This window comes from Callithrix jacchus, chromosome 9 (genome assembly GCF_049354715.1).
Source record: "Callithrix jacchus isolate 240 chromosome 9, calJac240_pri, whole genome shotgun sequence".
NCBI lineage: Eukaryota > Metazoa > Chordata > Mammalia > Primates > Cebidae > Callithrix > Callithrix jacchus.
In genome coordinates this window covers 50,619,139-50,759,656 of record NC_133510.1, presented here as the reverse complement: position 1 = coordinate 50,759,656, position 140,518 = coordinate 50,619,139, and the positions used below count along the sequence as shown (strand labels likewise).

Genomic DNA, 140,518 nt, shown 5'->3' with positions numbered 1-140,518 from the left:
AGCAAGAGTATATCTACTTGATGGAATAGTATGCAGTTATTAATAATGAAGTATATGAGGATTGTGTACAAGTGAAAATACCTCATACAATGTTCAGTAAAAAGAATTAAGATGAACATTTTTACATGATATGATCTATAACATGAAACTTGCACAATTATTATATCTATGTAAAATAAAACACAGTGTAGACCGGGCATGGTGGTTCACACCTATAATCCCAGCACTTTGGGAGGCCAAGGTGAGTGGATCACCTGAGGTCAGGAGCTCCAAGACCAGCTGGCCAGCATGGTGAAACTACAACTCTACTAAAAATACAAAAATTAGCCAGGTGCCTGTAATTCCAGCTACTTGGAAGGCTGAGGCAAAAGAATCACTTATCCCAGGAGGTGGAGCTTACAGTGAGCTGGGATCACACCACTGCACTCCAGCCTGGGTGACAGAGTAAGACTCAGCCTCAAAAAAAAAAAAAGAAAAGAGAAAACACAATGTGATTAAAGCAAATGTTAAGAGGAAATGTTTCTAGCACACCATAAACATATACCGTTTTTGTCAGTGCAAAACAAATTTTGATAAAGAAAATATTTTTTAAATATAAATAATGGTCAATCTAAATTCTCTTTGACCACTCTTTACTGAACTGTGTGCCATGAGCCAGGCACTGGGCTAAGCACTGAGGCTAGAAAGATGCCCTCACAGAGAAGCACTAAAATACTACCTGATGAACTACATGACACGAGAAATGTATGGGTTTTTGAAGCACACAAGAGACCTCCAAACTCAGATGTGGTAGGGAAAAGGGGAAAGACAGTCAGGAAATAAAACTATTTCAGGGGAAATAGTATCTAAATGCTGAATCAAAGAGAAAATGTATGAAAAGACAGATAGACACAGAAAAGAAGAGTAAAAGAAAGAAAGGATAGGGCCAAGAAAGGTGGAGAGGGTTCCAAGCAGAGTGAACTTGCGAAGGTGCAGCTTGTTTGAAGAATTGAAGGAAATTCCATTTGCCCCAAGTGTAATATGATAGGGACTCGGAGGGCTAGGAAAGCTGAAGACACAAACAGAGCCAAGCCTGTGGAGCAGTTTGGACACTAAAGACAACAGGAAGCCCTTGAAGTGTTTTCAGATCTGTGTTTTAGAAAGATCTCTTCCTGGCACTAAATTGGATGCAAGAATGGAGGGAATGGTGCAGGTTTCAAAGCTATTTGATAATCCGGGAGAAAGAGAAGGGTGGATTTGTGTTTGGGTAAAGGGATTGCAGGTAATTTTTCCACCTTCATTTTTTCTCTCATTTCCAAACTTTGTTTAATGAGCATGTGTTATTTTCATAATAGGGAAAAATAACATGGTTTTAGGAAGATGAGCCTTACAAGTGTTCTGCCTGAAAGTCCCTCAGAGCCTTTGGGACTATCTGCTAAGCTAGGGGCCTCTGTGTCTGTTCAAGAATTCACACCCACATGCTAACCCGTAATGTTCCAGGTTCTGCCCACAGTCTATACTGAGAGGATGTAATTTTCCATAGGCCAAAGACTTAAGTAAGAGCAAAAGTTGGCAGATATAACAGCAACTGAGCAGGAAGAGAGAAGAGAGATGGCTTGCAACTAATACGTAAAATCCAAGCGTTCATTCATTCCTTTATCTAGTCACAAATATTAAGCACCCACTGTGTACCGGACACTGTGCTAGACGCTGCAGATACAGAAGTAAACAAAATGACAAAGTCCTATTACACATTCTAGGAGATAAGTTAGACTGTCTATGAATATAAATTCAACTTCCTGTACTCCCTCCCTCATTTGAAGAGGTAGAGCTACATGCCATACTGCTGTTTACTGACAAGAGTGGTTTAGGAAACTTTGAGAAGTAATTACAGGTTTGATGATTCATAGCCATACTAAATGTGGCAGCTGTAAACAGAGACCTATGGGTGCTGTGGTGTTTGTGACTGGGTTGCCGGGGTTGGGTAATGCTGTTTCTAGAACAGGGTTTTCAGTATCGCTTTCATGTGTACCTATGTATACTTACAAATGTAACTCAAACTTCACCATATCTGGCCAGCCAGTGAGTACAAATGAGCTTACACTAAAATAACAGCACACATTTTAGTAATATGTTCTCCCAACCATATAAATGGAGACCTTTGCAATCTTTTCTCCCATGCTTATATGTGGGATCATCCAAGGTATCTCATATATTCACAAACAGGCTTCTTATTTATTTTCTGGCATCGGCTATAGAAACAGCTATTTGGAGCAGCTTCTTGCCCCAGCCCTTTGTAGGGATTCTGTTTTCTTATGCAGGAAGCAGTTTAAGAAATCCTCCAAACTATAGCTCTGGGGACAGAAAAACTCTCTTCCGTGGAAAAAGTACCCCTTTCCCCAACACTGTGGAAAGACCGAGCTGAGCCAGTTCAGGTCAAGTGTTAGGACTCCGTAAGCACTAGCTCTAGAAGCAACTAACAGTGCCTGGGTTCACCCGAGCAACATTGCTTGTGACCCTCTGTCTCAGAGAGTTCCTTGTAAAAATCAGCACCTTCAGCTTCCGCCTGCAGACTCCTCTCTACTGAGCACAAACCTAGTCCACAGGCTGGTCTGGGGAACAGCCTCACGGTGGCTTCTCCACCTTCTCAGCTCCAACCCCCAGGCACAAATCTCCCCTGGGGCAGAGCAACTCAGCTTGGGCCCTCCGGTCACCAGACAGGCCTCGCATGGCTAAATCTCAATTAAGGGCAAGTAGGATGGAGAAAAATTAGTTTTAAAAAGATCAGGCAAGGTTTAGGAGGGTATGAGGAAAAACCCATCCCATACCACTGAAAAAAGGAGGAATTTACAGAGAAGAAAGCAGGCTGGAATCAGTATAAGCCACTCAGGACAGGGTGAATCAAAATGCAAATGGACCAACCCAAATAGGTACCTCCTCCCCATGCTGCTAGGTCCACTCTGTCTCACAGATAACGCACTGTCTTAGAACTACTATAGAGTACAGAAGGCCTCTGAGAACCAGGAATAGAAGACAGAAGAGAAATTGCCAGGAACCATTTCTAAATTTTAAATCTGTAAGTTAGAATCCAAATTTTCTTTGATTGCAAGTTTTCCCCTAGAGAGGTTAAGGGCCCTTTCAGATGCCACCTTCTGTCCCTTTCTCAGCACTAGAAGGTCAGTTCAGGAACCTACTATTATTCCCATGCCCTTGACTGAAGTTAGTGATTTACAGAAATAGACTGAAATCCCCATCCCCACCCCCAACAAGCTGAAGATGCTGAAGAGAACACCCAGAGACAGACTTGGCCGTCTCCAAGCCCAACTCAAATGCTGCCTGCTCCATGAAGCCCATCTGGAGCTCTCACTCCCAGATCCATACTCCTTCATCTTTTTCTCCTTCTTATAAAGCTCTAGGGGAGGTTGATTTTGGCTCCCTTCACCCTGTAGTGTAGTGATCAACTTCTGTGGCAGATGCCAGCCCTCATTGCAGCAATCCCTGCAGCCCCATGCAAAGCCTCCCTCCTGTAACAGACACTCAGTAGGCAATTATCGAGTCAAGTACAGTCCCAGAGAACTACTTATTAACACAACTCCTGTAAAGTGGTGAAAGATTTTCTGGCATTCTCTTTTCTGAAGTCCCTGCTGGCACATATTATGGTAATTGTCAGGATGTTTTCCAAAAGGGATAATGGCCTACCCAGAACTGACACCCAGCCAGTTCAAATCTCTGCAGCATAAAGGCCTACACCCGTTCTGATTAGCCAGGCCCTTCTCCTGGGTCACTCCCACACACTCCTATGGTCTAGATTCTCTGGGCTCCCCACTGCCTTTGCATACTCACTTCCCTCTTCCACCATCAGGCAGCCCATATGCATCCTTTGAAGCCCAGCTTAACAGTGGCCTCCTGTGTGGAATCCCTCTGGCCTCTCCTCCCAGAGGAGTGAATACTCTTTCTTCTCTGTTCCCTAGCACCCTGCATACTCCCATACAGCACTTCTTTTATGCTGAGATTGTTTTATGTTCCCAGCCCCCCAACTTATGTGAGCTTACGTTTCACTTGTCTTGGCAGATCCAGCAAAACACATTGCCTGGCAGAAGTAGGAACTCAACAAATGTTTCTTGAATGAATGAATGAATGAATGGGCATGACTCTTGCAAATGCTTTCTAAAAAAGATGGCAAGGAAATCCCCTGAGACATGCAAAATTAACATTCCTATTAGTTTGTTATATACAGATTTATGTCTTGCTTTTCAAATTTAAAAATAATAAGGCCTAAGTTTGAGGCCTTGCTAGGTGCTGAGTGTTTCACAAGCATTATCTTGTTAGAATCCAAACCACCATCTGAGGCAGAGATGATTTTTACTTTGCTTTACAGTTGAATTAACAGAAACCGAGAAAGGTTAAGAAATGTGTCCAGATTCATATAGTTGGTAAGTGGGAGTCTGTTTGGCTTGAAAGCCTGTGCTTTCAACTGTCTCACTTTCCATCTAACACACATTACAGTCAGGACATTTTCCTATGGCATTAAGCTATTTTTAATGCCTTTATTTAAAAAGGCATTAAAGGAGAAGCTTCTACAGATGACTGACCGTAGTGCCTTATTAGTCAAAGTGCGGTGCACTCACCAGGAGCGCTCATACCACTTGGGAGCTTGTTAGAAATGCAGGATCTCAGGTTCCAACCCAAATGTACTTAATCTGAGTCTGCATTTTAGCAAGAACCTTAGTGACATGTAAGTACATTGAGGTCTGAGAAGCACTGGTTTCGATCAGGAATCAGCAGAAGACAGCCCACGGTCCACTCCAGGCCACCCCCTGTTTCTGTATAGCCCTGAAGCTAAGAATGGTTTTTACATTTTTCAATGGTTGATAATTTTTCAGAAAAGGAATACTACTTTGTAACATGTGGAAATTATGTGAAATTCACATTTCAAGCCGGGCTCAGTGGCTCACACCTGTAATCCCAGCACTTTGGGAGACTGAGACAGGCAGATCACAAGGTCAAGAGATCAACACCATCCTAGCCAACATGGTGAAACTCCGTCTCTACTGAAAAGTACAAAAATTAGCTGGGTGTGGTGGTGCGCGCCTGTAGACCCAGCTACTCGGGAAGCTGAGACAGGAGAATCACTTGAACCCGGGAGTCGGAGGTTGCAGTGAGCCAGGATCGTGCCAGGGGACTCCAGCTTGATGACAGAGTGAGACTCCATCTCAAAAAAAAAAAAGAAAGAAAAGAAATTCACATTTCAATGTCCATAAATGAAGTTTTATCGAAACAAGTTCATTTATTCAACTACTGTCTATAATTTCTTTTTTGTGCTGCAACAGCAGACTTGAGTAGGTATGGTGGACTATGTGGCCCACAAAGATATTTACTATCCGGTTCTTTATGAAAACATTTGGCCAACCCCTTCCTAACTCTATCCCTCACCTGTCACCCACAACCCTGTGGTTCATAATGCAAGTGGGGAAAAGGGCTACCATCATGTGGGAAGTCTAATGGGGAAAGACCATCCCAGCGAGACCCAGATTTCAACTGAGGCCTGGGGCCGAGGGAATCTACCATGGAGTGAAAGTCCAGAGGCTAGAGGAAATGGAGTTATCATAAGATGTGGTAAGGCAGGGGTGAGGATGCAAAACAATGAAAACGAGAGTATGGATGACTTTGGAGGCAGCTCCTCAAAGGTGAGTGTGGAAGTCCGGGCAAGGCCAAGGATGAAAGATCAGTGCAGTTTTCAGCCTCAATTTTCTCCGACAAAGCCTCAATTTTCTTAAGGCTGCTGCAGGTTGAAGGATTGGGTGATATCCAAGGAGTTGAAATTGAGAAATTGAAAGAACTTTTAAGCTGTGAGGGTAAAAAGGTATCCTCATCCCTAAGAAATGCTAAACTTGATGTGTACAAGGATGAAATTAACTAGCTCTCTATCCTCAATTGGAAGCAGTAGCTGCCTGCATAAGGAGCTTGTTACATATGCCAACTCCCAATCCCACCCTGAGACTGTCTGATTCAGTGGGAATTTGTATTTTCACAAGCATGCTAGATAATTCTGATGCTTTGAGAAATACTGCCTCTGTGAATGAGGGAACTCGAGCCTCAGGAAGGAGTTAGCTGCAGCTTGAGTAGGTCATGCTTCTAAAAGCAATCATTTATATGGGGGAAGGTTTTCTGTTTTCTGGAGCTGTGTAGGACTTCAGCAAGAGGGAGTGGCATTAGAGAGGAATTTCTAGGCTCTAACTGCTAATGAGGTGGGGCAAGTAGAACACTGCAGGCATCTGAGAAACCCATAGAAAGGCATGAGCTAAGAGAGGGTGTCGGAGGAGCTCGGGACTGACACTGAGGGTCCTAATCCAGAGAATCCTACCAACTTAGATGTGGAGCACATAACGGCCAAAGAACAGAAATGCTTGCCTCTCCCTCATAATGTGAGGATCTCAAGCGATACTTAACAGATTAGGGTGCTCAGAGTTCAGGGTCACCCTAGGCAGGTGGCAGATCTCATATGTATTTTCAGTTGTCTCAATTTTGTTACATTTTATCCCTACTCCCACCATACCCACAGTCTATATGACTGCCTATATATATATATTTCTCTCACGTGCTAGATGGCGGCTCAGTACCAAGTAAATTATGATATGGGCTCCCAAGGAATCTCTAACACAGGGTAGATGCACAGTGACAACTTATTTTTCACAGATTAGAAAAATAAAAATATCAGGTGACATGAATACAGACAATGTCTCATGAATTAATAATTAAGTTCCCTAGAAAAGATAGATAGGCAGAAGGAGGACAGGATGGGAAATCAGTGCTTGTTTTAATCTGCTTTGGAGCTACTGTGGAAAACCAGTTATCTTCTCCATTTTTCTGTGTTTCCTGCTTGTTTAAGGAAATCATGCTGGAAGCAACCAAATTTGAGGTGCAGCACGAAACATCTGTCCTTTTTGGCTTTTTATTGAGATGTTCATTCAGCTTTTGCATACAGCACCTCACTGTTCTTGAAACAAAATTTTTAAAAAACATTGCCAGGCTTTTAAAGCTATTGTGCAGGGTTGCTATTAGGAATTCACTGCACTTAGACGCTCCAGCCCACCCAGGAATATAGGTCTGACCCGTAAGGATAATAAATCAGGGAGTGAAATCCAACAAAGGCTGACACTCCCTGTGCAGTTATTTTTCAACCCAGAGGCTGTTTCTGCATATGATATCACTTATGTAACTTTTCTTTGCAAGGACCCCTCTGTTGCCCCAATCTAGCCTCCACACCCATCGCTCCCCATATCATCAGCATGACGACATTTTTGCTGCTCCACCCAGCTGTGAATTTGCCAACAGTTTAAGGATGTAGACATTGAGTAAACAAAGATACAAAACTGAAGCTGGCTTTTGTGCAACTAGCCTTCAAGAGTTGCAGTTCTGTTCTTTCAGGTTTAAATTTTCAGTGCAATAGAATGAGAAGACTGCCCAAACAATATTGCAAAGCTGCTTAGGAATTCCCATCACTAGAAATAGTATTATGTTACTTTGGGATAAAAGATTTTCAATTTATAGTGTAGCTCCCATGTAAGGATATGGATATGAATCTAGAACAACCTTGCTAGTTTCTATATGCCAGACTTAAAAATAACTGTCTGATTAAAACCTTTTTTTAAAAATTCCAACAATACTGAGTGACCATCAATTCTTTAAAAAATGGAAACTAACTAATGGAAATTTTCTTCAGAGAATCTGACCTATTAAACGTGACATTAAATATTTATCTATTTTAAAAGCTCCAAATGTCAATGAAAACATAAAGCCGTCAAATGCTAGGAGCATTTCATTAAGAAAGCAGCTTCAAAAATTGATGAGAGTTTTATAAAGTTAGGAACTCTCAAGCTTTACCTGATGGTGAAGAAGCTTCTAATATTTTCTTTATTGTAATCTTTATATAACTAAAGCAACATCGACTTCAATGGGAAGTTATGATAACAGTACTACAGTGAAACTGATTGCCACAAACAGAAGAAGTGAGGAATAGATTGGATAATCAGCACATACAACAACTCAAAAGGATCATTTTAGTGATTTCTTTTCATCTTCTCTACTACTGAGTATTTCAGATAAGGATGTTTTTGGCTGCAAGTAACAGAATATCCAACTAACAGTGGCATTAAAAAAAGGGGGGGTTCTGGTTTTCTGTTACTGTAATATATAAAAAAACAAAATTTAGTAGCTTAAAGTAACAATTATTCTGCTCCTAGTCTGCAATTTGGGAAGGGCTTGGTGAGTGGCAGCTTGTCTCTTCCGCTTGGCGCCAGCTAGGGCACTTGAAGACTGGGGCCAGAGTCACCTGAAGGCTGCTTCACACCTGTGTTTGACAGTTCTTGCTGGGAAGGCTCAGAGAGCTGGTGGCTTCACTCCCATGTTTGACAGTTCTTGCTGGGAAGACTTAGAGAGCTGAGGGCTGGGACAGCTGGAGCTCCTCAGGCATCTTGATCTCTATGTGTTGTCCCACATGAGTTCTTCAGCATGGCAGCTTCAGTGTAGACTGACTTCTAACATGTCAGCTCAACATTCCCGAGGCACATGTCAGAGAGAAGAAGAAAAAGGCAGAAATCTGATCACTTTGTGTGACCTAGCATGGAGAGTCGTGTAGGGTCACATCTACTGAATTCTATAGGTTGGAATCAAGTTGGTAAGACTGGCCTATATTCAAGGGAGGGTGAATTAGACTTTGCTGGGAGGAGTGTCAAAGAATTTGTGGCCTTGTAGGCTGGACGTGGTGGCTCATGCCTTTAATCCCAGCACTTTGTGAGGCTGAGGCACGCAGATCACAAGGTCAGGAGTTTGAGACCAGCCTGACCAACATGGTGAAACCCCATCTCTACTAAAAATACAAAAATTAGCTGGGCATGGTGGCAAGCACCTGTAAATAATCTCAGCTACTCAGGAGGCTGAGGCAAGAGAATCACTTGAACCTGGAAGGTGGAGGTTGCAGTGAGCCGAGAAGGAATTTGTGGCCTTGTATTAAACCTACCACAAAGGGAGTTATTTTTCATGTATGATGTCTAAAGGGAAGCAGTCCTATATAATATGGGGCTCCATGATCTAATAAAAACCAAGAGTTCATCTATAAATCTGCTCTACCATTTTTAGACTGGCATATTGTCTCAAAGTTGCAAGCTGACTGCTATAGATCCAGACATTGTAGCCATGTTCAAGACCAAGAGAGTTGGAAAGAATAGTGCCTGCAGTTCTGGCCACTTTTATTAGGAAATCAAAAGCCATTCCCAAAACCCAACTCGGCAGAATTCTGCTTATGCCACATTGGCGCAAACCGTTACAAGGCCACCCCTTGCTTCAGGGGAGGTTAGAGCAGTGACTATTCAGCTTCCCCTTTCTCTATTATAGAGGGCAGAGAGGGTAAAGAGAGCCATAAATGGGCATTGGGTCAGTCAAGCCATGCTTCTGCCCTGCAAAGCGTCCATATCAGACCCAAAAAATCTCAAGTAAGTAAGAGCTTCCAGAACTTCACTCCCTCAGCCAAGGTTAACTATAAAATGACCCAAATACGCTTAACAGACCAAGAAAAAAAGTATTGGCCAGTGAATGGAACTTTTTACTACTCTATTTTTGCAAATAGAATCAAAAGCTAGATATTGAATCTAGTGAATTGTTTCTACAGTTTAAACAGGAAGCCGAATTGGTTTCCCACAGAGCCATTTGCTGACAAGATAGGAGGGACAAGGAAGGGGAGAGACCACTGACTGCTGATAAAATGTTAAAGCTGCCCTGCAGATTACCTTGGCTTCAGAGGCCTGGGGCCTAAAAATAATTTAGGGGCAAGGCAAAGAGGAACTCTCAACTTGTAAACCTAACCCAAATTTTATATCTTACTTTCTAGAACATTCCTTCTTTTAAGCTTCTGTTACTAGTGAATGGAAAGAGGAAAAACATTTTGAATTCATGGATTTTATCTAACCCATCTGCAACACTTATTCAAATTTGATCTTTAAAGTTTTATAACATTCAGCTAAAGAAGATCAAAACTCCTTTCTTTCCCCCATGTAAGCACAACACTCTACCCACCCCGCCAATTGGCCAGTCTACCTCATGCTACCCTCTCACACAAAAATTTTTAAAAATCACACTACAGCAGATATTTTTCTGGACCCTTCATTCATACAAGTCTTGGCATATTACCCCAACGATAGCTAAAAATGAGACAATCGGATTTATTGACTGCTAGTGTATAGAACTCTCTTCCAGGTAATTTAACAGGTGTCATGAAAATGTGTGCTTAAGGGAGGGTGCTGAATGTGAAGAAAAAATGCACCACAGTGAGAACTCCAGTACAATCCCAGGCTACAACTTCCAATGTCTGGTTAATGCTCAGAGAAGATGGAATAAGGAAAGGAAACATTTTCCTTTAAATTGAAAGAACTCTGACATAAGGAAATTAAATAATTGATCCAAACAGAATGAAAAGCACCAAGGCATTTACAAGCACTCCCATTTACAGTTTAATTTAGAATAGAAAGTAATGCAGGTCTATATCTAAACAATGGCTAACTTTATCTAACACAAAATAGACTCTTCTTAAACAAAACTCATAAAATGTATACTATGAGAGTTATCAATCCTTTTGTGAATCATTTATAAGCTAATGCTCTGCTTTCAATGTTTCTATCAACTGCAAAGTTTAATTAAGAAGCAAAGAATGGGCTTATAGAGATCATGACTCCACAGATTTCTTACTCATATTTCAAATTATAATCATGTTATGATGAAGTTTGATCCTCATGGAGTGTAACGAAATAATATATCTGAACTTTTTATTATTACCAGTTTGGAGACCTACTATAAGATACTTCAGATACTCCCAAGCCACATAGCAAAATTCGTAAATGCCGTAATCATCGTAAATGTATTCTGTAACTCTCAAAAGCAACTGTCAACAGTTCTAGGCCCAGGATAAGTGTTCGATTCATAGTCATTAAATTTCATTGAATATTCAACTTCTTTCACAAACTCATATATAATCTTTGTGTACGAAAATATTTTGGAGATTGGATATTCCCCCCGCCCCCATTTCCAACTGGAAATTCCCATTGGGTTTTAAATGAAAAGATTTATTAGATCTACTCAATTAGGTGACAAGATTAATAGTCTCCATTAAATACTAATTTGCTTTTTATTCTGTGAAGATTAACACAGATGTAAAACAGGGGCTGGCCACCCCCAGAACATATGTCTAAGACAGCAAGCAAGCTGAGAGTAATTTGGTACATGAGCTGGTTGTCCCTTCCATGCCACCTTTCCACTGACGGTTTTGCTGAAAATGAGATTTAACAGCAAAGGTTTCTCTTTCCTACATCATGCCCGACTTCCTCAGTGATAGTAGTTTTGGATGTGAGTCACACACACACATATACAATTTAGATCAACAAGCATCTACCAAGTGCCCATTACCAGGTGCTATGCTGGAATTAGGTGCAGCCTCAGGAGTCAAACTCTCTAAATTCACACCCCAGTTTATCTCTGAGTAGCTGGATAGCCTCAGGCAAGTTCCTCTGTCTTTCGAAGCTCTAGCTGTTTTATCTGCAAAATGAGGATACTAATAATACCTACTTCACAGGAGTTTGTGACTTTCAAAAATGATAATTTGTATATATATACACGGTTGCCTGGCATCTAGTATGCGCAATAAACTTAGCTATAATCACCACCAGCATCCTGGCAGCATGGTCTCACAGTCTTTATCCCCAGGGTGAAAAGACACATAGACATTATGCCTATTTTTTGTTCGATGGTTAGCGGACTTCAGAAAAGAGGCATTTAGCTCAACCTGGAATTCAAAGAAGGTCTTTGAGCTGGGGTGAGTCTTTGAGCTAAGGTGAGTAGAGTTAGCCAGATAGAGAGGTATTTTGGCCAGGCATGGTGACTCATGCCTGTAATCCCAGCAGTTTGGGAGGCTGAGGCAGGCAGATCACTCAAGGTCAGGAATTCGAGACCAATCTGGCCAACATGGTGAAACCCCATCTCTACTAAAAATACAAAAATTAGCCAGGTGTGGTGGTGGGTACCTGTAATCCCAGCTATTCGCAAGACTGGGGCAGGAGAATTGCTTGAACCTGGGAGGCAGAGGTTGTAGTGAGCCGAGATCATACCATTGCACTCCAGCCTGGGCAACAGAGCAAGACTCCATCTAAAAAAAAAAAAAAAAAGTATTTCAGGGGAAAGACCTTGAGCAAAATCATTAGGAGCATGTTGTGTACAGAAACTGGATGTGGTTTGCTATTATGAGACAAGAAACTCAAGAGAGGGAGGGATAGAAGATGAGGCTCATGAGGGAGATAAGGACTAGGTCACAAGAGGTCTCATAGGTCATGTTAAGGTGACTAAATTTCCTCCTTATAGACCACATTTCCTAAGACAGTTTATAGAAATTTCTAGTGTTCCTAGAGGTATTTCATGAAAAGTTCCTTAATATTCGTCAACATAATAGCTTCACTGTGACTTCTGTTTAGAAACACCCTAAATTTCACCCCTTTAGTAATTCACAGTGCATGTGTTAGCATACTGAAGGCTCTGAGAAATCTTACAATAAAGCAACCTCTTTGTCTCAATTTAGCTCAATATTTTTGAAATAGATCATATTGCAGGACACCATTTTTACAGAATGCTGAAAGATATTTTGCCAGATTTTAACAAGAGTAATGAATTGGGCAGGTTAGCCTCATAAAATTTCTCTAACTACAGAGATGGAGTTCAAAGGAGCACAGTTGGAGAGAAGGTGTGAATGATGGTAAACCAGGATACAGAAAAGAGAACAGAGTCAAAAAATATTCAGGAGGTAAAATATACAAGTTTTACTGGTAACAATGGAGTGAGGGAGACAGAACTGTCTAGAATAATACTTGGAGTTCTGGCTTGAGTCAAAAGAATAGTAATGCCACTTACTTCAAAAGTAAAACAGGAAAACATGATGTTGGGGAAGTAATGAAGGATGGGGAAGGTACAAACTTAGTTTGAAACATGATTAGTTTGAGACACCCATGAGTCTTCCAAGTGAAATTATAGGTAGCACGAGTCACTAAACCATTCTTCAGGCCTCATCTAAACCAGGTCATCTGACAAGTAATTCCTTTCTCTTCCTTAGGAGTCAAAATTTTGAGGTTAAAATTCCATAATGCATCATGTTCATTTTAGCAGCAAATTTACTAATAATAAGATTATTAATTAATCATTCAAATACTCAGGCTTTTCTTAATGCATTCCCAAATTAAAATATGCAAATGTAGGCCAGGCATGGTGGCTCACACCTGTAATCCCAGCACTTTGGGAGGTCAAGAGATGAAGACCATCCTGGCCAAAATGGTGAAACCCTGTCTCTACTAAAAATACAAAAAATTAGCCGGGCATGGTGGTCTGTGCCTGTAGTCCTAGCTACTCAGGAGGCTGAGGCAGGAAAATTGCTTGAAACTGGAAAATGGAAATTGCAGTGAGTCGGGATCACACCACTGCACTCCAGCCTGGTGATAGAGTGAGACTCAGTCTCAAATATATATATATGCAAATAATACATATGTAGACAGGTGAATCTTGCATTACTCAAGATTGATTACTTAAATTCTCACTTAAAAAGTGAATGTGCAATAGAACTACTACCATTATCCAGTGTCACAAATGTACTTAAATAGGTTGATTTCTAATATATAGTAGCAAATCATTTAACAAAACTAATTTTTGTATTTTTATTCTATCTCTAAGCTTCTTAAAAGCAATAGATACATCTTCATGGTTGGGCCCTGAGGGCTCAAAACAGTTTCAGACACATGGAAAGTGTACATTAAAATTTTGTTGAATTAATAACATTAATTAAAGGAAGTCACAGTAATAAACACAAAATTAAGTTTTCAACTCTACTCTGTCACTACTTGATCTCATCCACCCTCTTGGCTTTAAATATGATCTACATGCTAATGATTTCCAAACTGTTATCAGCTCTGCTGTCCCTTTCAACTTTGAAAGTTGAACTTTCAACTTGAGGCTTATAATTTCAACCTTACTTGGCTTTTCCATGTGAATACTCACTAGAGACCTTAAACTTAATGTGTCCCTGGTGGCACTACTGATTCCCTATCTTCACAGTATTCTTTCACCCCTTACTTCTTATAAAAATGTCCCCAATTTTGTTCAGTGAGCCACTGTGTCCAGCTAAAAGCTCAGCCTCCCTTGCAGCTAGAATTGGGCACATGGATATATTGGTTCATAAAGTGGAGATCTCGGGGTGGCTTTCTGAAAAAGCTTTTGCTTTCCTGACACAAGCACTACATCTACTTCTTTCAGCTTTCCCCTTCTCCTGCCTTACATGCAGACCCTATGCCTAAAGCTCAGTCCCTCACTTACATAGGTGAGAGTGAAAGACATGAAAAGGATGGGCAAGGAGAAGAGAGAATGTGCCTGCAATCTCAGTGGCATTTGTGAGCTACCATACCAGCTGGGTCTGCCTATCTTTGATACACTTTTTGTGTGGACAACAAATTAATTGATTAATTAAAGAGCTTGTTTGTTTAAGATATGGTTTGTCAGGATTTTGGTTCCTCTCCAGCTGAACACAACCACACATGATATAACATACAAAACAAACATTTTGATTTTCATCTTCAAAGAGCACCTGATGACTACCTCCCCAACCATCTCATAGGCCTGTTTCCTTCCCAATCATAAACATGTCAGTTTCTACCTGCACCATCCATTCAGTAGCTCAAGAAAATAAAAATTTGGGTACATCCTTAATGGCTCTTCTCTGGCGGTACCTCTAAACTATATCTTCAAACCCACCTCTCTCTACTTCCACCATCCAGCCATCCAACCCATCATCATAGCCTCTCAGCCGCCCACTCTGCTGCAGTCTTGACCCCTGCAATCATCCTCCACACAGCATTCAGAGCAGTTATTAGAAAACACGTATTTGGTCATGTCACTCTCAATTTTAAAACCTTTCGATTGCTTCCTATTTTACTCATAATAAAATCCAAGAGCTTGGCTGCAATGGGCTGAATGTGTCTCCCTAAAATCATGAGTCAAAACTCCATTGTGATGGCCTGAGAAATTGGGAACTTTGGGAGGTAAATAGGTCATGAGGGTATCATGAGAGTCGAGCCTTCATGATGGGACTAATGCCCTTATAAGAAGAGACACAAAAGGGCTTGCTTCCTCTCTCTTTCTCTCTTTGCACCGTGGGAAAGTATAGGAAAAAGAAGTCATCCCTCTGCAAACCACGAAGAAAGTCCTCACCAGGAACTAAATCAGCTGCCACCTGGCTCTTGGACTTCCCAGGCTCCAGAACTATGAGAAATAATTTTTTTGCTGGGTGAAGTGACTCATGCCTATAATCTCAATACTTTGGGAGGCCAAGGCAGAAGGATCACTTGAGCCCAGGAGTTCAAGATAAGCCTGGGCAATAAAGTGAGATTCTGACTCTACAAAAAAATCAAAAACTTAGCCAGGCATGGTGGCATGAGCCTGTGGTCCCAGCTATACAGGAGGCTGAGGCAGGAGGATTGCTTGAGTGTAAAAAGTAGAGGCTGCAGTGAGCTGTGTTCACAGCACTTCACTCTAGCCTGGGTGAAAGAATCAGACTGTGTCAAAAAATAACAATAATAGAAATTTTTTAAATAAATTTTTGTTTAAACCACCTGGTCTATGTTATTTTTGATATAGCAGCCCAAAAAGACTAACACACGAACTGTGGCTTACAAAGTTCTATCTATGTGGTCTGATCTCATCTTGCTCCATTTTCTCTTTTGCCCACTGCACTCAAGCCACACTGCTTTCACTTCATTCCTCAAAACCACCGAACGTTGTCCCATCTCAGGGTCTCTGTACTTGCTGTTCACTCTGCTTCAATTCCTTTTCCACCTGGCTCTTCCCACTGTTGGCTCCTCCTCATCATTCAGGTTTCAGCTCCAATGTCACCTCTTTAGAGAGACCTTCTCTAACCACCCTATCTCACCTGCGTTTCGTGATCTCAACACCCTAAGTTATTTCCTTCATATGTTTGTCTGTCTGTCCGTCTAAAATTATCTTGCTTATTTCCTTGTTACTTTTTGTCTCCTTCTTCTAGATTAAAAGCTTCATGAAGTGCAGGGACTGTGTCTATCTTATTCACCATTCCATCCCAACATCTAGAACAATATTGGCACAAATTAGGCCCTTGATAAATATTGTTCTTAATAAATAGATGAATTTTTCTTAAAAGAAAAAAAAACACACAGTCTTGGACGCTTAGAAGTCTGCCAACATGTATGGTTCTGGAAACATATAATTTTCTTGTCTAAAATCTCCAAGAGCAAAACAGAATTTTAGATTTAAATAAAAGCTTATTCTAGCATATTTAATTCCAAAATCACCAAATGTACTTAATCCTGTTGCTTATCTTCTATCACAGGTAAGTCTTTTTGCTTACCACATACACTCTTATGGTAGCATAATAAGGGATTAGCCCCTTGATACAAGTTGCCAAGTAACTTGTATCATGTTTTTATATAAAACAAACCGTCGGGAGTTTGGAAGGGAGCCCAATAGACTCACAGTTCAAAGCTTTCAGATCCATCTACATGTGATTGTGCTAAGAAAGGCTGTCTTTTGGGCTATTCCTCTGTACAACATAGAAGGCCAAGAACTTTCCTCAAACTCTTCAGTTACAATTCAGTGAAATTAAACTGTGTAGGAAAAATGTTGAAGGTAATCAATCAGCCCCTTTAAGGGACAAATGCTTTCAAACCACAAGAAGAAGGGTATACATTTCTAGTCAGCATCTATAAATAGATGGTTTATTCAGCAATCTGAAGATTTTATGGAGTTGTGCCAGTATTTTCATTACTAAATTCTTAGAGTTGGAAGGAAAGGGGGAAAAGACATCATTTCATGTCACCACCCCTCCCAGTGCTACTACACTGGCCGAGCAGAGCAAGTGGAAAGTCTCAGTGCCTAGGGCTCCCAAAGACATGGTCGTGTTGCATCGTGGCCATCCCACTACAGGCCTAGGACCTTGTGATGCCAGGGCGGGGATAGGCCTGGGCACATATAGAACATAAGGTCCTAGGCAGCAACAAGTCAGAATAAAAGGAATTTCCCTTGGAGCCTTTCATTACACCTGCTTTTCACCTTCCCAAAGTGTGGTCTGCAAAGTCCTGGAGACCCTCAGGGAAACTGTGAGATCAAAACTATTTTCATAGTAATACTACATAATACTAGATAATAATACTACAAAATACTGCAAACTATTTTCATAATAATCCTACAATGTACAAATACTACAAAGAGCATAAAGGAATCTTGAGACAAAGATTTGCCTTTTTCACTACATCAACATTCACATTGACGGTGCAAAAGTAATCCTGGGTCAAACTGCCAGCATCTTAGTACAAGTCAAAGCAGGGGCACCGAACAGTACCTAGCAGTCATTGTATTATTCACTCCACACACTCATAATAAAAGAGGTGGGAGTGGGGAACAAATGAACAAAAAAGGAAGCCAGTTTTACTTAAGAATGCCCTTGATGAAGCATTAAAAATTGTTAGCCTCATTGAATTTCGATATTTCAGTACATGTCTTTGTAATATTCTGTGTGGCAAACTATGAAGTGCACAGAAAGCACTCCTGCTGCCTACTGAAGTAGCATGGGTGTCTCTACCATAAAATACTGCTTGAGTTGCAAGTTGAACTAAGCACTCTCCTCAATAAACACCATTTCACTTGAAAGGATCAACATATTCAGATTTAGGTATTTGCCAAACATTTTCTTGAAAACGTACAAGGTAAGCCTGTCATTCTAAAGAAAATATATGGTAATATTAATTGCCCAATAACCTTTAAGAAACTACCTCTAGCTGAGGGTTAGGATAATAGATACAATTATCCAAAAAGGCTATTAAAATACTCCTGTTTTCCAGCTACATCACTCTGTGATGCCAGATTTTCTTCATATTCTTCAATGAAAACAGCATATCACACCACATCGAATGCAGAAGCCAATGTAAGAATCCAGCAGTCTTCTATTATCAGACATTAAAAAGCAAAAAACAAAACATGAAACAATGCTATGCTACTCACTAAGTTTCTCTTGTTTGGAAAAATAAATACATTCTTTATAAAAATAAGTTATGCTACATGCAATGGGTTTATTATTGATATTTTTAAATGAATGAATAAATGATTATTTTTTAAATGTTTATAGCATGGTTAATATCCACAGATATAACCCAAATAAACAAAAGCTTTTTGAGATCCCCAATTATTTTTAAGAGCATAAAGGAATCACCAGGTGTGGTGGCTCATGCCTGTAATCGCAGCACTTTGGGAGACCGAGGCCGGTGGATCATGAAGTCAGGAGTTGGAGACCAACCTGACTAACATGGTGAAACCCCATCTTTACTAAAAATACAAACATTTGCTGGGCATGGTGGTGCGCGCCTGTAATCCCAGCTACTCAGGAAGCTGAGGCAGGAGAATCACTTGAACCCAGGAGGTGGAGGTTGCAGTGAGCTGAGATTGCACCCTTGCACTCCAGCCTGGGAGACAGAGTGAGACTCCATCTCAAAAACAAAAGGACTTTTGAGACCAAAACCTGCTACAATAGATAGTTATAATAGAAATATGTAATAGAAATTTTTAAAAGTGTGATAGAAATATATAACAGAAATGCAAATCCTACATTTCTAACAGCATAGATATTTAATATTTTCATTCCACCACAAAAGAGGCAGATAGTTCCATTATGCAATTAAAGCAAAAATTCAAGCAACAGCATCCAGGTTGTGATGTTGTTATCACAGGAGCTAGTGGCTTGCAGGAATTAAAAAGCTGTCAGAGAACAGTGGCAGATGGGCTGGTGATACAGGAAAGAGCCACAGTGACTTGACTAGAAATAAGAAAAGATGTAGCAGGATGAAATGCTCACATACATCATGGGCCTATGCAGGTACAGAGATCTGAACAACCAGAAAAGATCTCTGACACAGGATAACTTCTTCAGGTCTACTTCTGTTTTCCCGTCTGTTTTTTCCCTTTGACATCTGTGCTGCTTTTGCCTAGAGGGAAGTTCAAGGTTGGAATGTTTGACTTTTGTGTTCCAAAACCTGAGGGCATGGAAGAGAATTTAAATGGTTCTGGGGAAAGAATATCCCCTGTCTAAAATGAAAGTCTCTCTGGCTTAGAGGAAGAGTCAGAGTTTAAGTTCCCCTGTATTTTGCCTTACTCCCTGACAGGAACCCAAGGACACATCAGAACCTCAGAGAGACTGGCCATTGGTGCACCAAGAGGTGGAACATTAGCCCAGGCCTTCCCAACCACAACAGTTCCCATACTCCAGATGATGGCACAAAGGCAGGAGAGAGAGGCCTCTTAAAGACCACACAGGGAGAGACAGTAGCAACCCAGCAGTAACCTGTGTGGTCATATGTTTGATGCCCTCCTGACTCTGAGACCTCCACTCTGCTTGAGAGCCTGCAATCTTGACACAGCCCCAGATGAGAAGCACAAGAATGACTGAAGTTGAATTTCTCACCAGACCTATGGAACAATGGCAGAAAGTAATAATTAATTAATGAGTTAAAAGTAGAGAAGAATAAATATTATTCAGCAAGAAAAAGGAAGGAAGTACTTAAGTCATGCCACAACATGGATGAACCTTAAAGACATTATGCTAGGCTGGGCTCAGTGGCTCATGCCTGTAATCCCAGCACTTTGGAAGGCCAAGGTGGGCAAATCACCTGAGATTGGGAGTTTGAAACCAGCCTGACTAACATGGAGAAACCCCATCTCTACTAAAAATGAAAAATTAGCCAGGTGTGGTGGTGCATGCCTGTAATCCCACCTACTCGGGAAGCTGAGGCAGGAGGGTCGCTTGAACCTGGGAGGCAGAGATTGCAGTGAGCCAAGATTGTGCCACTGCACTCCAGCCTGGGCAACAAGAGTGAAACTTCGTCTCAAAACAAACAAACAAACAAGCAAACAAACAAAAAAACATTATGCTAAATGAAAGAAGTCAGTCACAAAAGACCACATAGTATGTGTTTCCATTTAAAGGAAACATCCAGAATAGGCAAATCTATAGACAGAAAATAGACTAGTGGTTGCTTAGGGCTAGGGGAAATGAGGGGTGACAACTAAACAAGAGAGGATTTGCAGGGACAGGTAAAAACATTCCAAAATTGATCATGACGTTGACTGCACAACTCTGTGAATATACCAAAAAAGGAATGTTATAAATAGGTAAATTGTATTATATATGAATTATATCTCAATAAAGCTACTACCCCCAAAAAAGTAGAGAAATGTGATGTCTCTTGTCCACCTGAGGTGTACTGAGATTCATAACCATTTTATGTGTAAAAATGTTCCACAAAGTTATTTGATAAGGTTGTGTCAAGCTGAGGTGGTAAGTTCCAAACACACACACTGTACCAACTCAGGACCTAGCAAACGGGTCCGAAGCACAAGCAGTGGGGAAGGGTGCAGGAGGGGGCAGACACAGGCTCCAGGGAACATGGCTGGTGGGTAACAAGTGGTCTGCACCACCGAAGAACCACAGACAACTCCAGAGTATCATTTTGGAGAAGCAATATTCATAGATACAGGAAGGGAGCCAGCATCAAGGAGGTTCTCAGCAGACTGCAAGGCTCCATCTCAGGAGAGGAGTTCAGTGGCAGGAGCACTGCCCAAGTGCATGATTGGAATGAGGGCTGCAGCCTCAGAGAATGGGCAAGTGATGCAAGAAGGACCCAAGGCAACCAAACAGGGACCCAAAAAGTGTTAATGATATAAGCATGTGTTATGTCACTTATGTATAATAATATAATGTATACATCATGTACGTTCTATAAAAATAAACATTTGCCAGATGCTGTCATATGTATTTATATTTTTTAATGTATATCTGCACAACAACCGTCTGAAATAGCCACTCATTCTTCTCTATTTTACAGATGAGAAATTTGAGTCACAGAAAGGTGAAGTACCTTGCCCAAGTCATTAGTAACACAGAGCAAAGATTAAAACACAGGCAGTATGGTCCATCTTCACTCTACCATGCTGCATTTAGAGCAGGGGCTCACTTACTACATCTGAGCCATCAGGACCAGAAGAAACCATGGTTGATGCTGAATCCCCCTCAGTATTAAACAAGAGGTCTTTAAAGCTTCTCCCATAGAAGGACAGGTCCTGGAGCCTAAGCTGGGGCTGAGCCTGCAGGTGGTGCTTAAATGATGGCCTCACAGAAACAGAATATGGAACCAGGCAACTACTGCCACACACCTTACATATTTTACCACAGCGCAATAAGGTAGTATCTTAGTCTGTTCAGGCTGCAATAAAATATCACAGACTAGGTGACTTATAAATAACAGAAACTTATTTCTCATAGTTCTACAGGCTGGGAGTCTGAGATCAAGGCACTGGCAGAGGCCCACTTCCTCATAGACAGTGGCCATATGAGGCCTATGGGCCTATATCTTCTCACTCTAACCTCATGTGGCAGAAAGAGTGAGGGGTCTCGCTCAGGCATTTTTCACAAGGGCACTATCCCCATTCATGAGACCTCCACATTCATGACCTAATCATCTCCTACAGGCCTCAGCCCCAGTACGATCACCTTGGAAGTGAGGATTTCAATACAGGAATTTTGGAAGGACATAAATATTCAGACCACAGCAGGTAGGTATTATCTTCTTCTTTTCCGATGACAAAACTGAAGTTTGAAGACATTACACAATTTGGCCAAAGAACCAGTAACAACAGAGCCAAGACCAGATCCCAGATCATCTGATTCCAAGATGGCAGCTATGAACAGGCAATTGTAAAATGGCAGGCAATGTCAAACAGAAAGTAAATTGGGAAGTAGGATAGCAGAATGGTTAAGAACATGTGCTTAGTGGCCAGAGTCCAGCTATGTCAATTACCCCATCATCTTGAAGGACCTACTTAATCTTTCTAAGTCTTAGCACCTTCATATGTAAAACAGATTAGTAACAGTGACAATAAAGTATAACTCCTGGGGTTGCTATGGGAATTCAATGAAAAACCATGTGAATAAATATCTGCTAGAGAGTCCAGCCTATAGTAGGTGTTCAATAAGTGGTAGTCGTGTTAAGGAGGCGTTCCTCTTACTGTACTGATGAACACAGACAGGCTCTGCGGCAGCACAGAGCTTTCTCCTGAGCTGTTTTGCCCTTGACTAAGAGAACATCATGCTGAAAGGAACATTAGAATTCATTTAATCTAATTCTCTTTTTCAACAGATGAGAAAATTAAGGGTTACGGCAGTTATGTAAGTTGTCTAAAGCTTTATAGTAGTTACTGGCAAGTAAAACCTATCTTTTATCAGTAACTTAAAAATTTAAAAGCTGTTGGAATGAGATAGAAAAAGGCTTAAGTAGTAAAATTAGGCAGAATACAATGGCTCACACCTGTAATCCTAACACTTTGGGAAGCTGAGGCAGGTGGATCACTTGAGCCCAGGAGCTCAAGACCAGCCTGGACAACACGGTGAAACCCTGTCTCTACAAAAAGTATAAAAAAATTAGCCAGGCATGGTGGCATTGCCTGTAGTCCCACCTAGCCGAGAGGCTGAAGTGAGAGGATCGATTGAGCCTAGGAGGTCAAGGCTGCAGTGAGCCAAGATCATGCCACTGCACTCAAGCCTAGGCAACAGAGTGAAACCCTATCAATAAATAAATAAATAAAAGAAGAAGTTAAATTAAGACAACCCTAGTGGGAAAGGCAGTCATCTGAAAAGAGCGGGGGGACCTCTGACGCTCCGGCCTCACTCACACCATCCCCTATGCACAAGTGAAGCAACACTTCCCGGGAAGCAGGAAGCTGCACTTTCAGATACTCATTTCATATCGTCCCACCCCTACCCTGTGGTATTGTCTGCACTCAACAAAGGAAACTCGACCTTGGGTGATGCACAAGAGAAGTTAACAAAAGGATGAAAACCAGTATCTTGGAAAGCATATGGAAGGCATGTGATTAGTGTTAGTAAAAGGATCCGAGAAGAAGAAGAAAAAAAAAGGAAAAGTCCTTTTATACCATTTGAGTGGGTTGCCTTCGCTTGCTAAAAGACTAGCTGAAAATTGAATGAAATTAACAAGCAGGTGTTAGATGGAGATGCAGAATGTTAGGGAAGGTGTATTGAACTAAAGAGGTAATAAAGAGCTTTGAGAATGAGGCTTGAGGAAAATGAATATGTGTGTTTGCACATGTGCACACACATATATTTAGCTGAGAGTGCTTGTCTTTACTTTTGCAGTAAATTTAAGAGCTGCCCTCAAAGGCAAATTAAATTGTGTCCATTGTGCTATTTACAAGGGTCAGGAGAGATTTTTGGGAATGACAGGAGATGTGGTAGGAGTATGACAAGGCAAGGCAGTTAAGGAATGGTTCTTCCAAATGAATTTGCTAGGTCCTGCTACGTATTAATTATGCAAGAATTACTGTCTGTTCAGTGTTACTGCTGCATCTCTTAAGAGAAAAAAGTACATTTGGAAATGTTTGACAAATCTATTCACTAAAAAAAGGAAAATGTTAGACTTTGTATTTTTTAAACCACATACATTCTTAAAAGAAATTTGACCCCATTTGCTATAAACATACTGAATAATTATCAGGCAAAAAAATTACTCCAGACTTTAAAGCTTTTTTATTAGCTAGTTCCAGCCCTGTCTGTTATTTTTAAGCACCCCAAGGATGCTAACTTGTGCACTGTTTTGCACAGATTTGCACCGTGAGTTAAAGAGGCATTTGGTTCAAATACGTAAAGAAAAAAATACAGTTAACATTGCAAACTATCTACAACCACTATCAGCTGTGATGTCATAAACCAAAAAGATCATTCTCAAAGATCACAGGTCTTCATGGATATTTTCCCAAAGGGAATAATGAAGGATGCCCATGTATTCATATGTGACTCCCAATCCAGATGTTACCATTCATTGCCTGTGTGCTAGGGCCACCAGTCTCATATAGAAGGTAATGAAGGTAGGGATTCTGCTCAGCAGATAACTTTCTTTTCTCATGGAGTCTTTCTTAGGGAAGTCTAGTTCTGTTCTGTTCTTTCCTTCTTTCTTTCTTTCTTTCTTTCTTTCTTTCTTTCTTTCTTTCTTTCTTTCTTTCTGACAGCGTGTCACTCTGTCACCCAGGCCAGAGTGCAGTGGGACAATCATGGCTCACTGCAGCCTCAAACCCCACCTCAGCCTCCCAAGTAGCTAGGACTATAGGCGCACACCACCACACCTGGCTAATTTTTGTATTTTTGTAGACACAGGGTTTCACCATGTTGATCAGCCTGGTCTCAAACTCCTGACCTCATGATCCGCCCGCCTTGGCCTTCCAAAGTGCTGGGATTACAGGCATGAGCCACTGTGCCCAGCCCTGGAATACAATTTCTATACACCTTTGTTAGCCACATTGGTCTACCTCTAAGAAAAACATTGTCAGTGGTCTCTTGCCTCTTAAGTAAACTAGGGAGGAAATCAGTAGCAGCTAAAGGGAGGATTGAAAATAGAGCTTTTATTTAATGAGATTAGGTCCTCCCACTCCCTTCTGGGACCAAAATGCCTAAGCAGGGAACCTCCACTGGCATCCAGGTCCTAAAATTTGCAAGGCCTGAGAAAGGACTAATGGGGTTAAAATACGAGTCTCTAGGCCTTGGAAGGGGGCCATAAAAAAGAAAAGAGGATTGAGGAGAGAAGGAACAACATTTCCTAAATCCTATGAGGCCTTTCTTCTGGGGAATACACAATGGAAAACTTTTACCACCTCTATTCCTCCCACACTTGTTCTCTTGGAAACATATCTGTTCCTAGGGCAAAAATCTCTGGCCAGAAAAAAAAAAAAAAATCCCCAAATACTGCTGAACGACTCAACCCTTGCTCTAATGAAGAAGGCCCAGGTGCCCCCAGCCTTCCCAATAGACCTGACTAGAATAACTCCTCTGTCTTTCCAGGTGGACAAGCTAAGTAAATTAAGCACTTCAGTGACCAAGAAAATATTGAATTCCTCCTGAATCTGCATGAATTTTGTCTTTCTATTTCCAGCATCCTCAGGAAGCTAACATGCTGATTCTGAACTTTCCAAAATTCGAGAGGTTCCTAGGAGCCATTATGGAAAGGAGATTTGTTTACCTACTGCTACTCTTTGGGGTTGTAGAATATCTTTGTCTGGCTGTCTTAAAAACTTCAGGGAATAAAAAGAATAATGGTAGCCGGGTGTGGTGGTGCACCCCTGTAACTTAGTGGGAGACTGGGCAAGAGAATCACTTGAACCAGCTACTAGGGAGGCTGAGGCAGGAGAATCACTTGAACCTAGAGGCAGATGTTGCAGTGAGCCAAGACTGTGTGCCACTGCACTCCAGCCTGGGTGACAGAGTTAGATTCTGTATTAAAAAAAAAAAAAATGAAGGGAAATGTAGAAATGCCTCCAGGACAAACTGTGATCCCCCAAATGCTCACTTGGGTCACACAGATGGAACATCCTCACAGTATTTCCATAGATGTAAGATGAAGTGCCCGGGGCAAGAGATTGGTTCTCCAGTTTTGATGTACCTGAAAATCACCTGTGAGACTTGCTAAAAATGAGGATTACAGGTTGCCATCTCCAGAGATCCTGAAGCAGAGCCTCCCAAATCAATATTTCTAAGAAACACTACAGGGGAGCTTGTTGCAATGCATGTGGTTCAGTAAACCCATTTTTGAAAAGGCATCAATTTCTCATGAAACCTCAGTTCTCTTCTTCTCCACTTGCTCCCCTTTCATGCTCCCACTCCACTGAAACAGCGCTCATCAAAGCCACCAATGGACTCCATGTTCCCAAATCTATGGTCAATTCTCAATCCTCACCTTGTCTGACTTATTGGCAGTATTTGACAAAGTTGATCACTCTCTCCCTCATGAAACACTCTCTGCTTGGCTTCCAAGGCACTCATCTCCCCTGGTTCTCTCTCTCTCTTTCTAGTGACTTCTCCGTTTTCTTTGTTGACTTTCTTTTCCTAAGTTCCACAGCTTGAACTACCCCTGGATTTCAATCCACAGGCTTTCCCACCTCTCAATCTACACTCACTTCTGCTGTATCTTCAGCTATCCCATTGGTTTTAAATATCCTTTTAATACTGGAAATTCCCAAATTAATATTTATAGTCCACTCCACTCTCCCAAGTCCCACACTGAAATAGCCAATTGCCAACTCAACATCTTTAGTTGGATGTCTAATAAGCATACACCAACGTGCACAAAACTCCTAATTTATCCTTCCTCTCTCAAAATCTGCTCCTCCATCAGTATTTTCCAGCTTAATCAAGGGCAACCCTATTCTTCCAGTTGCTAAGTCCAAAAACCTTGGAGTCCTCAGTAACTCCTCACTTTCTTTACACTCCACATCTAGCCCATCAGCAAATCCTGTCAGCTCTACTGGAAAATATATGCAAAATCCAACCACGTCTCCCATACCTCCACTACTATCTATGGTCTAAGTCATAATCATCATTCAATGTATTACTACAATAGCCTGCTAACTTCTTTCATTGCTTCTGCTAATGCCCACTCCCCCAAGCTATTCACACAGCAACCACAGTGATTTTCTTAAAACACAAGTCATGTCATTCCTCTGCTGAAAACCTTCCAAAGCCTTTCCATCTCACTGAAAGTAAAATCCACCTTCTACACTATAACCCACATAAAACGCTATCTCATCTAATCTAGGGCTACCTCTCTGATCTCATCTTGCAGTAGTCTCCCCTCAGCCTTTGCACTAGCTGAAAGGCAGAGGAAACCACCAGTGCAAAGGCTGAGGAACGACCAGTGCAAGAGAGGTCAGAGAGGGAGCACCTGCTCTCTCACTTCTCACAGAATTAGAATTCTGTTCAAATGTCCTCTCCTTAGAGAAGTCTGACTGACTATGGTTGTACAGCTTCCAAGATGGCCCCCAATGACTCCTGCCTCCTGGTACTCACCCACTGTATAATCTCCACCTCTTGAGTATGCACTAGATTTAGCAACTTGCTTCTAACAAATAGAATCAGCAGCCATAATGGAGTATCACTTCTGAGATTCAGTTATAAAAAAGACTGTGGCTTCCGTCTGGGACACACTCTTTTATTCTCTCACTTGCTTGCTCACTCTGAGGGATACCAACTGCCATATTGTGGACTGCCATATAGAGAGGCCCACATGACAAGGGACCGAGGGAGGACTCCAGCCAGTAGCCAACAAGGAACTGAGCTCTCTCAGTCCAACAAGCTGTGATGAACTGGATCCTGCCAACTGTCCCAGCTGAAAAACTGAATGCATCCTCTTGAGAGACCTTGAAGTAGAGACACAGCTAAACTATACTTGGGTTTCTTACCCACAGAAACTGTGAGATAATAAATGTTTGCTGTTTTAAGCCACTGAGTTTTGGAGTAACTTGCTACCCAGCAAGGGATAACTAATACCTTGACTATCCTATATAAATTCACAAAATCCTACCTCTGCCACCCTAGTATTTCTTCCCCCTTACTCCATTACTTTCTCCATTGCACTAATCTCCAAAGCCTTGAATACTATATGTTTGTTTGTTTGTTTAGTTCAATCTCTACCCACTAAAACAACAGCTCAGGGAGGCAGGGATATGTTTAGCTTTGCTCACTGCTCTATATCCCAGCACATAAAGCATGCCTGACACATATTAGGCTCTTCAAAAATATTTGTTGAATGAATCAACAAATCTGAATAGGGAAAGGAGCTTTGTAAAATGGTGAAAACACAACTTAGCTCACTAGGTTGTGGTGAGTGCTAAGTGAGCAAAACACTTCACCTGTCTAGTCCTTAGCAGGTGCTTAACAAAGGATGCTTTTTGTCTTCAAAAGAAACTGCCATCAAGTAGCATTGGTATGGACATATAAAATTGTAGAATTTTTTTCAGACTGGGATGCTTATTTGCACAATACTTGACAAAGGAGAGGAGCATAGCACCTTTAAATTAAGATGCAAAACATCATTTCAGCAGCTATTTTAATCTTGAGCCTCACCCAGTCCATCTCCATTTCATTCAGGATATTTCAAACAACACTCCACTTACATATGAGCCACACCTTTAGCTTTTTATATTATTTTATAACTCAGTCTCCCTTCAGCTCTAAGAACTTTGAATTTATCACAGAGGGTCTTTCAAACTTTATGGGCTCTGAACTCGAGAGTCATTCAGAGAAAAATTAAAAAAAAATACTTCCTTCTGTCACTCTTACTGAATAGCCTCTTAAAACTCCACTGTCTTCATAACCATTGCCAGACAATAAGATAATCCAGAGAGCAATAGGCAATTATTACCATTTCAAAACCACTGTGCAGTTGCCTCTGAAAAGAAATCACTGGGCGTATGATCTTCGGTTATTATGGACTTATGCCATTCTTTAGCAGGAAGCAGTGTAAGCAGATCATTTCTACAGAACAATAATGCTTACAACTTTAATACTGGCCGAGCAATAGGAGCAATTTTCCTAACAGGATTGAACTAAGGATAAATGGAATGTCTGACAAGCTGCTCTGCTGCACCGATGTTTCTTGAACCCTTGGGAACTCTATTTTCTTCATTGTTTTATTACAGACCTAACACGGTTCCTGTTTCATGAGAGGTGCTCAGTCAGTGTTCGTGGATTACATGGATGAATAGGCAAGTGAAAGAGTTATTATAAGCCCCTGGATGAATGTCTCCTTGTCTTATAAGGTAGTCCACCTGGATACAGCATCATGGGTGGCCACTTTTTTCCTGCCTCAATCAGTTGATGGCCTCATTTGCCTTCATGGCTAAACAGACTTGACTTTAAAACCTGGGCCGGCCACTTCCTAAATGTGTGATATTAGCACAGGCACTTAACCACTCTCGGGCTCAGTTTCCTCATCTATAAAACTGGTGTAATATTTATTTTATAGAGTTAGTAATAGGACTAAATTAGCAGCTAACATGTAAAACACCGGTAACAAACAAACACACCTAGGTCATCAATACACAATTGTTCATTAAGCCGGAACTGCTGTCACTGTGAACAAAAATATTCCATTTGGCCTGTTCTCTCTCAACTAGTTTTGTTCACAATCCCCAGGTTGACCCTTAGCATGGAGAAACTTAGGTCCTAGAAGAGAATTTCCATTATTATGTTAGCCAACTGTTTTTATTTAAAATTTATTTTCTATTTACAAAGTGCTCTCAAATACAGCATTTCTTTGAGCCTCACAACAAACCTAAATGGCTGGTAGAGCAGGAGTCAAGGCCCTATTTTACAGATGAGGAACCTAAAGCAAAAAGAATTAAATTACACAAAATCACACAGATAGTGATGGTAAAATGAGGTTTCAGACTCATGTCCAGAACCTTTTCATTAAGTTATACAGATTCTAACAAGTGATTGGAGGAGACGCCATTAACCTGGCCCAGGCACATCTCTCAATCACCATCCCACCTGAAGAAGCACTGGTAACACAAGATGCTGGGTAGGCAACCCTTTCTGGAATCTTAAACCTGTGTCTTTCAAAGTTGGCTGGGCATGGTGGCTCACACCTGTAATTCCAGCACTTCAGGAGGCTGAGGCAGGCAGATCACCTGAGGTCAGGAGTTTGAGTCCAGCCTAGGCAACATGGTGAAACTCCATCTCTACTAAAAATACAAAAATTAGCCGGCTGTGGTGGCAGGTGCCTGTAATCCCAGCTATTCAGTAGGCTGAGGCACAAGAATCTCTTGAACCTGGGAGGCAGGGGGCTGCAGTGAGCTGAGCTCACACCACTGCACTACAGCCTGGGTGACAGAGTGAGACTCAGTCTCAAAGACAAGCAAACAAACAAAACAAAGTTGATGCCCCCACAATCGTCTAGCACTGTGGAAAGGAGCCCCTGGAAGGGTGGAGCTAAGCCTTTTATTCATTCTCCCAGGAACTGAGTGTGAGGTGGTGGTGCTCTCCATGGGTGGTTCCTGCCAATAATTGCTATGGGTGTCAGGAATCTTGAAACTGAAAGGAGATTTCTCTGTGCACATCACAATCCTGTTTCACTGCTCCTGCAAATACACAGCCTTGAGAAACCTAAAGAGGGAATCTTCTTAACCCCATACCACTTCACTGCACAGCTCACTAGATGGAGGAAGGAAGAGTAACTTAACGATCATTCCCCACTCCCTTGTGCCAAGCCCTGTGCTCGGCCCTTTATACATGTTATCTCACTCCATTTAATCCTTAAAACAACAAATTCATGCCTGTAGTGGATATGTGATATTTCCCTACCATACATTCCTATTTTTACAAGCACCTCCTCCACATAGTCCGTATGTTCTAGAAAAGCTGGTCTACTGCTGCTAGGGGTAGGACAAGTGCCTAGGGCTTAAGCTGATCAGTCAGTATAAGCTCATTCCCTGGTCACAGTTCAGGGAAGAGATGTCACCAAATTTGAGCCAATAAGAAGTTTTCTGGGGTGCAGGAAAGAAGCTCACTTGTGCAAACCTTTCCTCTCTCTCTCTCTCCCTCTCTCTCTCTCTCTCCCTCTCTCTCTCTCTCTCACATGAAGCCTGGAATTGCAACAGCCCTTTTGCCACCTTCAGGATGTGAACAAATGTGAACCTGAAAGAGCCAGTCTTTCAGATGAATCCTGAGTGGCTAATTGGGCCTAAATTTAAAATAGAGCCAAGTGGCTATTTGCTGACTAAAGGTCACACAAGTCCTCTGAATTTAACTTGGGGACTTTCAGCTCTCAACTGAACCAACCAGTCAAAGCTCACCTGCCTCACCCAATCAGAACTCAGCAGTGTTGACTAATCAGACCCATGAAAGTTTGATCCTTTATTTGCATAAACAGACCTGACTGGGAATGGAAAGGAAATGTTGCTATAAAACCTGAACGCTCTCTTCATTCACTGGAACGCACACAGACAGCTGTGATCTCCTCAGTTTGCAAACTGTTCACAGGAATGAAGTCTTTCCTCCAAATTCCTTTTCAGAGAACTTTTGTTCACAAGGGCAACCAGAGTCACAGTGAAGCTGACGTCACAAAAGAGCAAAGGGATAGGAGAAAATCAATTTTTGGTGATATCACTGAATACCAAATCAAAAACCCTAAAATGTTTCCTCCTTTTTAAATTTTCTCTTATATGGCAGCCAAGTAAAACCATGTATTAATTTACCCAGTCTGAGTTGAGTATTCTGTTACTTGTAACATAAAACGGCTTAATTGTATCGATTAGGATAAAGCTGTTCTGCCATAAGAAGGAAATCCAACAATGACAGAATGGTTTAAAAATCTAAGCTCATTTCTCTCTCATGTAACAGTGGGCAGGTGTTCCAGGTGGACAGACAGCGATGCTTCATGTATTCTTTTAGAGAACCAGGTTTCTCCCAGATCATTACTCTGCAACCCCTTTGAGCCTGCCCTTGTCTCCACAGTTCAAGGTTGGGCTGCTCTGGGTTCCACCTTGTAGGAAGAGGAAAGAACTTGGGGGACTCTTAGGTCCCAGAGCTGAATATGACACACACTTCGTTCACATTCCACTGGCAGGAATTAGTTCCTTGACCATGTCTAACAGCCAGGGAGACTTGGAAATATGTTAGCAGCCATGTGCCCACTATGTATCTGTTACCACAAAAGAAAACAGGAATGAATTGGGGTTAACTGCCAGCCCAGCAGTCTTAGCCACATTAACCATTATAGAGCCCATTTTACAGAGGAGAGAAGTTAAGACAACTTCCTTACATAACCAGTAAGTGTCAGAGCAAGGATTTGAACCTCAACTTCAATTCTCACTACCACACGCTCCATAAGGTAGACTTCTATTGCTCCTCCATGTATGTATTTATCCTTCTTCCCAATTCCAGCTCTTAAAATGACCTCATCCACCATTAGCAACATACATGGGATAAGTCACTAACTGCTCTGGCAGTTGCCTGGTGCCCTGCAAGGATAGCCTGCTTCTGGCTTAACTCCCGACCATGACTTTATTTTCTACTCTCTAGCGAGGAGGTGTTGAAGCAAGGATTGAGATGATTACCCCGGTCTGACACACAGAAAGAGGTCTATGGAGTAACATCCAGCTAAACGGGCTGTTACTTTACAACTGCAGGGGAAATCCAGTGGCAAACCGAGGACAGAAGCAGAGAGAAAATGGATGGCACCTGGAGGAACAGAGAAAACATAAAGATGAAGATGGAAAGCCACTAACAACAATAATAAAAGAGGCTGGAATGGAACATTAAGGACATAGCACAGATTGTGTGAATTTAGGTCATTTCAGATGTGATGTGTCCAACATTTCTCTTAAACAGTTTTTATTTACTCATTTGAATTAGCAGTACATTTCCAAAAAGAACAAAAGTTAAAAAAGGAAAACGCTTTCTCCTGCCCTATGCCCCAGGCACCCAGTTCCTCTCACCAAGGTACAAAATGTTATCAATTTCTTAGATATCCTCCTGGACACGTTTTATGTACAGAGAAACAAATACATGCATGTTTAGTATAACTATTTTCTCCCCTCTTTTATTGACCAATTTTCTACACCTTAATTTTTTTCACTTAAAATATCTTGGAGATCTTTCAATGTGTATACGTAAAGATAATGTCCTCATTTGTTCAAGAGTACCCTCATTTTTCATGGCTATATCATATTCCATTATATGAATATGCATAATTTATTTAAATAATCATTTGTTGAGATATCTAGATTGTTTTCAATCTTCCATTGTTACAAACAAGGCTGCAAGGTGCAATCGTGTGAACATCTCATTCTCTATGTATGCGACTAAACCTATAGGATAAATTCCTGGCACTGGCTTTAATAAGTCAAAGCAAATCGATATTCATAATTTTGAAGGCTATTTCCAAATAACCCTCTATAAGATTGTACCAATTTGTTTTCCCACCAGTCATATATGAGAGCACCTGTCTTCTCACATTCTTGTCAACACAGGGTGTTGTTAATTTTTTTATCATTGCCAATCTAATACATGACAAATAGATGTCTATTTATGTTTAAACAACATTCGTGTTCCATTTTCTATGGACTTTTTTTGCATTTTTATTGGGTTTTTAGTCTTTTTTTCTTTTGATTTTTAGGAGTTCTTTCCTTATAAAGAAAATTAACCCTTGTCTATTGAGTTCCAAATATTTCCCCTTTTTATAATTATCTAGTGACTTTGTATGATGGGTTTGCACTGCAGAAAAGCATTCCTTTTATTCACTTTCTGAAGCATCTTACTAAGTTGGGAGATGCTCATCAAATAAGCCAAACTTTCCTAGATGGCAGGAGGCAGCAGGAAGTTTGGCTGGGGAAAACTTCCTGCTGCCTCCTGAAGTTTGAACTGGGGAAAACTTCACTTTTGAAGGCTTCCTCTCCTGTTTGATCCCACCCTTAATTACTCCCTGGTAATGATATTGTCACAGAATTCAGCCCACTGAATACATTAAAATCACTAACCGTGACTTGCAGCAGTAACAGAGTGCAAAGGAAGCCAAGTTTCCTGCCCTTTGGCTTCCCAGCTAAGTCAGAGGAAAATAATGCTCTGAAAATCCCCAGAGAATAGAGTTGACACATCAGGTTTCATTCTTCCTGCATCTACTTCCTCCATACAATTCAACTATAAAAGCCCTTCCTAGGTAGTCATTCAATGAATGGGACTGGACTGAATGAAGAAAAATAGACCTGTGGGTGGGTTACTAAATGGATGGGAAGAGAAAATAAAGAAAAAGAGTAAATGAATAACAGGAGAAATCACACTGTAAGTAAGGGGCATTTCATAACAGGAATGAAATTGCTTCTGCCACAGCAGGCAAACAAATTTCTTCACAAAAGGAAAGGGGGAGTGTGTTTCAGGAGGCCAAACAATGGTCTTGGCAGTGAATTTCAGGACCCCAGGGATTGTGACAATAGGAGAGAGAAGTGATGCCCCTTTTTGAAGGTCTAGGAAGACAGGTAGGCAGCAATTCTATAACATCACCAAGAAAATTCGCTAAGGCAGCTTTGGAGAAGATGCTGGTTTCTTCTGCATTTCTCAGCCTGATCCATGGCAGTTACCGAAAGCCCCACAACCTTCAGCCTCAGCTGCTCAGCATCTGAGCAAATTCTGGCTCTGCCTTGCTGGACACTGAAAGCCCTTTCCCCATCCTATGGCAAGTGAGTAGTCTAGACCTCTGGAATTATACTGCTGCCACTCTGCATTTCCTCTTCTCTCATGCATCCCTTTCCCTCCATCCCACAGCACTGTGCTCTGCAGCACCGGGCAGGGCAGTCCTGCCCTTCCCAAGTCTGGGCTTCTGCCTGGCTTCCTGACTCTCACTCAGCCGCCTGCTCTCGTTGGAACATTGCCCTAAACTTCAGCCTCCTTGGCAAGGGCACTGACAGCCCAGCTGGCCACTAGACACCCTCCTGTTCCTCTCAGCAACCAGCCAGAGTCCTGTTTCAACCCGGATGGTCCTCCCCACCCCCCATCCTCTGTTGCCCGGCTCTTCCTGACCACCAACTGAACATTTCATTATCCAACGTTCAGCTTTGACCCTGCGGTATTCCCCTCCCTCCACTAGGAGGGAATCCATGGATATCTGCACCGGCTACCTCAAGCCCAGATTCTGCCCCGACACACACACCAGCTCCAATAAGTACATTTATTATCTTATGTAATAAGAAGTCCAGAGATAGGAAGATTCCAGGGTTGGTTAATTTTATGACTCTCAAGTGTCATTAAGGACCTAGAGTATTTCATCTTTCTGCTCTGTCATCCCCACCTAATGCCTACTCTTTTCACAAGTTGAGCTCTGCAGCTCTCAGTGATCATGGTGAGCTGGAGTTGGTTCCCACAGTCTCCTAAGAGCCAGTTGCTAAATATTCAGGAATTTTGCCTATCAGTTATCCAGCTTGCAATTGGCCATAATGGGAAAATTTACACTACAGAAATGGAAATAGACAAATGCTACAAATCAGGGCTTTTCATTTTTTGGAGAGGGTGTTAGCAGCAGGTTAATGCTGCATCACATCTTCAAACAATAACATTTAGAAAGAGAAAGGGTCTATTTCTCAAAAACACCTTTTTTTTAAAGAGCAGAGAAACTTTTTCTGAAAGCTTCATAGAAAATCCTCCACCCCCACTCTCACCCTCCCAACTTCCTTGTCCTGATTATGTCACATGCCCATGTTTTAACCAAAGATTGGCAAGTGAACAGGATGATGACAATTTTCCTAAAGTATGGGCACCTGATACCTGAAAATCAGGGTTTTCTTAGCTGGAAATAGGGTAGGAGGTAGTGTTTGTGTGAGGAATCAGCAGGATTTGTAGGATCATGCACATACACACATTCTGCCAGACGATTCAGAGCTTCTCTCTCTGCCCCGGACCACCGTGGAGGTTTCAGCAGGTTTACAGGGCAGAAAGAATTACATGTTAGCCAGGAAGAGAATTACATTAATTCTGTCTGTCTGCTTTTAGAGATGGAGTCTCACAAGGTTACACAGGCTAGACTTGAACTACTGGACTCAGTCCTCCTATTGCTGCCTCCTGAATAGCTGGGACTAAGGCACATGCCACCATGCCCAGTCCCTAATTTTTATGTGTTGACATGCTATTTTAATTAAGTTAAATAAACACAAGACTAGATCTCATTAGGCAGTTTACTCAAAATTTTCTCCATTCAGGCTTAATCTAATCCTGATTTTCTCCCTGGCTTGAGTAGACTGTAAAGTTGGAACGCACCTGTATCGTTTTTGGGAGCCAGCTTCTTCAACGGCTTGTCTGAAGTTGCAAAACTTTCAAGGGGATTGTGAAGTATCAGACTCTATGCCATCTGTCTTCACTGGCTCCCAAGAAGGGACCCCGAAACTGCTCTTGAATAATTCCAAGAAAGTGTCTAAATTGCACTTCTCTGCATCCCATTCAGCTTTTTGAGCCTTTTTCCTTTCTTTAATGAAAAAGAAATAGAAGCCTGACCACATATGCCTGTGTTTGTGCACAATGAGATCGGCTTAAAATCGATTTTAAAACAGCCAAGCACAGTGGCTCACATTTGTAATCCCAACACTTTGGGAGGTCAAGGCAGGAGAATTCTTGAGCCCAGGAGTCTGAGACCAGCCTAAACAACATAGCGAGACCCATCTCTACAAAAAAATTAACGAGCACACCTGTAATCCCAGCACTTTGGGAGGCCAAGGTGGGTGGATAACTTGAGGTTAGAATTTCGAGACCAGCCTGGCAAACATGGTGAAACCCCATTTCTACTAAAAATACAAAAATTAGCCGAGTGTGGTGGTGGGCACCTGTGATCCAGCTACTCAGGAGGCTGACGCAGGGGAATCACTTGAACTCAGGAGGCAGAGGTTGCAGTGGGCCAAGATAACCCCACTGCACTACAGCCTGGGTAACAGAATGAGACTCTGTCTAAAAAGAAAATTAGCCAGGCATAGTGGCACACCTCTGTAGTCCCAGCTATTTGGGGCGCTAAGGCAGGAGGCTCACTTGAGCCAAGGAGTTCCAAGCTGCAATGAGCTATAATTGTACCACTGCACTCCAGCCTGGGTGACAGAGTGAGACCCTGTCTCTAAAAATAATAGTAATAGTAACACTTTTGCACAAGCCTCTGTAGGGTATAAAAAGAACTACAAAGCCCAGTCCTTCACTTTCAAGAACTAAGCAAATGAACAGTATAAGTAAAAAACAACAACAACAACAACTATAGTCGTTTAGGAAAAGGATAAATCGTTTCTGGGTAGGTTAGCAATTTTGGTTTTTTAATTAATGTTTTCCACTATTTTATTCTATTATCAAAATGTTCAAACACAAAAGTTGGAAGGAGGTACAATGAACACCATGTCCCCTTCAGTTAGATTTAATACCTGTTCATATTCTGCCATATAACCTATCTAAATATTTTGCTACCCATTTTAAAGGCAGTTGCAGTCATTGTAAAAGGATAAGGTAGTCAGCCTTAATGTTTTAGTATGGGCTGGGCGCAGTGACTCATGCCTGTAATCCCAGCATTTTGGGAGACCGAGGTGGGTGGATCACCTGAGGTCAGGAATTTGAGACCAGTCTGGCCAACATGACAAAACCCCGCCTCTACTAAAGAAAAAATACAAAAATTAGCCAGAAGTGGTGGCTGACGCCTGCAATTTTAGCTACTCGGGAGGCTGAGGAAGGAGAATAGCTTGAACCCGGGAGGCGGAGGTTGCAGTGAGCCAAGATCGTGCCACTGCACTCCAACCTGGGTGACAGAGCAAGACTCAGTCTCAAAAAAGAAAAGAAAACACTTCAGTATGCAACTCTTTAAAAAGGACATTTGCTTAAAATCCATAATACCTTTATCATATTTAAGGTAATGTTTCTTTAATATCATCAAAAATCTAGTCAATATTAAAATTTTCCTAGTTGTTCCAAAAATATAGTAGAGGATATAGTATAATATGATATGATTTTGCAAACCAGATTTATATATTGCATTTGATAGTTACATCTCTTTAGTTTAATCTGAAAGAGTTCTTCTACTTTCTTTTTTTTTTTTTTTTAAATAACATTGATCTTTGAAAGTAACAGATGAGTAAGTGGTCCCAAATTCTGGATTTGTCTGACTATTATCTCAAGGTGTTAACTTGTTTTTCTAGACTTGATGTCCTGTTCAAATAAAGGACAAATTAGATTCAGACAGAATCAATTATTGTCCTGACGGGAAGCAGATAACATAATCAAAGGGTCTAACTGAAGGATGTGACATGAAGGGACTATTTACAGATGTGTGAGCAGGCACAGGGAACAAGGGATGGTGAGGCACTCTGGGACTGCTGCCCCTAGGTCTGAAGCAGCCTGAGCTGAGTGCAGTCACTGAAGCACTGCAAGAGGTGGAGCTTTGGGAGAGGGGTCCCTACCAGGAGCCATGGATATTGCAGCAACACAGTCACCGCCAAAACTGCACCCGGACAGGGAGTGGGGTGGTGGGGAACAAACACCACATCTCTCTCCTCTACCTTCAAAATGGCTGCTGCAGCCCCTGCATTGACCAAATCTAACCAAAGCCAAAAAGCAAAGGAACCTGGGCAATAGAGTCTGCAGAGGAGAGTCTCCAGTGGTGCAGGGCAGGATGGTGAAAGGCTTGGAATGGATTTATAAGAGCAAATGGAGAATGATGAGCACAGAGTTTTGACGTTTTTGGCTAGAATGCTTTATAGGTCATGCTGTGTGAACTTCAAATTGCATTACATCAGGGGAAACGAAATGTTAGGTTGTCTCCCCCATTAACTAAGCTTGATTTGACCCCTCCACTAAAGCAAAGCTAGCCACATCTCCCCACTGAGATGCAAAGATGTGTTTTCACTTTGCAATCAGCAAGTGATCCAGCGGGAGACACTTGGCACCAGGGGGATTCGTGCTTTTGCCCCAATAACTTTTTGCATCATTGTTTCAGTACCCACGAATGATTCTTGCCTGATCAGTCATTTCAATGGGAGTTGTAAAATGTTGATTTTTCTGATTTCTTTTTCATCCCGTATTTGGATATGGAATGAAAATCGTGAAATTTTATATATTAAAAATAGTTGAATTTAAACCATTTCATAAGATTCAAATGAAAATATTTATTACCTAGCACTGTTTGGGGCGGAAATCTTTCCTCAAACGAGGAGAACCTACAGTTCCTCCTCAAAAAGAGGGAGTTAAAGTTTACTTCTTTTCCTTTCTATACCAGTTGTCAAAGTGAGAGTCAAATGAGTGTTAAATGGCTGCTTTCCTTCTCTTCCTCCTCCTTTTTCTTCTTTCTCTCTCTCTTCACTTTTTCTTCTTATTGCCCGAATTGTCCAAATGTAGTCAGTGAGAACTCCTTCAAGCTAACCCCTTGATCGGATCCTGTTAGTCCTGGAGGAATTTCCTTCTGGAACTATGGTATGTCTAGGCTTACCTGGGTTAAGTTATATTTCCCCACCCCAGACCTCCAAAGAACCTTGGCTAATTTTAGTAGAAAATGATATTTAGAGGCTGGGCATGGTGGCTCACACCTATTATCCCAGCACTTTCAGGGGCCAAAGTGAGAGGATCTCCTAAGCCCAGGAGTTTGAGACCAGCCTGAACAATATGGAGAAACCCCATCTCTCCAAAAAATACAAAAATATTAGCTAGCGGTGGTGGTGTATACCTGTAGTCCCGGCTACTTTGGAGGCTGAGGTGGGAGGATCATCTGAGCCCAGGAAGTCAAGGCTGCGGTAACCAAGCCACTGCACTCCAGCCTGAGCCATGAAGTGAGACACTGTCTTTAAGAAAAGAAGAAAAGAAAATGCTATTTAGAAACCAATAGGTGTTCTCTTTGCCACTGAGCCATTATTGCTTCTAGGCTCTTACAGTGAACAGAGCCTATGCATGCGCCTGCGTGCACACACACGCATACACACACCCCCTTTAAAATCAGGAGTTCACATTAACACTTCCAGTGCAAATTTAATGTTATCAGACAGTCAGGAATTTATGATGAGGAGCAAGGATTTAAGTTGGCCGTGAGAGGTAGATACAATATCTTTTTTGAAAATAATTATTTTCAGCCAGGCACCGTGGCTCACACCTGTAATCCCAGCACTTTGGGAAGCTGAGGAGGACGGATCATGAGGTCAGGAGATCGAGATCATCCTGGCCATGGTGAAACCCTGTCTCTACTAAAACACAAAAAATTCGCCAGTGTGGTGGTGCACGCCTGTAGTCCCAGCTTCTCAGGAGGCTGAGGCAGGAGAATCACTTGAATCCAGGAGAAGGAGGTTGCAGTAAGCCGAGATTGTGCCACTGCACTCCAGCCTGGCGACAAAGCAAGACTCCATCTCAAAAAAAAATTATTTTCTATACTATAATCCTACTTACAAAGAAAAACAAAACTAAAAAAAGAGAGAATTAATTTATCAACAACCTCACCCTTTTAACACATCCACTCAATCTTTTTATGTAAGTCCTTGGTGGTTAGAGAGCTGAAGAGAGGAGCTTCCAAACAGGAAAGTCCGATCCCAATGTAGAATTTAGGACCTGAAATGAAAAGTTTATATACGAACATTTCTCATCTTTAGGCTTCTCTTTACCCTATACTTTCTGGGTGCATAACCTTTTCACTGTCTCCGACTGTCAAAATCATATCCATCCTCAAGAGTTTTCCCCAACTCCCCCAGCGCGGGGTAGCCTTGCCCTACCTGCAGTGCGTTTCCGGGGATCTGACACCACTTTTCACTTGATACCTTCTAGAGGTATGTGTGGGCCTGCCTTATCTCCCTAACTAGTTCCCAGCTACTTACAGTCAGGAACTGCATCTGGTTGTCTTTGTATTCTAAAAGCTCTTAGCTCAGTAACTCATATATAAGAAGCTTTCAGTAAACATTTGCTACAAGAAATTCAACTGTGGATGGTCCCAAAATGAATCTAACAGGTTTGCACTATATTGTGCAGACCCTCACAACTGTTCTCCTAGAGGAAAGGAAACTTTCCCCACGCCGCTCTATCTTTCACCCTGAAACCTTGCGCTTATGTTATTTTTAATTATTAGTGTTGCCTAGTAATATTTCTACTTTAAGGCTGCTTCTTATTTTCAAATAACAATTATAAACACCTTTAAATGGAGTATATTAGTTTTTTTAATGTCATTAGGTTGAGGTGTAAACAACATTCTAATGCTTTACAAGAGAGGTGACTGAATTGCCTCCTTTATAGGCTATAAAGAAAACGACAATCTGGTGATATTTTTTAAACTCACCATGATAGAGGCAGATGGATACATTATTGTAAGAGACCTAGAAGTCTCTTTCAGCTCTCAAATTTTCATTGAGCTATATAAATTTACACAGTCCCACCTGTCTTATGACTAAATTAAATTGGTTTGGAGCGAAACCTCATTATTGGCAAATGTAATAGTAATTTCAATAGTACTTGACAATACAGAAATCAATTGGCCTCTATTTTCTTGTCTACAAGGTGAGAAAGTTGAATTAATTGATCTCTATAGTCATGAAGCACTATAGTTATGAAACACCCCATAAATCTTTTGGGAGTCTATTATTGCTGAGATACATGTTTTCTATGATATTGATTAGAATAATTTTTTGGCTCCTAAATCTTCCTCATAGCTGATAGATTTTCTAAAAAATAAATTTAGCTTTATTGAATACCTTTAGATTCTTAACACAGGTACTATAGTAGGGGAAAAGGAAAAAGGAAAAACAGACATTGAAAGAACATTAAACACAGGTTTGAATCCCAACTCTGTTACTTACAAACTATACGACATTTGGCAATTTACTTACCCTTGATGTAACAGACTGAATGTTTGTGTCCCTAAAAATTCATATGCCAAAACCTAATCTCCAATGTGATAGTATTTGACAATGGGGTCTTTGGGAGGTAATTAGATCATAAGGGTGGGGTCCCTGTGAATGAGATTAGTGCCCTTATGGAAAAGACTTGAGAGAACATCCTTTCCCCTTCCACTATGTGAGACCACAGAGAAGAGGCCTGTCTATGAACCAAGAAGTAAGCCCTCATCAGACGCCAACTCAGCTGGGGCCTTGATTTTGGACTTCTCAGACTCTGAAACTGTGAAAAATAAATTTCTGTTTATTTTAAGCCACCTTGCCTATGGTATTTGGTTATAGCAGCCTAAATGGAGCAAGACACTTGGTATTTCCATCTAAAATTAAATAATTCTGATATTGTAGTATTGTTATAAGGTTAAATTAGATAACCTAAAAGATTGCCCCTGGCATACCACCTGGCAAATTGTAGATAATGAATAAATGTTTATTGAGATGCCCCTTACTATAGATTTGGTGGAAAGTGGTGGTTGGATATCCCAGGTCAGATTGTCCATTGTAATCAAGGGGTTTTTGTTTGTTTGTTTGTTTTTTGTCAGCATCAGAAATTACCACGGCTAGCTTAAACAAAAGGAAATTTACTAGGAGGATATGGGAGAGTTCACATGAAAGGGAAGGCTAGAAAACCAGGCCAGCAGATGACAAAGTAAAGACGTGTCAGGGTTTGCATGGTGAGAATATTTCAGTAGTCTAGACAGAGTGTTACTTCGTCTAGTGTTACTAGGATAAGTGAGATTTAACTATTTTCGGTCTCTCTCCCACTGACTGACATTCAGGTCCCTTTTAGATTAGCTTGGGTCTTACCATTTCCAAGTGGCTAGGGGAAGTCAGGGCAAAACAGTCCCACCATTTGCAACCAATGGGAGAGAAGCAATTCCTAGAAAGGAGAATATTAATGTTATTACCAAAAGATAGTGACTAGATACAGGACTGCCAAAATTACAAAATATAAATTTCCACTAATCCCCAACACTTTTGTATCGTGGGAATCTATGAAGTATTTGGGACTGGAAAGTACTATATAGAAGAGCTTCTAGAACTCCCCAAAACACCCAGCTCCTGCAGGTGCAAAAGTTACCAGCTGTGGATTGAACTACCTTCCCCCCAGTCTGGAAGGTTCTTCTCAAACAAACAGTTGTACCCTAGTTTTGTGGCTGTGTAACCCCTCTCTCTCCTTTATCAAATCCTGTGACATAAGCCTCCATCTCCTCATCACCCATTCATCATCAAAAACTCTGTGCCTCACTGGAGCCTTAAACTCAAGTCTTTGCCTGTATGAAATTTCTAGCTACCAACGCAGTTAGTCTTCTGAATCTTTGCACCTAACATTTTCCCTTTGATATTGTAGTTTATTTAGTTGAGGTGGTATCTATGCTACTCACCTCATTATGCTTCAGAGTGTGTGTGCGCACGTGTGCATGTGTGTCAGAGTAAAATGAAACGTGTAAGCAGAACATTTTCATACCACTATTTACTACTGAGTCTAATGAGTATAATACAGTCTAATATCATGCATCCTAGAGATTATTATAAGACAGGGTTACAAAAAAGAAAAACCTCATCACAAACCAGTGAGAAACTGACAAGTACCCAGGGATCTGGTTTCTAGTTCAGCTTTGCCACAAATAATCTAGGCTGCCATAGATTCTACGTATCTCTCTGGACTTGCATTTTCTCTCTATAAAATTAGAGGCTTGAACCATATCTGGTCTCTAAATCTCTCCCTGCTTTTACATTCTATTGACTCCAAACAAGGTACAGCCAGACCCTCCATGAGAGCTAAAAAGAAAAGCTAAAACAAAGCAAGGGGACAGATGGGACCAGGGCTCTAGTTGAGATGCCACAGTCAGGAAAGGCCCCTCTGGGGAAGGGACAGTAGAACAGAAGCTGAAGGAAATGAGGGAGTCAACATGTGCGTATCTGGGATAAGAGCACCCTAGGCACAGCCTTTCTCTGATGGTACACAACGCTCTACTCAGCATGATAAGAACTTTCATCCTCTAACACATTTCCCATCCCTGTCAAGTAGAAACAATGCATAGAGAGAGATAATGCCAATCCAAGACAAACCCCACACAAGATGGATGGGGCACAATAGGGACTGATTGGTGCCCATGACTGAGCTGCAGTCTAGAAGTCATGCTGTAGAGGGTGGGGATGGTCAAATCCAGTTAAGCAGATCCAAAACAAGTCATTGGCTTAAAGGGATTGTTGAAGAATGGCATACTGGACTTAAATGGGTGAGGGAAAGAGAAAAGCTAAAATCCTAAGAAGTCAAGTTGTAAACCAGAAATTGTCGCAGAAGGATGCATTTTGAACCAAGAGTAATGACCTGTAGGAGAGTTATTAGATCGATTTAATGGGTCATGACCCATGTATTTTTAAATTATATTAGAAGAGAATGAACTTACCAGACTGTGTCACATAGAGAAAGGGCAAGTGATTGTTCCACGAAACATTTTTTTTCTGTTGTAAACATACATATGTTGAGTCAATTTTGTAAAACTTACTTCTCACTGTGAATGATGATTTTTAAAAAATAATTAAAGCCAGTGGTCTAGAAAAAAGTCCACGTATGGAACAGAGGCCATGGGCAGCTCTTCATTTAAAGATTTAGTGGATGGGCTGGGTGCAGTGGATCATGCCTTGGGAGGCCAAGGTGGGAGGACTGCTCCAGCCCAGAAGTTTGAGACCAGCACGGGCAACAAGGTGAAACTGCATCTTTACAATAAAATGCAAAAATTTGCCAGGTGTTTGTGATGGTGCATGCCTGTGGTCCCACCCCTCTCGGGCTGAAGTGGGAGGATCTCTTAAGCCTGGGAGGAGGCTGCAGTGAGCCGAGATTCACACCACTGCCTTCCAGCCTGTCTCAAAAAAAAAAAAAAGAAAAAAGAAAAGAAATTAATTCCCTAGATATAGAGCTTTTTTTAAAATGTTAAATATGAGCAGAATCCACAAATGAAAGACGTCTGCTCCCCCACCCTCTGCAACAAGGGACCAGGGGACCCCACTATCCACCACCCTTTGTCACCACTACCACCACCGCCACCACCCACAAAAAGAACAGCCTGGTCCCTGACAAGTTGGGTAAGGAATTGCCTGTAAACCAAAAGAGAGGAATCTCAAATGCCCACCACGATATGAGAATTTCAAGTAAATGAAGCCGACCAAGCATAAGAAAAATGGAAATGGTGGGGACTGGGGTGGAGGAAATACATGTGCCGTGCCCTGCCCTGCCCAAGAGGGGCAGCGGTGACTCAGCTCTCAGCCACTGTTGTGCAAAAATGTGGGCCCAGTGTTGTCAGATCTTGGTCTGTTTTCAAGAGACACTGGAAATCCAGGTTTTTATAATAAAAAATATTTTAAAACACTGAGTAAGCCAAACGAAACATGTCTGAAGGCCTAAACACACACACTGCACCGAAATGTGAAAAGCTGCTGTCTGTGGGTGGTGACACTTGGGTCACTTATATTTTCATTTTTCTATTTCACTCCATGTTTCAGAATTTTAACAGTGAACACCATATTACTTTTATAATGAGAGAAAAATGAAGGTTGTCAAATATTTAAAACGGTATAACTAAACAGGTAAACATTTGAGTTTTCTCTTTTTTTAGTTTACAAGCAATTCTTTACCTATCATTTCAGACACCAGGCTGTTCTTTCTGTGGGTAGTGTGGCGATGGTGGTGACAAACGGTGATGGGTAGGCGGGGTCCCCTGGCCCCTTGTTGTTTTATCCTGCATTGAGATCAGGATAAAACAACAAATGTTACAGAAATTTTCTCTGGGTGAATGTTTACATGTGACTAAATTTTTATGTTATGTTTTACAACAAAAGTTTACAGTACATCACAAGTAATTTTAGCCTAACTACAGCAATTAGGTTTGAAGAAAACCCTCAGGTTTGCTGATTCGAGGTTTGTGGTCACTCTCTTTAGCTATTGTTTGCCATCAGGATTTATTAAAGCAATTGCTTGTTCCATAACATTAGTCTCATTTCTACTTTAAGTATTTAGCCCAGATTCCATGTGAGTCTTCTGGATTCTGGCTAGATGTTGGAAAAAAAGAACAGGCAATTCATCCCCCCCTGAGTAATTATAGTATAGTCTACTACAGAGAGTGGTTAGAGTGGTTATGGGTACCAAGCGAGTTAAAATTTATAAAGCACTTTGGATAGGTGCTTGGCACAAAGCAGGTGTGAAATGATTGTTAGCTGCCATTGCTATTATGACTGTCGTTAGCATAGTCACTTTACTATTATTCAGGAAGTGGCAGTTAAAAGAGTGGAGGAAGCGTGGGACAGAAAGAAAAAAAGGAGGTTTGGAAGGGGAAGAAAAGAGAGACGAGGCATTTCTTAACTTAGAAGACTAAAAAGGGAGAAACTGAAAAAATTGCCAATATGACAAATCTGGAGAAGGGTCGAGGTGGAATTGTAGGCCCAGGGTTAGGACACTGTTGGTGGCATCCAGCAAAGTCCTACAGAACTACTAGATAGTGACTTTTCTAACTGCAGATGACAAACCCATTCTGGGTTATGCAGTCAATTTAGTATGTGACAATCAGCTTTTTTTTTGTTTGTTTTGTTTTGTTTTTTGTGGAGTCTCACTCTGTCACCCAGACTGGAGTGCAGTGGTGTGACTTCGGCTCACTGCAACCTCTGCCTCCCAGGTTCAAGCAATTCTCCTGCCTCAGCCTCCTGAGTAGTTGGGATTACAGGCGCCTGCCACCACACCTGGCTAATTTTTGTATTTTTAGTAGAGATGGAGTTTCACCACATTGGACAGGCTGGTCTCAAGCTCTTGACCTCATGATCCACCCGCCTCAGCCTCCCAAAGTGCTGGGATTACAGGTGTGAGCCATTGCACCTGGTCAGTATTTTTTTTAATGAAAGAGGATGGAACAGAGCGAAACAAATAGTGCCAGGGTGAAAATAAGTATTGTTTATTGAAAATCTATAATTTTCTTTTCTGAGACAGGGTCTCACTCTTTTGCTGGGCGCCAGGCTTGAGTTCAGTGACATGATCTCAGCTCACTGCAACCTCCGCCTCCCAGCTTCAAGGAATTCTTCCACCTCAGCCTCCTGAGTAGCTGGGACTACAGGTGTGCGCCACCAGGCCCAGCTAATTTTTTTGTATTTTAGTAGAGACAGGGTTTCACTATGTTGGCCAGAATGGTCTCGATGATCTCTTGACCTCGTGATCCACCTGCCTCAGCCTCCCAAGTGCTGGGACTACAGGCGTGAGCCACCGCACCCGGCCCTGTGTGTTGTTTTATACAGAGGTATGTATAGGTGGCAGTTGTGAAGGTTAAAATTTTTTGAAAGCTACTTTACTAGACCAAAGTTGAAAGCTTGGCTTTATTTTCTGCATTTAGCCCCCTCTGTAAAACAGAGAAAGAAAATGATGTGTGTGTGTGTATACGTATACATTCATGTGTATATGACTATGTGCATGTATACATGTAATTATCCTGAAAAAATTTTCAGAAAAAGGGGCCAGGTGGTGTAGCTTACACCTGTAATCCTAGCACTTTGGGAGGCCGAGGCTGGAGGACTGCTTGAGGTCAGAAATTTAAGACCAGCTTGGCCAACAAAGGAAGAGATTATTTCTACCAAAAAAAAAAAAAACAAAACAACTTTTTATTGAGACGAGCCTCACTCTGTAGCCCAGGCTGGAGTGCAGTGGCATGCTCTTGGCTTACCACAACCTCCGCCTCCCAGGTTCAAGCAATTCTCCTGCCTCAGCCTCCCAAGTAGTTGGGATTACAGGTGCACACCATCATGCCCGGCTAACTTTTGTATTTTTAAGTAGAGACAGGGTTTCACCATGTTAGTCAGGCTGGTCTCAAACCCCTGACCTCATGATCCGCCAGCCTCAGCCTCCCAAAGTGCTGGATTATAGGTGTGAGCCACCGCACCCAGCTAAAACAATTTTTTTATTAGCCAGGTATGGTGGCATGCACCCACAGTCCCAGCTACTAGAAAGGCTGAGACAGGAGGGCTGCTTGAGCCCAGGAGTTTGAGGGTGTGGTGAGCTTTGATCATGCCACCCATTCTAGCCTAGGCAACAGAGTTAGACCCTGATTCTAAAAATAATAATAATAATAATAGACAAAAATAAAACAATAACTTAAGAAAAGGGTATTTTTTTAGAAGAGAGAAGAACTCCCCCACTTCCCAAATAGAATACCCTAGATCTGAAGATGTTTATTCCAAGGGTAAACTTTTCTTTTTTTTTTTTTTTGAGACGGAGTTTTGCTCTTTTTACCCAGGCTGGAGTGCAATGGCACAATCTCGGCTCACTGCAACCTCCGCCTCCTGGGTTCAGGCAATTCTCCTGCCTCAGCATCCTGAGTAGCTGGGATTACAGACACGCGCCACCATGCCCAGCTAATTTTTTGTATTTTTAGTAGAGATGGGGTTTCACCATGTTGGCCAGGATGGTCTCAATCTCTTGACCTCGTGATCCACCCGCCTCAGCCTCCCAAAGTACTGGGATTACAGGCTTGAGCCACCGCGCCCGGCCTGGGTAAACTTTTCAATACTAGTAACTAGTGTTTATTGAGACCTTACTGCATGCCAGGCACTGAGCTAAACACTCCACATTTAATCCTCCTAACAACCCTATGAGGTGAAAGTAAACACCAACAATACAAAGGAACCCCAACAAACACTACAGATTTAAAAGCTGCAGATAGCAGATAACCCTCCCTCCCTGACTCCTTTCTCTGTCTCCCCCAGTCCCACCCTACCCACCCTCTTCCGACCTTTCTCTCTCCCCGTTTCATATTTCTGGAAAAGTAAAGAAGAATGGTCAAAAAGAAGGGAACAGGGAAAAGAAAAGAAACTGAAATAAAACAGATGGGACAAGAGGAGAAGCGGGGGAGGTGATCAAAGGAGAAATGAAGAACGCATTGAGCGGAGCTGGTGAGGTACCATATGCCTCCAGTAAATTCTTATTTTGAATACAAAACCTTGCATGGGACTCTTGAAGAGGGCTCAGTCTTTAGGGTGGATCTGAGAAGGGCAGAGGGGCCTAGTCCTGCTTCCTCATTCTGTTCAAGGTCAGCCTTGACACACACTCATCCCGTGTGGCATGAACACCAGCTACAGACTGCTTCCATGAAAACCAGTGTTTAGGATCTGATATTACCATCTGTGCGGGGCAGCCTAGAGTCATGCATTTCCTCCTGTCAGGAGCCCTCTCTAGCCATTGGATTTCTGTGATGTCCGCCAGCAGGCTTTGGCTCAGTGTTAATGACTTTGTTCCCTTTGAATTCCTGTGAGATTTTATTCCTTTTGGTGCCCAGGGGTTATGTGCCACAGTGATTTCTGCCAGTAACACTTCTGCTGTGATAAAAAGAAACTGCGGGGAAGGCCTGCTGCTTGTCCTCTGCTGGATGCTGCTACCCAACACAATTACTCATACTCGCATTCAGAGAATGCGAGAGAGTGATTGTTCAGGACCTCGGTCCTGAGGCTTTAGTGTCTAATAAACCAAGAACACAAAGCCATGCATGAAGCGTGCATCATCACTACCTGGAAAAAGCACCTTCTGGCTAGAGCCAAATGGACTCACCATGTCTGGATAGACAAAAAAATGTTATGCTCAGCCACCCAGCTCTCTCTTCTTCCCAATTACAAGACGGACCAATCACGTTACTGCTAGACACCAGCATTGTTGCTGATGCTATCATTTCAATTATGTTTTGAACTAGGGTTTTGTTGGCTGGCTTGCTTCCCCCTCCCATCTCCCTCTCCAATAAAGGAAGAAGCCAAGGTAGGAAAATACCTGCTTGAATTGTTCATGAAATGTTAAAATTTCTACTTTACCATGGAAAGCCAGATTTTAGACACTATTACTTATGCTGGCTCAGAAACTCAAATTTTAACCTTTCTGACCCGAAAGAAATCACAGAAGTATCCCCTTTGCTTCTGTATCTTCCACCCATGTGTCAATGACACTCTGCATGTAAGTCCTTGTAGCGCTTTGGGCCTGAGAAGGCACAGGAAGAAACTTCAGGCTGATCTCTCTCAGCAAACTAACACAGGAACAGAAAACCAAACACAGCATGTTCTCCCTCGTAAGTGGGAGTTGAACAATGAGAACACATGGACACAGGGTGGGGAACATCGCACACTGGGGCCTGTTGGCGGGTGGGGGGCAAGGGAAGGGAGAGCATTAGGTCAAATGCCTAATGCATGAGGGGCTTAAAACCTAGATGATGGGTTGATAGGTGCAGCAAACCACCATGGCACATGTATACCTATGTAACAAATCTGCACGTTCAGCACATGTATCATAGAACTTAAAAAAAAAGTGACCAGAAACAAATATTTCTTCTTTTTTTTTTTTGAGACAGAGTCTCACTCTGTCCCCAGGCTGGAGTGCAGTGGCACAATCTCAGCTCACTGCAACCTCTGCCTCCTGGATTCAGCAATTCTCACTCAGCCTTCTGAGTAGCTAGGACTACAGGCACATTCTACCACATCCAGCTAATTTTTTTTTTTTTTTTGTATTTTTAGTAGAGACAGGGTTTCACCATGTTGGCCAGGATGATCTTGATCTCTTGACCTCATGATCCACCTGCCTTGGCCTCCCAAAGTGCTGGGATTACAGGGGTGAATATTTCTTAAAATAAAAAAAAAAAAATTTTTTTTTAACTTCAGGCTGGAACACCAAAATCAGATTCCTGATCCAGCCTTTGAAATCACCCCAGGCCAGGCTCAGAGGCTCACACCTCTAATCCAAGCACTTTGGGAGGCCAAGGTGGGTGGATTACTTGAGGTCAGGAGTTCTAGACCAGTGTGGTCAATGTAGCAAAACCCTGTCTCTATTAAAAATTCAAAAATGAGCAGGCATGGTGGTGCACACCTGTAGTCCCAGCTACTTGGGAGGGTAAGGCAGGAGAATCACTTGAACCCGGAAAGCAGAGGTTGCAGTGAGCCAAGATCGCACCGCTGCACTCCAGCCTAGGTGACAGAGCAAGACTCTGTCTCGAAAAGGAAAAGAAAAAAGAAAATAAAAGGAAAGGAACCACCCGAAAAAGTCTCAAGGTTTATAAGGGAGCAGCAGAAAAAAAGTTCTCAAGTCAAAATGAACTTGGACCTGCTTTAATTAAATGCCTCTTAGCATTGTGTTGAAACAGATGAAGATTTTGTTACAAAATCAAAAAACAGGCAATTCTCTAATCTTGTTTTTGTTACCAGCTTCCCACTGACCTACTTTTAAATTGAGCTAAAAATGCGGCCTCCCCAGCTACCCTTCCTTCCTGACCCCTTTCCTCCTGACCTCTGTGCCTCTTCTCCCTTCCAGTTCTGTCTTCCATGGGCTTCTTCTCCTCCTACTTATCTCTGGGAGGGTCTCAAAGCTGGTCTTCATGTCCTCTTCCTCCTTCTCCCTGCTGATGAGAACCCCAACCTTGTGGCTTCCCTGTGTATCTCCAGAAGGGAGATGCCCAAATCTCTAGCCATGAATCTTGCGGATCGTCCAATCATCTGAGACCAAAGGGACCACTGGTCCCCCTTTGCTGGGACAACCTCCACGTATGCTTGTTGCTGCAGCTTATTATTAATAGTGCAGTGGGCACTGTGGCTCACACCTGTAATCCCAGCACTTTGGGAGGCTGAGGTGGGAGGCTCACATAAGGTCAGGAGTTTGAGACCAGCCTGGCCAACACGGTGAAACCCAGTCTCTACTAAAAATACAAAAAGTAGCCAGGCATGATGGTGCATGCCTGTGATCCCATGTACTCAGGAGGCTGAGGCAAGAGGATTGCTTGAACCTGGGAGACAGAGGTTGCAGTGAGCCAAGATTGCACCACTGCACTCCAGCATGGGCAACAAAGCAAGAACTTGTCTCAAAAAAAAAAATAAAATAGTGCCCACTTTCACTCTCACAAGGGTCTTGGACAATATATTATTTAGTCATTCTTCTAAAGAGCAGGATTTTTCCCCTGAATATTTACTTGATCCAACATTTCCTCCCTCAGCTACTTCTTTTTCTGAAGCTCTGGCCTTCTTCCCAGCATTTGCATTTCTGTCAGTGCTTCTGATGCTCTTCCATCTTCCAGAGCCTGGAAGCCCCAGCCGGCATCCTGTTGACTCCTCCTTCCCATCTCAGCCACGCAGAATGGCAACACCAAGGTCAAAGGAACTGGACACCACTCCTGACTGCATCACTTACCAGCTCTGTGCCCCTGTTCACCTCCGATCTCTGCCTGAGCGCTGTCATTTGTAAAACAGTGAGAACAATACACTCCTTGAACAGTGTCACCGGAAGCATAAATGAGGCAGCTTCTGAAGGGTCACTGGGCACAGTGCCTAACACAACAAATCGGACTGCTTCTTATTCATGCATTCATTCAACACATTTGTTGAGCATCTACTGTATGCCAGACATTGTTCTAGGTCCTGGGGATACATCCATAAGCAAGATCAAAAATATCTGTTCTCACAGAGCTCACAACCCAGTGCAGAAATCTGGCAATAAACAAATAAAGAGCTCCTATGTCAGGTAGTGATAAGGGCTGAGAAGAGAAAGCCAGGCTTGTCTGGGAGTGTTGAGGTAGAGAAGGGCTGCTATTTTAAAAGGGTGGCTGAGGAAGTTGTCACTAATAAGATGACATTGAAGCAGACACTTAAAGGAGAAAAAAGGTAAAGGAATTATCTTGGAAGATATTTATTTGTTTATTTTGAGACAGAATCTTACTCCGTTCACCCAGGCTGGAGTGCTGTAGCATAATCTCAGCTCATTGCAACCTCTGCCTCCTGGGTTCGAACAATTCTCATCCCTCAGCCTCCTGAGTAACTGGGACTATAGGCATGCATCCACCACACCTGTTTAATTTTTGTATTCCTTTTGTGAGATGGAGTCTTGCTCTGTCGCTGGGCTAGAGTGCAGTGGCACACTATCTCGGCTCACTGCAACCTCCACCTCCCGAGTTCAAGCAATTCCCCTGCTTCAGCCTCCGGAATAGCTGTGATTACAGGTATGTGCCACCACGCCTGGATAATTTTTTTTTGTATTTTAGTAGAGACAGGGTTTCACCATGTTGGCCAGGATAGTCTCAATCTCCTGACCTCATGATCCACCCACCTCAGCCTCCCAAAGTGCTAGAATTGCAGGCATGAGCCACCACACTCAGCCTAGGCAGATAGGAAGAACAGGCATAGGCAAGTTTCCTGAGGACGTCCTGATGTGTTGGAGGAAGTCAGGGATAGCAGCTTCATGGAGTGGGGCGGGTACCTAGTAGGAGATGAAGCCAGAGGAAGCAGGATTCACACGCAGGCCTCGTAGATCCCAGCAGAGTGTTCAGCTTGCCCACAGAGTGCAGGAGGAGAACTGCCAGACTACAAAGGAGTACATGTGAAGAAATTAGACCTCAGAACAAGGCCAGAGGCAGAGAGCTTAGGGGAACGTTGCTGTTATCCACACAAGAAGTGACAGTCACCTGGACCAGGTGGCAGCAGTAGAGGAGGTAAGAAGTAGACAGCTTCCCTTTGAAGTCTCTCCAATTTCCTACCGCGTTTCCCTCTCACAGCCCCGGTCCTGTACTTGGCCTTCATCACCTTACCCCTGAATTGTTACACTAGCCCCCTCACTCCCTCACTGGTGCTCACTGGACTGCCTGCTGCCCTGGCTCTTCTCCCACCTTCATCACATTACTCCCCTGCTCAGAAAATATGACTGTGCCCAGCCCCTCATCCAAGTCCAACTTCCTCTCCCTGGCTCTCAAAGCCTTCCACTGAGTTCTACATACTTCATGTTCTTCTGACCGTAAACCAGTTCCTACCAGCACTCCGGCAGCAATTCAGACAGTAACCAGCTTACTTAATGACCAAGAGATCTACTCTTCTATACCCAATCCAAAATTAACCGGATAGTTCTTTTAATTGGGTCATAGCATCAGAGTTCCATTACAAAAACAATAACAATTAACATTGATTAAATGCTTACTAAGTGCCAGACTCTAATCTAAGAACTTTACAAACAGTGTCCACTCCAATTGTACAACATCCCTATGCAGTGGGTACTAGTATTATCCCAAACTTTACAGATGAGGAAACTGAGGCGGAGAAAGGTTAAGTAAATTGCCCAACATCACATAGCCAGGGGCAGTGGGGAGGAGCTGGGATTTGAATCTAGAAAGTCTCTACCCCATAGACAGCACTCTTTCTTAGCCGTGGCACTCCACTGCCTCCAGTACTTGGACCCCATTTCTCAGGTTTCTCCATGTGAATCATTAACTTGTAAGTTGTGTTTACAACAAAACTCTCATTACTGTCCCCCAAGCTTTTTTTTTTTCAGATGGAGTTTCACTCTTGTTGCCCAGGCTGGAGTGCAATGGCGCGATCCTGGCTCATCCCAACCTCCGCCTCCCCAGTTCAAGCGATTCTTCTGCCTCAACCACCCTAGTAGCTAGGATCACAGGCATGGACTACTGTGCCTGGCTAGTGTTTTGTATTTTTTAGCAGAGATGGAGTTTTTCCATGTGTGTCAGGCTGGTCTCGAACTCCCAATCTCAGGTGATCCACCCATCTCAGCCTTCCAAATCACTGGGATGATAGGTGTGAGCCACTGTGCCCAGCCTCCCCCAAGCTTTTGCTAAGCATTTTATCTTCTTCCTATCTCTACCATGCCAAATCCCATCCAGCATTCAAGGTGTAACTCAACTTCCTCATTTTCCACAAAACTTGAATCTCTGTTCTTCCATCTATTTGAAAGCCACTGCAAATCACTATGTTTGATTTTTTTTTTCATGTATCTTCCCAACTATACTGGATGCTGCTTATGTGAAGTAACCATAAATTATGTTTCTTTTTATATCTCTACAATATGTAAAGCAATCCTGGGCCATTCCGTTCAACAGACATTTTAAAAAAAAGCCTACAGTGAGCTAGCTCCTGTGTGGGTTCCAAAACACAGTGAAGACAGGACTCAAAAATACCTGTGGACTGGATGTGGTGGCTCGCACCCATAAACCCAGCACTTTGGGAGGCTGAGGTGGGAGCATCTGTTGAGGCCAGGAGTTCACGACCAGCCTGGGCAACATAGAGAGATCCCTATCTCTAAAAAAAAGTTTTGAAAAATTAGCTGGGCATAGTGGCACATGCCTGTAGTACCAGCTACTAGAGAGGCTGAAGTGGGAGAATCACTTGAGTCCAGAAGGTTGAGGCAGCAGTGAGCTATGAGCACACCACTGCATTCCAGTCCATATAACAGAGCAAGACCCTATCTCTAAAAAACAAGAAGAAAAGAAAAAATACTTGTAGATCAAATGAGAAGATCCAGGGAAATGCCTGTTGAAACATCATAATTATCTATTTTAATTAACCTTTTTCATATAAATGCTGTCAGTGACACTGCATACGCAAACATATGATTTTCATGTCATTTCAGTATAAATTCACTGGGCATCTACTTTGTGCTTGTTGCAAAAAGGAATGAGACAAAAGCCCTGCCATCAGAGAATCCTCAGTCTGTGTTACCATATGTCTTTGGGCATGGTTGGAGATCAAGACTAGAAAAGCCACTAAAATCTACTTAGGTGAAAGAGAACAGAAGGAAACGTCACAGAACTCAACTGCAGAAAGAACAGTAGGCCTGTGGGTGATTGGAACAGAAAATAACCAAAGATGTTACCTTCTTCATTGCCACGTTATCTCTTCCTCTGCTTCTATCATTTTATATTTCTCTCTTTCCCCCACCTTTTCTCCCTCCCCATCCAACCCATTCCCAGATTGCCTTCCTTTGCTCTCCTATTAGACCATCCACCATGGCTTACATTGGATGGTACTCTCAGCTTCCAACAAGTGCTGGCGACCATTCAGGTCCAGCATTACTGTCTGTTAACTTGACTCTCTCCATTCTAATCCCGAGTGTCCAGCAGGAAACTTCAAGGGGACTACCATGGACAGGTTTCCAACCCTAGCCCAAACAGCTATGCTGGGGAAAGGATGGCCAAGGTCATGTTGAATGGTGCACAAGGGACCGCTCTTTCTGGGGCTGGACTCAAAGGTGTGGGATGATGGCTTTTGTAAAACATAATGTGATAGGACTGGTCGCAGTGACTGACGCCTGTAATCCTAGCACTTTGGGAGGCCGAGGTGGGTGGATTGCTTGAGGTCAGAAGTTCAAGACCCGCCTGACCAACATGGTGAAACCCCATCTCTACTAAAAATACAAAAATTAGCGAGGCGTGGAGGCATGTACCTGTAATCTCAGCTACTTGGGAGGCTGAGGCAGGAGAATGGCTTGAAGCCAGGAGGCAGAGGTTGCAGTGAGCTGAGATCACGCCACTGGACTCCAGCCTAAGCAACAGAGCAAGACTCTATCTCAAAAATATATATATATATGTAAAATGTAGTAAATGGTCCAATAGTTGTTCTACAGTACATACGCCTCAGATTCACATTTTTCAGACTTCACAAAGTCATAGAATTTTAGAAATGTAAGGAATTCCAGGAATCATTTGACAAAATCCCCACACTTCAGCTCATTGTAAACCAAAGCCCGAGAGCAGATAAGGGTGAATCCCATACTCTCTGACTCCTAGTTTACTCCAACATTTACCAAACCAGCAGCATTTTAAGAGCACCTTTGACGTGTAGATGACTGAAGATAGTCCATACTGCATCGTAGCATGTGGATTTGTTTGTCTTTTTTAGTATAATTTCTGAACCTACTAAGAACTTTCACATATATCATCCTATCTAGTCCTCGCAGCAATCATGAAAAGAACTAAGCCTATTTTGTAGATAATAAACTGAGACGCAAAGAAGTCAACAGACTTGCCCACACTTTACCGTTCATATTGGGCGAAGCCACGAATTCAGCCCATACTATTTTACTTCAGACCTTGCTCTTTCTGCTTTGCCACGCTGCCTTCACTCTCTGAGAAGAAATGAAGTGTCAAACTGTATTTTTGAGTTTTCTTCTATTTGTTATGATTATTTATTTAGTTAGTTATAGATTTATTTGAGACAGAGGCTTGCTCTACCACCCAGGCTAGGGTACAGTGGCACAATATCGGCTCACTGCAACCTCTGCCTCCTGGGTTCAAGCAATTTTCCTGCCTCAGGCTCCCACGTAGCTGGGATTACAGGCACCTGCCACCATCCCCACTAATTTTTGTATTTTTAGTAGAGATGGTGTTTCACAGTGCTAGCCAGTCTGGTCTGGAACTCCTGACTTCATGGCATCTGCCTGCCTTGGCCTCCCAAAGTGCTGGGACTACACGCATGAGTCACCGGGTCCAACCTGTTATGTTTCAACATCTTAAAAATCTAGCTGAGGAGAGATTGCCCCTTTCAGGTTAGCCAGTTCTTAGAAATAGCAATGGGCTCATGGAGAATGCCTTTGATATGCAAACTAACCAGTCCAGAGCCATACCTCCTCTACCAGGCGGAAATATTCCACGGCCTTAATCATCCCAGGGACACATACCAGGCAACCAAAGACCACTCCTATAGCCCAAAGCTTACAGGAATTATTCAAACTAGCCAATTCTAACCAGTTTACTCTGCCCTGCCTTTCCCATGGAAACCCCAGTAAATATGCCTCCTCTTCCAGACCCTCTGGGGAATGAACTTTTTTTTCCTGAGCCTCTGCTTTGTGGCCACACCCCACTGACCATCACATAAAAGTACACCGAACACAATAACCAAAAAAAGGATTGGAAAAGCAGACTGACAAGTTCAGAGGGTCCTTTAGTAATGTTCAAGGAATTAGCATGTGCAATAGAGGAGTGGTCACACCATCAGGCGCTCAAACCATAAATACGATATTCTCAATCCCAGCAAGCATGGCTTCTGGCACTTCGTGTCAGCACTCTTGTCTGTAACACAGCAAAAGGGACAGGAACGTTTTTCAATGCACAGATCAATCCAATTGGTTTGGAGAGAAAAGCTGGTTCTTATTTAAGATGGTTTAGCAGCAGTGATTCATTCTATCAAAGGCATCACTACTATCTTTGATGCAGATACTATCAGCCCAAGCCCTTTGCAATCAATCCTGAGACGTATGATTTGTTTAGCCTAGTGAAATTCTTCACAATTCTCTAACAACTTCAAATACTTCTGATAACTTGACCCCGCATTCCTTGGACCAAAAAGCATCAAGGCACAAATGTCTGAATCCCAGAATGGTTCCAAAGAGTAGTACTTCAAAGAACTCTGCACACGGCAATTTCTTAGTATACTTTTACTACTTATTGGCTTTAGTTTCTTTGCCATGGTGGAGATTTATTACCCTTGAACCTGTAAAGCTGAACTCAGATCAATTGTATGCTCTGGTTTCAAGAAATCCTGATAAGGTCTCTCAACAACATAAGTAGGGATAGGGTGACTAACCTCGTTTATCCAGGCCTGGAAAAGTACAAGGAATGTGGGACTTTCAGCTTTAAAACCAGGAAAGTACCTGCCAAAACAGGGCAAGCTGGTCACCCTAATCTAGAGATTTAAGAAAAATTAAATCTTTTGCCTTATTAAACTTTAAGAGGTGTCTTAGAACTAAATGCCTTCATGATGCAGGTTGCTAATGGCTCTTTAATATCTTTAAGCAGCATATTTTCTACAGGTTTGCAGGAAAATCAAAGTATAAATGTGTGACAATAAATACAATAGATCAAACAGTGATTCTTAATACCTCCAAAAGTAGATGAAATACATCAAGCAAATGAAGAGCAAAACTGACACAGGCGACTTTACATACTCATTTCAATATGTAAAGGCCCACCAGGGACTTCTATATAAAAGTGAGTGTTTAGCAGTCAACAGGGGAGTCTTTGATTCACTGCCACTTAACAATGGGAAGTGCCAGTTTTAATTCTCCCAAAGGTGGGGAGCAGGGCCTTCAGTCCCACTCTCCTGGTTCCAACTCTTACCTCTACCTATGTCCAGCAGTGTTGGAATGGGCAGCCCAAAATAATGTGCACATTAATTAAATCTTCAATAAGGATGGGAGGGAGGGAGGCTACTGAGAGCCGGGATTGCTTTAATCCTTTCTAGGGAATATGAAGAGTTAAGAGATTTACCAATCTAGCCGCTAAAAAAAAAAAATCCCTCAAGACTCAGCCTTACAGTGCTAATTGATTGATGTCATTTAGAAGTAATCTAATAATGTTGAATAATTTATTTGAAAATGACAGATGTTGAAAATATAGAGTCATACTAATCTGGGTCTAGCAGAGAATACATTCATGATTATCATATATAATTTCATGTCAGGATTGAGTTTTTACATTTTAAACAATCTTCGGATATCTCATTTTAGTGCTTATATTAAAGTAAATTTAGGAAAAAGGTAATTTTGAGCCAGTGGATAAAACTGGATCACAAATTTGTCATTCCTCAAATGTATGCCAGCTGCTGTGCTAGGTGGCAGGAGACATGGTGGAGAACCATGTCTTTGGAGAGAAATGGTCCTTGCCCTCACTGAGTTTCCATTCTAGCGGACAAAACTGACAATAAATAAGTACACAAATAGGTAAAATAATTATAGATGATGATTAACAAAGTTAACAGTAAATCTGCTTTCAGCTTTCCCATCACTTTATGCATAGCTCTGTTTTGTTTTGTTTTGTTTTGTGAGATGAGGCCTCACTCTGTGGCACAGGCTGGCGTGCACTGGAATGATCTCGGCTCACTGCAACCTCTCCCATTCTGGTTCAAGCAATTCTCCTGCCTCAGCTTCCTGGGTAGCTGGGATTACAGATGTGCATCACCATGCCATGCTAATTTTTGTATTTTTAGTAGAGACGGAGTTTTGCCACATTGGCCAGGCTGGTCACAAACTCCTGACCTCAGGTGATCCGCCCACCTTGGCCTCCCAAAGTGCCAGGATTACAGGTGCAAGCCACCGCACCTGACCTATCCATAGCTCTTTGAACCATTCACAACAACCTATGAAACTTCAGTTTCGTATATAAATACATATATCTTCATGAAGAAGAATGATTTAACATTACATAATTTTCCCACCAGAAGAACTAAACTATTCACCTTAGCCTATTAAAAGAATTTTATTACTCTTTTGTGTGTTTTATTGAATATTTCTAAAGCCCTGAAAACAATTTACATCAAAATGCAAGACCTTACAAGTAAGTTCAGTTTCTGCTATTGCTGAGGCCCCTTTCCTTCCTAATAAGATTAACACATGTTCCTTCTGGTTACTAGAACAAACAGAAGACTAAGGAAGAAAATCATGTTCCATCTCTGTAAGTATAACCAGTGCTAGCATACAGGAGAAGGGACATGGATGAGAAAGCTACTTTAAGAATGCAAAATAGCCAGGCTTAGTGGCTCACACCTGTAATCCCAGCACTTTAGGAGGCTGAAGTGGGTGGATCACTTGAGGCCAGGAGTTCAAAACCAGCCTGGGCAACATGGTGAGACCTCGTCTCTATTAAAAATATAAAAATTAGCCAAGCATGGTGGCAGGCACCTGTAATCCCATCTACTTAGGAGGCTGAAGCAGGAGACTCGCTTGAACCTGGGAGGTGGAGGTTGCAGTGAACTGAGCTACTCAGGAGGCTGAGGCACAAGAATCGCTTACACCTAAGAGACGGAGGTTTCAGTGAGCCAAGATTGTGCCACTGCACTTCAGCCTGGTCGACAGAGTGAAACTCTGTCTCAGTAAATAAATAAGAATGCAAAATGGCTCAATCTTCTTCTCCAGCCAGGAGAGTCTTAGTATGGCCACCCTCCACCTCCCCTTGCCTCCATACCTCCCTCTCCTCTGCAGACTAGCTGTGGGTTCCCTCCCAGTTTCCCTGTGAGCCTCCTCCAATAAATCTAGTCTTCAAATCAGACTCAAACTCACTCAAGCCAATGAGTGATTGATGACAGCAAGGGTATTACTATTTAATAAGGATGAAGGTCTTTAAGAAGTGAAACTCTTAAGACTAGGGCCTGCAGATCCAGTGAGTGATAGTGGGTAGTGTATATTAGCCAGCCCTAAGGAGATCCTGCCTACAGATTTGCAGTCTTCTTGTCCAAAGCCAGCTAGCACATAGGGTGCTGGCTGCTTCCGATGCAACTTCATTGCTTTTCACGATGGTCATGATTTACTATAAAGTAATGCTGTTTCCGATACATGATGGAGTAGCACCTAGAACATCTGCTCAACTAAAAAACAACAACAAAATCACTATAGGTACACTCAATCCATCCTGGCTTATCTTCTTCTTCTTTTTTTGTTGTTACTTGTTTTTTGAGACAAAGTCTCAGTCTGTTGCCTAGGCTGGAGTACAATGATGTGATCTCGACTCACTGCAACCTCTGCCTCCCAGATTCAAGCAGTTCTCCTGCCTCAGCCTCCCGAGTAGCTGGGATGAAAGGTGTGTGCCACCAAACCCGGATAATTTTTGTGTTTTTAGTAGAGATGGGTTTTCACCATGTTGGCCAGGCTGGTCTTCAACTACTGACCTTGTGATCTGCCCACCTCGGCCTCCCAAAGTGCTGGGATTATAGGCATGAGCCACCGTGCCTGGCCAAGGGTTATCTTCTTTAATAGTTTTTCAATATCCTGAAATATCCTCCATCTATTGCATTATTTAAATTTCTGTGTGTGACATTTGTCTCTCCAGCTACAGCAGGGACTTTCTTTTAAATCAGCACATAGAAAATATTGAGAGATAGTCTCTTGACTATTAAGTATAAATTAATCTTTCCAGGACTCATTTCAAATGTTTTGTCCTGAATGTTTTTCATGTTATTATTAATAACAACGGCAATTGTGTTTATGGGGCATTTGCCATGTACCAGGTGCTCTTCCTTAAATTATTTCTCATGCTCACAACAGCCTCCACATTAGTTATTATTCCCTCTCTTTCTGTAGTTGAAGAAACCACCTGAGGTCACACAATTGCAGAGAAACTCTCCAGCATTTGTCTACCTCTTTTACAAAAGATGTGAAGGGAGTTTATCAAGGTTTTTGCTCCTGAAAAGGTATTGGAAAGGCAGGAAAAATACCGTATGTCCTGGCAATTCTATAGAATACACTAGGGCACAAGGTTAAGAGATAGGCAACTTTTAAAGCCTCTGTGTTTTTTGTGGGATATTTATGAGTCTGGAGGTGAGTCAAGAACAAAACAGAGTTACAGAGTTTAAGAACTATAATCAACACTATGGGACTCAGCAGAAACAGCCTGAACCAAGGAAAGAGCATTCCAATTTAGACTCGCAGGTAATAATAGAGCAACCAACTGGCTGCCAACCACAGATTTAAAGCATGTGATGTCAGGACCAACCCTCCTTGGCAAATTCAACCTTGTTCCAGAGTAATTTCTAAGTGTTCCTGCTTTATTGGGTAGTATTATTAACCTTGCTTTCATGGGATAAACCAGGGTTTCAGTCAGAGGAGGTCTGGGGGCGGCTTAAGTATGGTTCTTCACTCCATTCCTCCCTCCCACTCTCTCTCCAACACCCTGCCTGAGCATCAGCCTGAGAATAGTCCTAACTACCATCTGTAGACTTCACCGCAATCTACAAAGTCTTTTCACATACCTTATTCAGATAACCTTGTGAAACTGGCGCTATTAGTAGCCCCTTCCTAAACAGGAAGATGGCACAGAGACAAGTTATGGCTTACTCCAAATCATGCTGCCAAGAAGGATCAGAGCCAGAAGTGGATCCAAGTTTTCTGGGTCTTCTGATTCAAAAAGAGACCAAATGAAAGCCTGCCAAAGAAAAGGTAGCACATGGTTATCCGTTGCTCCACCCCACCCCTCTGACATTAGGATTAAAATTCATAATAATTTGTTGGATTTAATGGTGTCCTACCATTCATTCTACCCATCTCCAGCAAAAACACGCCTCAGTCCCATGGAGGTTTCCCTTTAACATCTTTAGTTTAATTTCACTCATGGGCATTTGTAGAGAGCATTGCTATCCAGCAGTTTCTATTTTCCCCCTGACGTTTATAGACAATACACATGAGTATTACTAAGTATTAGATGCGTACATGAGAGAATAAATCTTCCTACATGTCCTGTGGATGCCTGAAATGGATTCTCACTGCTTAGTTATAAACTTCCAAGCTTTTATAAAACACATATACACTGAGAATTTAGTCTCTACACTATGGGCGATAGTAGTCATTCTTACTATTGATACAGAAGCTCATTCTCGGTGAAAACAGGTTCCATTCACCTGAAGTGAAAGGAAGAGAAGAATTTGAAATTTCTGCAACTACGATTTAAACTGATGAACAGTTACTCAAGAACCAATTATTCAGTTTGTGGATTTTCTCTGTTCCTCCCTCTTACTGTCTGCTGGGCATTTTTCACTATTCACCATCACCTCCTGCAGAGGGTGTTAGAGAAAAAGAGGGGAGGCGAGATTCAAAATAAAATTCCAATAAATTATCATCAAGCACCTACTTTATGCCAGATGCTGAGATAGGTTCCGGGAGCCCTAAATGAGTAATCACTGGCCCCTGTGCTTGAATTGCTATCAAAAATGCAACATTAAAGATATGCATAAAATACTACAAATTCCTGGTAAAAGAGTAATTCACCCGAAAAGGATGGGAGGAGGCGAAGACAAGAGGAAAAAAAAGTGATATTTCCACTGGAACTTGAAGAAGTTGAAGTCCAGGAGGAAACCGATGAATGGGGAAGAGAAGATAGGATGTGGGGAAAACAGCAGGGGTGTGGGCAGTGGGGTTCAGAAGTGGGAAGGTTTCACAAAGGGTGGTATGGGTGGTGATCATACATCCTGGTTTGCCTGAGTCAGTCCTAATTTATGGTCACTATGTCAGCATAATTAATATAGCACCTCCTTTTACTTTCAAAAGTATCCTAGTTTGGTTAATAAATTATATAGCCATCTGTGTCAATCTGAGTCACATATGTCATCACTCTCCCTTCCTTTATTCATCGAAGACATTATTAAATTGTCATAGTACATTCCTGGCTAGGCCTGGACTTGTCTTCAAAATCCTACTGAAAATATCACTTCAGGCAGTATCACAGATTAGAATTGGACCTACATATGTTTTCCAAGCTGTGGGCCAGAGAGGTTGCAAAATGGCAACACACAGGCTACATCTGAACTGCATTTGCATTTTATTTGACCTGCACAGGGTTTTTTGCAATTCTGAGCCAGTGTTTACTATCATGAGGTTTAACTCAGAAATTATATTTCTGATTTTATTTGAGAAATGGGAAAATCCAATAACACAAGACCTGTATTTTACCATAGTGGAACAATTGGCCAAAGCTAAATAGCAAATATTTCCCTTTTGTCCAGCCTTGGAGGCTGTTGTTATCAGCCTCCAAGATGGTCTCCGCTGATCCTCACTTCCTCTCATGCTGTATCAGGTTTAGTATGTTTGGCTAATGGAATACAACGGTAGTGATGTTATTCCACTTCCCAGGCTAGCTGTCATTCTGCCTTCCTTAGATTACTTGCTCTGGAGGAAAACAGCTGACATGTTGTGAGGAAAGGCCCACATGGTGAGAAACTGAAGCTTCCAGCAATAGCCATGGGAGTGAGTCTTTTTGAAGCAGAACTTCCAGCTCTATTCTAGTATTCAGATGATTGAAGCCCCCATCAACATCTTGACTGCAAACTCATGGAAGACCTGAGCCAGAACCACTCACCTAAGCTGCTCCCAGGTTCCTGACCCTCAGAAACCATATAAGAAATGAGCATTTGTTGTTTTAAGCCACTAAGTTTTGGGGCAATTTGTTACACAGCAGTAGATAACTAATACACCAACAAAATTGATTTTCTTATGATCTACTTTCCTCTATCAATTAATTTACCTACCTGGCTGTGAAGACAGTTGAAGTTACATCCTGGCTTTACAGAAATAAATATTGTTGATGGTTTTAAGTAAGAAAGTGAGAAGGTCAGATCTGGCTTTAGATGTATCAACTGGCATCTGTGAGAAGAAGAAGTAAGAGGGAGGCTGAAGATCAGTTTATTTCCTGAAAAATTCATAAATAGACCTTGCAGTGTAGTGCAAGGGGGATGTGATATAGAACCATGTCTAAAAGAGTAAGCTTAGACCCTAGGTCAGACTACATAATAAGTTCAAATCCCCATATCACCACTGAAGGATCAAATTTAGTAAGTTACTTAGTCTTTTATTTTCTTATCTGAAACATGGGATTAGGAATGCTTACAGCTGCAAGTAACTAAACACCCATCTAATCATAGCTTAAATAAATAGTTTATTTTTCCCCTAGAACTGAAAGTACAGACATACTTTCTTCTCTTCCTTTTCACTTCAGGTGAATGAAACCTGTTTTCACTGAGAATGAGCTTCTGTCTTGATAGTAAGAATGACTACTATTGCCCATGGTGTCAAGACTAAATTCTCAGTGTATGTATGCTGGGAATGATTCAACTGTTCAACAATGCCACCAGGATTCCAGGTTCTCTCTACCTTTCAACTCTGCCTTTCTTAGCAGTTTGGCTCATTGCCTTGTGTTTCTAAGGTGGCTGCTGTAGCTCCAGCCATCACATTTCTGTCTTAGGTCAAAGACTTAAGACAGAAAGAAGGAGGGGCAGGTCTAGAACTTTAATCTAGTTATGTGTGTCTGATTTTATCAGGAAAGAAAAAAGCTTCCCAGAAGCTCCCAGTAGACTTCTGCTTACATCTCATTGGCTAGAATTAGATCACAGAGCCTTATTAGCAATAATGGAGACTGGGATCATGAGTATTTAGTTGAATATATTGATACCCCAAGCAAAACTGGGTTCTGTCGGTAAGCAAGAAAAGAAGAGAATAAATATTAGGTATTCAATTGCCCTGAGTGATACAATTGACTTCAGAATATTGATATAGGGGTTAAAGTAAGCTGATACATGCTTTAGGCTAACAGTGTTTGTCATGGAATTAAGTGTTCAATAGATGTTAGCTGTTAAAATTGCAATAATTTAGGCACAGAATATCCATCCTGGACTAGGACATGGTAGAGGGAATAATTTTGAGACTAAAAGGCTTGAAAAGAAAGACAGATAAAATTATTGGCAAGAAAATAATTTTGGTTTTTAACTGTTTTTTATTACCTTTCTTTCTCCTTTGTCTTATAGCCACAGAAGTGCTCTATCACATTATCATCTTTTTTCTAATTATTTTATAATTGTGTATCTTTTGTTAGAATTTAAGTACTTTATTATTTTAAAAATCTAACTAAAGGAAATATAAACTTTGAGTTCCTTAATCTACTCAGTTAAAAAACCTCCTACAGTAACTAACTCCACATTCCAGTGAGTAGCCTGCACAATTATATAATGATATAATACAGAGCACTGTGACCTACTCTTCAGAAGATACTTGTTTTAGACATAACTCACCTATGTGAAGAAGTAGCAATATTGCCTATGGTCATGCTAAAATTAATTGCAATATTGAAGTCATGTGACATTAAATGTTTCTAGAACTTGCAGGCAGCACAGCTCCCAGAAACCCAATTGCACATTGCTGAATGTGTCTCAAGGCACTTTCAGGTAGATTGGATAATGGGTGGACCCATCACATACTTTTCAACCATGAGGAGTGATTCAGGGGCCAGGATTTAGAAACCGTGAGCAGCTGTGTAATTGCATGGTGTTAAGAACAAGAGCAGTGAATGGTGTGGGACATAGGTTTAAAAGAAAAGGAAGGTTCTGATTGTATTCTCAAAATAATTGAAAGCAGGGTCTCAAAGAGATATTTGTATGCCCATGTTCATAACAGCATTATTCACAGTCGCAAAAGAGTGGAAGCAACCCAAATGTCAATTGACAAATGAATGGATAAGCAAATATGATATACATGGATGAAACTGGAGCATATTAAGCTAAGGGAAATAAGCCAATCACAAAAAGTTACCGTATGATTCCCCTGATATGAGGTACCCGGAATAGTCAAGTTCATAGAGACAGAAAGTAGAATGGTGGTAGCCGGGAGATGGACAGTTACTGTTAATGAGTACAGAGTTCCAATTGGGAAAAATGAAAAAATTCTGGAGGGGGACAACAGTAGTGGATAACAGCAATTTAAATGTAGTTAATGCCACAGAACTGCACACTTGAAAATGATTACAATGGTAAATGTTATGAGTCTTTTACCAGAATAAAAAAAATTTAAAGAATTAAAAAAGGAAGAAAAAGAACTGGAATGTAATATCCTCACTTCACAAATTTAGTAGCCACTTTCCACTACTCACAAAGTCCTCTAAAAGTCTGCTTATTAAGGTAAAAAGAAGGGAACAAAATTGGGAAAGAGCTTTCCTCACTCATCCTAAATATGAGCAACTTCGTTTAGTCATTCTGTATTTTTTTATTTTGTTTTTTGTTTGTTAGAATCTCTCTGTGTCGCCCAGGCTAGAGTACAGTGGCATGATCTTGGCTCACTGCAGCCTCTACCTCCTGGGTACAAGTGATTCTCCTTCCTCAGCCTCTGCAGTAGTTGGGATTACAGGTATGCCATCACGTCTGGCCAATTTTTGTATTTTTAGTAGACCTAGGGTTTCACCATGTTTGCTAGGCTGGTCTCAAACTCCTGGCCTCAGGCAATCTGCCTGCCTTGGCCTCCCAAAGTGCTGGGATTACAGGCATGAGCCACTGTACCTGGCCAATAAATATGTATTACATTTGTAATCAGAGGGAGGACAAGGAAAGAATATTACAAAACTGGGCGGCAAAGGAAGAAGTGGCATAAATTCGTCTTCATCTCTGACCCGAGGTCAAGGCAATTCTTCCCTCAGCCTCACAAGACTTGAGTTTTTGCTCAGAAGCATGAAATGTCATTACCTTTACCTTTCATAGCCCCAGTTTAAGATAAACTCTGGGTCAGCAGTTACATGACTGACCTGGAATGATTTCACTTTTCTGCTGGCAGCGCCAGACTCAGGGGTGACAAATGGGAGTAAATGACTGTGTGAGACCAAATAGCAGAGCCACAGCAGAGAACTTATTTTTGTTGTTGTTGTTTCTGATTAGATCTTTTCACATTTTGTTTTTGTTTTTGTTTTGGAAAAGACAAGGGTGTCTCATTGAGGCTTTAGGGAAATAGCTGAATTTTAATGGAATCGAATTGGCTCCCACGGTTATCTCACAGGAGCTGTGGTCGTAAAAGTTAATTAAATTAGATTCATTTGCATATTCAAGACCATTCCCTTCCTTCACTTTAAAGGCAGAGAAAGAAAATTTGTCCTGGCTTCCTCACCGGGATTACAACACACATGTCCAGATCACTCTGTATGCTGGAACTTAGACTAGCAGGTTATTTTTTAAGTGCTTTCTCCTAGCTTGTATCTCCACTTTTTTAGGTGTCAATACAAAAGTTAAATTGGTATGCATTGCAGTTCTCGCTTTGAAATACAGAATAAATCCTTTAGAGAAAGAGATTGCCGTGTTTAAAGACTGAGGTAATTTTCTAAACAAAAGGTGAATTCAGAACGCTAAGTAGAAAATGAACTAGCAACATTTACAGCCACAAGACTGTGTAGAAGCATTTTGCATTTGTGTATCTCTATTGGCAACAATGGTATCTATAGCTTTATTTATTATGGGTCAGAGGAAGAGAACGATTGGACCCTGAGAGGATGTCTAGTCTACCCTGCTGCCTGGAGTAGGCCTAAAATAACCAGCTAAAATGGAACTCTGGCCTGTTTTCTAAAGCCCCTAGGGAAGGCGTTTCCACAACCTTCCTCTGTTATCCGACCCATTTTTAACAATCTTTAATATCATACCAGAAAACGTTCCCTTGTATCGAACCTGTATCCCCTCTGCTGTTGATTTACTGTTTATTCTCACATGCACACAATGCAAATGTGGGCAGTCACACTCAGCTCCTCCACCCTGCTCATTTGTACATTTCTTTGGAATATCAACTAGTGCCTGGATCGGTCTTTACAGATTAAAGGCAATGTCTGCCCCTACTTCCTTCAGCCACACATGCCTGTTAATACAAGTAAGGGTATATCATTATCTTCGTTCTTCCATGAGAAGACAGGGTTAATTAATTCAATTTTTTTTCTTTAATGAACACAGATGTACCAGACAGACCCTCTGCAAGGTTCTTGGGAAACAGTGGTTGTCAGGACAGACCAAGATTCTGCCCTCATGCGTGGAACTCCGACATAATACAATAATTACCAGTATGATGAAGGTTACAAAGAAGTATAGGCTACTAAGAAATTATACAATAGGCTGAGCTAACACAGGCTGGGAGGATAGGAAAGCTTTCTAAACAAAGCAATGTTTCACATGAAACCTGAAGAATAGGAATTATCAAAGTAGAGAAGGGAATTCAAGGTAGAAGAAACAGCATACGCAAAGTCCCTATGAGAGTGTGGCCTGTTTGAGGATTCACAGTGAAGTTCAGACAGAAGATTCAAGCTATGGAATCTTCCGACATTACTCACTGTCCACACTTGCTTGGCCGTGAGTGAAACCTAATATTTTGGTTCTGCTTTGTACAATTTAAAACTCTGAGCAACTAGATTCTTAGTGACAAGGATTAGACAACTGGAGTAAGAATGGATGAAGAGGTCTCATTTCAGTGCTCGGAAGGCCTGGAATGCTCCCAAGGCCTGGAATGCTCCCGTGTCCTCAGTGACTCAGCATGGTGTCATGCAGCGTGGGTGACCTCATACCCAGAGTATTCGGGTGCTAGGTAGTCTTTAGCAAGTCACACTTTCAGGGTCTCTGATCTCTCTTCTGTAAAGTGAGGAAGTTAGATATGGGCTCTTCTAACTCACCTTCTGGAATCTGTTAGAAACAACAGTCCCCATACAGTTCTTAAGTGGGTCACATTATTACTGAGCTAACCTACATTTGGGAGTGGGAGGAGGGGATTATTCAGACAGCCAGCAGGCCTGTCTCCAATTTGGGGTTTTTTTGTTTGTTTGTTTAAATTTTGGGGATTTTTTTTTAGTATTTTTTTTATTGTGGTAAGATATAGATGACATAAAACTTACCATTTTAACAATTTTTAAGTGTACAATTCAGTGGCACTAATTACATTCACAATATTGTAAGTTATTATCACTACCTATTTCTAAAAATGTTTCATTTCAATGCACTTTTTGTTTTTTTGAGGTGAAGTCTCACTCTGACACCCAAGCTGGAGTGCAGTGGCACAATCCCAGCTCACTGTAACCTCTGCCTCCCAGGTTCAAGCAATTCTCCTGCCTCAGCCTCCTAAGTAGCTGGGATTACAGGGGCGTGCCACCACACCTGGCTAATTTTTGTATTTTTTAGTAGAGACAAGGAGTTCACCATGTTGGCGGTACTGGTCTCAAACTCCTGACCTAAAGTGACCTGCCAGCCTCAGCCTCCCAAAGTGCTGAGATTACAGGCATGAGCCACCATGCCTGGCCCAAATGCACTTTTGAAAGAATCTGGACAAGTTCCACGAGGATCTTCAGAACTCATGAACCTGGCCCGTTATCATGATTCCTCATGGGAACTTGAGAAATCAGGTACTGCTCTTAAAGCAAACAAGACTTCTCACTCCCATTCTATGAAAATGAGTAAAAAGGGGCCGGGCGCAGTGGCTCAAGCCTGTAATCCCAGCACTTTGGGAGGCCGAGGCGGGTGGATCACTAGGTCAAGATATCAAGACCATCCTGGTCAACATGGTGAAACCCCGTCTCTACTAAAGATACAAAAAATTAGCTGGGCATGGTGGCGCGTGCCTGTAATCCCAGCTACTCAGGAGGCTGAGGCAGGAGAATTGCCTGAACCCAGGAGGCGGAAGTTGTGGTGAGCCAAGTTCGCGCCATTGCACTCAAGCCTGGGTAACAAGAGCGAAACTCCGTCTCAAAAAAAAAAAAAACAAAAAAAGAAAATGAGTAAAAAGGGAAAAGATAAACTATTGAGTAAACTGCCAAGTAAATGGCCATTGAATCCTTTCCTTTTGCGTCTGGAGAAGTCACCTTGTTCAAGATCATAATGCCTAATAACCCTGAGACCTAAAACAGATAAAGGACACAACGATAAAAGGAAAGCACAGACCAATATCCTTTATGAACACAGATGCAAAAATCCTCAACAACGTCTAGCAAACTGAATCCAACAGCACATCTAAAGGATTATATGCCATGATCAAGTGAGATTCATCCCAGGGATGCAAGCCTGGTTCAACATATACATAAAAGTATTACCTCACATCAACAGATGAAGTACAAAAATCACATGATCATATGAATAGATGAAGATAAGCATTTCATAAAATTGAACTTCATTTCACGATAAAAACTTTCAGTAAATTAAGTATGAAAGGAAAATACCTCAACACAATAAAAGCCATATTTGACAAACCCACAGCTAACATTAAACCAAGCTGGGAAAAGCTGAAAGCTTCTCCCCTAAGAACTGGAATAAGGATGCCCACTCTTACCACTCTTATTCAGTATAGTACTAAAAGGCCTTGCCAGAGCAATTGGGCAGGAGAAAGAAATAAAAGGCATCCAAATTGGAAAGGAGAAAGTAAAATTGTTCATGTTTGTAGATTATATGATTGTATGTATAGAATAATCTAAAGATTCTACCAGAAAACTTTTGGAACTGATAAATGAATTCAGTAAAGTTGCAGGATACAAAACTATATTAGTCAATTTTTACACTGCTGATAAAGACACACCCAAGACTGGAAAGAAAAAAGGTCTAATTGGACTTACAGCTCCACATGGCTGGGAAGGCCTCAGCATCGTGGTATGAGGTGAAAGATGCTTCTTACGTGGCAGCGGCAAGAGAAATTGAGGAAGAAGCCAAAGCAGAAACCCCTGATAAACCCATTAGTCTCGTGAGACTTTTTCACTATCACAAGAATAGTACAGGAAAGACTGGCCCCCATGATTCAATTACCTCCCCCTAGGTGCTTCCCACAACACATGGGAATTCTGGAGGATACAATTCAATTGAGATTTGAATGGGGATGCAGCTAAACTGTATCATTCCGCCCCTGGCCCCTCCAGACCTCATGTCCTCACATTTCAAAACCAATCATGCCCTCCCAACAGTTCCCCAAAGTCTTATCTCATTTCAGAATTAACCCAAAAGTCCACAGTTCAAAGTCTCATCTGAGTTAAGGAAAGTCACTTCCACCTATAAGTGTGTAAAATCAGAAACAAGCTGGTTACTTCCTAGATACAATGGGGATAAGGATATTGGGTAAATACAGCTATTCCAAATGGGAGAGAATGGCCAAAACAAAGGGGTTACAGGTCTCATGCAAGTCCAAAATCCAGCAGGGCAATCACATTTTAAAACTCCAAAATGATCTCCCTTGACTCCAGGTCTCACATCCAGGTCACACTGATGTAAGAGATGGGTTCCCATGGTCTTGGGCAGCTCTGCCCCTGTGACTTTGCAGGGTACAGCTTCCCTCCTGGCTGCTTTCACTGGCTGTTGTTGAGTGTCTGAAGCTTTTCTAGGGCATAGTGCAAGCTGTCAGTGGATTTAATATTCTGGGGAATGGAGAATGGGGGCCCTCTTCTCACAGCTCTATTAGAAAGTGTCCCAGTAGGGGCTCTTTGTGGGGGCTCTGACCCCACATTTCCCTTCTGCACTGCCCTAGCAGAGGTTCTCCATGAGGGTCCACCCGTGCAGCAAACTTTCGCCTGGGTGTCCAGACATTTCCCCACATCTTCTAAAATCTAGGCGGAGGTTCCCAAACCTCAATTCTTGACTTCTATTCACCAGCAGGGTCAACACCATTTGGAAGCTGCCAAGGCTTAGGGCTTCCACCCTCTGAAGCCACGGCCCAAGCTGTATGTTGGCCCCTTTCAGCCATGGCTAGAGCAGCTGGGACACAGGGCCCCAAGTCCCTAGGCTTCCCACAGCATGGAGATCCTAGGCCCAGCCCATAAAACCACTTTTTCCTCCTGGGCCTCCAGGCCTGTGATGGGAAGGACTGCCATGAAGGTATCTGACATGGCCTGGAGACATTTTCTCCACGTTCTTGGGTAATTAACATTAGGCTCCTTGCTACTTATGCAAATTTCTGCAGCTGGCTTGAATTTTTCCCCAGAAAATAGGTTTTTCTTTTCTACTCCATTGTTAGGCTGCAAATTTTCTGAATTTTTATGCTCTGCTTCCCTTTTAAAATGGAATTATCTTAACAGCACCCAAGTCACATTTTGAATGCTTTGCTGCTTAGAAATTTCTTCCACCAGTTACCCCAAATCATCTCTCTCAAGTTTCAAGTTCCATAAATACCTAGGGAAGGGATGAAATGCTGCCAGTCTCTTTGTTCAAACATAACAAGAGTCACCTTTGCTCCAGTTCCCAATAAGTCATTCATCTCCATCTGAGACAACCTCAGTCTGAAACTTGTTTATATCACTATCAGCATTTTTGTCAGTCACTCAACAAGTTTCTAGGAGGTTCCAAACTTCCTCACATTTTCTTGTGTTCTGAGCTCTCCAAACTGTTCCAACCTCTGCCTGTTATCCAGTTTCAAAGTCGTTTCCACATTTTTGGGTTTCTTTTCAGCAACTCCCCACTCTTGGTACCAATTTACTGTCCATTTTCATGCTGCTGATAAAGACATACCCCAGACTGGGAAGAAAAAGAGGTTTAATTGGACTTACAGTTCCACATGGCTTGGGAGGCCTCAGAATCATGGTGGGAGGCAAAAGGTGCTTCTTACACGGCAGAGGTAAGAGAAAATGAGAAAGAAGCAAAAGTGGAAACCCCTGATAAACCCATCAGATCTCTCAAGACTTAGTCACTATCACAAGAATAGCACAGGAAAGACCACTCCCCATGATTCCATTACCTCCCGCTAGGTCACTCTCAGAACACATGGGAATTCTGATACAATGCCATTGAGATTTGAATGGGGACACAGCCAAACCATATGAAAAATTAACATTAAAAAATCTGTAGCATCTCTATATACAAACAACAAACTAGCTGAAAAATCTATCAAGAAAGCAACCTCATTTACAACAAGTACACACACACACACACACACATACACACGTTCTCTCTCTCTCTCTCTCTCTCTCTACCTAGGAATACATTTAACCTAGGAGATGAAAGACATCTACAAGGAAAACTATAAAACATGATGAAAGAAAATGAAGAGGACACAAAAAAAACATGAAAAGATATCTCATGTTCACGGACTGGGAAAATTAATATTGTTAAAATGACTGTACTACCAAAGCAATATGCAGATTCAGTATAATCCTTATTAGAACAACAATAACATTCTTCCAAGAAATAGAAAAACATAATAGTAAAATTTTTACAGGACATAAAAGACCCTGAATAGCCAAAATAATCCTGAGCAAAAGAATAAACCTGGACTTCAGAATATACTACAAAGCTATAGTAACCAAAATGGCAAGGTACTGGCATAAAAACAGACACATAGAACAATGGAACAGAATTGTTTACTGAGAATCCAGAAATGAATCCATGTATCTACAGCCAACTGATTTTGACAAAGGCACCAAGAACATTTACTGGAGAAAAGACAGTCTACAATAAATGGTGCTAGGAAAACTTGATATCCATATGCAGAAGAATGAGACTCCCACCTCTCATTAGACTTCCACCTCTCATCCTATATAGAAATCAACCTTAAGTGAATTAAAGATCTAAATGTAAGACCCAAAACTGTAAAACTACTAGAATAAAATAAAAGGAAATGCTTCAGGACATTAGTACTGGGAAAAGACATTGTGAATGAGACCTCAAAAATACAAGATACAAAAGTGAAAATAAATAGAATTCTATCAAACTAAAAAGCTTCTGTGTAGCAAAAAGAAAAACAATCAACAGAATGAAAAGATAACCTATAAAATGGTAGAAAATATTTACAAACTATTTATCTGACACAGGATTAATATCCAGAACGTACAAGAAACTCAAACATCGGCCGGGCGCGGTGGCTCATGCCTGTAATCCCAGCACTTTGGGAGGCCGAGGCAGGTGGATCATGAGGTTAAGAGAGCGAGACCATCCACATGATGAAACCCCGTCTCTACTAAAAATACAAAAAATTAGCTGGGCACGGTGGCGCGTGCCTGTAATCCCAGCTACTCAGGAGGCTGAGGCAGGAGAATTGCCTGAACCCAGGAGGCAGAGGTTGCGGTGAGCCAAGATCGCGCCATTGCACTCCAGCCTGGGTAACAAGAGCGAAACTCCATCTCAAAAAAAAAAAAAAAAGAAAGAAAGAAACTCAAACATCTGAACAGCAAGAAAAAAAATCCAATTAAATAATGGGCAGATGATCCAAACAGAAAAGATGTACGGTTGACCAACAAATATATGAAAAAAATGCTCAGCATCACTAATCATCAGGGAAATACAAATCAAAACTACGATGAGATGTTGTCTATCTCATTCCAGTTAGTATGTCTGTTATCAACAAGACAAAAAATAAAAAACGCAGGTAAGGATGTAGAGAAAAATGATTTTTTTTTTTTTTTTTTTTTTTGACACAGAGCCTTGCTCTGTCACCCAGGCTAGAGTACAGTGGTGTAATCTTGGCTCACTGCAACCTCTACCTCCCAGGTTCAAACAATTCTCCTGTCTCAGCCTCCCAAGTAGCTGGGATTACAGGCGCGCACCACCAATCCTGGCTGATTTTTGTAAAGGAACTCTTATATGCTGTTGATGGAAATGTAAACTAGGGCAGCCACTATGGAGAACAGTATGGAATTTCCTCAGAAAACTACAAATAGAACTACTATATGATCCAGTAATCCCATTACAGGGCATTTATCCAAAGGAAAGGAAATTAGTATATCACAGAGATATTGGCACTCCCATGTTTATTGTACCACTATTTACAATAGCCAAGATAAGGAATCAACCAAAATGTTTAACAACAGATGAATGGATTTTTAAAAATACAGTATATATACAAGATGAAATACTATCCCATTAAAAAGAATGAAATCCTGTCATTCATGGCAACAGGGATGGAATTGGCAGACATTCTGTTAAGTAAAATAAGCCAGGAACAGAAAGATAAACACCACGTGTTCTTACTCATGTGTGAAAGCTAAAAAATGTTGATCTCAGAGAAGTAAAAAGTGGAACAGAGGTTACCAGAGATTGGGAAGTGTAGGCGGAACACGGGGAATAGAGAAAGATTCGTTAAAAGATACAAAATTACAGCTAGACAGGAGAAGTAAATTCAAGTGTTCCGTGGCACTGCAGGATGACTATGGTTAACAATGTTATATTTTTTCAAACAGAGGATATTGACTGTTCCCAGCACAAAGAAATGATAAAATGTTTGAGATGATGGATCTGCTAATTACCCTAATCTGATCACTCTACATTCTATGTATGGAAACATCACTATCTACCATATAAATATGTGCAATTATGTGTCAATTTAAAAATAAAATTTATTAAGAGATGATTCTAAGATTTGAGAGACTAAGACTCCAGGCTTTTAGGACTGGTGAGTGCTCAGGTGCTGGGATCCTCACACATGAGTCTTTGCTGCTAGGAAATGTTGTCAGAAGCCTCCTTTGGTTGGGAATAGGTTATCCTCTTCCTGCCCACCTCCCCAGTGCTGTGTGAATGTAGCCCTTTGTGGCTTAGATAATGTAAATTTTTATTTTGCATTTCCAATATCACATGCTCACCTTATCTGCATGTTCCAGTTTCCAGAATAAATATTTGGAGATGAAAAATAAAGATCATAATGCTTAATATGCCGAATTTACTCAGCCCTGTCTATGTGCCTAGCACTAAGCTAGTTACTCTGCACATGTCACCTTTTTTAAATCTATTACTTGTACGTAATATTACTCCCATGTTACAAATATAGAAATAAGTTATAGTAGAACCTGACTCCCAACCCAAATCAGTTTGGCTTTACAATTTACAATTTGGCTTAACCTCTATATTTCACTGTTTTCCCAAAGACAGCTACATGGAAACCTGAATAGGGAATACAGGGAAGCCTGAAAATAATGAAAGAGAAAAGAAAAAAGGCAAAAACTGGCCAGGTCCGGTGGCCCTTGCCTGCAATTCCAGCTGTGCAGGAGGAGTGCTTCAGCCCGGGACTTAAAGGCTGCACGCAATGAGCTAAGATGGCCACACTGCACTCCAGCCCAGCAAGAACCTGTCTCAAACAAAGAAAAAAAAAAGGCGAAAACTGACCTTAGGCTCACAAAGTTCAACCTCATTCAGATTTGTGACTGGTCTGGTCATGCACTTTCTAGCACCATTTCAGTGTTTCCTCTCTCTCATCCGTAGAATTGATGATATGTACTGCCCTAGTTTTCAAGGATGGCATTTACTTCATTAAATAAATCAGTTACTTCATTAAGAAAATCCTTAGAGCATCAGGGAGCTCAGCAGTCAGAAAGGGTTAACAGCCTCAGGAAGGGCTGAGCTCCCACAACCGCAGGTGGTGACAGAGGGCCAGGAATAATGAGGCTGGGGAACTGCCCACCCTCCGGAAGCTTTTCTGTACACCTAAATAGAACAGAAAGTAAACATTGTCAAAAGGAAACTGTCAGGTAAATTAATGTGGAGAGTGCAGGTTTTGTTTTATTTTTCTTTCAATGGGTGAGAATTCAAAGCATAAGGCAGGAGAATGAGTTAAAAATAGCATGACAGTAGCCAACTGATGCTTGCACAATAGAAAGGGCATCATAGGTTACACAAGAGAATTGTAAAAAAAAAAAAAAAAAGTGCAAAAAAATAAGAGGACAGTGGCAGGAATGGCTGGATCGAACACATTAACACCATAGGATCTTCAAAGGCTCAAAGTATAACCACGTTGTGACATTATAAAATAGCTATATAGGATTCTAGAACAAGAAGGTTTTTAAATAACAATATTTGTCCCTTGGGGTAAAGTCAGACATTGCTATCTTGGCTTGCATAGCCCCCTGTGGTTTATCTCCCAAGCCTCATCCCTTCTATTGCCACAAACGACAACTTTGCAGAACCTCCTGAATTACTTTCATTTGTTGTCATACCCTCACTCTTTCTTCCAGGCCCTTACTTTCCTTCTCTGACACCAAGTTCAGGTAGGGTCTCCTAGTTACACCTTCTGATCACTCCATGCTAATGTAGTATCCTTATAAATATTAAATAACATCTGTTTCCTGCTAGGATCTACTCTCCATATGCAGGGTCCATATCTGCTTGGTTTGTTGCTATATTGTCAGCTATGGTACAGTTATGACTCATTGAATGAATGCTGGTGGACATCTGGGATCCAAACTGCCCGAATGCATGATATATAAGGGAACAATTGCTTCTTCAGTTTGTGTATCAGTCAGGGGTTGACATGAAGAACAGAACCAACAGAAGTTTTTTTGCTTTTGTTTTTTTAATCTATCCATTTATTTATTTTCTTTTACAAAGAATTATCTTACACAACTGTAGGAGCTGGCTAAGCAGGCCTGACATCCACAAGGCTGGTAATCAGAAAGGGAAAGTCATAAGTAGGCTAGACTACCACAAGCATGAGCTCTGTGATGAGTATGTCATGCAGAAGCCAGGGCTCTTGGTCATGGAGCTGTGCACACGCACTTATCCCAACAGTCAGTGAAACTGGAAGTCGATACAGCTGGAAAGTAAACAATTATAGACCTCACCGCTGCTTCACACCAAGGCACATCAGCAGATCAGCAACATCATGAGTATTTTTGTCTCAAAATGTAGAAAAGTTCTACGTCTTTCCTTCTGCTCTACTACTTGGAATCTCTGATCTCAGGGATATAGATCAAGATCATCCAACCCACCTTATTTTGTTGTTGCTGTTCTGTTTTGTCTTGTTTTTAGGTTTTTAGCAGCCTGAAGCCATAGTTTTTCATTTCTGTCTCTAGTGATAAGCAGAAAAGAGGAATGAGGAAGGGGCTTTATTGGCCCAACCAGAAACAGAAACTGAGAACCCATGACTGTACTCTCTCCCTTGGACATCCCTGGTCTAGACCCTCTTATAAAAAGCTGTTAACTGATTAAGTCACCTAGAATAGTATCTCTTTTGACTAACTTGAAGTCAACTGATTAGGGACTTTACAGCTGCAAAATCCTTTCACAGGAGCACCTAGATTAGTGTTTCAATAATTAGGAGAAGGTACATGTGTGCCACAAAATGGAAGGGAGCTCCTGCCTCCCTTTCATCTTCCAATTTTTGCAAGAGACTCTCCCTTGTAGACCACCCTAGTCAGAAACATACTAGAAAGGGAGTTCTGGGGAATGTGGTTTATCCAAGCCCAAGCAGACACACCATGAAACCATTACAGGGTCACATCATAGGACTACCTCTTTGATCTCAAATGAAAGAAATTAATAACAGAAACCAGTGATATTCAGAAGTAGAAGGAATGGCTTTGTTATAGAAATAGTGCTGCTTCTGCAGATGCAAAGGAAAAGAGCAAATCTGGATAGGAGGGCAGAGCTAACAACCTTAGAGGAGCATGCTTCCAAGAAGTAGCGGAGCTACAGGGGAGCTCTCACAGCCAAAACGGTAATGATAAGCATTTATTCCTATCAAAGATGGGGAAACTTCATTTCACGACAAGCTGGAATGTTGGTATTTACGAATAAGCATTTGTTAAATGAACTGATCAATCAATGGACAAATGAATGAATGTCTCCTTAAGCTTAATCCCTGTGCTAAACTATAGAGGTATGGTGGTATCTTAGTTTGTTCAGGCTACTATAACAAAATACCTTAAATGGGTAATTTATAAGTAACAGAAATGTATGGCTTGCAGTTCTGGAGGCTTAAAGTCTCAGATCAAAGTGAAAGCAGATTTGGTGTCTGGTATCACTGACTCTCTGCTTCAAAACTGGTGCCTTCTTGGTATATTACCAAATGGCAGGAGGGGCAAGGCAGCTCCCTTCCAACCTCTTTTAAGAGGGCACTGTGATGGTTAATACTGAGTGATTGATTGAATTGAAGAATGCAGAGGAATTAATCCTGGGTGCGTCTGTGAGGGTGATGCCAAAGGAGATGAACATTTGAGTCAGTGGGCTGGGAAAGGCAGACCCACCCTTTATCTGGGTGGGCACCATCTAATGAGCTGCCAGCTGACAGGTTATAAAGCAGGCAGAAAACCGTGAAAAGGCTAGACTGGCTTAGCCTCCCAGCCTACATCTTTCTCCTATGCTGGATGCTTCCTGCCTTCGAACATCAGACTCCAAGTTCTTCAGCTTTGGTACTCAGATTGGCTTCCTTGTTCCTCAGCTTGCAGGCAGCCTATTATGGGACCTTGTGATTGTATGAGTTAATACTACTAATAAACTCCCATATATATATATATATATATATATATATATATATATAATCCTATTATATCCATATATATATATATCCTATTAGTTCTGTTCCTCTAGAGAACCCTGACTAATGCAGGCACTAATCCGTGACTTCATCGCTTCCTAAAAGGGCCCACCTCTTCATCCGATCACATTGGGTATTAGGTTCCAACATATGAATTTGAGGGGGACACTAACATTCAGACCATAGCAGGTGGTAAATAAGACACATTGTCCTCACTTTATGGAGGCTCCCTAAGGATTGAAGGAATGGAAGATATACAAGGATCAAACAGTTCAAGCTACAGGCCAAGGGTTCCCTTAAGAAAGGTGGCTCGACTGAGAGAAAGCAAATTGGTGTTCATCAGTCTTTTAGTGGGTGCTGGATACTTCCTTGTTGCCATTTCTGCACTGCCAGGGCCACACACCGAACACAATAGACTTCATGCAGCTTCCAGTGTAAAATTAGGAACCAGAGCTGAATATCTAGTTGACAGTGACAATATAGTGATTATAAGTCTAAGTATGACATGTCTTGAATAATCAATGATTGAATCATGTGCCTTTGAGCTTAGCCTATACCAAATGCCTCCAGGAAAGGTTATTTAAAAAAAAAAAAAAAAAAAAAAACCTCAGAATTTGCTCACTGGCTTACAGTGATTGAGTTATGCTGTGAGCTATGGTAAATTCTTTGCAGTGCTAAAAATAGATGAAGGGCAGATCATTCACCCTGGGGAATTTTATCTGCCTCATTTATGCATCCAGAGATGCTGCTTACATAAAGCCGAAATAAGCACAACCAAAAGGGCACCGAGGAAGATAATTAAAAGGTGATGATTCAAATAGAAACCAAGAAAACAAGCAAGCAGTCAACAGCAAAGATCAGGACCAGTCCCTGTTGTAAAGATGTGAACAAGAATTCGGCCTGTGAAGATGATACAGTAGTACCCTGAACTTTCTGATATCTTCTAAAAGGCAAATTTAGAAACCTCTTCCTGGAGAAAGCCACAGTCTCCATCTGTTCTTGCTGTATACATTCAGACATAGACCCTTGCCACAGCCTCTCAAGGATTTACACTTTACACTGGCAGAGCATTCTCATACTCCTCCTGGAGATACTGGCTCCTTCTTGACCTGCACGCAGAGCACCAGAAAGTCAATCAAGAACTAGGCAAAAATGTGACTGAAGCAACTCAGAGTTAGGCAAAGACACTGAAAATTTCAAGAGTTCCCCTTGGCCAAGTTTACACCAAATTATTTTTATTATGCGAGTGGTTTTTAAAGGAAATCATTTATCATAAAGTTGCAGAAAAGATCTGTTCCTTGTCTCCAGCTGCCGTAGAGATCATCCAGGGTTGGCTGGAGGTGAATCTAAGAAACTGGAAATTCAGTTCATAGTCAAATCCATCAGTGTTTTAAAACACTCTAAAAAAAAACCCAACAGCACCATCTGTAAGGACTGCATCATTTGCGAAATTTCTTGCTAAATCAGCTGGCCAAATGCAAAGCCAATTGCTTTGGCTTCGGTAGAACACCATGCTGCAGTCGGGAAGTATTTTAAGTGGATAATGAGTAGTCTCTTCTCTCAATGACTACGTTCAAATAACATCAACTGCCTATAATATGCAAAGTTCCTAGTCAAGACTGCCTTAGGAACTCCTGCCCCTTAACTTGAGGCTTTAATCTTTATAAGGGAAAATAGCTCTCTTCTCTAGTGATGTTTAAGAAATCATTTTCTCTTTTTCTTTTTTTTTTTTTTGAGAGAAGGAAAGAAAAAAAATGAGTAAAGGAGAGGAAGAAAGGAAGAGAAAGAGGGAAGGTGAAAGGAAATATTGCTTTATTCTGAAAAAAATTGGGTATTAATAATGGCCAATCAATGTTTCATTTAAACCTATGGGTAGGTGTGATGTGGTATTGACAAGAATGTCTATTTTGTGTATTTGAAGTGGAGAGCTCTATAAATATTTATTAAGTTTACTTATTCTGGATCTGAGTTCGAGTCCTTGATATCCTTATTAATTTTTATGTCTCATTGAATCTAAGTCTCTATGTATCTGGGTGTTAGGATCGTTAGCTCTTGTTGTTGCATTGATCCTTTTACCACTATATCTTTGTTCCTTTAAAATCTATTTAAATAAAAAAAATAAAGAAATCAACTTGTAAACCTCTAGATCCAGGTCGGCAATGTCTCTCTCATTGCTTGATTTCCTTCCTTCCCTTCCCTCCCTCCCTCCCTCCCTCCCCCCTTCCTCCCTTTCTTCCTTCCTTCATCCCTTTCTTCCTCCCTCCCTTCCTCCTTCCCTCCCTTCCTGCCTTCCTCCCTTCCTCCCCCCCCCAAAAAAAAGGTAATAAAAAAAGAAATCAATTCCCAAGCAATGGCCCAATATACTTTCAGCTCACACAAAGACATATAATACTGCACACACACACACAGAAACACCCAAATGCACACCATTCTTACTAGTTCTGAGATATGCAAGGCTTACACCCTGCATCCAATAATAACTGCCAGGTTTTCCCCTTATTTAGTTATAATACCTCTTCTAAAATTATTTGGGGACCCAAAATGGCTTTTTTGTGTGAGGAAATATACATAAGAAATACCTCTCTGCCTTTTCCCCCCGAAAAATAGAGTTATCCAGGGAAAATGTGCACACTCTCTCTTTCTCTTTCTCTCTGCCTCTCAGATAAAAGTGGCAAAGCAGATGGAAGCTCCTTCTGTGAAGAAATCAAATTCTATACTCCTTATATCCAACCTCCATTACTCTATTTTTATGATTTAAGTTCTATAGTAGATATGCAATAAATGCTTCATTATTCCCTTTATGAAGTTGGCTTCTCCCTCAATGTACTTTAGAACTTCGATACTCAACAGCAGCTCTGGGATCATAAGCTTATCAGAAATGCAGGCACTCTGGTCCCACCTTAGATCCCTTGAATCAGAATCTGCACCGTAACAGGATTTCTAGGAGATTTGTAAGCACATTTAGGTTTGAGAAGCACTGTTTTGGAACACACCTTGATTTTTTTTTTTTTTTTTTTTAGTTTTGGTTTCTTTTTTAAGACTTGGAAAATACAAGCGCAGTTTTGTTACATAGATATATTGTATAGTGGTGAAGTCTGGGCTCTTTGTGTACCCATCACCCGAATACTGTACATTGTACCCAATAGGTAATTTCTCATCCCTCACCATCCCCACTCCTGCCCCACCCTCCTGTCTTTTGGAGTCTCCAATGTCTATTATTCCACTCTATATTCATTACACCTTGATTTTTACACCGTTACTATTAGTCTAGTAAGTTCTGCCACTCTGCAAAGATCATGTCTTGCCATGGGGTACACTTTTCTAGAGGATGGTGATTATGAGCTGACGCTATTGGGCACTAATCATGTGCCAGGAGTGGAGAGGGCACCATAGTTAATGTGAGAAAGATTTACTCAGTTAGTAAAAGGTGGAGGTAGGTTGGAACTCAGTCTGGCATCCGGGTCCATGTTTTCCAGGTGCTGGTTCCCTTACTGGCCCCTGTGGGGTGCAGAACTGCCGCTTTCTGCAAAGTGTTTGACATCCCTGTCTACCCCCAACTAAGTGCAAGATACCTCCAGTATCCTGACAACCTAAGAACTGTCCCCACATTTCCAGACACTCATGGGAATGGCACTGACCATACTCAGAACCACAGTGTCTTATCTTCATGCAGTAATTTTGAGAAATTAGTTCCCTGGGATTTGTTTCTTTTTTCCAGTGTTTAACCAAATAATAAAAATCCTTTAATGTTTTACATGTTATTTTTCAGTTCAATAGAAGGCTATCACTATTGAGGGCCTGCTCTATGCAAACTAAAAGATAATCTCCTTGCCTCTAGCCACTGACAATCCATTTACAGAAATAAGGACTTAGTAGATGCAATAGTTAAGAAACAATTCAAGGCTCTATAAGATTAAATCCAGAAATGACCAAAAAGACCTAGATTTATATTCTGGCCTTGTGCCACTTACTAGTGTGAGTCCAGTGACATTCTCTAAGCCTCCTTTCCCTATCTGTAAAACGGGAGTATTATTAAACAATGCACATAAATTGCCTCCACAGTACCTAAAACATGAGATATACTTAGTAAACGTTAGCCATCTCCACCAATCACCACCCCGCTGAATCAGGAAGAAATAGGACAATAATAGGACAGAGAGAGGATGTGCCTAAGAGGATAGACAGCATTCTGGGCAGGAGGCACAGCCAAGCAAAAGCATGGTGTCAGGAATGAACATGGCTGCCTGTGACAGAAACTTACAGAACTCACAGCCTGGATGAAGTGAAGGGTTCCAATCAAGGAGTTATGAGAAGTGAACATATTACGGTAAAGATAAGTTTGCATTTGTTATGTGGACATGGAATCTCCTGGGGATTTTTGAATTTCTTCAGTATCATGACTTTCAAATACAAAACAATTGCAAGCCTACAGAAAAAAAAATGAATGAGCCTTCTAGCCATTCCCCAGGGCTTCCCACACCAATGAGCATGGATGCCTCTATTACCAATCAATGTCTTTAAGAAGCCTGAAGAAATAAATGCGTGGTACTGCTGTGGGACATATTTTTAATTGTTATTTAAATTCAAACATGGTCGTCTAATTTATTTTCACTTTCATTAAATGCCTTTTAAGCATTTCAGACTTAAGCTAAGTCACATAGCTGATAAATAAATAGGATAAACATATAGGAATACACTTAGTTCCTCAATTTCATAAAGTCCACAAAATTGTATGAAGTCAACAACTTCAGCACAAATGGACCTAAAATGGCCAAGAAGCTATTGCTACTACTACTGCGTTAAAGCTGCTGGCTGCAGCATTCTTGCTTCTGCTGCTCATTAGGAAAAGTACTATCACACCCAGCAGAAAAGAATAATTAGCAAATCAATTAATTAAGGCAGTATCAACACTCCTTTTGTCACCAGTCACATCTTTGTTATAAATAAGTTTACTTGGTTAAAGTCATTAGCTCTTCATATGTAAATAACAACGTCCTTGAATTTAAACTGATTAGATACCTGAAAACAAACTTCAGTCCACTCTGATCTGGCCAGGATAATGAAAACAAAGAACATTATTGCTTTACTTAACCTAGTAAATTAAACACAACTGTATGTAGCTTCTGAATTCATTAATATCCAAATAATATTCATTATTCACCTTCCCTCCTGGACATTAGCCAGAATTCTATCTTTAGTTATAACACACTCTATACTAAACAAATACTATAGTAATTAAAGAAACCACCCATTTCCTTCCCCCTAAGTTCCAGGAAGCCATGTTATTTCTGCAAACCCATTTCTATTTGCTGACTATCCTCTAGAGATTTTAAAAGCAAATAAAACGTACTGGAAGCTGTTTTCCAAATGACAACGGAGAACACATCTCTTACTATCTCTTCTCCCCCAACAGGAAAGAGCAAAAATGTGTGTTTGTGTGTATTTAAGGCATATACATTCAGGGGTTTGTTAAATCCTGAAAGATTAAAGCCCCACAGTGTCCTGAAAGGAAATGTTTGAAGAAACTTCTCAAGTCTCTAAAGTTAGCTGGATCCCTTGCAACACTCACCTCTCATTTTGGCTCCTATAATTATCCCCTTTAACTTAATGCTGTTTATTTTTCTATCTCTTCCCATCTTTCCTCATACCACACTGTTTACAGCTAGCTTAAAACAAGTTTATATTCATATATGTCCAATTCTGTCTTCATCTTGACTTCTCAATTTCCCCTGCCCCATTTACCACAGTGGGTTTGTTTGTTTGGTTTTTGTTCTAACTTCTTTATCATTGTCCTTCTTCAGTCTAAACAGGAAGAATTATCGATATAATCTCCAGCAAACAACTTCTTAACCACTTCCTACTCCAGATCCTTTGGTTTTTATTAAAACAAAGATTTATGTCAACCAAGAGTCCCATATAGGTAATTTCACCATGGGAGGCAGGGGGTTGGGAGAGGGGAGGAAATGAGACTCATTTTCTTCCTGTTTGGATCCAAGGCAAGTATCTTATGTTACCCAAAAAGGAGCTGAGACAAGACAGAGCCCCACAGTAGTTGCCCACACTCCAACCTTACTTGTCTCCCTTCTTGTCCCTCACAAATACCTCCCAGCAGGCCAGATTATTTTGTTAGAGAAGCTCCAGGCTGCCTACAACCCCACTACAGGATAAAAGCTCTAGCAAGGTTTATGAAACGGACACTTACTTCCCTTATATCTCCCCTTCCTGCTCCGCAGATGATGCCCTTCACTTCCTGTCCAGGTCAGGTTCCTGTGTGGGGAGGGCCACCCCAGGGTGCACTTCCTGCCCTTCTAGCTGGTTTCATTGTCTGTGCCCGTAAGGCCCAGCCTTTCTGATGGGCTCCTGTGGTTTTCCACCCATCACATAATTCTGTTTACCTCTTGTTTGCTTTTTACTCCTTCCAAACTATTTCCTAGATCTGGAGTTCTCTCCTAGTTCTTCACCTACACACCAATCTCATCTTTTCTTAAAACCACATTTTTCCCAGAAGTCACTCGGTAACTAAAGCCAATCGGGATTTTTGAAATCTCGTCAACCTCGGTTTGTTCTACTATTCTACTTCATCATGCAAATAGCCACCATCTGTCGTAGAATTCTGTCTTTTCTTTTTTTTTTTTTTTTTTTTTTGTCTTTTTGTTTTTTCCTTTTTGTGGAGAATGGTGTCTCGCTATATTGCCCAGGCAGGTCTCGAACTCCTGGGCTCAAGCTATCCTCCCACCTCTGCCTCCCTAAGACCTGGGATTACAGGCACGAGCCATAGTGCCTGGCCAGATGCTATGTCATTTAAAGGCCTAGGACCACACACTTCTAGGAATATTTGAATCTGAACTGTGCTGCTTATCAAACCAAAGCCATGTTTTCGGTTTTTTTTTTTTTTTTGAGCAGGGGGAGGTTGTTTGAGTGTTTTACGCTAAACAAGACTATACTTACTGGCTACCTCCTCCGACCCCCTAGGTTAGATTAGTTCCTATACTCTTTTAGTCATAATCCCTTTACTTTTTTTTTGGTCATATTTATGTATTTTGTTCGTGTACTATGTGTAATAAATAGTTTGTCTAATTTTCAGTTTAGGTCAGTTTTTCCCCCACCAACCTATACACATGTAAATGAGGGGTTGGAGGAGCCAGGTGTTTCCTTGTCAAGCTGTCTCCCTTTGCTTCTCTTCTGTCTTCATTACTGTTCTGTTGCCAGCACAAACACAGGCCTGGCACATATCAGTTGATCAATAAATATATATTGAATTATGTGTATTCTAACACTATTTAAAAACTGGATAAATAATAAACACATGCATACATACCTGAATGAATGATACTACCACCCTTCTCCCACCCCGTCTTCTCCTTTCAGCACCACATCTGGTCCTCACCTCCAACCATGGCAGCAGGCTGGCCCTGGTAGGACCAGAGACACATATGCCGTGCCCCTTTTTAAGCACATGGACACCTTTGAGGTCCTTCTTGAAACAGTGTTCGGTAGAACCGCTTGAACCTGGGAGACAGAGATTGCCATGAGCAGAGATTGCGTCACTGTATTCCTGCCTAGGTGACAAAAAAAAATTTTTTTAAGTCTGGAATGAGCTATCATTTCACTCCAGTTAATATGGCTTTTATCCAAATGACAGGCAGTAATAAATGCTGTCAAGGATTTGGAGAAAAGGAAACCCTTGTACACTGTTGGTGGGGATGTAAATTAGTACAAATACTATGCAGAACAGTTTGGAGATTCCTCAAAGAAACTGAAAATAAAGCTATTATATGATCCAGCAATCCCACTGCTGCGCATATACCCAAAAAGAAAGGAAGTCAATATACCAAAGAGATATCTGGACTCCCATGTTTATTGCAGCACTGTTCACAATAGCTAAGACTTGGAACCAACCTAAGTGTCCATAAACACACGAATGGATAAAGAAAAGATAGTACTTGAGTTCCACTCCACTAAATGACAGTGGGTGATTTAAGGCATAAGCCTTAGAACAAACAGAATGGTGAAGATGGCTCTGTGAGAACAACCCAGGATTGGAGCTCTCTTGTGTCCGCGGAGAGGTGAGTCTGAGCTGCATTTCCAGACTGATCTTTGTTGCCCACGGAACGGGGAAATTCCCAAGTGAAGAGGAGACGCGGGACGCCAGGCAGAACCTCCGCCTGGTGAAGCCGGCAGCCGGGGTGGCGGCGGCCGGCCCTGCCCAGCGCTCCCCACAGGGCACACTAGTCCGGGTGCCCTGTTGAACCAGCAACCGGAGACGTGAGAGGGCTGGTCTTGAGACTGAGCTAGACTTGGACAGTGGGCCAGCCCAGGGGATTGCAGGGACAGAGCATTAGGGGTGGCCCAGTGGGACAAACAAAACCACGATTTCAAACAAGCCCCGTGCAGACGGCCCGAGACGCTCTGTGGGGGAGGGGCGTCCACCATTACCGAGGCAACCCGCCCCAACTGAGATACACGCCCATTGCTGACACAGCCAGCCGTTGCCGAGGCAACCCGTCCCTACTGAGATACACGCCCACTGCTGACGCAGCCTGCCATTGCCGAGGCAACCCGCTACAACAGAGAGACTCCGCCGCAGGGCGTGGCAGAGAACACAGCAGAACAGCAGAGCCAGGGCGAGCCTCACGACAGCAGGGCGGAGCCTCGGCAGGCAAACAGTGGCTAGTCTGCGTCCTAGCTGGGCAGGACCTCAACGGACAACCAAAAATAAAGCCCAAACCCCTCAACACCGAGCATTTGAGAAAAAAAAAGGGTTTTTTTAATGAGCTCTGTTGCAGCAGAATCAAACATAGCAGCCTAACAGCCCTGAATGAACAACAGAGCTCACAGCTCAGCAATTAAGCCCCTATAAAGTACAAACTGTCTCCTCAAGCAGCTCCCTGTCCCCTCTATATCCAAAAGACTGACATTAGGCAGGCATCATCCTGGGACAAAGATAGCAGAAAAAGAAACTGGTAGCATCCCTCGCTCTGCCACAGCTGCTAGAGGTGCACCCCAGACAAGCAGGGTCTGGAGCGGACCTCAGAAGTCGTACAGCGAAGGGGCTAGACTGGTAGAAGGAAAACCAAGCAACAGAAATACTTCATCATCAACATTCGGGGTGTCCACTCAGAGACTCAATCGAAAAGTCAGCAACTACGCAGACGACCAGGGGACAAATCCACAAAGATGGGAAGAAACCAGCGCAAAAAGGAGGATAATACCCCAAACCAGAAAACCTCGCCTCCTAGAAAGGACCAAAACTCCTCACCAGCAAGGGAACAAAGCTGGACGGAGAATGACTGTGACGAAATGACGGAATTAGACTTCAGAAGATGGATAATGAGAAACTTTTGTGAGCTAAAAGATCATGTATTAAATCAATGCAAAGAAACTAAGAACCTTGAAAAAAGATTCGAGGAAATGATAACAAGAATAGATAACTTAGAGAGGAATATGAATGAATTAAAGGAGCTGAAAAACACAATACGAGAACTTCGCGAAGCATGCACAAGTTTCAATAGCCGAATCGACCAAGCAGAAGAAAGAATATCTGAAGTCGAAGACCAACTCAATGAAATAAAACGAGAAACCAAGATTAGAGAAAAAAGCGCAAAAAGGAATGAACAAAGTCTCCAAGAAATGTGGGACTATGTGAAAAGACCTAACCTACGTTTGATAGGTGTACCAGAAGGGGATGAAGAGAATGAATCCAAGCTGAAAATACTCTTCAGGACATCATCCAGGAAAACTTCCCCCACCTAGCAAGACAGGCCAACACTCAATTGCAGGAAATACAGAGAACACCACAAAGATATTCCGCAAGAAGAGCAACCCCAAGGCACATAATCGTTAGATTCAACAGGGTTGAAATAAAGGAGAGAATACTAAGGGCAGCCAGAGAGAAAGGTCGGGTCACCCACAAAGGGAAGCCCATCAGACTCACAGCAGATCTCTCGGCAGAAACACTACAAGCCAGAAGAGAGTGGGGGCCAATATTCAACATTCTTAAAGAAAAGAACTTTCAACCGAGATTTCATATCCAGCCAAACTGAGCTTCAGCAGTGAAGGAAAAATAAAATCCTTTGCGAACAAGCAAGTACTCAGAGATTTCATCACCACCAGGCCTGCTTTACAAGAGCTCCTAAAAGAGGCACTACGCATAGAAAGGATCAACCAGTACCAGCCATTCCAAAATCACACTGAATGCTAAAGAGCATCAACATAATGAAGAATCTACAACAACTAACAGGCAAAACAGCCACTTAGCATCAAAATGGCAGTATCAAATTCACACATAACAATATTAACCCTAAATGTAAATGGACTAAATGCACCAATCAAAAGACACAGACTGGCAAATTGGATAAAAATCCAAAACCCATCAGTGTGCTGTATACAGGAAACCCATCTCACATGCAAGGATACACAAAGGCTCAAAATAAAGGGATGGAGGATATTTACCAAGCAAACGGAAAGCAAAAAAAAGCAGGAGTTGCAATTCCCATCTCTGATAAAATAGACTTTAAAGCAACAAAGATCAAAAGAGACAAAGAAGGCCATTACATAATGGTAAAAGGATCAATACAACAAGAAGAGCTAACGATCCTAAACATATATGGACCCAAGGCAGGAGCACCCAGATACATAAGGCAAGTTCTTAACGACTTACAAAAGGACTTAGACTCCCACACAATAATAGTGGGAGACTTTAACACTCCACTGTCAATATTAGACAGATCAACCAGACAGAAAATCAACAAGGATATCCAGGGCTTGAACTCAGACCTGGAGCAAGCAAACCTGATAGACATTTACAGAACTCTCCACCCCAAATCCACAGAATACACATTCTTCTCAGCACCACATCATACCTACTCTAAAATTGACCACATAATTGGAAGTAAAGCACTGCTCAACAAATGCAAAACAACTGAAATCATAACAAACAGCCTCTCAGACCATAGTGCAATCAAGTTAGAACTCAGAATTCAGAAACCGACCCAGAACCGCACAGCTTCATGGAAACTGAACAACTGGCTCTTGAATGTTGACTGGGTAAACAATGAAATGAAGGCAGAAATAAAGAAGTTCTTCGAAATCAATGAGAACGAAGACACAACATGCCAGAACCTCTGGGACACATTTAAAGCAGTCTCTAGAGGAAAGTATATAGCAATAAGTGCCCATATGAGGAGAATGGAGAGATCCAAAATTGACACCCTATCGTCAAAATTGAAAGAGCTAGAGGAGCAAGATCAAAAAAACTCAAAACCCAGCAGAAGACAAGAAATAACTAAGATCAGAGCTGAGCTGAAGGAGATTGAGACACGAAAAACCCTTCAAAAAATCAATAAATCCAAGAGCTGGTTTTTTGAAAAGATCAACAAAATAGACAGACCACTAGCCAGATTGATTAAAAATAAAAGAGAGAACAACCAAATAGATGCAATAAAAAATGATAAAGGGGAAATCACCACAGATTCCACAGAAATTCAGACCATCATCAGAGAATATTACAAACAACTATATGCGCATAAACTAGTAAACCTGGAAGAAATGGATAAATTCCTGGACTCCTGTGTCCTCCCAAGCCTAAACCAGGAGGAAGCTGAAACCATGAATAGACCAATAACAAGGTCTGAAGTTGAGGCAGCAATTAAGAGCCTGCCACACAAAAAAAGCCCAGGTCCAGACAGGTTCACAGCCGAATTCTACCAGACACACATGGAGGAGCTGGTACCATTCCTTCTAAAAATATTTCAAACAATCCAAAAAGAGGGAATCCTTCCCAAATCATTTTATGAGACCAACATCATTCTGATACCAAAACCCGGCAGAGACCCAACGAGAAAAGAAACCTTCAGGCCAATATCCATGATGAACATAGATGCAAAAATCTTCAATAAAATATTGGCAACCCGATTGCAACAGCAAATCAAAAAACTTATTCATCATGATCAAGTAGGATTCATCCCGAGGATGCAAGGCTGGTTCAACATACGCAAGTCTATCAACGTAATTCACCACATAAACAGAACCAAAAACAAAAACCACATGATTATCTCAATTGACGCAGAGAAGGCATTTGACAAAATTCAACAGCCCTTTATGCTAAAAACCCTCAATAAACTCGTCATTGATGGAACGTATCTCAAAACAATAAAAGCTATTTACGACAATATCATACTGAATGGGCAAAAACTGGAAGCATTCCCTTTGAAATCTGGCACTAGACAAGGATGCTCTCTTTCACCACTCCTATTCAATATAGTACTGGAAGTTCTAGCCAGAGCAATCAGGCAAGAAAAAGAAATAAAGGGTATTCAAATAGGAAAGGAGGAAGTCAAATTGTGTCTATTTGCAGACGACATGATAGTATATCTAGAAGACCCCATCGTCTCAGCCCAAAATCTCCTGAAACTGATAAGCAACTTCAGCAAAGTCTCAGGATACAAAATCATTGTGCAAAAACCACAAGCATTCCTATACACCAATAATGGACTTAAAGAAAGCCAAATCAAGAACGAACTGCCATTCACAGTTGCTATGAAGAGAATAAAATACCTAGGAATACAACTAACAAGGAGCGTAAAGGACTTCTTCAAGGAGAACTACAAACCACTGCTCAACGAAATCAGAGAGGACACAAACAGATGGAGAAACATTCCATGTTCATGGTTAGGAAGAATTAATATCGTGAAAATGGCTATACCGCCCAAAGTAATTTACAGAATCAACGCTATCCCCATCAAGCTACCATTGACTTTCTTCACAGAACTGGAAAAAACCACCACGAACTTCATATGGAACCAAAAGAGAGCCCGCATAGCCAAGTCAATTCTAAGCAAAAAGAACACAGCGGGGGGCATCACACTACCGGATTTCAAACTATACTACAAGGCTACAGTAATCAAAACAGCATGGTACTGGTACCAAAACAGAGATATAGACCAATGGAACAAAACAGAGGCACCGGAGGCAACACAACATACATACAACTATACAATCTTTGATAAACCTGACAAAAACAAGCAATGGAGAAAGGATTCCATGTTTAACAAATGGTGTTGGGAAAACTGGCTAGCCATGTGCAGAAAGCAGAAACTGGACCCCTTCCTGACACCTTACACTAAAATTAACTCCAGATGGATTAAAGACTTAAACATAAGACCTGGCACCATAAAAACCCTAGAAGGAAATCTAGGCAAAACTATCTAGGACATAGGAGTAGGCAAGGACTTCATGAACAAAACACCAAAAGCATTCGCAACAAAAGCCAAAATAGACAAATGGGACCTAATCAAACTCCACAGCTTCTGCACGGCAAAAGAAACAGTCACTAGAGTGGATCGGCAACCAACAGAATGGGAAAAAATTTTCGCAGTCTACCCATCTGACAAAGGGCTGATATCCAGAATTTACAAAGAACTCAAACAGATTTACAGGAAAAAAACAAACAAGCCCATTCAAAAGTGGGCAAAGGATATGAACAGATACTTTACGAAAGAAGACATATATGAGGCCAACGATCATATGAAAAAATGCTCATTGTCACTGGTCATCAGAGAGATGCAAATCAAAACCACATTGAGATACCATCTCACGCCAGTTAGAATGGCGATCATTAAAAAATCTGGAGACAACAGATGCTGGAGAGGATGTGGAGAAAAAGGAACACTTCTACACTGTTGGTGGGAGTGTAAATTAGTTCAACCATTGTGGAAGACAGTGTGGCGATTCCTCAAGGCCTTAGAAATAGAAATTCCATTTGACCCAGCAATCCCATTACTGGGTATATATCCAAAAGACTATAAATCGTTCTACTCTAAGGACACATGTACACGAATGTTCATTGCAGCACTGTTTACAATAGCAAAGACCTGGAATCAACCCAAATGCCCATTGATAATAGACTGGATTGGAAAAATGTGGCACATATACACCATGGAATATTATGCAGCAATCAGAAATGATGAGTTTGTGTCGTTTGTAGGGACATGGATGAATCTGGAAAACATCATCCTCAGCAAACTGACACAAGAACAGAAAATGAAACACCGCATATTCTCACTCATAGGCGGGTGATGAAAAATGAGAACACATGGACACAGAAAGGGGAGTACTAAACAGTGGGGTCTATTGGGGGGAAAAGGGGAGGGCCAGTGGGAGGGGGAGGTGGGGAGGGATAGCCTGGGGAGAAATGCCAAATGTGGGTGAAGGGGAGAAGAAAAGCAAAGCACACTGCCATGTGTGTACCTACGCAACTGTCTTGCATGCTCTGCTCATGTACCCCAAAACCTAAAATCCAATAAAAAATAAATAAAAAAAAAAAGAAAAGATAGTACTTATACACAATGGAATACTACTCAGCCATTAAAAAAATGAGATTCTGTCATTTGCAACAACATGGACAGAACTGGAAGTCACTATGATAAGTGAAATAAGCCAGGCACAGAAGGAGAACTATCACACGATCTCATGTGTAGGATCTAAAATAAAAACAGTTGAACTCATAGAGATAGAAAGTAGAAGGATGGTCACCAGAGGCTAGGAAGGGTAGTTGGGAATGGTTAATGGGTACAAAAAAAGAATGAATAAGACCTACTATGTGATAGCACAATAAGGTGACTATAGTATATAATAATAATAATGTAATTGCACATTTTAAAATAACTAAAAGAGTATAATTGGATTGTTTGTAACACAAAGGATAAACACTGAGGGGACAGATATCCCATTTTCCATAATGTGATCATTGTACATTGCCTCCCTCTATCACAACATCTCATATGCCCTATAAATACATACACCTACTAAGTATGCACAAATATTAAAAATTTAAAAAATACCCCTTTATATCTGCTCTCTACGTGAGCACATTATACAACCTGAAATCTCTGGGTTCTGTGGTGACTGATTTTGACACACATATAGAAAGCTCTTCTTCAAACATGAGTAGAAGTTTGTGAAAGATTACTTTTTTGCTTTTACTTTGCAGAAACCATTAATGTGGGGTGAGTTGCACAATAGTAAATTATTCAGATTATAAATCTAGAGAAATTTGTTCATCATGATCAATGTCTCATAGTGAATTGGTGCGTGAGATTCCATTTTCATAATATAATTAGTTTTGAAATATTCAATTAAGGTAAACTAAGATTACTGTGAAAAGTACTGAGTCTCCTGATTTCTAAGCAGGAGAATACTGCATTTTGGTCTTAATATTAATACAGCTAAATTACATTATTTTCCCACTTAGTTACAAATTTCTTTTTTTTTTCTTTTTTGAGACAGAATCTTGCTGTTTCTCAGGCTGGAGTGCAGTGGTGCAATCTTGGTTCACTGCAACCTCCACCTCCCAGGTTCAAGTGATTCTCTTGCCTCAGCCTCCCGAACAGTTGGGATTACAGGCATGTGCCACCAAACCTGGCTAATTTTTATATTTTTAGTAGAGATGGAGTTTCACCATGTTGGCAAAGCTGGTCTCAAACTCCTGACCTCAAATGATTCACCTGCCTAGGCCTCCCAAAGTGCTGGGATTATAGGTATGAGCTACTGCATCCAGCCCTCACTTAAATTTCTTTACTTTATTTTCATTAAATCATCTCTTACTGCTGTTACTAAAGTCCTAGCTATTGAAAAGTAATCAATGAATGATGGAAAGCCAGTGAAGGAGGCCGTTTGCTGATGAATTTAAGCTATCCTATCACATGAAAATTTATTTTTCAAGAAAAACCATAAATTCAGTTTTGAAAACTGTCACCTTTTTGCTGATGAATTTAAGCTATCCTATCACATGAAAATTTATTTTTTAAGAAATAAACCATAAATTGTCAGTTTTGAAAACTGTCACCTCTAAGCCACAAAGAACTTAACTGATAACTTTTCTTTCTTATTAAAAACTCTGTCATTCTATTCATATGTCCAACATAAACTATGTAATTTCCTTACACTAATTTTTTTGTTCTACACTTGCAAAAATAATATATTATCTCTTATGTTCAAAATCTTCTATGCTTGGAGAATGATGATGTTTACATGGCTCGTTAAAAGTATACTCAACAAGGGCTGGGTGTGGTAGCCCATGCCTATAATCCCAGCACTTTAAGAGGCCAAAGCGGGAGGATTGCTTAAGACCAGGAGTTCAAAACCAGCCTGAGCAACATACTGAGACCCGCATCTCTAACAAAAAACAAAAACAAATACAATTTTTTAAGTATACTCAATGAATTCTTGTTGTTTTAATGCAGGACTTCTCAACCTCAGCACTGCTGACATTAGACCAGATAATACTTTGCTGTGGGGCCCACCCTGTGCGTTGAAGGATGTTTTGTGACAGTCTTGTCCTCTACCAACTAGATACCATAGCACCTTTCCATTTGTGACAAGCAAAAATGTTTACAGACATTACAAAATGTCCTATCGGGGGTGGGGGACTAAATCGACTCCAGTTGAGAATCACTGTTCTTTTGCTTTTTCGGCTTTTTTTCTTTTTTTTTTAAAGCAAGATCTCATTCTTGTCACCCAGTCTGGGGTACAGTGGCTTCATCACGGCTCACTGTGGCCTCAACCTCCTAAGCTCAAACTGTCCTCCCATCTTGGGCCTCCCCCACCTCCAATAGCTGGGTAGCTGGGACTACAGGTACACACCACCACACCTGGCCAATTTTTAATTTTTTTTTTTTTTTTTTTTGGTAGAGACGTGGTTTCAACTATGTTGCCCAGGCTGGTCTCAAACTCCTGGCCTCAAATGATCCTCCTGCCTTGGCCTCCCAAAGTGCTGGGATTACAGGTATGAGCCACCATGCCTGGCCTCTACTGTTCTAATCTATCATTTTCTTCCAAATAAGAAGACAGTATTAAGTCATTATTTTTATTTTCCCCTTTATTCTTTATCAATAATATCTACAATACTTAATTGAATATATATATATACTATGTGCCAAGTAAGCACTTCACATTTAGCAATAATCTCATAATCCTCACTACCAGGATATGAGGTAGGTCATATTATCCCCATATTCAGAAGAGAAAAGTGAGGATTGAGATGCTAAGTAATTAGGAAGGATACAGCTGGGGAACAACCCTAGGTCCAACTGACACTAGTGCCCATTCTCTTGAACGCGACATCTACCCAGCTCAAAATCTATAGTCAGAATTCCCAAGTTCTAGTCCCAATGACACCAATTTTATCTTGAGAAAATCAGAAAACCTTCTTGAACCATAATTTTCTTATGTCTAATGTAATATCAATAATAATTTCTATTTCACAGGGTTGGGAATGTTTGATGAAAGAGCAGGTATGTGTGATCAGCTTATACTTACAGTTATAAGGTATTGTTATTATATAAATAAAAGTACATTAATTTTCTGATATATTTTTACTTCAGCAATTTAGCTATAAAAGAGAATACTGAGTAATTTAAACAATACTCATACAGAGCCAAAAATAATTGTTTTATCTCCCTGCTGTGCAGGAATGACAAATTTTAAAGAACCACATTATTAAATCTACAGAACATTTTATGATAATACTTAACTCCCACTCATGTTTCTTTTAATTCCTCTTCTTATAAAACAGACCCAGTGCGTTTTTTTTAATTCCTAGAACATAGATTTCTGACCACTCAATATTATGTCCATTTCCTTAAGTGACTTCACAAAAACAATTTTAAATTGTACCGTCTCCCTTGTCTACCCTAATTTAGCATATTGGCAGCAGATAAGTATTCACTTTGCTTTCTCAGACATGGAGTTCAGGAATGTGTGCATTTTTTCCCTCTGTAATGGGCTTTTCTCCCATAGCAGTTGAAATACTTGTAAGATAAATTTTAAAATAAAAATAAATTATCATCAGTTTTTCTGAAGTGTGGCACAGATGTTCTAATAGCTCAAAGACACTCAGAGAACCAACTCAGGATTTCAGCAGTCCTACTGACCTCCACCCAATTTAAAGCATGATTACAATATGGAATTACGATTGTAAATTCTCAAGATTCCTTTGGCAATGGAGGAGCCTTTAGGTCTTTGAATATGTCAGATGTCTCCATCCCATGTTCAGTTCTGTAACAGAACATCAAAATATTAGCTCCACGGGGACCATGAATTGTCTGTTTTGTTCATTGCTACTAGGATCTGGAACAAGTTTCTAAGATTCAAACCAATTTGAGTGCACACATTAGGTGCCAGACACTTATTCTACTCAAACTGTTGTTCTGTTTTGCAGCAGTGGGATTACATGGGGCGCCCATGTAAGAAGGGCCCCCTTACTCACAGTATCTACCATGATGTGGGTAACAGGCATATTCCCAGATGAATATCTTGGTCATCATAAAGTCAATCCAACACAGGTTGCATACAAGACATCAGCTGCTTCATCTTGGGTGTTCTACCTGGCATTTATAGAGAGAGTTGAACAGCCCCCCATCTTTGGGTAAATACACCTTTCAATGGCTTTTATCCAGACCATCAGGCTGCCTGATTTCTCAGGAATAACCTCCTGTGTGTCTGGATGATGTCTAGCCATCTGTGATTGTTCCATAGTCAGTTCCAGGTCCTGTATTAACCCAAACGTGCTCTTGCACTCTGCAGCATTTACAACCAAAGAAACTGCCCCTAAATTTGTCACTCTCACAATCCATTTTAATAAAGGTTTTTTTGGAAGCTGATGACAACTGCCCCACAAAATTAGACATCTCCTTCACGCTATACTGTTGGTTTAAGTCGTGTTTTGGTTTTGTCTTCCCCCATGTGGTCTACCTTCTTGGTGACCAGAGGATTTAGAGTTACTTTCTCAGCATGAATTTCCCCTTTAGGGGTGGTTTTGAGGCTAGTGACTGAAGCTCAGACTGTTTGAAATCTGAACCTAGTCCACTATCAAAGCCCAACCCAGCACTCACTTTTACTTTCGTTTTAGTTATTACAGATAACAATAACCAAGAGATGGTAGATTTAGGATGCTTGTTATTATTTTGCATTGTCTTGCATATCCAGTGTGCCAACTCCTTGGAATTTAAGTCTACCACCATTTCAAAATTCCACCAGTAACTTTTACCTTTAGTAACTGAACACAAAACTGCAGCTTCATACATGGGTGACTAAGTACTCATCTAGGGATCAAAGTCTCCTTGTCCCCACCCTTTCATCCTCTCTCTTCCCAAACCAAATATTAGTAAGGGTGTTCTAGTAAATCCCATGATTTCTGACACCAAATGAGTGGAGTTTCTTTCCACCAGAAACCAAATATGTGGTGTCTTTTCCAACAATTAAATTCAATTCTGACTCTGACTCCTGGAGTTAGCACCAGACCCCACAGATTAAGGGCTCAGTCCCATAAGACTGTCCTCATTTCAAATGCCAACTCTAAATGGAATGCCCAGGCTACCCACATTTCTGCTAGACTATCAATTCAGGGGTTCCCCTGAACCCCGCAACTCAGATTCAATTATTTGCTAAAATGACTCTCAGTACCCAGGAAAATGCTTTACTTATTGTTACCAGTTTATTATAAAAGGTACAACTCAGGAACAGCCAGATGGAAGACATGCATAGGGCAAGGTATAGGGGAAGGGAAGGATACAGAGATTCCATGCCCTCTCCGGGTACGCTATCCTCCCAGCACCTCAGTGTGCTCACCAAGCCCATTATTTAGAGGTTTCTCTGGATATCTTATTACATAGGTGTGATTGTAGCCATTGGTGATTAACTCAGTCTCCAGCCTCTCTCCTCTCTCTGGAGGTTGGAGGTAAGGTTGAGACAGTTCCAAGCTTCTAAACAAGGCTTGGTCTTTCTAGTGACCAGCTCCCATTCTGAAACTATGGGCCTCCCAAAGTCACCTCGTTAGAACAAAAGATGCTGTTATCACCCTTCTCACATAGGAAATTCCAGAGGTTTTAGGAGCTCACCAAATATCTTTCTTATTATACTACAATGACGTAACAAATTATTAACAATCCCAGCTCATTGCAACCTCTGCCCCAGGTTCAAGCGATTCTACTGCCTCAGCCTCCCGACTATATGGGACTACAGGCATGTGCCACCACACCCAGCTAATTTTTGTATTTTTAGTAGAGACAGAGTTTCACCATGTTGGCTAGGCTGGTCTCAAACTCCTGACCTCAGGTGATCCACCTGCCTCGGCCTCCCAAAGTGCTGGGATTACAGGTGTGAGCCACCGTGCCTGGCCTTGCTTTTTTCTTTTAGTAATGATATTTAAAATCTAACAAGAAAATTCAAGTGGCTACCACCAAAACAAATAAAGGAATTCATTTCAGGCAGAAATTGATTTCCCCCTTTTCCTGATTATCTGAGTAACATTGTCTTTTGCCTTAACCCCAATCTCTTGGTTTGTCAGTATAGACATGAGACTTGCTACACAACAAAGGAGATATAAAATGTATGTGTCCACATTTTTTATACATTTTAAATTCTGTAAGTTGACTAAAACCTAGAGCAGTGTAGTGCAATGATCAAGAGCATGTCATGCTAGCATCAGACTGCCAGAGGGCCTATCCTGGCTTAACAACTCTGTGCTTCAATTTTCTCATTTGGCAAATGGGGATGATGACAATAACAGTACATCATCCTTGGGTTTTTAGTAATACATAAAAAGCAACCAAAACAGTAGACGACCCATAGTGTGTAGTTATTTACTAATTATCTATAATTAAGTTATTCGCCATGTCACCTAAAGATTTGCTACATTTTCCCTGGTGGCTGCGGCAAAAACTTCTGATTTATAAGCATTAAAGGATTAGTTCCCTTAAGCCTGAACTGTGGGGAATTGGTGGGCTCTGCCTTCCAGCAGCACTCTACAGATGAATTACTCTGCAACTCTCATAACTCTAGGGACATGCTCACCACATTTTTTTAAGATGATGGGAATTGATTTTTATCTTTAATTTTTGCTTACAAATAATTCATCTGTTATGAGAAAAATAACAAGCTCCAAAGGGAAAAATGCAGACACAAGTCTGCTCCCATTCTGCCTTGAGTCAAAGGATAAGAATTATCTACCACCAATAAGTGTAATGAGAAACAATCGCAAGTTGTAATTTTAAGTTGGACTATAAATTGATTCTAGCTCTGCTCACTGAGTTCTTCTAAAATCCAAGTTAAGGCCAGGTGCGATGGCTCACGCCTGTAATCCCAGCACTTTGGGAGGCTGAGGCAGGAGGATCACTTGAGGTCAGGAGTTTGAGATCAGCCTGGACAACATAATGAAACCCTGTCTCTACTAAAAATACAAAAACTAGCTGAGCATGGCGGTGCTTGCCAGTAGTCCCAGCTTCTTAGGGGGCTGAGCTGGGAGAATCACTTGAACCCAGGAGGCGGAGGCTGCAGTGAGCCAAGATCATGCCACTGCACTCCAGCCTGGGCAACAGAGTGAGACTCCATCTCAATAAATAAATAAATAATAAAATTTCAAGTTACATATAGTCCTAATACCCTGTCATATGCAGTTGGGGCTGTTTCTGATGCAAATGACTGCAATCCAACTAAAAAAGCTTAAGCAGAAAAAAAGAAAAAAAAAAAAGAGGGTGAGGGAGGGGAGGAGGGTATGTTACTGGCTTTTGCACATTGGAAGCCAAAGAGCATTCTGGCTTTGGGCTCTGGTCCTGTCATTTGTTCTGTCTTCAAGCTCTGCTTCCCTCTGTTGAGCTGGCTTTGTTCTCCAAGAATGAGGATTTGTCTCTTATCAAAAGGAAGGATAACAAAGAAAAGACATGTTGAGAAGCTCAAGGCAATTCTCCTACAGTAGATAAAATCCTGAATTACACGATTGCTAATGTATAAATGAGTTATAGACCCATTTCCTACCCTTAATAAAACCCAATTCTACCCATCATTCAGAGCCCAGGAAAATTGTTATCTCTGCCACAAAACCTTCCCTAATAACCTCAGCCCCTTTGTGATTGCTACTTCACCAAAACACCGATGCGTTTATTTTCTACGTGGTTTATTTTGCAAAAGAGCACACATTTCTTTGTATTACTAACTTTAAATGTATAAAAATATGGACAAGTACACTTTATATCTCTAAATAAATTCTTTTTTACAACTACCATTACTTTTTCGTATTACTAAAGTTACACATACTGCAGGCTACACATGGCAGATTGAACACTCAAATTTATTGTAGCTTTTTCCCAGTCTCCTTACCCTCTCCCCAAATTATGGTAAAAGACTTTGTTTAAGGTATAGGTACACAAAGACAAAGAAGAAGCAAAAACAAGCAAATATCAAAAGCTGAAGTGTCAGTGATACCTGATTTAACAAAGCCAAGGAAGCTGAAACAGCGTTGGGAGGAGCTTAGAAGGTGGCTGGCCTATGCTATAGAACTCCAGAAAGACTCAGGAATGAGAGGTTCCAGGTATCTCTGGAAAGCAGAGGCTTATTTGAGTGTCCATGTAAGAGCAGTTCGTCCGCCAGTCAGAACTCTTTGCTACCCAATGGAGTGAAGTAACTGCCCGTCCTCAGCCCAGCAGAAAACAAAGTTTACTCCATGAAGAAGCGAAACAGGGAGATCCAGGCATCAAGGTCACCAGGCCTAGTTGGGGTCAAGGGCATACTACCAAGATCAAGGACTTCAGGCTCAGCTGGGTTTGGGGAGTGGTCATTACATACTAATCCGTGCAACTCCAAATCTAACAACAGCAAAATGACATTACAGCTTCCACTTATTGAACATTTATTGTGTACTAGCCACTGTGCTAAGCATTTTCAATACTGTATCTCACAATTAATTCTCAAATAAATCTGATGAATTAAGTACTATTTTGTTGCCAGTTTAAAAGGTAAGTAAAGCAAGTCTTTCATGCTTAAGAAATTGACCAAAGAGCCCACAACTAATCAGTGGCAAAGCCCGGCTTTGGACCCTCAATCACTACACTATATCACTCCCATTTATCAATTAATTTGTTCATTAATTCACTCAACAAACATTTTCTACTTGGCAGATACTGCTTCATTAAGGTTTATAAAGATGAATATAATATATGGGTTTCTATACCCAAGAAACTCAGGATGAAGAGGCAACAAATTAATAAACAAATGTCACTGGTACATTGAACAAGTAGATCTCTAAACTAGGGTTGGGGTTTGGCTGGTAGAAACTCTAGTCTTTCTCTCTGCTAGTTATCTAATCCTGTTCTGTGAACTTCCCTACATGGAAAGTGGAAGAAATCTTGGGCAGCTTCCATAAACTCTCTTGAATACTGTTAGTGCAAAGTCCTTGTACCCGTTAGTCACAAGGAGAGTAAGCTTTTAGTTCAGTTTAATAATTTAATTGTCATTCAAAGTTAAAGTTTTTCAGCTCCCTGACTTGGGCTGCCTCCGGCTGGAGAGAAGGCAATGGGAAAGAAGGGGCATGGTCAGTTTCTCTTCTATCTCCCTCCCCTGTGCGTCTCCTCTCCTCTGCTTCCCACAATCCACCGCGCTCTGGCTCTTCCAGGGCTGGAGCTGCGAAAGACAGAGATAAACAGCAAGAGGTTTCTTCCTGTCAGGTACTCCTGTCAGCATTGGTGCTCTCTGGCCTTGGAGGATGTTGGAGCTGACCCTTCATACCATGGGTGCTTTTGTGGTATCCACAGAGGTACACCCAATGGGGTCTTCTAAAAAGCTCCTCGATGTGGGAATGCCTGTCTTCTGGCTTCTCATTCCTCTCTGTGCCCCTAGCCATCCACATTCATACCTCCTCTACTGAAGTCACAGCTCCCTCTCTTCTGGCTGTCCTCTTGGGCAGGGTTCAAAAACAGCTGCAGAGTCTTTTGTGTTGGTGAGTCCATGTCTGGTCAGTGAGAAACACTCACACAGTCTTGCCAGCTGTTATGAATTAAAGTGAAGCTTATTCCCAGTGAAGGCCTGTCTCTCTCTGGTCTGCCAGCAGGCAGGTGGCTCCAGCCCCAGCCTTTTTTCCTCAATATTCTCAGGCACAGAACCGAACCCCTCAAACCCCATGGGACTTCTGTTTTTCTTTTGAATTGTTCTGCTGAAGCCCTCTTGCTTGACTCAAGAAGAGAGGCAAGTGTCTCCCTCCAGTTCCTCATTGTGGGTAGAAGGAGAGAAACAAACATTACCTATTGTCAATGCTCTCGGAAGAAATCATCCTTCTCCTTGTAACTCTTCAACTCATTTATGTCCCAGAAATAGAAAATGATCTCATAAAACAGATCTTTGAGCACCTTTTTGGAATTCCAGCACTTGTGATCTAGCATTTCGTGTTGGAATATGGTAGTACACGGAACCTACATTTTCAGTCTCAAACGTTAGGGTCTTAGTAGCAACAGAGGCATAAAAAGAAGATTCCATTTTGACAAAGCATTTTGACAAGTGATAATATAGAGATCCCTTACACAGAGAGGGACCTCATTCCTTTCCTGAAAGAATTAGAAAGGATTTCTCAGAAGAAGTGACATATGAACTTCTTTCTAGACAGAAGGTATATTCTATGCAAAAGTGTAAAGATATTTACATGGCACGCCACATGAAGGGTGCAGTATGATGAGAATACAGGGGATGTGTGTGCTGGATAATGGGGGGAGATGAGCCTCAAAGGCCAGATCACAGAGATCCCACATGCCATGCTAAAGAGTTTGGCCTTTATTGAGCACAAAAGGGAGCCACTGAAGGGGCTGGTACAGGAGAGGTCTGTCCTGTTAAAATGACCTGGGAGGCCATGTGCAAGCTGAACTGGAGGGAGCAGAGACAGGACAGTGGAACAGGTAGGAAGAGACTGCAATGGAGACATGGGGGCGAAGGTAGCTCTCAGGCCTCCTTCTGGTTTATTTGCATATATTTTTACTTCTAGAGCATTATGCTTATGAAGACAAGTGCATGTTTTTGCTTAATTTTCTGCTGAGGTCATATCCTATTTTTAGAAATGTATTCTATGCAAAAAATATATATGTAACAAGACCAGAGTAAAAGTTTCGAATGCAGGACTATGCAGCTCCAGAGAAAAAGAAAACCTTTGGGGTCTTGTTTCTGATTATATTCACACTTATCAAAGAGTCACTTGAGGATTATTTTATAAGGCAAAAAAAGCAGGTAAATCTGCCACACAGCAGCAACTCTCCAGAGAAACAGAATTCCATGTAAGCATTAACATGTGAATTGCACTCACTCATTCTTTGCTTGCATGTCTTGTTTTTTGATATATTATTTGAAAATAACCTTATACCTGATGCTAGTTGTTCTTCCCAGAAAATTACCAGGCACACAGACATATATTTTTTTCATTGAATTATGCAACTCATGGTCTCCTGAAAAAATCCTTTAAAACTCTGAGAGAAAATATTGGTTAAACTATGTAAATCCAGCCTAGGCTTTCCAATCTGGTTCTTCTTCTTCTTTTTTTTTTTTTTTTTTTTTTTTTTAATTTTGCTCTTGTCACCCAGGCAGGAGTGCAGTGGAGTGATCTTGGCTCCCTGCAACCTCTGCCTCCCTGCCTCAGCCTTCCAAGTAGCTGGGATTACAGGCGCTTGCCACCATGCCTGGCTAATTTTTGTATTTTTAGTAAAGACAGACTTTTACCATGTTGGCCAGGCTGGCCTCGAACTTCTGGCCTCAGGTGACCCACCTGCCTGGGTCTTTCAAAGTGCAAGGATTACAGGCATGAACCACCACGCCCGGCCAATCTGGTTCCTCTTTAAACAGTTACTCAATATGTTCCATGATTCAAGACCAATGGGCTTATTTCCTCATTACTGTTTCACTCTGTATTTCCTTATCTGGATCCTATACAGCTATATTATCAGCCTTTACCCAACATCATAATCATCTTATTTATGTTTTCAATGAGATTATGATAATTTTCTTAAAACATGAAACAAATTCCAGTCCTCAAATCTCACTAGAAAATACAGACTGGCTGGGTGCAGTGGCTCACGCCTGTAATCCCAACATTTGGGAGGCCAAGGCAGGCAGATCTCTTGAAGTCAGGAGTTCAAGACAAGCCTGGCCAACATAGCAAAATGCTATATCTACTAAAAATACAAAAATTAGCTGGATGTGGTGGTGGGTACCTGTAATCACAGCTACTTGGGAGGATGAAGCGGGAGAATCGCTTGAACCCAGGAGGTGGAGGTTGTAGTGATCCGAGATTGTGCCACTGCACTCTGGCCTGGGTGACAGTGAGAGACTCAAAAATAAAAAAAAACACAGAGGTTTATTGAATAACAGTTTCTAAATGTCCTTCTTACCAGACATGATTGTAGATCAGTATCAATCACAAACGTGGTAGTCACATGACAAGAAGACCCCAGAGAAGATGACCCAAGTCTGCTACGGTCCTATAGGAAGTTCTCACAACTAGACTTAGGTGCTGTTTTCCTAACACCCCCACACTTCACAGGGGCTCCTTGAAGGCCAAGTTATGTTCCCTTTGCCTCAGCATCTCGTGAGCCCCACATCAGGCCCGGAACACAGTAGGCTTTCAATAAATGTTGATTTCATTGTTTTATTGAATTTTATGCACGGTCAGCCAGACCTCTTAGAAATCTTGTTACAGATGTTGCGAAGTTCTTTCTCTGGAGTTTGCTCACAATCAGCAATTGTTTTATTGCTTCTACAATAAAAATTAAATCAAGGAAGAATCACTCACAGAAGGAAGCAGAGCCTGAGGGATTTAAGGCCATTTTGTGTCCTTTCCTAACTCGTTTGGTCTTCTACTAAGCAGCTATGCCTTTAGCTTTAAATAAAGAAAAAGAGAAGGAAAGAAAGAAGATTAGAAATATTTGGTGAGCTTTTCAGAAGAGGAAAGAAACACCATCATCGTCATAAACAACAGCAAACATGTCTAGAGCCTACTAATTTGTGTGCAACTATGGGATCAATTGAGTCACTTGTAAGTCCTCTACTTTGAAGAGGACAACCTACAAAGGGCAAAAGGAACATAACTTCAGACTTGCTTAGACTTGATTTTTTTTTAAAGAGACTTGAACTATCTAAATTATCTTCCAATACTCCATTTACAATTTAAAAGCAGAATAAGTTGTTATTCATTAATGTGTTAAAAATATTCATCTTAATGTGTATTAGTTTTAGGAAAAATTTATGATAGAGTAGGATGTAATTTTATGTTTTTACATACATTTACATAATTCCACATATATAATGTATATACAATGTGTGCTTATGACTTTTATATAGGACTTGGGTGGGATATTACTATTTTAAATTGTTTTAGAGGACTGTTGTTGGAGGTTTGTCTTTTTGACACATTATAGATGATTGCTATATTTTATTTGATACTGAGTCTTTGGTCAGCCTTTAGTTTTAGTTACAACCTTGTCACTACAGAAGAAAACATTCCATTTTACAAAGATGTGATTTCAAAGAACACAATGTGGCCAAAAGAGAGAACTGACTATAAAATGTACTTGAGGCTACAGTCACAGTAATGACAGGAAATGTCTTAGGAAGAAGGGGACTGGCCAACAAATTGTAAAATGGATAATCTTGCAATTATCCATCTTTCTGGGGAAATAGGTTTCAATCTGTTACTTGAAAGAAAAGAAAGATGAGAAGACACACTGTAGGTTACTTAACATCTGTTGAACAGAATGCATTGTATTGCATAGGCCTGTCGCTCTCCTCTGCTTACTCCAGTCACTCCCACCGGGTAACAGAGCAGTCAACGGCATGGAGAGTGAATGCATTTGTTTTTCTTTATAACACAGCATATAATTATAGCTTGCCTACCATGACCTAGGCACCATCCTGGGGTGGCATACAAAGACAAATGCGACTTGGTCTTTGTTCTCAAAGGGCTCACAAGTCTAGCAGGGGAGAGAGACATATGGATGGTGCAGTAAGTCCTATAATGGAGACAATATTGGACCACAAAGAAGTGGGTGCTAAATCTATGTTTGTGGGCACAAAGAAGGCTCCCTTCAAAAAAGTATGAAAAGATGAAGACATCCAAAAGAAGGCTCAGCTAATCCTTTCTTGGTCTGCCAAGGTCAGCAGCCTCTCCCAAGCAGGGGCAGCCTCAGCCCATCCTACTATCAGATGCATGGAAGGGGAGCAAGAAGAACCTTCCTCCTAAAGACAGTGATCCGCAAACAGGGCTCCGAACCACTGTTTCTTCCACCAAGGCCCCACTCTTCCCCCAGCACAATGGGCAACTGGCCATGCTGGTTGTTCTGCTGGTGACAAACTTATCATAGAGCTTCTCTGAAATTAAGCCAGAGAAGACAATGGGTTTTTTCTAGAACTTAGAGGATGCAGCTTGAGTTTATGTAATGTTTGGAGAAATGACATTCACCCCATTCACATCTTCAAAAAATAAATTAGGGTTGCACGGGAGGGTCCCTTCTAGCACCCCATCAGTGTCTCAACCTCTCCAGTTCTCCCCCAATGACCCAGCCCACAGTTCTATCTCCCTGCTATTATTATTATTTTTTTAGACAAGAGTCTCACTCTGTCAACCAGGCTGGTGCAGTGGTGCGATCTTGGTTCACTGCAATCTCCACCTCCTAGGTTCAAGCAATTCTTGTGCCTCAGCACAAGAATTAATTAAAAAATTAACTACACTTGGCTAACTTTTTGTATTTTTAGTAGAGACAGAGTTTCTCCATGTTGGCCAGTCTGGTCTTCAACTCCTGACCTCAGGCGATCCGCCTGCCTCGGTCTTCCAAAGTGCTGGGATTACAGGCGTGAGCCACCGTGTGTGACCTATTTTTAAATATGTCTTCTGTGAAGATCAAGACATTTCAAACTTAAATGGGAATGATATCTTTGTTCTCTGACTTCCCCTTGGGAACTGGAGACCTACCTTTAGCTGGCTAAATTTTGGATGCAACACTAGGGGAAGGGAGGGTATGCAAGGGTCCACAGGATAAAAGGAGACTATGCTTTTTAAGAATCTGTTAATATTTCACCCTTTGTACATACTTCTTTGATTATCTATCTACCAGATGAGTTAGTTGCACAGACCAGAATTGCAATTGAAAAAATTCTTAAGAACATGACTGAAAATTGAAAATTGGGGTGGGATGGGGGTGAGGGATGAGAAATTACTTAATGGATACAATTTACACTATTCAGGTGATGGCTACGCTAAAAACCGGGACTTCACTACAACACAATATATCCATGTAAAAAAGCTGCACTTATGCCCACTAAATCTATCATTGAAAGAAGGAAGCAGCTTCTCTTCATGGTAGACCCTAGAGATAAGGCACTTCAGGACTACCCAAGAAGCTGCTTGAGCACAGGGAGATCGACAGCCGTCTTAAGGAGTTAAGGAAACAATTAAAAGAACTTACAAGCAGTATGAAAAGTCTGAAAATGATCTGAAAGTCCTACCAAGTGTTGGGCAGACTGTGGGTGAAGTGCTTAAACAGTTAACTGAAGAAAAATTCATTGTTAAAGCTACAAATGGACCAAGAAATGTTGTGGGTTGTCGTCAACAGCTTGACAAAAGTAAGCTGAAGCCAGGAATAAGAGTTGCTTTGGAGATGACAACACGAACTCTCATGAGATATTTGCCAAGAGAGGTGGATCCACTGATTCATGATATGTCTCATGAGGACCCTGGGAATGTTTCTTATTCTGAGATTGGAGGGCTAGCGAAACAGATCCGGGAATTAAGAGAGGTAAATTACCTCTTCCATACCCAGTTATTTCAGCATATAGGAATAATACCTCCAAAAGGCTGTTTGTTTACAGACCACCAGGTACGGTAAAAACACTCTTGGCACAAGCCATTGCTAGCCGGCTGGACTGCAATTTCTTAAAGGCTGTATCTAGTTTTATTGTAGACAAGTACATTGGTGAAAGTGCTCGTTTGATCAGAGAAATGTTTAATTATGCCAGGGACCGTCAACCATGAATCATTTTTATAGATGAAATGGATGGTATTGGTGGTCGTTGGTTTTCTGAGGGTACTTCAGCTGACAGAGAGTGTCACAGAACTTTAATGGAGTTACTGAATCAAATGGATGGAGTTGATACTCTGCATAGAGTTAAAATGGTCGTGGCTACAAACAGACCAAATACACTAGATCCTGCTTCTTGATCCAGGAATAGTAGATAGAAAAATACATATTGATTTGTCAGATGAGCAAGCAAGATCAGACCTACTGAAGATCCATGCAGGTCTCATTACAAAGCATGGTGAAATAGATTATGAAGCAATTGTGAAGCTTTCAGATGGCTTTAATGGAGCAGACCTGAGAAGTGTTTGTACTGAGGCAGGTATGTTCACAATTTGCGCTGATCATGATTTTGTAGTACAGGAAAACTTCATGAAAGCAGTCAGGAAAGTGGCTGATTCTAAGAAACTAGAGACTAAGTTGGACTGCAAACCTGTGTAATTTACTGTAAGATTTTTGATGGCTGCATGACAGATGTTGGCTTAATGTAAAAATAGAGTTAAAGAAAATAATGTATGTATTGGCAACGATGTCATTAAAAGTATATGAATAAAAATATGCATGAGTAACATCATAAAAATTAGTAATACAACTTTTAAGATTGATACAGAAGAAATTTGTATGTTTGTTAATGCTGCATTTATTGCAGCAAGTTACAAAGGAAGAGTGCGTTGAAGCTTTTCATATTTGCAGTGTGAGCATTTTGTAAAACATTGAAAGTGGTTTGAGATAGCAGTAAAAGAAAGCATTTCTTATTACTTATTTTGTACATTTGTTTTCCTCATCTAAAAAGTTGAATAAAATCTGTTTGATTTAGTTCTTCCAAAAGAAAAGGAAACATGCTTACATTTGGCTTTTATAGCTCCTTAGGTAAAGTCATGTAATATGAACCAATGGAGAAAGAAACATGTTCTAATAACATGTTCTCAAGGTTGCTTACAAAGATGTTTCTATGTCAAATACTTCCATTCCTGAAAGAAAACAGCTTATGGCTGGGCACACTGGCTCACTCCTGTAATCCCAGCACTTTGGGAGGCCAAGGTGGGTGGATCATGAAGTCAGGTGATCAAGACCATCCTGGCCAACATGGTGAAACCTCAGCTCTACTAAAATACAAAAATTAGCCAGGAGTGGTGGTGTGTGCCTGTAGTCCCAGCTACTCAGGAGGCTGAATCAGGGGAATTGCTTGAACCTGGGAGACGGAGGTTGCAGTGAGCTGAGATCACACCACTGCACTCCAGCCTGGCAACAGAGCAAGACTCTAGCTATAAAAAAAATAAAAAAGAAAGAAAAGAAAACAGCTTATGATGCATCTTAAAGAAAGCATGCTTACATTTGCCTTTTGTTGCTGGATATCTCATCTTGTACAATAGGTACCAATGAAGAAAGAAACATGCTCTAATACAAGCTTGTCCAACCCACGGGTGGAGCATGCAGTCCAGGACAGCTTTGAATGTAGCCCAATGCAAATTTGTACACTTTCTTAAAACATTATGAGATGTTTTTGTGCGATTTTTTATTCTTTTTTAGCTCGTCAGCTATCAGCAGTGTTTGTGTATTTTATATGTGGCCCAAGACGATTTTTTCTTCCATTGTGGCAGGGAAGCGAAAAGATTGTCACTCATGCAATATGTTCTCAAGGATTCCTTGTGAAATTGTTGCTCTGTCAAACACTCCCATACACTAAAATAAATCAGCTTACAATGCATTTTTTAAAAATTAAAAATTGAAAAATTAGGCCCACACTTGAGATTCCTCATGAGTTAAATAATCTTTCTTTTCTGTGGTCTTTTTTCTTTTTTTGAGACAGAGTCTCTGTTTGTAGCCCAGGCTATAGTGCAGTGACACTATCTCCACTCACTGCAACCTTCACCTCCCGGATTCAAGTGATTCTCATGCTTCAGCCTCTCAAGTTGCTGGGACTATGAGTGCACACCACCACACCTGGCTAATTTTCTTTGTTGTTGTATATTTTGTAGAGACAGAGGTTTACCATGTTGGCCAGGCTGGTCTCGAACTCCTGGCCTCAAGCGATCCACCCTCCTTGCCCTCCCAAAGTGCTGGGATTATAGGTATGAGCCACCGAGCCCCACCAGGTTAAATAATCTTTCTTTGTGTGATTTAGGAAATTAAACACCAATTGCCACTGGGGGAAAAAAAGTGTTCCAAAAGCCAAACTGTACCAATATGCATTGTGTAGATGATTCTGTTAATATGGATCCTGATACAAGTCTGATTTGTGAATTTATAAATGCATGTGCTTATGACTTGCATATCTGTGGTATTAAGAGTTTTGGAACTTTGTTTCTATCGCTTGCTTATATTCCCAGGAATATATAATCCCTTTGCTTTCTAGTGAATTAAGCAAAATTCCCTAACCTGAACTAATTCACCCTAATTTTCTCTCCTGGGAGTAACTGACCTATCTTCTACAGATGTTTTTTCTTTTCTTTTTTTTTTTTTTAATAATAGAGATGAGGTCTCACTATGTTGCCCAGACTGGTCTTGAACTCCACGGCTCAAGCAATCCTCTTGCTCCAGCCTCCCAAAGTGCTGGGATTACAGGCCTGAGCCACTGCACCTGGCCCAGATTCTTCAGTGATAAGAAAAAAGTGTCTTTTTTATGTGTGTTTTTTCACAATGATCCTGTACCATTTTGGAAGCAGACCTCCAATATACGGTAGCTGCTGCCACGCAACCACCAAAACAGCTTTCTAAGAAACTACACTTCTTTACTGATTCCATCTATTTCCCCATCAAGTTCTAAATGGTAGGTTATAGTGCTCCAGGATTTAGTCTTCTGATCTCTTTTTTATCTATTTCTCTATTTATCTAGGTGATCTCATTTTGCCCTAAGACTTGAAAGACCTCAGATGTATAACTCCAACTCTCACCTCTTTCCTGAACACTTCATACTCACATCTAGCTGCCTATTTGATATCCTTATTTGGACATAATCTTAAACTTAAAATATATAAAATAGAACTTCTGATTCCCTACCTTCATATACAAACATACACACACACACACACACACACACACGCAAAACATGTGCCTCGACAGTATACCTCGTCTAAATAAAAGGTAACTCTATTCATCCAGTGTGTCCGATTTCTCAGGCTGAAACCCGTGGAGTTATCATTGGCTCTTCTCTCTCTCAAAGCCAGCCTATATCCAGGATCCAACCACGTTTTGCCCTTACCTCCACCATCACTCTGATCCAGGCCACCATCATCTCTCACCTGGATTATTACAACAGCTGTCTAAAAGGCCTCCCTGCCTCCACCATGCCTCTTCTACAATCTAGTCACCTCAAAGCAGTCTGAGTAAGTTCTTAAAATGTTAAGTCATCAGGCCAGTTCTTTGTTTATTATACTATAATGGCTTCCTATTTCACACAGAATAAAACCCAAAGTCCTGGCCGTAATTTATAAGACCACAATTCATCTGTCTCTCTTTGATTCTGATGTTCTTGCCTCATCTCTTACCTCATCTCCCCAATCCCTTCTATTCTCACTTTGATCCAAGTACACTGGCGTAACCTCAAACACGGCAAGTAACTTCTCCAAGACCTTTGCTCTTGCTGTTCTCTGCCTGGGCTGTTCTTTCCTGAGATGACCTCTGCTTCATTCAAGCTTCTGCCCAAAGGTCACCTTATCAGGAATATCCCTAACCATTGTATTTGAAAAAAGCAAGTCCACTGCCCAGTCTTCCTTTATTCCCTTTCCCCGGTTTCATTTTTCTGCATATCCCTTGCCACCTGCCTGACATATATATTTTTGTATTCATCAACTGTCTTTCCATACTTCTCAATACACTCTAAGAAAACAGGGACTTGATGTGTTTTATTGTACCCTATCCACAGCAACTAGAATAGAGATTGGCACAAGTATTATAAAGTATTTGTTGAATAAACAAATGAATGGATTTAAGAGACCTCAAAACATTGTGTTCCCCATGGGCTGGCCACATGGTTGCTGGCTATCACCAGAGGACATTCCGCTGGAATTGCCTTACTTCAGCCAAAAGAACTAATGATATCTGGGCATCATGATCAGAATTGAAAATGCATCTGGAAACAGTAACCTACCCTGGCACCCCACCCTGAGGTGCCTCACCTGGACTAATACATGCTGCTTTAGCTCTTACGTCTCAAGAAAGGTCCAAATAAAAGCAAGTATAAAATTCCAGAAAATGGAGAGGCCTGCCAGAATAAAGAGCAGGACATTTCAGTTGGTGTGACAGAAAATGAAGAATATGATCAAACTCTAGAAAATCAAAATGCTGTGATCAAGTCCAAGGCGAAGTTGTACACCAAATCCAGGACCCAAAAATAAGAAATGGAGAAGAATGCTTTAAAACTTGAAAGGTTGTGTGGAGGATGGAAAATGCATGGCCTATGAGATAGGCACAACTGAGTCTCAACCCAAGATCTGGCTGCATGCATGACCTTGGGCAAGCTACCAAACCACCATGAACTGATACCTATATGTAAAATTACAATAATCGTACCCGCATCACAAGTCTGTTATGAAGACAGTGCACATACAAAGCACACAGCAAATGTTTTTTCTCTTCTTGTGATGAGAAAAATATTGGGATAAATGAAAGGAAGTTCTCAAGCAGAAGGCAAGCTTAGGAAGGTTTTGTTATAGGATGGGTAAAGAATCAGGTGAATTAATAGAGGTAGGAAATACATATTATCTTATATTTCTTCTGCATTTTACAATCTTCAGACTATTTTCACTGACTTCATCTCCTTTGACCTTCACAAACTATCTTGTGTGGTAAGAAAGGTAAGTATAATGAAACCCATTTTACAGATGAGGAAACTGAGGATGAGGATATTTTTTAAAGTCCCCTTAAAACAAGTTCCATGATCTTCCCACCAATCCGGAGGGCCTCTTCATAGAATTCAAGTCACTTCTCTGAAAAGCTTAGTCACTTAGAAGACAGCCTCTGTGGGGTATTAACAAAGATATCTGAGGAGTTAGTCTGTAAGTAGAGTCAAGAACCACCAAGCTCTTTCTCAACACACCTCTTAAACCTGTTATGAAAAGATTCAACTGGATGATCCCTGGGTCTGACTCTCTGGAGTCAGTCTCTCAGTCCGCTGCTTGCTTTCCTTAACTGGGCATGAATGCAGTCCATCAGTGAGGCGTGCCCATGGTGATTTTCTTTCTGCCTCTGGTTTTGAAAAGCATCTAGTTATGCATTCCCGAGGGTGGAGGGCAGACTGGGGAAGCCTGGGTCTTCAGTCACAGTAATGCCGGTGACCAGAAACAGCTAAACCAAATTTATAACATATGTTTCCATAGCCTCAAATATCCACCATTTGTCCCATGACCTTCTCTCTTTAAACAAATGCCAAACAAGGAGATTCAATTATTCAGTCAGTCTGAAAGGAATCAGTTTATGCTGAAACCCAGTGCTGAGTTTATATAATTTTACACTATGGGTCACACTGAAAGCTTTATGCAAGCCTGTAGCTGCAGCCAAGAAAGATTCCTACCTTTCTTTGCAGTTAAATTATTATCTAAGTAGAATTCATCCTCAAAGGAGAAAGCTAATTACATCACACCAGTTTTTGAAATGAAAAACAACAGAGAAATAGCATTCATTCATTCATTGATTCAATAAACATTTATTGTGTTTTGAAGTGGCAGGCACCATACAAGGTATTAGAAATAAAAAATGGAAAAGAAATAGTCCTTGGTCTCAGGAGTTCGGGGCTTTGTATACAGATGGACACCGAACAGTCTTGAGTCATTTAAAACACAATGTGATAATATTATGATGGAAAGAATTACAAGGTGCAGTGGGAATCCAGGCAGCATAATTCCTAAGTGTTGCTAGGAGAAATCACTCCAGCAATTAGGATGACCAACTCATCCCAGTTTGCCTGGGACTTGCCTTATTTTTACCACTGATGCTCCCATGCCTGAGAAATATCTCAGCAAACCAGGATAGTTGGTCATCCTATCTGCAAAGCCAAACCAAAGAAAAAAAAAATTTATGTTTCTGTCTGCAAAAAGATCAAATTCATTCCCAGAGGCACGTGGAATCAGAATGACTTCATTAGAATGAGAATTCAGTAGTTGATGGAAAAACCAATCTTTCACGGCTCTGCCAGACACAAAGGAGGAATCAGCCTGATGTGTTAGAGAGAACTTTTACGTGGTTTCCCTGCCTTTGCCTACAGTCGTGGGATAGCTATTTAACCTCTATGAGAATTTGTCTGTTTATTGGTAAAACTATGCTAAATATTGTATTAGACAGGATAAGTCAGATTATGCTGCTGAATCTTACTGGCTATAAAAATAAGTTTATTGGCATTACAGTTCAGCCGGGGTGTGCTGCTCATCTCACTCTAAGAGCTGAACAGACAAAGCAGCCACTATCTCAAACATTGTCTGTCCCCAGGGCAGAGTGAAAGAGAATCATTCTTTCTGCCTCAGGTAATGGTTTCCTCTTCATCCACCAGTAATCCCTAAACCAACACCACATGGTCATAGGCTTTTTTGTTGCAGCAGCGTAACTTGGCCTATTCTGACTGATGGGGATACCTTAAAGTGCAGATGTGAGACTTAGAGGAAGTAAGAGAGAAAACTGTTTGGCACCCCCTTAAGGGGTGATGTGAATGTTTGAAAACACACTCTTGAACACTTACCTGTCATCTAAGATTATTCATATAAAAACTACCTTGTTTAGGCTGGTTGAGATAGCGCATGCCTGTAATCCTAGCACTTTGGGAGGCTAAGGCAGATGGATTGCTTGAGGCCAGGAGTTTGAGACCAATGTGGTGAAACCTCGTCTTTACTAAAAATACAAAAATTAGCTGGGCACAGTGGTGGGTGCCCTGTAATTCCTGCTACTCAGGAGGCTGAGGCAGGAGAATCCTTTGAACGTGGGAGGCGGGGGTTGCAGTGAGCCAAGATTCCACCACTGCACTCCAACCTGGGCAACAGTAGGGGACTCTGTCTTAAAAACAAAACCCAGAAAACCTACCTTGTTTAAAAACCAGGTTAGTGTCGAGGTTAGGGTTAGGCCGTTAAGTAGTCAGATTCCTGGTTTGACCTTTCTACAGACTAGTTAAGTTTTTCTCAAAGAATCACCTTTTCCACTGCTAAAGACTTCAACCTTGGTCCCACCCAGTTATTCTTCAGACAAGTAATGAGCAGCTGATCCCAGGGCCAGAAAATGCAGTTGGCAAAGTGATGCCCTTTCCTGCTACCAAAAAAACAACCCCATAATGCACTATTCTCATGTTTTTTAAATGGACTTTTAAAAGCCACTAGATCATTCAGAACATATTTCCCATGAGTTTTATAACATTTTAACTCTTTTCCCCTCCATTTCATCATGAGCTTCCCATTCGAGCTAAAGATAGTCATAAACAAATTCTGTGGTCTGTCTCTCAAAAAGGAAACATATGCAAATTCCAATTATCATCACTTTTTCTGAGAATGGAAGAACTCTGCTTCCTATAGTGTAATGTTCATTTGCAAATTGCCTTTTGACAGGTGAAAATGGCACATTTGAACTAATGGCCTCTCCTTTTTAGAAACCATTCAAAACAAGTGGATCGATAGATGTAACATCTGATTGCAGAGTAAGTAACAAGAAGTGGATTTCACCAGGGATCATTGAGCAAGAGTCTCAACATGGCTGAACTTTTTTTACAACTGAAATCATCCATTAAACTCTGATGAACATGTGCATAACACATTTCCTGTGTAATTGAGACATCAAAAATTTCTGTCCTTTTAGTTAAGTGAAACGAAATGTTTCTCTTAGCTCTGATGAATAAATAGGTTCTTTTTAAAAAATCCATAAAAGTTTAATTCTGTTTAGGCGATTCCCATTATGGACTTGCTTGAAAATGAGTTGTCTGTCCAACAGCATGAGTTTTATAGTGAATGATTTCTCCTCTGATCAACACACCAATTACTTAGCTGTGTTCTTATGTATTAAAGCACATTCTCTAGAGTTCAATTTTGGTTAGTTTCACTCCTGATGACATTGGGAATGAAATTTCAGAATAATCTCATGAGGATCCATGGACGGGAAATTGTCCAACAACAAAACCCCAGGGAGGCAGTAAGAGACCAGCTTGCATCTGAAGTTGAAGATGTCAGATGATGGGAGCCTGGAAATGAGCATAGGGGAAGGGACTCCTGGGAATAGCAGAAGAGTCTCCCAGGCAGCACTCAGCTTGGGAAATAATTACCTTTTCCTACCAAAATCCTTAGTGAGCTATTAAGTCCACCTTTGTTCATGGGCAGAGGGCCTTCACAGACTTCAGGCAGGGGGATTCTAGAGGAAACGTTTTACAGATGGTATCCTCAGAACTCACTCCAAGTATAAGGGACTACAGAACCACATTGCCTGAGCTACACAAAACAGAAACAGAAACAGAAAACGAATTTCCCAACCCAGGAGCCTAAGATCCCTAAGGTTCCATGAAGAGGTTTAGAGGAATCAGAAACTATACTTAAGATTCTCCCCAAAATCTCATTCACCTATAGGCTTTGACTTGTTTGAAGGAGTGTGGCAGTTAAAAAAAAAAATCAAAGATGACAATTCACACCAAGAAACAAATGACAGCACACAAAAAACTCACAGCTGTGTTCAAATGGGAATGCCAATACTGTTTTAAGAGGAAGGAGGATGAAGGCAACAAACCAACGTCTGCCTGCCTGCTGTCTGGTACATCACCAAGGTGACAGCAGCTGGGTACAGATCAACTGCTCCTTCTCTTTTGCTAGCCACAAAGCTGCATACTGTGCCTAGCCTGAGCTGGTCAGAACACATTCATGTGTGCTGAATATACACTAAACACTAAAAAACAAATGTGCACACATCTCCAGGAGCCCCATGCAAAGAAAAAACACTTCCAAAGAGAGATCAGTCCCAAGAGCTCAATAATTCCAGATTTTTCCAAAACATACCCTGCTACCTCCCAAATTGCCAACTGCTTTTTAAAATTTTACTGCAAAAGGGAAATCATGACAAGAATTCATAGGGTGGGGAAGAAAAAGCTACTTTTCCCAGTCATTAGTACAATGTGCCTTGTTAATTAGGTATCTTTATATAAATTAGAAAAAGTACTTGCATGTTCCCATAAAATGAGTTCTGAGTACAGCAGCATCATGTTAGATTTGTTCAGATATAAATTTTTACAGCTATATAAAAGAGCCTATGTATACTTGGCTGATGATTTTTTCATTAGAAAAATAAAGATTGGTCGGGCGCAGTGGCTCACGCCTGTAATCCCAGCACTCTGGGAGGCTGAGTGGATCAGGAGGTCAGGAGTTCGAGAGCAGCCTGAGCAACATGGTGAAACCCCATCTCTACTAAAAATACCAAAAAAAAATTAGCTGGACCTAGTGGCGCACACCTGTAATCCCAGCTACTCAGGAGGCTGAGGCAGGAGAATCATTTGAACCTGGGAGGCAGAGGTTGCAGGGAGCCGAGATCATGCCTCTGCCCTCCAGTCTGGATGACAGAACAAGACTCCATCTCAAAAAAAAAAGAAGAAAAAGAAAGATTACATGTGATTTGTATGTAACTGATTGTTATGCCAATAGTTTTGGTCTTTAACATACTTCTTATTCATTAGGAGCAGATGGGGGTACTCAAGATCTCATATTAGGACTTTCTGTTCTGAATTTTGATTGAGCAAAACCTGGAAAATGTGAAAGCATATTTAGATTTTATATATTCTCTGAAATGTGATTTCCCAAGATTCTTAAATTTGACCCTCTTGCAATAATTTTGAATGAGAACTCCCAACTCACTTCAGAGAATATTTTTCACAGATATCTTGAGGCCTTCATTAGAAAGTTATTTTCCCCCTGATGGTACATTTGGTTACCTCATTTTGCTGTTTGTTTCAGATTCTGAAAGCTCACAAGGATGTCTTATGGAATCATTTGCTGAGTCATTTCCTCAAATCATATTCCATTATATCAGTTAACATATATGTACATACTACAAATATCTGTAACCAAATCATCTGAAGGCTTCATGCATTTTTAACGAAGTTTGTCCATTTTTAATTAAAGTTACAAGTAATGCTTTACTAAGCAGTGCAATGAATTTTTTATTTTCAATCCTTGTGCCCAATTTTTGAGTTGAGGGGTTTGTTAGTAATAAATGTATGATGTATTTTTTAAAAAACTGTATTCCCTTAGTTGTTGATTCCTTCAGTAAGTGTTTCTCAAAGGCCTATGATGTATGAGGTACCCTGCTAGGTCCTGGAATTAATCAGCAAATGAGACATCCATACTGCCTAACTAAACACAAAACTCACATCTGGAATTATACAACTACTTTCAAAATCAAGTATTTCATTAAAGTGTGGTAAGCAGTGCAAGAGAGAAAAAGAAGATATTAGAAGAGCATATACCCAGGGCATGACCTGATCTGAAATTCAAGGAAGGCTGCTCTGAGAATGTGTTGTAGAAGTTGAGAGCCACAGAAGGATGAGTTAAAGCTAGCGAGGCAAAAATACGAAGAACATTACAAACCTACAGAACAAGAAATGCAAAGGCCCTCAGGTGAAAAGGAGAATGGCACTCTCAAGGAACAAAGACAAATCAAAGAAAGCCAGGTGCTGGAGCACGGGTGATGAGACAGTGGAGAAAGGAGAAGACCGAGAAGGTTGCCAAAGTTTGGGAGCTCAAGGTGGGAGAGAGGAAATGGTTGGCTATTAAATTTGCAGATAATTTAAGTTGTATGACTTGTCACCAAATAACAAATCCAACTATACAAAATACTATAAAGACTCTATAAAGGGCTCCTTTTGACACCTTCCCTTTGCACCAATCTCATTTTAGAGGTAAGTACTATGAACAGCTTCTGCAAGGAGCTTTTATTTTTTTTGAGACAAAGTCTTGCTCTGTCACCAGGTGGGAGCTGGGAGCTTCTAATGGCCATCAATGAAAAAAGAATCAGGGCCAGGCACAGTGGCTTATGCCTGTAATCCCATCACTTTGGTAGGCTGAGGCGGGTGGATCACCTGAGGTTAGGAGTTTGAGAACAGCCTAGCCAACACAGTGGAACCCCATCTCTACTAAAAATACAAAAAATTAGCTGGGCTTGGTGGTGGATGCCTGTAATCTCAGCTACTTGGGAGGCTGAAGCAGGAGAATCTCTTTAACCTAGGAGGTGGCGGTTTCGGTGAGCTGAGATCACGCATTGCAACTCCAGCCTAGGCAACAAGAGCGAAACTCTATCACAGAAAACTAAAAAAAAAAAGAAAAAAAAAGGAATCAAACACACGCAGGCTACCAGCCCAGGATAGCTATGAATAATTTCGGCATAACCTTGGACCACTCTCGGAAGTAAATAATCATCTTATGAAGCTGAAACTTCAAACTTGCCCCACATGCAGCTATGTGGGAACCGTAAGTTAAGAAATTATCATAAAAACCTTCACAGAGAAACTTTACTGAAAGATATTAAGATCTAAATAAACAGAGGGATGTTCAAGGACTGAAAGATTCAATATTATAAAGTTGTTAGGTCTTCCTAAGTTGATCTATATATCCAGTGAAATTTCAATTCAGAATCCCAGCAGCTTTTTAAAATATGGAAATTAACAAGCCAAAATCTAAAATTATGTAGAAGAGAAAAAAGCCAGAAATAGCCAAAACACTCTTGAAGAACAAGATGAGAAAACTTATTCTATCAGATATCAAGACTTAACATTAAGACAGGATGGCATTGGCAAAGGATAGCAAATTGCCTAATGGAACAGAAGGGAGAGTTCAGAAATAGATTCGTGGATATATGGTCAAAATGACACTACCTTAGCTGGGCAAGGTAGCACGTGCACCTGTAATCCCAGCTACTGGGGAGGCTAAGATGGGAGGATCGCTTGAATCCAAGAGTTTGAGGCTGCAGTGAGCTATGATTGCACCATTGTACTCTAGCCTGGGGCAGAACTAGGCCCTGTCTCTAAAAAAAGACACTGTGTATGTAAGGGGGGGGAACTTGATAAATTTGACTTTATTAAAATTTGGAATTTCTGTAAGTCAAAAGATACCATTGAGAGGCTGGGCATGGTGGCTCACGCCTGTAATCCCAGCTCTTTGGGAGGCTAAGGTGAGCAGATTGCTTGAGTTCAGGAGTTCAGGACCAGCCTGGCCAACATGGTGAAACCCCATCTCTACTAAAAATACAAAAATTAGCTGGGTGAGGTGGTGTGTGGCTATAGTTCCAGCTACTCACCAGCTGAGGCAGGAGAATCACTTGAACCTGGGAGGTGGAGGCTGCAGTGAGCCAAGATCACCCCACTGCACTCCAGCCTGGGCAATAGTGTGAGACTCCATCTCAAAAAAAATATATATATATATTATTAAGATGGTAGAGAGGCAAACCACAAACTGGGAGAAGATATTTATAATACCTGTATCAGACAAAGAACTCATATCCAAAATACATAAAGGACTCCTATAAATTAAAGAAAAAACCAGATAACCCAATTTGTTAAAAATGTACAAAAGACTTGAACAGACATTTCACAAGACAGGATATCCAAATGCCCGAAATACATTTGAAAAAGTGCTGCTCAATGACAACAGGGAAATGCAAAGTAAAACTACAATGGAATAACACCACACACCCAATAGAATTGCTTAAATTAATACTATTGTCAATATCATGTGTTGTCAATATTAGGATATGGAACAACCAGAACTTTCATCTCTGTCTCCATGAGCAGTTCTATTCTCAGACATATATCCAATAGAAATACATATATACATACATCAAAAGACATGTACAAAGCTAGCAGGATGATTAGTAATACCCTAAAATTGAGAATGACCCGAATTTACAACAGTAATAGAAAGGATAAATACAGTAATAAAAATAAAACTGCAGTCACATACATAACATGACTTAATCTCACAAACATAATGTTTAGGAAAAGATGCCAGAAACAAACAAACAAACACTGCATTTATTTATTTATTTATTTATTTATTTATTTATTTATTTATTATGATTTCGAGACGGAGTCTTGCTCTGTCACCAGGCTGGAGTGCAGTGGGCGATCTCCACCTACCAGGTTCAAGCTATCCTCCTGCCTCAGCCTCCCGAGTAGCTGGGACTACAGGTGTGCACCACCATGCTCAGCTAATTTTTGTATTTTTAGTAGAGATGGGGTTTCACCATGTTGGCCAGATGGTCTCGATCTCTTGACCTTGTGATCCACCCGCCTCAGCCTCCCAAAGTGCTGGGATTACAGGGATGAGCCACCGTGCCCAGCCCACATTGCATTTTTATATGATTTATATAAAGTCCAAAAGAAGGTAATGGTGTTAAAAACCAATTAAGGGGGTTTGGACGAGTCCATGGGGTTCTGGGAACTTTGAGAAGTGCAGAGCCATCCCTGCCCCAGAACTTTCCACAGACCCTTTGCGATCTGCAATCCAGGAGTGAAGCAACATGGATGCAGCCAGCCAAGGCCCCATGGAAGTTGTGCTTCTCAAGCACACCCTGGATGTCTGGGTCACTGTCTTCAGCATCCTGGCCATCATCATCATGACCTCCTCATTGCTATGCCCAGGCACGGCAGTCATCATCTATCTCATGCAGACCCATTGGGTCCTCAGTGGGGCTGTCTACCAGCCTCCCAAGAGGGCCAGATGAGGGATGAGGACAGGAGTCCCTTCCCCCAGCCTCTTCCCTGTGCTCAGAAAAGCAGTGGGAAGGACTGTGGAGTATGGACCTGAGTTCTGGTTTTGATTCTGCTGCTGGCCAGCTGTGTGAATTTGGTGGAGGAACCTAACTCCAGGTTCCCTGTCTTTCAAATGGAGATGATCCCTACCCTTCCTAACTCATCCCTTCCTATCTCGGAGAGTTGTGAGAACCACATGACTTCCTGGAAGTGAAAGCTGTTTGTGAGCAGTAAAGCTTCCACAGATATACAGGTGTTATGGTGGGTGCTGAGAAGCTTTGAAGAACTAGGGAATCTAATTGCTGATGATGCCTTAAAGGTAGTGAGGGAGACATTGAGAGCAGAACAGACTTTGCCAGTGCCTGTCAGGTCAAACCAAGCAAAGGGCACCCTGTCATGAATCCAAGGGGTCAGCAGCACATTGACTCAAAGTTATTTTCTTTTTTTTTTTTCTTTTTGAGACAGAGTCTTGCTCTGTCACCCAGCCTGTAGTACAGTGGCAGAATCTCAGCTCACAGCAACCTCTGCCTCCTGGGTTAAAGGGATTCTCCTGCCTCAGCCTCCTGAGTAGCTGGAATTACAGGCACACACCACCATGCCCAGCTAATTTTTATATTTTTAGTAGAGACAGGGTTTCACCATGTTGGCCAGGATGGTCTCGATCTCCTGATCTTGTGATCCGCCAGCCTCAGCCTCCCAAATTGCTGGAATTACAGGTGTGATCCACGGTGTCTAGCCAAAGTTACTTTCTTTAAAGTGCTACTTCTTCATGTTTTCTTCGTTGGGAGGGAACTGAGTATAGCTGGTGATAGCTGGCAGGAGAGAGGTAGGAGGGAGAAAGGGGTTGGGAGGGGGTTGTAGGGAGAACTTTCCAGAACCTTCTCTGTGGAATCTCTGTACCTATATAATCTGGAAGTGAGCTTTGCCATCTTTGGGCAATGCCAAGGGAGTTGGGATGATGGGCATCTTTTCACACTGGAGTCTCTGTCTCTATTAGCTTTGACACTCAAGCAGTGCTGGAAAATACAGGGTGACTGAATTTCCTGCCCAACTTTCAGAATCTCCAGCCCCCATCCCCTTATGTGCCCCACCCTAGAGGAGCCTTTTCCCTCTGCCCAGCTCCTGTTATAATTATCTCCATGTGTACCCCCTTCATTCCCTCCCACCAGCACTGCAGCCAATATAAGGTACTTATATTTTAAGAGATATACCCAGGACTTTTGGAATCAATCCAAAATAATGATGGCTATTTTAGATGCTATGATTATTATTTGTATAGAGCTATTTCTGGACACTCAAGCTTTTTGATACCAAAATCAGGAACATCCTGGGTTTTATTTAATTATGTAAGAAGATAGCACAGATATCAGGATATTATTTTGTGAAAACGATGCTTTTACTTTGATCTGATTTTTCATTGATGTACACAACTAATCTCCAATAAAGTGTTAGAATGTGCTAAAAAAAATTAACTTTGAGGAGAGGGAGGAGTAGTTATTAGGAATAGGCACAAGGGGGAATTTCTAGGGTGCAAGTAATGTGCTATTTCTTGACTAGGGTAGCAGTACACTTACTGTAGGCTTTTCTATGTATGCTATAGTAGAACTAAAGGGTAATAGATAAAGAAGGGGAAAAAAGGCAAGAAAGAAAGAGAGACGAACCAGCAAAACACCAGGAAAAACCAAAACCAAAACACCTCTGTTGTGAGATATTTGCAACTCATAACACACATGACTCCAAAAAAACATGAAATGAAAAACCAATGCTCACTAATCTCCCAATAAAATTATAATCACCCACAGAAACAAATCTTCAACTGGGATTTCATTAAATGCACAGATCATCTTAAAGATAATTGGAGTCTTTACGACGATAGATAACTTATTAAGTATTTACTATGTGCCTGGCACTGGGCTGAGTGTTCTAAACAGGTCATTTTCTTTAATTCTCATACTTGACACTGAGTTAACTGATAATATTACTTTCATTTTACAAGCAAGGAAGCTAGACCTTAGAGGAGTAAAGCCACTTCCCTGAGATGATCGAGGAGGGAATGAGTAGAAATGGCATTCAAACTCAAGTTTTAGGGTCCTAGCTGCCACGTTAAACTTTCTGTGCAGAAACAGGGAATATATTTTCATGGACTTGGGTGTTCTTTTTTCCATCTTTCCCCAGCATTTTAGAATGTTTTTTTAATGTGAATTTACATATTTTTATTGTTTCTGATATTTTATCATTTTTGATGCTATTATGAATAAGATCTCTTTTCCTTTACATTTTCTAATTGGTTACTGCTGGTGATTAGGAGACCTACTGATTTTTAAACATCTTATGTCTGACTACTTTCTTCTTTGTTTTTCAGTTAATTCTCTCAGATATTCCAGGTAGTCAAGGTGAAGTATGTAAACAATGACAGCTTCCTCTGTTTATTTCCCTCCGACTACCTCATTTGCCAATATTTGTGCATTTTATGGCATGGGGAAAGGTTCATAATGTACTGCCGGGTGGGGAGGGACCTTTAATACATTCCAAGCAGAGAACACTATGTTTGAGCACGAGGTTATGAAGCAGCTTGACAGATTCCAGAAACTGGGAGTAGTTTGACAGGACTGTAAAGTAGGACACAAATGAGGGAAGCAAAAGATGGTAACTTGAAAGAGAAGACAGTGGATCTTGAAGGATGACAAACCATGAAGACTTCAAGCAGAGATGCAGCATGGTAAGATTCACATTTAAGAAAACATGCCAGTGTCAGCAGCTCAGAGGACTGACTGAAGAAGGTGGTGCTGAAGAAAGGGAGAAAGGTTAGGAGGCTGCAGTAATGAGACAAACAAGTGACAAGCCATCCATGGAGTAACCAAGAAGGGGCATGGATCTGGGAGGAAGGAATTCCTACTCATTCAACCTCTGTATAGCTGTGGGTTTTTTTGTTTTTGTTTTTGTTTTTTTTGAGAAGGAGTCTTGTTCTGTCCCCCAGGCTGCAGTGCAGTGGTCCCATCTCAGCTCACTGCAACCTCCACCTCCCATGTTCAAGTGATTCTCCTGCCTCAGCCTCCCAAGTAGCTGGAACTACAGGTGTGCACAACCATGCCCGGCTAATTTTTTGTATTTACTAAGTAGAGACAGGGTTTCACCAAGTTGGCCAGGCTGATCTTGAACTTCTGACCTCAAGTGATTCGCCTGTCTCAATCTCCCAAAGTGCTAGGAATACAGACATGAGCCACCACGCCAGGCCCTGCTTGTGATTTTGAACCAGTTACATAACGCCCCCAAGCTTCAATTTTTGTAATCTGTAAAATTAAAATAATCACCAACCAGCATGACTATGAAGCTTAAGTGGGATAATTTGTGTGCAGTGCACTCAAAATCAGTAGTTGTTCACTACTGAGCCTGACATTGACAGTGAGAATGAAATTGAGATCATAAATTTTAGGAAGGCAAGTTCGTCCAAGTGACATGCCAGAGTTAGCACTTCCTCTTCTGAATTATGAGGGAAGGTGAATCTTGGCATTACCCCCTTTCATCCACACATGACATTCCACCTCTCCTGTGTTCTCTGCTTTCTCTTCTCCCTGTCCACACCTTCCCAACAAGCCCATCACTAAGACTGCTCTGGGTGTTGGATTTGAATATAACATGGCCCACAAATCATTATGACAACTCAACACAAAAAACCACAAACAACCCGATTTTTTTAATGGCCCAAGGGCTTGAATAGATATGTTTCCAAAGAACATGCACAAATGGCCAATAAGCACATAGGAAGAGGCTCATCATTAGTCACTCAGGAGATGTAAATTGAAACCACAGTGAAGCACCACAAGGATGGCTATCAAAAAAAAAAAAAACCAAAGTGTTGGGGAGGATTGGAGAAACTGGAACTCTCATACACTATGGGAAGGTAAAGTCATTCGGCCACTGTAGAAGATAGTTTGGTGTTACTCAACATATTAAACATAGAATTACCATATGACTTAGCAATTTCCCTCCTAGGTATAGTATCAAAAGAATTAAAAACCTGTGTTCAAACAAGTATATATACTGTATACCCATGTACACAGCAGCACTGTTCACAATAACTAATAGGGAGATACAGTTCAATTGTCTGCCAGTGAATAAATAAATAAACCAGATTTGGTGTATACATACAATGGAATATTATTCAGCCATAAAAAGGAATGAAGTACTGATACATGGTACAACATGGATGAACCTCAGAAGCATTATGCTAAGTGAAAAAAGCAAAACACAAAATGTTACCTATTGTATAATGCCATTTATATTAAGTATCCAGCAGAAGTAAGAACACAGTTTTGTAGATATGAAGCACAGAGGGAGACAGGGGATGGGAAACAACTACTTAATAGGTATGGGGCTCCTTTTGGAGTGATGAGTATGTTATGGAACTAAATAGAGGTGATGGCTGCACAGATTATGAATGCACTCAATGCCACTGAAATGTTCACTGTAAAATGATTAATTGCATATGATTTCACTTTTACCTAAATAACTTTTAAAAAATTATGATGAAAACCTTTTCACAGAAAGTGGATACGATCAGCTGCTAGAGTTCAGATATACCTACCTCAAGCCACCAATGAATAGAAGGTAGTTTGCATTAAACCACTATAGTACCCACTCCAGTCAGAGTTTTTAATGTCCAGGTAGTCTGTTTTACTTAATAACACCAGTAACCCCAGTTAGGGGCAGTGCAATCTCTTGCTGATGTCAATCCCTTAAACTAGTTGAAAATTGTTCTGGAGCCCTTATTTTTCCTCCATTATCATGCCTTCCCACAGTCCCTCTAAAACTCCTAGCCATAGCCTGACTCCAGGGGCCTTTTGGAGGCAAGTTTTCACCCTCAGAGTTGCTGAATTTTCCTTGACTGCAATGTCTCTTTGAAAGTTCTCACATACTATTATATGAAAATATTGTCTTTCCACGTCTTGACTGTAAGCTCCATGAGGTCAGGAACTGTGCTTTTTTTGATCACCAATTTACCTGGTATGTAGTACAACAAAGAAATCGGGGTTTAGCTCTCAACAGACCCGGGTTTCCTTGTCTGCTATTTTAACTGCTTCTGAATGTGACAGCACTGGAACGAAACATTCAGTTAGGTAAATTGTCTTTTAATTTTAACTTTGTAATTATCCTGTGTGTGTAGGAAAGAAGATTGACTGGAAACTAGCTAATGCTTCTCTTACATTGCCATTCTCCTCCCCAGACAAAATACCATCTTGACTCCTGTATCAACTCATGAAACACAGAATCCTTCTCAATCTCTTCCACCTGCAGCTCTTCCACAGGGCTTCTTTATTACTGCCTGAAAGGAAACATTCTAGGATACTAATTCAATAGTTTTAAAAGTTGGCCAGGTGTGGTGGCTCACACCTGTAATCTCAGCACTTTGGGAGGCCAAAGCAGGCAGATCACTTGAGGTCAGGAGTTCAAAACCTGCCTGGGCAACATGGCAAAACCCCATCTCTATTAAAAATACAAAAATTAGCTGGACATGGGCATGGTAGCACACACCTATAGTCCCCGTTATCAGGATGCTGAGGTGGAAGGAGCCTGAGCCTGGGAGATGAAGGTTGCAGTGAGCTGTAATTGCATCACTGCACTCCTGCCTGAGCGACAAAGCCAGACTTTGTCTCGAAAAATATATGAAGGTGTGTTTAATCCTTTGTCTTTTCCTAATGCAACTAACTGAGCAACTTGAATTCTGAGTAGAATAAAACACATGAAAATATTATTTCACTTTTTATTATTTACTTATTTAAACACCCTCATTTCACTTTTTTTCTTTTATTCAAGGTGACTCACTTTTGTGCAATCACTGACTTTCCAGGAAATGTCACCAATACTGGAAGCTAAGATTGGACTATTTTACTGCTGTACATAAGCAAAGCCTTAATCTGGCTTTAAGGCTCAAAGAAAGATTCTACAGGTAATAATTACAGATAAATGGTGCCCAAAAGAAAAAGAAGTTTTGACAGTGCTAAGAATAAGTGTGCGTGGGTGCCTTCTCTGTATCAAGCACAATACAGGGAAAGACTACTGATTCATTAGTCAAAGAGTTTTGAGTGCGAATCCCAGCTCTGCCACTTCTTATGTGAGCTTGAGAAAATTCTTAAACATCCCTGAACATCAGCTTATTAACTTTAAAAATGGAAATAACAGTTACGTCATAGGGTTGTTGTATGCATTAACTATGTTAATGTATTTAAAGACTGCCTGGTACATATTAGTCTCTCAATTAACGGTCATTATCTTCCTAACCAGGGCTCATCTTATTGAACTGAAATTGTATTGACTTCTTATTTACACATACACACACACACACACACACACACACACACGTGAGAGAGAGAGAGAGGGAGAATGAGAGACAAGCATCTCCTCACCTCATTTTCTGGCTTACTTAATAATTAAACTGTCAAAACAGAAGAGTAAGGTAAACTGTATAATGTACAATAACTGTGCAAAAAGTTTCCAAAAACTTTTAATATGTATGAATTCTATTAGGTCAGACAGGTCTGCATCGATTTTACCCATATTTAGCAAAGATTGCCCAATTGTTGCTGCTGCTTTTCTTGTCACGTCCATATTTTCCTATTATAAATATATTTCATGTTTCAATAACATACATGGGTCCCCACAAGAAACTAAACCAAATGTAATAATGAGGACTGAGGAATATATTTTTCAAACACTGTCTGATTCCTAGGAGGCCCAGAAATTATTTTCATAACAAAATGAATTTCAATCAACTTGATAACTATTTAGAGAAGGCCTACTAGAGGGATTCAAAGATAAATAAGATAACAGTTTGTGCCCTCAAGCAGTTATAGTCTAGGAGAAACCTGACATGACCAACCGTGTGCCAGATCTTACTATTCCAGCAAATCCACTCGATCCTTCAGACAAAATACACTGAAACAAGTATAGATAATTTTTTAATTCTTTAGACAGATAATCTTGCTTTCATAAGATAACAAAACAGGCCAGAAACAGTGGCTCACTATAATCGTAACACTTTGGGAGGCCAAGGCAGATGGATCAGTTGAGAGCAGCAGTTTTCGACCAAGCGGGGCAACAGCCACACCTCAAGTCCACAAAAAAATTTTTAAAAATTAACCAGGCAAAAAAAAAGAATGAAGAAAATTAACCAGGCACGTTGGCACATGCCTATAGTCCCAACTATCCAGGAGGCTAAGGTGGGAGGATCACTTGAGCCCAGGAATTCGAGACTGCAGGTGACCTATGATCAGGCCACTGCATTCCAGCCTGAGCAACAGAGTAAGACTCTGTTTCTTAACAAATAATAATAATAAATAATTTAAAAATAAAAGATAAAACAAAATACTTTCTGAATTGTCACTTATGAATGACACTGTTGTTTGAATTCACTAGGTAATTCCTCAATTACCCTTTTTCATAAAGATGTCACTGTTATGTATGAGACCATAGCAGAGAAACTCTGGCAAGGTAATTTGCAAAATGAAGTATTTCCTATTTTGTACCAAACATGATGACATTTAAGCAACTCAAGGGAAATATATTTTTACACTGTGCTAGATACTCTGTTAAGAATTTTTATGTGGTACACTAGGTAAATTCCATGTAAAATAATTTTCCCTAAGAAATAAAATGTTCACAAAGATTCCCTTGTCTGTTTTTCTTTTTTAATCTCAAAAGGTTAATCCAAAATTTGACCTTATAAACAATACCAGCACACAGTGAGCCAAACACTTGCAAGTGAATGTTGTTCTCCAGAGTGCTAAGAACTCCAGGGTGAGAAGGAATGGTGCATCATTTCCTTTACATCACCTGGGAACTATTTATAGTCCAGCATCCTAATGAAAACCCTAGTGACCTCAAAAAGTTAATGTGCCTTTCAAAGTGTCTTATTTATATCCAGGGAATAACTCAGGATCACATCCAAGATGTATACATCTGTTTTTCTCTCTCTCTCTCTCTCTCTCTCTCTCTCTCTCTCTCTCTCTCTCAGCTCATGCCTTTATCTCATTCAATATGAAAGCAAGAAAGAGTTTCAGTCTATATTTATTTTAGCTCTCAGTTTACACAGTTGATGATTGAAGACATTGCAGAAGACCCACGTTTCACTAGAAACATCTTTAGGAAAATGATGGAACAAATTTTGGAGATAATTACAATCTACCAAAAAAATCACAGCACTTCTCTTCTTAAAACTTAATGAAATTCAATGGTTATATCCAAAAGAAAAAACAGTAAAATGAGAAATACAGTCTGAAATAACTTTAAATGTCAGTTATGTATACTTATGTTATTAAAATGATAATGTATTATTGACAAAAGTATCTATCGTAGTTGACATGGTTCTCTTCTTTTTAGGTGTCCACTTGGGCTTCATTCCCTTCCAGGAGATCTCCCTGACTCTCTTAGACTGGATTAAATGCCCTTTTGTATATGCCTTGTTTTAGCAACTCTTGCCCGGCAAGAATTCTGTAAGATAGGTATAGTTTTGGTAACTACTTTACAGAAAAGAAAACTGAGTCCAGAGAAACCAAGCAACATGTCCAGACAAGATTACAAAGCTGAATCAGGCACCAAACTCTGATTGAACGCTTCCAAACCCGATATTCTGGCTGTAGGTCCACTGAGTGAACTTGTTCTCCACTTTAACATTGCATCTACTAAGCATTAAGAAAGTGGGAAGATAAGCAATTATCTGTTGACTCTGAGTAGTAAAGTGGAGCACTGGATAATGATAATAAGGTCTCCAGCATTAGTGTGTGCCACACACTCGGCTAAGTGTTTATGTGTTTTCTTTCATTTCATTCTAACAGCATCCAGTGAGTTAGAAATGATGATTATTCCTCTTCACCAATTTTTCAGTTAAGGAACCTGAAGCTCAAGGAGGTTAAATAATTTGCTCAAGGTCACACAACTAAATGGAGACAGAACCAGGCTCTGTACACAGGTTGTCTGACTTTGAGTCCACTTGCTTAACCACCATATACACTGCCTAATCCAAGCCCCACCCACCTCCCCCTTCTCCTTAGATATGTATTTAAGAGGCTAAGTGTAAACTACAAGGTGAAGGCTGCCCCTCATTTGTCATAACTGCTGAATTCTCCCTTTTTTCCCAACACATATAGACACATGCTAAGATTTTTTTTCAGACTTGAGTTAGAATTCTGGTCCAGTCACTTACTAGCTGAACGACTTTATTCACATTACTAAATCTCTCTGAAAATACAAGTTGAATAATTTGCAGTTTCTGTTTCTCCATTTGACATAAAGGACTGATAGAACCCAACCAGCAGGATGGCTGCACCTAAAGTGAAATCCTGTAATGGAAACTTCCTAGTATGGAGCCTAGTAGGCAGAAGCCATTCAACAAATATCAGATCCATCCCCTTCCCTCCCCTGAATGAGAGCTTTAAATGTAGGTATAAATCAAGTATACCCTAGATAAAGAAAAATTTTCATTTACTCACTAACTCATTCACCTCAAAATATTCTTGACTTCTCTTGAATCTCTCCAGTTAAAAAAGATTTTAAGATGACAACATTGCAAAATTGGTTTTTCTGTCCTACATCTGGATGGCAACAGCTCCTTGAATATTTTTTCTCTTGGTTTTTACAAGTGTACAAATCTACCCACATTTTACATGTAGTATCTACTGATGATAGATACATACTTTAATTCCACAAACAGCTACTAGGTGCCTCCTGTGCCAAGAACCATTCCTGACCCCAAGAAGTTAACAGTTTATTAGGTAAACAAACACATGACTAGCTAAGACACTATGTAATAATGGTGCCATGACAAAGGCATGTTACCAAGCTCCATGGGAGCAATTAATCTTGCTGGAGGTTTTGAGGACTAGTTCACAGAAGAGGGGACATTTGAGTTTAGCCACAAAGCATGAGTCAGCTTCTCCAAGAATTGATGAGCATTCCAGCATCAGAGTCAAATTTCAAGGAGTCTATCTTGTTAAAACTATAACCACAAGAATGTTGCATCATAGAAACATCTCTCCTTTTGCTTGGTCCAGATTATTAAAGGCAAAACAGTCATGATGACTTTCAGGGTTAATCAGCTAAAGTCATTCAATGGTGGTTTTACAAAGCAAATGTGTGGTATTTAAGTTTCCCAAAGCCACCATTGTGTAGCACTTAGGATTCTGAACAACGTAAGTTTCTCCTTTGAGAGCTCATATATAATGAATGTGTGTTACATTAAAGATTCCTGAGGATTGTAAGCCTTGTTTTTTGCATGTGTAAGATTCGTAGCTTTTAAAATATTGATGCATTTGTGTAAATTACTCAACTTGAATTACACAGCAAACTCAAAAAAGAAAATGTCAAAGCTGGACAAATTTTAGATGAACTGCCTTTTTTTAAAAAAAGCTTAAAATCAGTAATATTTTGTGATAAGTTAGTCTACAGAGCTCATCTTGGATTTCAACATGTATGTAGCTGAAGGGTACAGAATTCACCTGGCTATGAAGACTTAGGAAAAGTTCCAAGGTTTAACTGTTTTTGCCTTTTTCTGTATAAACCCATGTTTTCCTACTTTTTGCCCTTAATCACTGTATGAATTATCTTCCATAAATAAATATGATTCTCACCCACATGGCACCTGCTATTCTCTCTTCTTCAGTGGCCTCCATCCTTTGGCTGCCACCATGTCCAGCAGGCACTGATATCTTCTGCCACAGCTGATGCCATGGAGCCCTCAGAATGGCAAAGCTTCTCTGTGTTGTATTGTATAATTGGAAGGAAGGTCTGTCTTCCCTTCTTCTTTCTTGGTTTACTCTAGCTTAAGGCAGGAGGCAGGAGGTCCAAGGCAGATGTCCTTGGACCCCAGGGAGGGACAACACTGTCAGTACAAGTTTTACAACTTTCCCGTGCTCCCTCCACAGGATGCAGATATCACTCCCTGAGCCAGAGACAATCTGAGTGACAGACCCAAACCTTTTCCCTCCAATGATTGAAGCTTTGTTTTGGGATCCAGCTGCTTCTGCCTATGTCCCCTGCCCCTCTGGACAAGTCCTCACCCAAGAGGCCCTAGGACCATCACACAGAAATGGCCGGACATGCCATTTCCCCAGATATGGCCAAACTGCCATGGACTTCAGAACACACCTGGCTTGAGATTCTAACATTCTTGATCTTATTCCTACTTGCTCCAGTTATTGGTGAAAACAGGTTAAGCCTCATAATCAAAGTTGGAGAAAGCTAACTTTTATTTGGTTAAGAATGAATGAATAAATGGATGAATGAAAGGATATGAATCCTATTAAAGCTGTAAACTTTCCCCAAGTGAATGGTAGAAGTGTTCTGCCTCTGCAACCACCATGCCCTGTTCACTTTTACAGTTTTAAATATTTTATTCATTTTCCTCAAGACTAGTAACAACTAACGTTGACATCAAATCTTACAAAGCCTTTTCCATGTATGTTCCTTTATTTCGTTTTTAACCTGTGAAACAGGAAAATGATCTCCTTTTTCCAGAGGAGAAAATTAAGACGACTGCCCTGCTTCCCCATTCTCATCCTCTGCTTTTGCTACTAAATGTTACTAATCTTTCGGCCACACCTACTACATCGTCTACTCCAGGAAGACTTACCTAACACTATTGGCCTGGAGAAGCGGGTCCTGTTCTATGCTCTGGTACGGCCAAGAGTGTCAGTAAATCAGTGTCAGTAAATCAGGCCTGGGACAGTCAGGGCCACCCAGACCAGTTACCTTAAGGCTTGAGCATCCTCTTCATTCTCCCCAATGCTGTGTATGAATAATATCATTATTATAACCACATATTTTTTTCTATGTGCACCAAAATGTGGAAAAGACTAATGTCACCATGAAAGAAAGGTTAAGAGCATGGGTTTTAGAGGCACATATTAGCTATGTGACCTTCAGCCACTATGAACCTATCTGAGTGTTAGTTTCCTCATCTGAAAAACAAAGATAACAATAGCAAACACTTACACAGCATTTACTAACATGTAGGTTATCTCTTTTACTGTTGACAATAGCATAAGGCAGGTACTATCCTTCTTGCCATCATACAGAGAGGAAACAGACACAAGGAGCTAAAAGTCACACAGACAAGTGGTCATGTTTGAACTTCACATCAGTGATGTAAGAGCTGTAATTAAAGCTCAAGCCCATGTATGTAATTACTATATCATACAAACAAACCTTCCTCGTAGGGTTGTTATAAGAGCTAAAGTTGATAGTCCATGTGTAAATGATGCTCTTGTTGTCCCAGAATTGTAATCAAAGATCAAAACCACCAGGTACCCCTTCCACAGCCATGCAGGGTTTACTGAGAGGTACTAGTTCAGAAAATTCTCCTTACCTCCCGCTATCATCCTCCACCATCTCCACTGCCCCAGTCAATGTAAAGACATTTGTATGCCTAGCTCTATATAACCAGAGCAGAGGAAATAGCTTTGAGGAGACAGATGTTGTATTTGTTCTGCTGAGGGAGGGGCTATCAGTTCCACTGTCTCCTCTCCTAGGAAGATGGAGTCCACACTTGGCCATGGTCTCATGAATTGGCTGGCCACAGAAGGTGGCTGGAAACGGGAGCAATATCTTGCCATAACTGGCATTGCACAGTGGCAAAGAGGCACTTGTATCAAAGTTTTGCAGCATGCTACCACTGTGTGGATGTGGGAGGTCAGCTGCAGAGGATGACTAAATTTTACAAGGGATCACTAGGGCTTAATGAAACTGCACCAGTGTGGGCCTCTCTGTGACAGGGATGTCAAAGCCCCCTCCTGTCCTCACTTATGACATATGGGAACGATGATGCTTTCCTCAAGGGATTGTTGTGAAAATTAAGTGAGATAATGTGCATGAGATTCTGCAAAATGGTCGCACGATTAATGTTAGCTCCTTCACCACACTCTTGCTACTCAGTGTTTAAAGCCTGGGTAAATACTTTGAGTATGAGAAGAGTTGGGTAGCTTTTCAGAATGTCAGATTCAACCTGAAAAGAAAAATCTCTGTTTGCAGAATTCTATCTCCCTGGATTACCAAGCAGATCTGAAATTTATTAACCTTTTTACTCATTTGTGAGCACCAGCGGTAAGAGGACTTTTTTGAATAATCAAGAAACCTCATTCTGGCGGGCAAATAAAAGGAGGCCAGGTGTTCGGGATTAACAATGCATTATCCCCACCATTGACTTTCTGGGGATGGTGTCAAGTGTTTGCTCTTTCATAATATGTACCATTTCTAGAGTAGAAAAGGAGGAGGGAGACATGCACAGAGATGATAAGAGGAATTTAGGGAAAACGGGGATAGTCGGAAGGAAACATGGAGGATGAAAGGAGCAGAGAGAGGATAGAGAAGCAGCTTATTTTTAACCACTTATAGTCGTCTTCTCTCTCCTTAAAAATAGGTCTTCTTCCTGCCCACAGTGAACTGAGTAAGACAATATCTGGGGCTCCATAAGGCCATCTGTGTATCTATTTGGAGCCACTGATATTTGTGTCTTTGTGGCAAAGCTGGGCTGGCTTTTTAACACTAGATACACAACCACCAAATTCTCCAGAGCTGTTTCTAAGAAAATTGCCCATATCCACACTATCAGGTTTTTTAAATTAGCACAGCAAAGCTCTTTTATAATAACAATGTGAATAAGTAATCCCCAACTTGCGACTCATGCATAAAAAGCAAAGGAGGCTATTTTCTTGAAGTAAGACTAAGATATTTCTGTTAACAATATTAATAGCTTAAGTATATTGATGTGTGCTTTCTGTGCCAGGCACCATGCTATGCTCTTAACATGCATGGGACCCTTTTTGCAGAGGAAGAAATTAAGGCTCAAAAGGTTAAATAACTAGATCCGAGCCACAGAACTAATAGTAGAATTAGGAATCAAACCCAGGTCTACCTCCGAACCCTGATACCTGCTTTAGAAACTTTCAGTGGCTGTCACTTCATCACCCAGGCCGAGCTCTTACACTAAGCAAAGGAAGAAAGCTAGCCCATGGAAAGGCAAGAGCTAAGATATGGCATCAGTTGTTATAGAGAGGAGGATCTGAATGTTTTGCATTGAAGAACTTGTTGTATTGCAAACAAGCCCTTCAAACTTTGTACACAACGAACCTATGCTCGAGGTGCACCATAAGCCCATTCAGAGGCTCAAGTATTACTTTAGAAAAGGCTTCTGTAATTTCAGAGTTTAATCATGTGAAATTAGACCTAGAATCCTCAACAAACTGATTTCAGAACTATAATACCCTTGGAAATGACTTCCATTAGATTTGAGACCATTATGTGTCCATCTCTGTGTGAGGGAAATAGATGCTTTTACATCAGAACAAATACAAGACATCAGTATATTTTCATTCAGTACAATTTCCTAAATTCCTTTTTATCCAATTTCCCAATTGTGTCAAATATATGAAGCTGAAATAAAGCTCTCCTTTTCACCCAGTTTCTTGTTCGCCTTAACTCTGCAACAAAATTATTCTTAGATTTTATCTCAAACTATTTCTTAAGACAGGGATTGGGTTTCATTATTTCACCATGGGATCAAAAAATATAAAGAAATATTTTGGAAACAGAATTTTGTTATTTTTCTCTATTATATAGGTGGTATGACCTATGCCATTTTGCTCAAAATGTGAGTGTACACATTGTAAGAAGGGTCCAGTCCGTGGCCTGTTAGGAACCAGGCCACACAGCAGGAGGTGAGCAGTGGATGAGCCAGCATTACAGCCTGGGCTCTGCCTCCTATCACATCAGCAGTGGCACTGGATTCTCATCAGAACACGAAGTTTATTGTGAACTGCATACACAAGGGATCTAGAGTGTGCACTCCTTAAGAATCTAACTAATGCCTGATGATTTGAGGTGGAACAGTTTCATCCCACAACCCTTTTGCTACCCCAACATTTCGTGGAGAACTTGTCTTCCACGAAACCAGTTCCTGATGCCGAAAAGCCTGGGAACTACTGCATTATAAGAGTGATCATCAAGCAATTGCAAATCTACTACGAAGAACACCTACTGATACTTAGTAATGAGAAATATCTCTAGAGATCATAAACAAAAAATATTTATGACAGTTTAAGACATCAAGAAACCTAAATATAAGAGAAATACTCACCCAGTCTTATATGAATGAAGATTGCATGCACTACAGTTAGGAAAGATTTATATTTTTAAACACAGTGAAAAATTTTCAGTCCTTTGGGACAGTATTAAAAAATCTTCAGTTAAACATATTTATCATTACTACTTACAAGACATTCTCTAAGATGTCATTGTGGTACTAGGATAAATAACAAAATGTGGGCCACTACCTTCAAGAATCTCTCAGCTTATAGGGTAGCTAAGAAACATGTTTGTAAGCTGTAACACAGAGTGATGAGTACTGTAAAGAAACATGAAAGCATTGTGGGAGTTCAGATCCCATCTGGGGAGGGGATCAGAAGATGGTGGGCAGCTCATGTCAGGGTGACAAAATCACAAGAAAAATGCACAAGACTGTTCAGGAAACAGACTCCTTTAACTGGAGTTTAAGATGTCACTGAGAGATATAGCTGGAATATTAGGCTCAGATCAGGTCTAAGGATTTGAAGGTTATCAGTTGGAGAAATGCAGATTCAGTAGGTATAACCAATATTTCACATTTTACCTGTTTTTACGTCTTTACAATATCTCTTTTTTATACCACTTTATTGAAACATAACTGACATAAAATTAACTGTTTAAAATGTAAAATCTGGGTGAAGCATGGGTGGTAGTGGCTCATGCCTGTAATCCCAACACTTTGGGATGCTGAGGTTGGCGGATTGCTTCAGGTCAGGAGTTCGAGACCAGCCTGGCCAACACGGTGAAACTTCATCTCTACTAAAACTACAAAACTTAGCTGGGTGTGGTATCACGTGCCTGTAGTACCAGCTCCTCAGGAAGCTGAGGTGGGAGAATCACTTGAAACCGAGAGGCAGAGGCTGTAGTTAGCAAAGATCAAGCCACTGCACTCCAGCCTAAGCAACAGAACAAGACTCTGTCTCAAAAAGAAAAAAAAGCAAAGGAAGTATAAAATCTGATAAGTTGTGACATACGTATACAGCCATGAAACCATCACCACAATCAATATAATGAATATATCCATCAACTCCCAAAATTTCCTCATGCCCTTGGGAATCTCTCCCTTCTGCCCCAACTCCAGGCAACTACTGACCTGCTTTCTGTTACTAGAGCTCGGTTCGCATAGAATTTGATATAAATGACATCATACAGTATAGACTCTTTTTAGGCTGCCTTCTTACACTCCGTAATTTCTGGAGATTCATCCATGTTGTTGGGTGTATCAATAGTTTGTTCCTTTTTCTTAATGTGTAATATTTCATTGTGTTGATGTACCACAGTTTGTTTATTCATTCACCTTTTTGATAGATATTTGCATTGTTTCCAGGTTTGGTTCTTAAAAAAACTGCTATCACTATTCATGTACAAGTCTCTGCATTGACATATGTCTTCATTTCTCTTAGATAAATACCTTGCCATAAAATGGCTGGATCACCTAGTATGTTAATTAATATTATACTTTTCAAATATCTTCCAAACAATTTGCCAAAGTGGTTTACCACTTTACATTTCTACAAGTAGATTATGAGCATTCCAGTTGTTCCACATTCGTGCAAATGCTTGGGATAGTCATCTTTTTTTTTTATTTTATACATTCTAATAGGTATGTAATGATATATTACTGTTGCTTTAATTTGTATTTCCCCAATGACTAATAATGTTGGATGACTTTTTATGTTTTTATTTGCCATTCTTATAGCTTCTGTCGTGAAGCATCACATTTGAAGTACACTTATCTTTTGCCCATTTTAAACTATTATTATTATTGAGATTTTAGAGTTCTTCATACATTCTAATACAAGTGCTTTATCAACTATGTGATTTGCAAATATTTTTTCCCACTGTTGGCTTGTCTTTTCATTCTCCTAACAGTGTCTTTCAAAAAGCAAAAGTTCTTAATTTTAATGAAGTCTAATTTATCTGTTTTTTAAAGGCTCATGCTTGTGATGTTGCATCTAAGAAATTTTTGCCTAGGCTGAGCATAGTGGCTCACACTTGTAAGCTTAGCACTTTGGGAGGCTGAATCGCCTTAATACCTTTGTCAAAAATCAATTGACCATATGTGCTATGTGTGGGTCTATTTCTAAACTCTTTATTCAGTCTAAACTCTTTATTAAGTTCCATTGATCTATCTGTCTACCTTGATATCAGTACTACACTGTCGTGATCACTATAGTGTTATAATATACCCTGAAGTCACATAATTTAAGCCCACCAATTTTGTTCTTTCATTTCAAATTGTTTGGGCTATTCTAAGTCCTTTGAATTTCCATCTAAATT

General features: G+C 41.0%; 1 protein-coding gene and 1 pseudogene across 1 annotated transcript; one reads left to right on the top strand and one right to left on the bottom strand.

The window, feature by feature from the left end:
- Nucleotides 1–18,928: 18,928 nt before the first annotated feature.
- LOC128928549 (uncharacterized) lies at nt 18,929–132,873 on the bottom strand. The gene is made up of 9 exons (XM_078336110.1): nt 132,817–132,873; nt 86,955–87,076; nt 64,114–64,228; nt 61,931–62,018; nt 42,142–42,214; nt 39,899–40,006; nt 39,138–39,252; nt 19,418–19,542; nt 18,929–19,061 (listed from the first exon to the last, which is right to left on the bottom strand). The coding sequence occupies exons 2-5, from the start codon at nt 87,023–87,025 to the stop codon at nt 42,165–42,167; spliced, it is 324 nt and encodes a 107-aa protein (XP_078192236.1). The 5' UTR covers nt 87,026–87,076; nt 132,817–132,873; the 3' UTR covers nt 18,929–19,061; nt 19,418–19,542; nt 39,138–39,252; nt 39,899–40,006; nt 42,142–42,164.
- On the top strand, nt 108,720–109,878 carry LOC100390767 (26S proteasome regulatory subunit 10B pseudogene; annotated as a pseudogene).
- Nucleotides 132,874–140,518: the final 7,645 nt, after the last annotated feature.

Bases quoted from the DNA above. Each gene is read 5' to 3' on its own strand.
- LOC128928549 (XM_078336110.1), bottom strand. From the start codon at position 87,025: ATGTGCTTAAAAAGGGGCACGGCATATGTGTCTCTGGTCCTACCAGGG. The intron at 64,229-86,954 runs GTGAGGACCAGA...TTCTTCTCACAG, and splicing joins GCCTGCTGCCATGGTTGGAG to ATGCCAGTTGATACATCTAA. The intron at 42,215-61,930 runs GTAAGCCATAAC...TCTCCTTTCTAG, and splicing joins TCTTGGCAGCATGATTTGGA to GAATTGCTTCTCTCCCATTG.